Raw genomic sequence first — 144,179 nt, 5'->3', positions numbered from 1 at the left:
CCTGCCAATGTATTCAATAAGTAAAAATCTGAATTAAGTTACTGCTTGGTTTCTCACTGCACTGAGAAGGAAATAAATACTGATATTGTTGTGTAAAGCCTCTATGCCCCAATTTCCTCTACCTTATGTTCACCTTTATTGTACCACTCTCCACTTCACTTGGTTTTCTTCAGCCACATGCTTCTTCATTCTTGCCTATAGGAGATTCATGATTGATTATTTATTCATTGAGGTTCTGGCATTAGGCTGATTGGATTAATCTATGGAGCAAAGTAATCTGTGAACCAGTTACCCATGTATGTAATATTCTTTCCTTCAAGGAAAGTGATGACATCATTCAAATCCAGGAATATATTTGTCATCTTGGCTCTCTACCTCCCTACACCTCTCATAAGCATATTCAGTCAGATTCCAAACGGAGGTACTGAGCATGTTAGGAGGTTTGAAGGTACTGATAGTCACATAGAACTACCTCTGTAGAGAAGATGGTAAGGTATCCATCAATGACAAATGTGGCAAAGGTGTTGAATTTTAGAGGAATATTTTCTCATATCCAGAAAATGCCCAAATTTGCATTTAACAGTATAGATTTTAACTTTTTGATTAAAACAGAGACAAAATACCCAGCTCAAACATGTTATGAGAAGAAAATGAGATCATATATTAAATGAGAGAAACAAATCAGCCTTAAAATGCAGACACTGAATAACTAGATGGACTGTTTGCTATAGCAAGCACACTAGAACTTTCATTTTTTAATAACCTTATTGTGTGGATGTTCACAATCACTCAAAATAGGATAAACCACATGTGCTGAAAACACGCACACATGGACACACAGGCTGTACTAAATATTTACTGCCATAAAATCTTTGAAGAGGTATAAATGAGCCCATTTCTGATAGAATATCAGATAGAATATCAGAATATGTAATAGAATACTTAAAACAGTGTTACGTGCGGCTCATAGCTAGTCTCCGAGGGGGAAAATTGTTCCCAGGGCTGCATCTGTTCCAGAGTCCCCTACATGTTCCATATGCATCCTCAACTGTATCATCAGTTGGGAATGATGTCTTCACATGATTCTCACTCCTTTCTCTACACTCTGGTTTATCAGTAAGGTAAGTGTTAAATAAGTAGCACAAGTAAACCAAGAACCAAATGTAAGCTTTTGCCAAATACAAACCAAAATGCTATTATATTGTATCTATAGTTCATTAAATGCTAAGGAAACAACATGCCAGCTGTCACTGTAGGATCCTATATTTTTGAGAAACCAAAGGTAGTTCTTCATATGAAGAACAAAAATTTCTAACATGAAAGGAATGTAAAATTAATAAAGTTCTATTATCTTATTCTAAAGCCAAGTTCACCATTTGCTTTTCCTTTTTCATACCAAAACATAGAAAAATGGAGGGATATGCATTGTTAGGTACATGGGGTTTTGATTTTATAAATGTGTTTTACTCCAACCCATCTTTTGTAATTTTATACCTTTCCAAGGAACTAGAGAGAAATATTGTCTAGCAATGCAGACATAAAATGCAGTGTAAATGTGTGGTAAATTTACATTTTTGGATCCAAGCAAAATTTTGCCAAGGTGCTTCTTTCTGGCATTGACTGCAAACAATACTCAAGACCTATTCTGAGAAATACTTTCTGTTCCTTGTAATTCCTTATACAACAAGACTAGTAGTTTTTCCATTTTCTCTATTCATATTTTCATTTCATAAAGCTCACACTCAATAAATGGCTTGAATCTATACATGTTTTGGAGTATTCAGCACTTAAATTTGTTAAATTTATCCATTACTTTACAGCCATCCACTCACCCACTCATCTATCCAACATTTACTGAGTATTTACTATGTGCCAGGCAGAGTAAGTTCCACATGCTTGGAGTATATGGAGAATGAACCAAAGATCTCTGCCCTGGTAGAGCTTATATTCTAGCTAATAAGAGAGAAACCATCAAAAGTAAGTTTAATAAATAACAATATTACAAATATGTTAGGAGATGATAAATTCTATGGAAAAAAGTTTAAGTAGAGCAAGGCAAGTGGATTTACACGTTCTGGTGATAAAACAAATGGAACAATGTAGTACTAAATGATGTGGGAAGGTAGGGTTCATTAAGATACAATTTGAGCAGATACCTGAAGTAGGTTTGTCAGTTGGCCAAATAGCTATTTGGGGCAAGAACATCTAGGCACAAAGGAGAGGTGGGGCACAGTCCTGAAAGTGAGCATTGGCTTGATACGTTTAAGGAAGTTATTAGATGTCAGTATGGCTGCAGTGTTTAGGGCCAAGGAAAGAGAAGTAGAAGATGAAGGTGGAAGTAATGTGAGCCTAGTCACCTAAAGACTTAGAAGACATTTTAAGGACTTTGGATTCTACTGTGAGGAAATGGCCAGCCATTGTAGTTTTTAGCAGAGGGGTAACATGAACTTACATTTTTGAAGGATTCTGTCAGTCTTGGGTTGCTAGAACAAAACAACAAAGACTGGTATCTTAAACACTTATTCCTCACATTTCTGGCGCATGGGAAATCTAACATCTAAGTGTCAGTAGATTGAATTTCTGTTGAGAACCTGCTTCCCGGCATATAAGCAACTACCTTCTTGCTATATACCCAAATGGCAGAGAGAGAAAGCTCTGGTGTCTCTTCCTCTTCTTATAAGGACACTAATTCCCTCATGGGGCCTCTACCTTCATGACCTTATATGAACCTAATGGCCTCCCAATGGTTCCATCTCCAAATATCATCACATTGGAGATTAGGGCTTCAACAAGTAAAGGGAGTGTGGAAATCACAAACATTCAGTCCATAACAGATTACTTTGGTTTCTCTGTTAATACTAGATTTTAGGAGTGGCAAGGATAGACCCATGGAGACAAATAATCAGGCTATTCCTTGTTTTCGTTTTCAGCAAAATAAAATTCTGGTTTAGTGTTCAACAACATTGTTTCACACATACATCAAGCGGGCCAATGAATAAATAAACAAGCAGCAACTTCATAGAGAAAAAGAGGGAAAAAAAATAAACTTTTTATCTTTGGTCTTTTTAGCCATCTCATAGAAAGTAACTACTTATAGTACAACTAAAAACATATACAAAAAAAAAGTTACTGGAATTCTCAGAATAAGGTTGTTTTATTGCTTTTGCTTTTTAGAACAAGGTTATTTTCCTCCTTTAAGATCACAATAAACATGATCACACCACAAGTAAAGTCAGAGATAGGACAGGGAACCTTCTGAAGGATGATTTGGTCATCCAAGATCATTAAAAATGACTGACCCCTAACAATATAGAAAAAGATATAAAATGTAAATAAAAAACACAAATTTTCCTTTTTAAAGTGTTTTTAAGGAAAAAAAGAACAAGGCCTTGGATGTTTTGGTTCTTTTTTTCTCCCGTGTTGCAAATTCACGTCGTGGTTGTGTGTGACATCTGAGGGTGGCGCTGCCCAGGATGGGTGGGTGAGACCGTCCATGGTGACCACGTTTGGATTCTGAGGTGGGAAGTAGAGGGTGAATAGGTCGCGATGGTCTTTTTCTCGTTTGACTTCTCCTTTTTTGATGTCTAGTCATCTGTGTTGCTTTTCTGCTTCTTGTTGTGGATACTGTCATCCTCATCATCTTCAGCCGTCCACTTGCCAGTAGCTGCCTCAGCCTCCTCAGCCTCATCTTCATCCTCTTCCTCGCCTCGCCTTCCTCTCCTCCTCTTCATATTCCTCATCATCAGCCTACTGCTCCCCATTTGCCTCATTAGTGTTCCCATCAGCAGGAGCGTCCTTTTCATTCTCCACCTCGTCTACAACTTCCTTCTTCTCCTTTAAGTCCTTGCTGATCTCAGAGCTGGTGCCTGGAGACGTCTGGCTTGATGGGGTCATGCAGGTGATCCGATGCAGGCAGGGGATTAAAAGGAAAGCAAGAGTACGAGGACTCTGGAGATAAAACTGCCCGAGTCAGTCGTGGCGGAGGAGGTGTATTGTGGATGTGCTTGCAGGGAATCAGGGGCCGGACTGGGGAACAATCTATTCCTTACTTAAATTTTGAGATTATATTGGTTCCACCAGGGTAATATAAGTAGAAGCTATGTAAACTGGTCAAACTCTGGATATTTTTGGTGATGAAACCAATAGGATTTCTTGGAAGTTCCTGATAGGTGAAGTAGGGTTCCAAGGTCATGTATTAAGAAACTGGAAGGATAGAGTTATGATTTATGAGACGGGAGAGGCTGCAGGAAAAAACAATTTGGGGGTTGGAGGTGTGAGAATTAAAGTTGTAGTTTGCAGTTGAGGTTCCATTAAAAGGTGAGGTGGAGATACAGCTAGCTGGATGTATGTCTGGAGATCACAGGAAATATCAGGGATATGGATATAAACTTAGCAATGAATACACACGATGGCATATAAAGATCCAAGCATAGATGCAGTCAAAACATGGATGAGTATAGATAAAAAATAGTGATGGTCATGGATTGAATTACATATTAGACTATTCCATATTAGAATATTCAGAACAAGAGAAGAAACTACCAAAGCAGACTGAGAAGGAATAACCAATGAGGTAAGAGAAAATTTCATGTGACGTCTGAAGCTCAATAAAGTCTACCAAAAAAGGAGTGATAATGATACTGCTTATAGGTCAAGTATGATGAGAAATGTAAATGGACCATTGGACTTAGCATTGAGGTTATAGGTGACTTCAATAAGAACATTTCTAACAAACAACTCTATGAATCTCTTCCTGACCTCTTTACCTCCTGCCTAGCCATCTTCAATTCTAACTTCTTCCTATTATGATTACCAGTTATTAATTTTTCCTTTTGTTTGTAATTAAAAAAGGAGTATATGCTAGTTGAATTAGTGAAATAATTTCACACCATTTTCCATATGAACCTAAATGGAAAAATGTACAATTCTATTTATTTAAGGGTCAGGTTTTTAGCTTGTGTTGACAAAAACTGGTCCTAATTGCTCTAATAGAGAAATATAAATTTGAATATCTTTAGTAGCTGCATTTACATTAATATGTACAAATCAAAATTTAATCCATTTGTTCTGAACAAATAGTTATTTCCGGTTTTTGTCTCTATAGATGGTACTATAACAGTATTTTCAAATATCCTGATATACCTGTATTTTTATTTCAGTTGGGTAGTTTTTCAAAAGTTGAATTCATAGTCAAAACATATGTATATTTTACAGTATAATGGATATTGTTGCACCCTCACTAGTAATTAATGGATTTTTATAGTATAATGGATATTGTTGCACCCTCACTAGTAATTAATGTTTACCATACCTTTACTAGCATTGGATTGTACTAATTTTGTTTATTTTTTATTTTTTATTGTTTTAGCATTTTCTAATCTGAAAGATATATGAATTGTTGCTGTGGTTTGCATTTCTCTGAATAGTAATCAGGCCAAGCACCATATAATAATAGTATTTTGATTTTGCTCTTAAGTGAATTACCCATTCTTTCCCTTTGTTCACTTATTTCTTTCTCCTTTTTTAAAGTTTATTTTGAGAGAGAGTGTGCACACATGAGACAGAGAGAGAGAGAGACACACAGAGAATGTGGGGTAGGGGCAGAGAGAGACAATCCCAAGCAGGGTCTGCGATGTGAGCACAGAGCCCATTGTGGGACTCGATCTCACAAACCCTGAGATCATGATCTGGACTTAAATCAAGAGTCAGATGCTTAACAGATTGAGCCACCCAGGCTCCCCCGTCCATTTAATTTTTAAGTAGTATCCCAGAAACTACTTTTTTTCCTACTATAATGTTTTTTAGAACTCCTTTTATTTCTTCCACATATGCAGTTGCATCACCTTGGGCAATCCTAGAAAGGTATCTTTTTGCTGCTTCTTTTTTCCTTATACTTCCTCAGGATTGATAAACTATGTTAATTGTTTCTTAGAAAGTTTTTTCTTTAATTTAGTATTTGTTTGGTTGTCACAACAGAATGGTACTATGCTAGGCACTAAAACCGATATAGTTAAGGAAGTAATGTTCCTTTAATGGTAAAAGAAATGGAAAGTTACAAAGATAATTACTTGAATAGGAGACAACACAGCATGCTCACACAGAGAGTTAAAAGCTTACCAGTTTTTTCAAAGTTCCTCTGTAGAGGCATACAACCGCTCATGAGTGAGGAAATATCCCAAAACAAAGTCTCCATTTGCCACACTGAAGGAGGTTTTCATATCATACTTGTTCCCTGACCTTCACTAAACCATGTTGGAGATGGGAGGCTAGGTATCTGACATCCTGATAATCAGGTACAACTTGTGTCAACACATTCTTGAGTCTCAATTACATAGCTGGGCTGAGAATTTCCCAGTTTTTCAGGTCTCATTTTATTATTTCTCCTTTTCAACATTCATTTCTACTTCTCTTCCCTTTCTTTGGGCAAATAAAAGCATTGAATACGTTTGTAGTGGTGACAGGTAACTTCCACCCTTATCTGTTTGCTTACTTCTTTTTTCTTATTAACTAATTAACAAGGCAGTGCTGCTCCTCAAGGTTTAAGATGGTCTGTACTTACCAGCCTTTTTTGTAGGTAGATATGGCTGTATGACTAAGTTCTTGCCAATGAAATAGGAGTGGAAGAAATGCATGCTACTTTCACATCATTTACTTAAGAGAAGCATGCTGAGCCTTTGTTTCCTCTCTTTTTGTCTTCCCCGTGAGTTTTACTATGTAGTGGTCAGCCAGCTTCCATCATGATAATAAAGGCAACTTAGTCTACACAAGATAACCAAACCTAAGAACCAGAAATTTTGGTGGCTGCAACAGCAATGATTTTGGCCCTGCGCTGCCTATCCACCTATATAGTAAAATGAAAACACATAAACTAACCAAAAAAAAAAATGGTCTTGTTTTGAGCCACAATATTTTGGAGTCTTTTCAAAATATCACAGTAGTCTAGCCAAGGGATTGGCAAACTCTTTGTGTGAAAGGCCAGACAGTAAACATGTTCAGCTTTGCAGGCCTTACAGTTTTTGTTGTGACTACACCATCTGCCCTAAACCTGTCCTTTCAGGGTAAAGGGAGACAGACATAGATAATACAGAAATGGATGAGCATAGCTGAGTTCCAATAAAACTTAAAAAAAAAAACACCCAACTTTTTAGTCATTTGTTTCATGGATATAGTTTGATAGTTTGATGTCTGCTGATCCAGCCCACAATATCATACAATCTTTTTGGTCATACAGGTGTTTGAAAAAAATATTTTTGTGTGAATATACATTTGTTTTAAATTTATATAAATTGTATTGCATTAAAGACATAATTTAAAATTTTGTTAATACCGTAAATTTAAGATTATATTATAATTTGCATTTGTTATTGATTACTTCTGATTATTGCCTGGATTTCCATAATAATTAGTTAGGAGACAACTGATATGTTAATATATTGAATCTTCTGATAGATGAAAATGATATAGTTCTCCATTTGTTTAGGTCCTCTTTAGTTTTATAGTTTTTGGTGAGCCAAACTTACACACATATGCTTAAATATTTGGCTTAGTAATTTGTATGTTTTGACACTATTGTTAGTAGGGCTTTTAAATTTCCATTTCTAGCCATTCAAGCCTATTTACAGAATAGTATTTGAATTTACATATTAACACTATATAACACAACCTTAATTCATCAGTAGTTATGGTATCTTTTTCTGTGGATTCCTTAATATTCTCTATAGAGATAATTACTCTGATGGAAAAAATAAAATTTTACTTTTTTTCCCCAAGTATTTGTGCTTGTATTTCTTCTTTCTCACTTCACTGTACATTCACAAATTTTCAGTAATGAATACAAGTAGTAAGTGTAGACATTCCTTTTTTGTCCCCAATTAAAATGGGAAAGCATTCAAATTTTCATCATCGCCCATTGTGTCCATTGAAAGTGGTTTTGAAGATTGCTCTTAAGCAGAATGAGGAAGTTCCCTTCTATCTTTAGTGTGCTAAGAATTTTATTATAAATAAGTATTGATTTTTGTCAAATGGTATTTGACATAACCATGGCCCTATGCACATGGTTTTCCTCCTCTATTCTGCTAATATGGTGAATTACATTTTTATAACATCTTTTTTTTTGTGGGTGAATAATTTTCCACTGTATGGCTATCCTACATTTATTTGTCAGTTTATAGACATTTGAATTCATTTCACTTTTTGGCCATTATGAGCATTTGTGTACAAGTTTTTTTTTATGAACATATGCTGTCATTTCTCTAGCAGAATCTAGAGCAATGATTGGGTTATAAGTTAACTGGATGTTTAGCTTTAAGGCAGTGCCATGCTGTTTCGCAAAGAGCTTTCACCATTTTACCATTCCCACGCAATATAAGAGTTCTGTCTCCTACCATCCCTGTCCTAAACACTTGTACTTACAGACTGCTGTCTGCTGGGTCACTTCATGCTTTTCTCAGTTAACTGCATTTTATCAAAACTCATTGGAACTGTCCAAAGATCAGTTTTTGCCACTTATACTGTAATCACTATGTTTAATTAAATGTTATGTCAACAATTAAAATGCAAATAAAGAATTTGTTTTCTTGAAATCTAAGATGAATTCTTTAAAGGACTTCAAAAAAGCTAGTTAATAAAAGAACGCAGACAAATTAAGCATGGACAAGATAATGTAAGAGATTAGATGGAACTTCACAAAATTGCAAGAGGATTCTACACTCAGTTTACTTTGGAAGTTTCTGGATATTTCTCTACCACTTTTAAGAAAATAAATTGGAAATCATAATTGATATTTTATGGGAATAGTTACAAAAATGAAAGAAAAAAACTGAAGAAGAAGAAGAAGAAGAAGTCCCCCTCCCCCCAAAAAAACTCTATTCAGTGGATATGTTTATCAAAAAAGCATGCGCCTATATGAAGATTGATAAATGAATACATACAGGTGTTTATGTTAACATAAAATGTTTAAGAGTTTATTTTGTATTTTGATGATTCTCTATGTTTAATTAACGGTTAGTCAATGAACTACAACTAAGAAAACTATCAAGCATTTTATATCATTACATTGTCCTTGATCTTAGAGAAGGCATGTATTTTGCTGTTCTCCTCTTAAAATTTTATTTTCTGGATGTCAATCTTCCATTGAAATGGTGAAACTCATAAAATAAAATAAAATAAAATAATGGAAATAAAGAGGACTTGATCAAAAATGAGGTTGAGTATATTCAAGGCATATGTTGCTAAATTTGCTGGGCATATGTTGTTCATTTTAAAAATCATTGGATGAATGAGTGAAACAAACAGAATAAAAACTAGATTTCAACTTCTTGTTTGAAGTTGAAATGATAAAATATTTATCATGGTAGAAATATCTTATATGAATAAAAATATATGTGGTAAAACAAATGTGCTGATATTTAAGTACTCATGTGTGTTCATAAATTAAGTCACTCATATACAAGGGATACTCCTCAGTAACAACTGAACATATTCAAAGTCCTAAACATATAAAGGCAAAGAAAAACATAGTGGAAATATTAAAAAAAAATTTTTAACGTTTATTCATTTTTGAGAGACAGAGAGAGACAGAGCATGAACGGCAAAGGGGCAGAGAGAGGGAGACACAGAATCCGAGGCAGGCTCCAGGCTCTGAGCCATCAGCACAGAGCCGAAGCAGGGCTCAAACTCACAGACTGCAAGATCATGACCTGAGCCAAAGTCAGTCGCTCAACTGACTGAGCCACCCAGGTGCCCCTATAGTGGAGTTTTTTAAAAGAGAAAGATAGGAGTAGGTCTCATATGGTAACATAAATTTCTAGGACTGCCTATAAATAGAACTTTTAAAATACACCATTTTTTAACATTTTATATTAAAACAATGGAAAGGTACCACAGAGAGTTCCTATATACCTAGCAAACTCTTTATTATCTGCTAACATTAGTAAGGTACAGTTGTCACATTAATGGAGTGGTACTGATGCACTGTTATGAAGTAAAGTCCATACTTAAAGTAGATTTCCTTAGTTTTTCCCTAATGTTCTTTTCCATTTGAGGATACCACATTATATTTGGTCATTATGTCTCATTAGGTCATGGCAGGTTTTCAGGTTCTTCCTTTGCTTTTGTTTGTTTTATTTTGTTTTGATAATTTTGACAACTTTGAATATTAATGGCCTGATTTTATTTATATATATATATATATATATATACACACACATATATATGTGTGTGTGTGTGTGTGTATGTGTGTGTGTGTGTGTGTGTGTGTGTGTGTGTGTGTGTATGTAATCAGGCCATTATTCTTCAAAGTACACACACATATATATACACATATACATACACACACACATATATATTTTAGAATACCTCTCAATTAGCTTTTGTGAAGAAGACCTGAGGTAAGTACCATTCTCATCACAACATATCAAGGGTATTTACTATCAATATGACATTTCACTATTGCTATTAACCTGTAGGTAATATTTGGTTTTTCCACTGTAAAATACATACTGTACTCTTTCGAAGGAGGTTAGAATGTACAGCCTAGCTTAGAGTGTACAGTTAATCTCCACTTCCTTCCAGGAAAAATATCTCTGTCAATTAGGTTTATTTTTCACAAGAGGTTTGGCACTTCTACCTCTATTTATTAAATAATTTATGTCAGTATGAAAATTTATTTTATACATTAAGTTATAATCCAATACTACTTTACTGTTTTGCTTAAATTGTTTCAGCTTTAGATATTAGTGTTCTTTCAGTTGACTACTGTATCCCTTTCACTTACCCCTATCAATGTTGATGGACTTTTTTTTTTTTTTTTTTAGCACATCCTTACTTTCTGGTACTACAGGATGCTCTAGACTTATTTTGTACACTTCTTGCCCCAGTTCTAAAATCCATTATCTCTCCAAATAGCCCAGTTTTTTTTTTTTAACTAGAGGTCCATATTAGAAACAAAGATCTTGGTTCTAGGCCTGCTCATTGCTCCTGGGGTATCATTGCTTCTAGGCAATCTCAGCTAATACAGCAAGGAAACATACAGATCTATGGCAACCAGTGTATGTACATGTATCCATAAGTATATCCATATGTATCCATCTGTATATATATTAAAGTAAACTTAGGTTTATGCTGATGTTTTCACCTCTAACCCATTACCACATGGATCATTCTACCCTTCTGCCCTTGTTTACCTATAACTACTCACTCCAACAGTGAGAAACTGTCATCATTTACTTAATCAATTATTTTTACAGTCTGCATTCAATTCTTGGATTCCACAACCTTCTAAATGACTTTCTAAAACTAACATACATTAAAATTCACTCAGTGCTGTGAAGCTCTATGGGTCTTGGCAAATGCCTAGTGTCATTTATCTGCTATTATAGTATCATTCATAATAGATTTATTGCTCTAAAGTTTTCCATTTTCATTTATTAACCCCCCAAAAAAACTGGTAGCCATTGATCTTTACATAATTTTGCCTTTTTATAGGTCACATAAGCATACAGTATTCAGTCTTTTCAGAATGGCTTATTTTACTTTTGCAATATATATTTAAGGTACATCCACATCCTTGGATGAATCTTATACATAAATTTGTATACAAATAGTATAAAGTTTTCTCCAACTTTTTTCGGCAGTTAAAAAATCTATACTCAAAACAATTCCATGTCAGTATACACAGACCACTTTGTTTTTAAAAGTATGATATACTATACCAGAGAATGGATAATCTACTTTAAACATCTCACTATTGGTGAGTATTAGTGGTTTCTAATTTTTTTGCTATTACAAATACGACCTCACTGACTCTCCATAAAGCTTTGAATTTGTGGTATTTGCCCAATTACTTTATAGGTAGAATGAAGAATTGATTTTGGGGGTACTCCATATTGTTAAATTTAAATTTTTATTTTGAAATGATTTTGGATTTACAAGGGGGTTGCTTCTTTAACATCTTCCATTCACCATGGTTTTATATCTAGCATTTGATATATAATACATTTTTGCATTCCAAGGAAGCTGCACCAATTTATACTACCTCTAAAACTATGTAAAGAAAACTCTATTCTATAACCTTTTTGTAAATTTTAAAAATTATTATTTTTTTAATTTGAGAGAGAGAGAGAGAGAAAGCAAGGGAGAGGGGCAAAGGGGGAGAAAAAGAATCCTAAGCAGGCTCCATGCTGGACGGTGGAACCCAAGAGGGGCTTGATCCCAGGCCCCTGGGATCATGATCTGAGCTGAAATCAAGAGTCAGACACTCATCCAGCTGAGCTACCCAGGCACCCCTCTATAGTAGAGGTCACTCTTAATTTTTGTGATTTGATGTGTATATATTTCTTGTGCTTAAATAGCATTTTCTTTATTTTAATGAAGATATATTTCCACATGATTATTGTAATCTTTATAATACCTTGATGATTCTTTTATTTTCTTTGATCATTTTTTGTCATGTATCCCTCATGAGGTTCTCTCAGCCTCACTTGCCTCCAAAATATGTTCAAGTGTTATCCATCTCAATAGCTAACAAATCTGTGCAGCTCTCCCTGACTTTGCTGCTTTAAGGCACACCTTCCATGCATCCAGAGTTTCTGGTTCAACCCATCATTTTTTGGAATTGGATGGGGTAACACAGCACAAAAATTGGGATTGGCTTCCCAATCAGGCCACGACATGCAACCTAGATTGTCAAGGGGCTAACTCTTTATGGAGGAACTTTGACAGATAGGAAAGAAGCAGGATGGTGTAGACAAATAAATTCCCTATCCATTCCTTGGTCAGATGGACATGGTTTTTGGATTGTCTGCCTTTGGTTTTCTTCTCTTCTCCCTGGCTCATTTATTTCCCTCAATCTTTCTGCCCTGAGATTGCATCTTACAATAAAATATTGCACACTGCATCTAAGATCGACCTCAGGCTCCTTTTCAATTGGAGTCTGCGTTAAGGCACCATTTTTCTCTTGGGTAGGGCCCTTCTTTACCAACTTGCAAAATACCATCAGGCATTATGGTCATTATTTCCTTCCTATTGTACATGTACTAAGTATTTTTGCAGTGCGTATTGGCCTAAGAAATTGATTGTATATACTTCTCGTTTGTGAGAGACAGATTTTTATGTTTGTTATATCACTCTTTCCCTTATGAGTTCTGGTGATTCCTATGTTGTTCTGGAAGGCTTTCTCGATTCCAAGATTATTTTTGAAATTACTAATAGAGGGGTACCTGGGTGGCTCAGTTGGTTAAGCGTCCAATTTAGGCTCAGGTCATGATCTCATGGCTTGTGGTTTTGAGCCCCACCTCAGGGTCTGTGCTAACAGCTCAGATCCTGGAGCTGCTTCGCATTCTGTGTCTCCCTCTCTCTGCCCCTTTCCTGCTCATAATTGGTCTCTCTCAAAAATAAGTTAACATTAAAATTTTTTTAATTACTAACTGCGTATAAGATCTTAACTTTTTCTCAATTCATTTGAAATGTATTTCTATAATGATGGAAGTCAGAAATTGATTTCAACTTCAAAAGTGATCTTCTAATTTACTTTATCCCCAATCCTTTTTGCTCAATACTAGAAAGTCTCTGGAAACATGTGGAAATAATTTTGAAAGAATCTCCACTCAAATTACCAAAAAACAACCATTTTTCCTTTGGCTCCAACATGACAGACCTAACGACATAAATCAGATATAGGCAAGACCAAAAGCCAGCCCTCATGTAGGCCAGTTCTCCTTGAACTTCCATTTCAGGGAATCCATTCTCCTCTTTAATTGCTAATAATAATATGAAGTAATATCTTGCCGAGTTACATTTACACAGAACCATCAGCATACTTTTTTTTTTCTTTTTCTGATCAGGTTGATACTTATAACACACTTCTATGCCAACTAGAAAAAATAAGTTGTTCCTTTCAGACGGGTAAAGCTCGGTAGGTATGCAGCTTGGCAAGCTCTCATCACTTCTGCACAAAGTAGAAAAGGGCTCCACCTCAGGATTAAAGCAGCCCCACCTCAGGCAAAGAACTTGGAGAGCAGAGCTCACCTGCATTTCTTTTCATACCAGCCTCCTCAGCCACATGTACCAGTGTAATGAACTTGCTTACATCTATGCTGGAGATCTGCTTAAGGCAAAGCTGTCCATGCCCTCTCCCTCAAATAAGTATGGCAGGACTGATTTAGTCTTTGAAGAAATGTAGAAGGTAATTTGAACATATTAGAAAAACAAACGAGGAAGAAGAAAGGTATGTTAAATATTCTAAGATCTTTCTTCTAAGATCCTCAACTCTCTGGAGACTCCTCAAAGGTAGAGGGTTTCCTTGAGGTAGACTCATCTTGTTATTTTGTGAAGATTAAATACAGCAACCCCATCCCTTCATTTCAATTTATGTGAGGATTTTTATCCTCTGTGGTTCCTTTAATTCTCCACAGTGGAGTGGCACAGAACGTTCCATTTTTGTTAAATCTTTATTTTTTTCTTTTAATTTTCACTTAAATTTATGAATTTATATTTTAAGGACAGTGTCCTACCATATACTGAAATGTATCATTTCTCTGTACTTAAATAATTTATGATTTTTCCCACTTTATACTCCATTTTCTAATTCGATTCTTATCTTCCCACAGTGTCCATGATTTTATTTAAATGTACGTATTCCTGAAAAATATATGTTGCTGTTTTTGTGCTGTAAATCTTTTCTTACTTTTATATTCAACATGTCTTTGAGCTCAATTCATGTGAGTATATGTACATCTAGATCATTACTTTTAACCGATCCAGATTTTATATATATATAAAAATTTATATGTATATGTATTATATGTATATAATTTTATATATATATAAAATTTATATGTATATAAAATCTGGATCGGTTAAAAATGATATAGATTATATATACATATATTATATATGTATATTATATATATGTATATTTAATACATACATATTATATACATATATTAATACATACATATTATATACGTGTGTATTAATACATACGTATTATATACATCTGTATTAATACACACGTATTATATATAATATATTATAATTATATATTTATATAATATTTTTATATTATATATATAAGTATATAATATATTATATATAATTATATAATATATTATATATAATTATATATATAATTATATATATAAATATATATAAATTTATATATATATTTATATATATAAACTTATATATATAAATATATAAAAATATATATAAATATTAATACACATGTATATTTAATACATATATATGTATTATATATATGCATATTTATGTATTACATGTATAATATTTTAACTTATCTATCCTTCCAGTATTGGATTTCTTGTGTTCCTATGCTGCAGCCTTTGCTAATTCTCTGTGGTTTTTATCTGCTTATAGTACTTCGTCCCCAGGTATACATTCTTAGTATAGTTAGTTTTCTCACTCTAGAGGTAAAACTGTCCAAACTGAAAAATCATATCTCAAAGATATCCTTTGGGGGATGTATGCATGAGAAACAGAGAAGGCACAAACAGTCCATAATATACCTATCCCACCAAAGATCTCTGTTCTCAGAAGCCATGTTTGAATCTACTTTTAAAATTGTTAGGGCGCCTGGGTGGCTCAGTCCATTAAGCGTCCAATTTCGGCTCAGGTCATGATCTCACAGTCCGTGAGTTCGAGCCCGTGTCAGGCTCTGTGCTGACAGCTCAGAGCCTGGAGCCTGCTTTGGGTTCTGTGTCTCCCTCTCTCTCTTCCCTTCCCCTGCTCATGCTCTGTCTCTCTCTGTCTCAAAAATAAATAAAAACATTATAAAAAAATAAAATTTTTGTAACTGGACAATGAATCTTCAACATAGACTCTCAAAATCTGACCCTAGTATTATTCATCTTCAGTACTTTCAATGAAACTGACAGAATAATTTATGCTACCGAATCAGCTCCATTTTATCACATCATATATTTTTTTTCTTTAAGAGACTGGTTATCCTTTTGGTTTTCATCTGTAACCCTTCCTGATACTCCTTTGCTGTATTTAAACTGCTTGCCACTGCAAACAATTCATAATACTTTCTTGTGCCTTTGTTAATGACTGCCATCCAGTCTGAGAAAAAAAAAATCAATTATACTTTCTTTAGCTTATTGTCCTTAGATCAGGGAATCATCCGTGGCTGCTATCCCATATCTGCCCACTCTGAGCATCTAGATTTGAATGCAGGTACACTACAATTTTATTATCACAGCCGCTGGCACATTTTGAGGAAAATGAGGCACTCAGCTCTACTCTGTGCTCCTCCAAATCTGACAACTGTGTGACAAAAAATGATATTATGGACACAGCCTACTGAAAAGAATGTGTTCTAGTGTAACATACATTTTTATTTTCTTTTTTTTTTTTTTTTTTTTTTTAATTTTTTTTTTTCAATGTTTATTTATTTTTGGGACAGAGAGAGACAGAGCATGAACGGGGGAGGGGCAGAGAGAGAGGGAGACACAGAATCGGAAACAGGCTCCAGGCTCTGAGCCATCAGCCCAGAGCCCGACGTGGGGCTCGAACTCACGGACCGCGAGATCGTGACCTGGCTGAAGTCGGACGCTTAACCGACTGCGCCACCCAGGCGCCCCACATACATTTTTATTTTAAAAAAATGCTTATTTTTAAGAGACAGAGACCAAGCACGAGTGGGGGAGGAGCAGAGAGACAGGGAGACACAGAATCTGAAGCAGACGTCAGGCTCTGAGCTGTCAGCACAGAGCCTGATGTGGGGCTCAAACTCATGAACCACAAGATCATGACCTGAGAGGAAGTTGGATGCTTAACCAACTGAGCCAGCCAGGTGCCCCAACATACATCTTTAAATAGTAAAAACAAAACAAAACAAAACAAAACCTGTACTTCTAACTTTAGACTCTAAGAGGAAATACTCTCCATTTAAAGGGAGATGAACATATAAAATCCTCCTTCAGTTTCTCACTTAAGTATCAGAATAAAACAACAGAAGATAAGGCATGTACAGAATCAACAAGTAATTTAGCTCCTTTACTAGTTTCTATGGCAACCTTTCTGCATGCAAGCTAAGAACAAAATGCACTAAAAAATTCAAGTTTGCCTTGGCCTTGGTCATTGACACTTTCAGCATTACCTTCTTCAACACAATGTTCAAAGCAATCAAAAACCTATACGAGTCAAAGTGCTAACTCTCTATAGAAAGACTTTTATAAACTTGAATGTAGGACAGTGTTTAGTCAATGGGGCAAAAATAACGTTTTCTTTTTAAAAGTCAACTTAAAAAATTATGAACTCTCGCCTGTTGACAATGACTGAAATAAACCAGTCTACAAATTGCCAGTCTGAAAGGGATTTATGCAGCTGGGGCAGTCCCATCAGCTCCTGAGATAAAGTGTCTTTCATGCTATTCCCTTGGAATTTTCTCTGCTGACCCCGAGTCACTGCAGATGAATGACTTCTCCAGGTTGTCCCAATAGAGTCGATAGCAGCCTTAAAAGCCTTCAGAATAGGTCCTCTGAGACTCTGATCCTTGAAAACAAAGGTGCACATTGCATTGTGGAGTCTGTGTGTTTGTTTCTATGAGAGGGAAGGTAATGCTGTAACACTGGCACTTGATTCACGGACTACAGAGCTCTAATATGCACAGACCCATACATCTGATTCTATGGTCATGGCAATGCCTATAGTTCTATAGTACAATGACACCTGGGGTCAGTTTTTTCACATGATGTTTTCCTGCAATGTGTATTAGAGCAGATGATATTCTTGAGTGGTATCTTAGTCCAGACCCCTGACAAAACTAGAAATTTTTAAATGGGCATTTTCTTTCTAGGCTCATATGGCTTAAGACTTTATTTTTTTTCTTTCATATTTTTACTATTCACTGTAGATTTGCTTTTGCCTTTCCATTTGAATTTATTCTTAATATTTACTTCACCATTCTAAGTAAAACTTGGTTAAGCACATATTTATTGCCAGGCTCCAGGGAAGGAGTTGTGGATAACAACGTGTCCTTGCCATTAATAGACATATGTGTATGGTTCCAGAGAAAAACACAATTTACACCAGGGATGTCAAGAAAGTCTTCTAGGAACTGTTATTTTTGAGAAAAAAAATATCTGGGGGAGGAGAAATTATCTACTTAAAGAAATGAAGAAAACATTTTTGGCAGAAGGAATCTCAGGTGTGAGAGAATGCAAGTGTGAAAGAGATTGGCAGATGCAAGGAACTGGAAATATTACCAATTAAATATGCCATACATGTGAGAGCAAAGGAAAATGAAGCTAAAAAATGTGGTAGGTAATGAAACCTATGGGACACTAAAACCCTATGCAAATATTTTGTGATTATCTTTGCATGGGATAAAGCTCATTTGTGTTGGGAGGATGTAATAGAAAGTAGTATAAAGCACAAGGTAACAGACATGGAAACCATTTGAGTCAATTTTAATAATTTATACAAGAATTGATAAGGACTTCAATACATGTAATGGAAGTAGAAATAAGAGAACAGGAGATCTCTAAGGTGTGGTAAGTAGATTGTTTTGATAGGGTATTTGTAACTTCTTATTTTCAAGTAATTTTAGACTTCAAGGGCAATTGCAAGGTTAGTACAGTTCCTGAACACCTTTCTTTTTTTTATTTAAAAAAATTTTTTTAATGTTTATTTTTGAGAAAGACAGAACAGAGCTTGAGCGGGGGAGGGGCAGAGAGAGAGGGAGACACAGAATCCAAAGTAGGCTCCAGGCTCTGACCTGTCAGCACAGAGCCTGACACGGGGCTCAAATCCACAGACCGTGAGATCATGACCTGAGCCTAAGTCAGGCGCTTAACTGACTGAGCCACCCAGGTGCCCCCTGAACACCTTTCAACCAACTTACTCCCAGTGACAACATTATATGTAACATTTTACATAACTGATTACATGAAATTAAGAAATTAACTTTGGCATAACATTATTAACTGAACTACTGGCTTTATTCTAATTTCTTCCATTTTTCCACTAACATCATTTCTTTTCCAGGATCTAAACCAGACTACCTGTTATTACCTTCTATTTAATTTTCTTATGTCTTAGTCACTTCCAGTCTGTGACAGTACATTAGTCTTGGTCTTGGTGACATGGATACTTTTGAAGACCACTGATCATATATTTTGAAGAAAGTTACTCAATAGGAGTTTGTCTGATACCGTCTCAGACTGATGCTGTGGATTTAGAGGAAGAATATTGAAGATGTAAAGGGTCTTTTATAGTATCATTTCAAGGGATACACAATGCCAATAGGTCTTATTACTGATGCTGATCTTGATCACTTGGTTAAGGTGGTGTTTGCAAAATTTCTCAATTGGAAAGTTTTTTTCTTGACATTGTATTCATTAGAAAGGAGTCTTAGGTACAGCCTTTATTCAAAATGAAAGAAATTAAGCTTCACTTCTTAAAATTTGTGGACATATATTAAAACCACGAGAGTATAGCCAAAGGGTACTAATTTGAGGCTCTGCAAGTTTTGCCTACTAATTCTATTATTAGAATTACTATTCTTGCCTGTAGTCATTATCACGCTTATGTTATAATAGTGATGGTCTGTTTCCCTTATTTCTAAAGTAATTGCTATTTTAAGAAAGCCATCCCTCTCCATTTATATATTATTCAATTATTTATTTATACCAGAAATGACTCACACATACTTATATTTTATTATTGAGGTTATAATCATATACTATCTTACGTATTTCACAAATTCTTCTAGTTTTGACTACTGGAGTTCTTTCAAAATGGCTCCTGTGTCCTTTTGGCAAGCCCCCCGATTTTTTTTTGAAGCATTGTATTACTTTTGGCACAAAAGGTGTCCAAGAATTATTTTTTCCTGCTCCTGTTTTTTTTAATTTTAACGTTTATTAATTTTTTGAGAGACAGAGCACAAGTGGGGGAGGGACGGAGAGAAAGGGAGACAGAATCCGAAGCAGGCTCCAGGCTCTGAGCTGTCAGCTCATAACCCAACATGGGCCTCAAACCCAGGAACTGTGAGATCATGACCTGAGCCAAAGTCAGATGCTTAACTGGCTGAGCCACTCCGGTGCCCCTCCCTGATCCTATTTTAAGATCAGCCAAGGAGATCTTTCATTTCAAAATGGTATTGAGAACCCTGGATCTGAGTGTGGGGTATACTTGTTGCTACTTTGATGTCCCTTCAAAGCCATCCCTCTGGACAGAGGTAAGGAATGTACATTTATATGCCAAGATGTAAAACAATTATATTTGTATCTATCTGGCTATTGGTAGGTATGTGCATGTATATGGTTTATATTTGTATAGTATATATACTCATATTGACATCTCAGACTCCAGTTTGGTACCAAATAGCTCATTCCAGAACTCTCTTTGTAACTATTTCTCTGAAAGTGAGAAAATGGACCCTCATCATCTATAATATAGGTGTTCAAACCTAGGTATGCAGTTTCATAATTTCTAATGTGTATCCCTATAAGAAAAAAATTTACCAGTGAGAATATGGGGTTTGTATTCTATAAAATTTTGACTGTCTGTGAGGAATAGATAAAAAAAATAATTGTAGGTCCCTAATTTGAATGGCTGGGTGCATGGTGAGGCCACTGATAGAATGGAGAATTCACCATAGAAAAAAAAAAACAATGATATAAGATGGAATTAACGTTAGATATATTTGGTCTGAACTGGCTACAGTTCATCCAAAAGGCATTTGGGAGGGTAGGTTTAAGGGCCAGAAAGAAGTCTCAATTAGAAATAAATATTTGAGTTGTGTCAAAGATATCCAAACACAGTATATAAAGTGAGAAAATAAAAGTATTAATAATTGAACACAATGAAAACATATGTATGCTCTGTGAAAATTTACTAGCTGTAGAATGGGGATAATAACTGCATCTCCTGAAACACACATTAAAAATTTATGGCATAATCCATATAAAAACTATTTGAAAAGTACCCAATAAATATTTTCTAATATATACATTTAATAAGCAACACTTGGATTCATTGTCCATGAATGTGGCTTGTGTATAAACTGCTTATGTTTTCTTATATATTTAAATATTCAGAGGTTATGTTTGTATTGGTGCTGTAACAAATTACCACAAACTTAGTGATTTAAAGCAACACAACTCTACTATATTAGAGTCCTGGAGGCCAAAGATCTGAAATGGATTGGCAGGGATCTATAATTTCTGTAAGATCTAGGGAATACTCATTTTCTTGTCTTTTTCCAACTTCTAGAATCGGCCCATGTTTCTTGACTTGTGGCCCTGCAGCTCTCCGATCTTTTCTTCCATGGTCACGTCTCTTTCTGATTATGGTACTCCTGCTTACCCCTTACAGTGACCCTTATGATGACATCAGGCCCATTTGTATAATAGAAGAAGCTATTTTAACACCTTCAGTTTATCCATATCTGCAAAATCCCTTTTGCTATATAAGATTATAGAGATTTCTGGGATTAGGATGTGGACAGCTTTGGGTGGGTGGAGGCATTATTTTACCTACCACAAGGGCATTAGAATTTGTAATATACCTAGGAGAAGGACCATGTGGGGAATACCGACACCCTGGGAAAGTTTTGCATGGGCCAGACAGTCATGTAGTGCCTAGCACTTCTGCCCACATTCCAAAGACCAGCGCTCAGTCACATGTCTACATTTGACTGTAAGGCTAGGGAATTTAGACTAGCTATGTATTAAGCAGCAACAACTATTGAGTTTGGTGAGCAGATATCTGATTTCTACCACTCAACATGTTTATAAATAAAGGAACACTTCAGCATCTTTTAAATTAATACTAGTTTAATCTAGTAAAAAATAGACTAATTGTAAATTGTATAGTTATGAGCTGAAGCAGTTAGCTGAAGGATAAAGAGCTCTAAAGTCTCCATAAGATATAGGATATTTTTCCATTTACTATTATTTTCCAACTGGCATAAGCTTACCTGACAATTCAGACAGACTCTAATAAAGGAAATAATCGCCTTTTGGATGTGGGGGGATTTTATAGAATCAGATTTTAAAGAATATTTTCAAAAATATTCTATTAGATTTACATATTAGAGGACAATCTATGTGCTTGTTTAATACAGAAAAAACACTACCTATTTAATTCAACTACACATTTAGTGAGAACCTTGTATTATAATTGTTGTTTCAGGAGAATATTTTTCTATTCGTAGTCACGAAATGGACTAAAATTAATATTCATTTATAACCTAAGCTGGGAGGTTTTTCTGTCATCCTAATGATGACATGATGATTAGGTATCTTAACATTCTCCAAATCTAAGACTATTTCTGTAGATCATTTCATAACAGCAATGGATCAAGGAGACATCCTAGAACTCATTAAACAATGGTCATCCTATCCCTAATAATTTTATAGGGCCCTTTGTAAATGATTTCCAGGGAAGAAAGCACGTGGCTCCATTGTTCAGAGCTGTGGAACTGAACCTAAACAACTATCATGACACATTGTATTTGCTGTCAGTGTTGTGAATATGTTCTTCGAATCAACATTTTCAGAGGTTTAAATTCAAGAGAAGAACAGTCTGTTATCAGGCAGAATTAGGATACCATAGTCATATTTAAAAACGTATGTAACAAATGTTTGTGACACCAATCTTTTCCCTGCTAATATAGCAACATCTGACAGTTTATTAAGAAGAAAACCAAGAAATCAACCCCAGTAGCATGGAGTGAATTAATTTGATATTTAAATGCATTACAGAATGATACTAATCCAATTATATGGAACAAAGTTTAAAAGAGAAAAATGACTGCCAGGATTGCCACAATGTGTGGAAGATAAGAGAAAATAGTCTTTAAAGAGCATTTCTCTTTGCAATGAATAGTCAAAGAAAAGAAAAAAAAAATCCTGAAATGATCACATGAAAGCATAAGGTTTCCACTTTCCTCTGGTTTTGTAAAAGAATCTTAAAGAACTTGTGAAAATTGTGATAATTTAGTAAGGTTATTTCAAGCATTGCTCCATGTTTTTCCTTCCATATCTTTTATTTGCTTCTTCTCACTTATCATTTATATGCATAATTCTCCTCATATAGAATTTGTTTTCATTATACATGATACTGTAACAGTAAATATTTTCTCTCCTAATGTGTTACTGTGTGCCATTTTAAAATCACTATAATCGCAAGAAAATTTATAGGGCATTGTCTTTCATTCTAAAATTGTGAAATGTTCCATGATATGTGTCAAATTCATATTGTAATAATAAGAAAAAGAGGCCAAAAAGGCAATTCTGCTATTAGATTTCAAAACTGGGTTTAAAGTGTTTCATCAGCAGTGATAAACAATCTAGCAGTACTCTGAGCCTTGTATTTCACTATGAGATAAGAAATATAGATAAAACATCCTTTTCAAATATTTGATGTTTTAGAAATCATTTAGAAAGAGTGCATTGCTTTGCTTATTTATGGATACATACCCAAGCAACATTTTAGGTAATTAAACAGATTTTTCACCAACAAAGTCACAGCCTCAGTAAATTCAAAATTTAACACCCCATACTGTGTGGAAATGAGAGGATCAACTTAGATAGATGTCTACATATGGTCAAAGTCTATTTTCTGATGTTTTGCACTATTTTTCATTTGCACCGTTAGCAACATCCCAAGCAGGAAATTCTGATGTGGGTGTTAAGTAATTGATACTAAATGGAAAGGGTTGTCTGGGCTATAAGAACTCTAAATTAGAAGATGCAGATGATGTGATAGAATATGTGGTCAACATCAGTAATGGGGAATATTCATGAAATTCCAAGCAAAAATTTGGCAGATATGCCTGTTCTGGCATTAGAATATGAATGCCGCTTGTCAGATAGGTAGTTCAGCAAACCATCCTGTCTCTATGGAATAAATCCACCTGAGTAGGGGGGAAATGGTTCTACTCACACTGTGACCTTCAGCAAATTGCTTAACTTCTTCAGTTCCTCTAATAATCCACACAAAGTTCCTACTACTGTCCTTGGTTCATAGTAGTTATTTAGAACATGTATTATTTTTATGCTTATACTTCTCTGTTGGATATACCATGCTTGTTTCATTCACTACCAAAATTGGTTGGCAGAGGGAGTACCATGAGGCACCCAAACCTAAGACTTGATTGACAAACACATTCTACACTAGTGCTATTGTGTAATAGCAGCCCTACCTTCTCCCCATGTTTAGGATCAGTTATATCTAATATAGCAATTTTTCTTCCTGCCTGCTTGCCTTTTGACACAAGGATCCCAAGGTAAGCTAAGATCACACATAGCTTAAAATGTAATCACACTCTTTCTGTAACCTCTTGCAGAATTACTCCCACTCTGGGAAACAGGTCTCTAGCCCCACAGAGTTCTCAACTGTTGGAATACAAAGTAAAAATTCCCCAAGTAAATCACTAGGAGTGAGAACAAAGGGACCCCTTGTACTTCTGCCCCTTGCTTCCTAGATGTATGTATTCTCCTTACTTGGAGCATAGTGCCATACAAATAACTCTTCATGGAGGATTCACTTCATCTTGGTCAAATATCATTTCTGAGATGACATTTCAGATGTGCCTTCAGCAGGGCATTCCTATACTAAACCATAATCATGGTACCTATTCTCTTATCTCTTTTCTGCTGAAAGCTGGTCTGACCTGAAGCTAAATGAATTCTGTGTCAGTGGATCAAATAATAAGTTCTCAGATACTGGTGCTGGCTGGCTAAAACCCTGAAGGCAGAAAAGAAAGCTTATACCCAAAATATCTATCTACTTTCTTAGAATAAATTGTGGTCCTTCCAAGGAAGAAAAAGATCAATGTTCTTTATTTGCCACCAAAAGTTGCATTCTTTCCTTGAGAAATCATGCGGTATTAGAGACTCAGCAATGGTCTCTGTTACTGATAGGATGGTCATTCAGTACTGGCAGTAGACACATCATTTGTTGTCCATGTAGAGCTTCCATCCCTGCCACCATGGCCAATTCTTTCATGTGCCCATCTTGTCAACATTTAGGTGCCTGATTACAAAGACTGATGGAGTGATTGTGTGCTTGGTTGTTGAAGTCTCCTTTAAAGGTCTTTATAATGTAATATGAAGGTCTTCATACTTTGTACCTACTCCCAAATATTTATCAATATCTTTCTATTGTAGACCTTGATGACTATTTCCTCCTAGGCCTCTGACCATCATCAGCAAAGTGTGTCGGTGAGGGAGGGGGTGTTCGAGGGGTGTGTGTGTGTCGGTGCGGGGGGGGGGGGGTGTTGATGCGGGGGGGTGTCGGAGCTGGGGGAGGGTGTCGGAGCTGGGGGAGGGTGTCGGAGCTGGGGGAGGGTGTCGGAGCTGGGGGGTGTGCACGTGGAGGTGCGCGTGGAGGTGCGGGCAGGGGTGGGTGCGCGTGGAGGTGCGGTGTGTGTGTGTGTGTGTGTGTGTGTGTGTGTGTGTGTAGGTGCGTGGGGGGGGGTTGCGTGCATGCCGGTGCGGGGGGGTGTGCATGGAGGTGGGGGATGCATGCGTGGTGTGTGGGCGGTGTGTGGGGGATTAGGTGACTGGCGGATGTAGGTTTGGGTTTCTGTATATGTGTGGGGGTATGTATATGGGGTGTATATGTGTGTGGGGGTGTATGTGTATATATGTATTATATGTGTGTATGTATTATATGTGTGTATGTATTATATGTGTGTATGTATTATATGTGTGTATGTATTATATGTGTGTATGTATTATATGTGTGTATGTATTATATGTGTGTATGTATCATGTGTTATGCGTATGTGTGCATATATATATTTATGTGTGTCTATGTATGTTTGTGTGTGTGTACTATATATAGGTTACGTCAGATTTCCTTTTTTAACACATGACAATAACCAAATACATTGCATGAAGTTCTGTTCATTAGGGCTATCCTTTTTTATTATTTTTCCTGACCATCCCCGAGTTGAGCTAGACTTCAGCTGTCATCATATATTCATCTTGAACTCACATAACAAAGTCACCTTACAAGTCATAGCAAGAATGGTAAGATATAATGCTAAGAGATAAGCATCGGTGCAACAGTTGTGATGACTTAGTAGTTGGGGCTACCTACCCATGCATATTGTTTTTGCTATTTGGGTTTACTCATGCCAAATACTGGATATAGAACTTCCATTTTACAATTAACCATTTCTGGACCCCTCCAACCTTATGACTATGTATATTTGAGAGAGCCCATTTCATGAAGGGTAGTTGTGGAAGCATGGTCACTTACCCTAGAAGCACACAAAGGTAGAATGACCTTTTAAAACCCCAGATTCGGCAGCACATTTCCCCACTGAAGCTTGTCAAATTTTCAGAAAGCATCACTTTCTCACCATTGCTAGCTTGTATCTGCCACAGTGCTCTTTAACCCTGAGCTCCACTCACTGCTGAAAGCCTTTTGTATCATGAAGCATGATTTGGAGCAATTTCCCCAGTTTGGAATATACTGCTTCAAAACCCAAAGAGGTCTTTCTGGTATTGTGCTTCCTTCCTCACGGTGGGAAGTACAAGACTAAACATTTGTCTTTTACTTCATATGGAATATCCTGACAGACCAACCACCTGGCCTCCTAAATATTTGACAGATGTATCAAACTAGAAACTTCATAGACTTTACCTCCCAGTGTTAGAAGTACATACATGTTAACAAGACTTCCAATGTGTTGGTCATCTATGTGTGAGCAATGTGCTTTTGCTCATCTGGACTAATTAGGATAATGTTCTCATAGATGCTGAAAGATGTGAAGAAAATCAGGTTTATTCATGCTCTATTATGTTATTGGGCAGGGGAACAAAGATAGTCCTTAGAGAAGGGTCAAGTATCTGTAGTGACTTCCATGTCAATTTGTACTGGTTCTAATCCTGTATTCTTTAGGAAGTAGAAAACAATGCATTTCTCAAATCAGTGGCAGCATCGGTGTACCGGAGACTATGTTAACCTGCCGGTATTGCAGTCCCAATTAAAGCTGTGAGTTAATTGAGTTTGAGGTCATCTACTGCTATTCTCTACTATCCACTTTTGTACAGGGTCACACTTATGAAGGTGGGAGGGGCAGTTTTAGAGACTCACACTTGTTTTTTCCCATTATGATTATTCTTAGTTCACACACTGAGAACCTAACGTAGAGTTTTACTAAATACCATGTACGTCTATTCCAATTATATATTCAGAGACCAGGGAGATAACCACTAGGCAGATCCACCAACCCACATCCATTTAATTATCTAGCCTCCATATGGCCCCAATCACAAAGGAAGCCATGAGAATACTTTGAGTTTCTGGGAGTCCATGTCAAGTTTAACTGTGTTTCCAACAATCCTCACAATACCAATCATAAATGTACAGTTGTGAAAGCAAATGGCCATAGTTTTTTTGGAAAAGGACCGAGACAGTCACCACCATGTATGGTAACCATGGTGTTGAAGAGTCCTTTCTCCTCAGAATCAAGCCTATCCAATAGTCAATGAGCTCTAGTCTAATCTGACTCAGGTCTGGAAGCTGTAAGGAACAGTGACTTCACTGAAGCAAGTTCTAGTAACCTCTTGATTGCCTATCCTTGGTTTATTTTGAGGGTATAAATTGAGCAGCACTCTTTTTGGCTGCTCATCTATCTTTGCTATTGTTTTGACTAATATTCTATTAAGTTGCTGATGCACTGCATCTTCTTGACTTCAGCAAGGAGATTTATATATATATAAACTATATATTTACACATACATAAAAATTTATACAGGTATATTTTAAACTTGTTTTCTTTCTATGGGGACTCTGTTGAAAGCTCATGGTTAGGTGTTGACAAAACTTTTCTCTTTAATCTTATGGAAACTGTGTATAAAATGGTTTACTTCCAGCTGCTATGTGCTCACCAATCTAGACTCATGCTTAGCACTGACCTTATATGATTATTTTTCTTAGTCCATCCTGTCAATTCTTACTACATTCTACAATCCAGTCATCTATGATCAATGGAAATAATGAGTTGTTATCTATATACGTTGGAGACAATGTTGGTCATGTTTCCATTGCCTTGGAAGGATAGAAAATTTTAGTCACTTAAGCTATACTGTGTAAAGATAGCTCCACTTTGCATCTGCATTATATCAAAATTATTTTGTAGATAATATTCTCACAAACATTTTAAGTCACCAAGTATCTTGTTATCCCTTATAGTGTGTTTTGTAAGTTCATTAAATTACTTGACATCCATATATTTAGTTGCAATGTCTCTCAGACGATTCCATGATCTAAAAATGGACCATATTCCTGAACTATTCCCAACCACAACTATTAACCTATAAAAACTAATGAAGTATTCTCTAAGTCCTCTGAAAATACTTCTTATAATTATATATAAATACATATGCATACACCTACATATGTACATACCCACGTATATATACATATAATATTTTACATATGTTTATATTTATTGTTTTCTACTAGAAAGTTTAATCCTGTCTTGTCTTACAAAAACTCTAGAAGCTTGATCTGGATCTTAAAACATTTAGATTATTCCTATTATTAATCTTAATCACAACATATTTGATCCTAAAAATAAATTTACAAGGTGCTTTAATCTGACAGTTTAGCATTGGAAGATACTGAGAAAGTAGAGACAAAAACCGTTTCACCAACCAAAAGAGACTTTTTGTTTGATCTAATTCATCATGGGTATTCAAGAGGAAAATGAATAAAAGCATTTTATTACATAAATTGGAATTACTTAAATTAGAAACTCCTCAAATACATTCCAACACAGATGGTAAGGCAGTTACCAATATTGTCCCACTAATTTCCACAGAATTTTCATTTACTTACAAATGCCTTTAATAAAAGCAACTGAAATTAAATCTGTAGTAATAATCTCTAGACCCCATATATTATAGTTGCACATTTCCTATGAGAACTTGATTAATTACCTATACTTCCTTTAAATTTCAAATTCTTTCTTTGTACTGGTTTCTTCACTTAACCTCTATTCTACCTCTTTGAAAAACCACCAAATTCCCCACCTTTTCACAGCAAACCTAGAACTAATTATATGCAGCATTTATTTCCTTTCATTTATTCACTGTTCAACCCTTGCAAATGTGGTTTTTATACCAGTACTAAAAGAGAAGCTTCATTATGACAACTCTGTAGTTTACCCATCTAAATATCATAGTTAGACTTCAAGTTTATTATAGCTCACAAAGTGCTTTCCCAAACAAACCCCTGAAACTATTCTTTCCCAATATTTTTCACTTAAAAAAATAATGGTAGCATCAACATCTCCCAAATGTTTAGTTTCAACTATTAGATCTATCTTTGATTTATCCTCTTCTCCTTTTTCACTCTCATTATCAGTGTCATGATTATTCCTTATTCTAGATAATTTCAACAATCCTGTGTATTCACTTCCTATCACTATTGTAACAAGTTGCCACAAAACTGCACGTATTTCTTACCTTACAGTTTGGAGGTTAGAAGTATGAAATGGATCCCCCTGGGTTAAAACAAGGTGTTGGCAGGACCACATACGTTTTTGGAGACTCTAAGGGAGACTCAGCATTCTTGTTTTTTTCCAGCTTTTAGGGACTGCCAACATTACTTGGCTCAGTCACACATTTAATCTTCAAAGCCAACAATGGAACGCTTCTCATACTGCAGCGCTTTCTTTTGCGCCCTCTCTCCCATTTTTAAAGGACTTCGTGATTACATTGAAACCACCTGGATAATCCAGCATGCTGCTTCTATTTTAAGATCAGTTGATTAACAATCTTAATTCCATCTGCTACTTTAATTTCCTTTGCCATGCAAACTAATAACCCACAGGTTCTGGGGATTAGGATGTGGAGGTTCTATTATTCTACCTACCACATCCTGCAATAAACATTGACATATACTCTAATTAATAGACTGAAAACAACTATTTTCTAAACATTTGCTGTAGCGGATGTATTAGCGCTCTGCCCAGATTCCCTTTACTGGTTATACATCCTAATCTAGGAGTGGGGGCAGCCTACAACCAATAACTGGCCAAAGGACTCATAGTAGAGGACAGACTGTTGCAATTCGTGCTCTCAGCTGCTCATAGAGCTGCGCTGACGCTAGTCTCATTTTCTGCATTAACTGCATCCTCCCTTAGCTTTTTCTTAAGTCTCATCCTCATTCCTTCACTTCTAAATTCCTATGCCCTCTCCCAAGAAATCACTAGAATAGAAATCCCAGAATCTCAAGTTGTGGTCTTAAAGTAGCCTTCCTAAGACATATACTAATGCTGAGATGATTGAACATTTTTGTGACAGATATGACTGGTGAAGTGTTCATTTAAGATTAAGGCTTAAGCGTTACTTGGCCATCTGTGTTTCGCCTTCAGCAAATTACTTAGCTCCTTTGATCAACCGATTTATTAAAGTTTTTCTTATTAACTAGTAACATATTTATGTTAAAGATACATGTTTTTTAGTAATAAAGAACTGCAAAAATATTGAATTCCCACTTGCTTTTTCATTTATGAATAACTTTTCAATGTTTACTTAGGTGATAGTCTTTTAACAAAAGTAATTAAAAGTAAGAATAAGACTGCATTGTATTATTTTAGCTAATAGTCATCTGTCTTAGTGATTTTTTTGGTAAATTTATTGTAGGAATATTTTTTGTATTCTTAAGGATATACATTATATAATCTGTGAAACAAATTTATTTTTATTTTACCAATCTTAATGTGTTTGTTTAGTTTTCTTGCCTAATTGCCCTGGATAGAACTTGCTGTACAATGATGAGTATAAATGGCAAGAGTAGATGTCTTTAACTTGTTCCTGATCTTGGAGTAAAAGCATTCATTGTTTCCAACTTAAATATGACATTAACTGTAGGTTTTTTATTTATGCCCTTTATCAGGTTGAGAAAGTTACCTACTATTCATTGTTTTGCTTTGTTTTTATTATAAAAGAGTGTCAGATTTTGTCAAATACTTTTTCTGTATCTTTTGAAATGATCATATGATTTTGTCTTTTATTCTATAGATGTAGTGTATTACATGAATTTACTTTGAATGTTAATCTAACTCTCATTTTCTGGGATATATTTCACTTGGTCATGGTATAGTGCTTATTTTTTATTGTTGTTGTTGATAGGTATGATTTGCTAGTATCTTGTTCATAAATTTTGTATCTATATTCATAAAAACAAATTAGATAGTAGTTTTATTTTCTTGTGACATCTTTGTCTGGTTTTGATATCAAGGTATCATGGCATTAGTTAGAAAATATTCTCTCTTATCCTTTTAGAAAACCCTGTGAAAAATTGGTATGGTTTATTTTTTCTAACTATTTATTAGGCTACACCAGTAAAGCTTTCTGAGCATTAGTTTGTGGAAAAAAAGTTTTTTAAATAACTAATTTAATTGCTTTACTTACTATTGGCCTATTGACATTTTATATTTATCCCAGAGTTGTTTTTGGTAGCTGGTATCTTTCTAAGAATTTGTCTTTCAATAGTTTTACTATGATGTATCTGTGTGTGAATATATTTTTGTTTATACTATTTGGACTTTGTTGAACTTTGGGATATATGGATCAATATTTATCATCAAATTTGTGAAGTATTCAGGTACTGTTTTTTCAAGAATTTTTTCTCCTTCTTTACCTCTTCTGTTATTCATGTTATGTGTTTTATTTTATTTTTTAATGTTTTTTAAATATTATTCTTGAGAGAGAGAGAAAGAGTGCGAGTGGGGGAGAGGCAGAGAGAGAGGGAGACACAGGATCCAAAGCAGGTTCCAGGTTCTGAGCTGTCCACACAGAGCCTGATGCGGGGCTCAAACTCACGGAATATGAGATCATTACCTGAGCCAAAGTCGGACACTCAAACAGCTAAGACACCCAGGGTCCCCTCATATTACATGTATTTTAAATTGGTTAATATTTTGCATACTTCTCTGTGAATCTGTTCATTTTTCTTTATTCTTACACTCGTTCTTTGGATTGCATAATTTCTATTGATCAGTCTTCACATTTGCTGATTTTTTCTTCTGCTACTTCATATCTACTGTTGAGATCCTCTCATGAATTTTCATTGAGTTATTGTACTTTTAACTTGAGTTTTCACTTGGTTATTTTAACTTAAAAAATATTTATGTATTTATTTTTGAGAGAGAGAGAGAGACCACAAGTGGGGTAGGGGCAGAGAGAGAGAGGGAGACAGAGAATCCCAGGCAGGCTCCAGGCTCTGAGCAGTCAGCACGGAGCCCCAGGTGGGGGTTGTACCCATGAACAATGAGATCATGACCTGAATCGAAGTTGGACCTTAACTGACTGAGCCACCCAAGTGCCCCAAGTTTTCACTTGGTTATTTAAAAAAAATGTGGATCTCTTTAAAGAGGAGTTAAGATGGTGGTGAAGTAGAGAAACCTGGGCTTTCCTAGTACTTCAAACACAGTTGTATTGAGGTCAGATCACTTGGAAATCAATTTGCAGACTGGCAGAAAGATCTCCACGGTTGGAGGGAGATAGTGGCAGATATAAGGTGCATGAGACTGAATTGGGGGACAGAAAAAAAATGGCAGTCCTGTGAAGGAGTGAGTACCCTTTCTGTAGAGAGACAAAAGGAAGGAAAGACAGAGGGATTGACAGAGTGCAGCATCAGTTTGCACAAAAGGAAAACCTGTCTGGACCACAGACTGGGAGTGTTGCAAGTTTTTTGTTTTTCTTTTTCTTTTCTTTTAAAAATTTTTTTAACATAATATTTTTTTGAGAGACAGACAGAGCATGAGCAGGAGTGGGGCAGAAAGAGAGGGAAACACAGAATCCCAAACAAGCTTCAGGCTCTGACCTGTCACCACAGAGTCTGATGTGGGGCTTTAATCCACAAATGCAAGATCACGACCTGAGCCAAAGTCAGATGTTCAACTGACTGAGCCACCCAGGTGCACCTGTTTTTGTTTGTTTGTTTGTTTGTTTGTTTGTTTCAAACAGCATTCAGGGCTCACACTCTGAGGTTTTGGGGGGGTGTGACTTTCTCTGGAGCAGAGCTGTGGCATGTGCTCCTGGGGAGGAAGGAGCTGGCCCAGAGTGCATAGCATGGTGTAGAGACCCCAGGGCACATTGGGAGAAATCATTCTCCTTCCTGAAGTAGTTTTAGAAGAGGGTATTTTCCTTGCCTCCCCAAGGACAAAACACCATGCAGACACCAGCGAAAGGACTTTCATCAGCAGGGGACAGGGCACACCCAGAGGGAATATAGCCTTTTCTGCTTTTAACAGTGCTACACCATTGATTCCCTGCACTGAGCAGGCATGGAACTGTTTTTCAGGAACAAAGGACTTCAGACACAGTGTGGAGAGGCTCTACTCCAGAGAAGGGGGATGAGTGTGCAAGGTGCTGGGTCGTTTAGGACTTCGAGTGTTGAGTCCCAGCCTGGTGCCAAATTAAAAAAAATCAAGAGAGTTGTGCCACAGGGCAAGCCAATTGTCTTCGCTATTCTGTGAACAGCAGAGGGTCTGAGATCCTCTGTCCTGGGACAAGAGATTGGGGTTGCGCCATTTTCCCCCAACACCAAGACAGTGAGATTTTAGAGAGCAACACAGTTGTTTCCCAGTGAAGGCAGGGCCTGTTCACACCAAACCCTGCCCACCATGTGCCTGGCAACTGCTTATTTACCGGGGCAAGACTGACTCTGACCCAAAGCTGTAGGCTCCTCCTCCAGAAGACGAGGACAGCCAGCCTCCTTATGCACCAAGTGCACTAAAAATTGGATGCCTCAAAATGACACCTACAGCTCTGGTGGAACTGGACCAGGCTTACCTTTTTGGTTTTTGTTGTTGTTGTTGTTGTTGTTTTCTGTCTTTTGGAATCAGACTCATAGTTCTGTTTGTTTTCATTTCCTTTTCTCTCTCTCTCTCTAGGATCAGGCTTCTTTATTTTTTTGTTTTTTCTTTCGTTTTTCTTTTCTTCTTTTTGATTGACTGTTTAGGTTTCTTTGTTCCCTTTCCTTTTATCTTTATTTGGAATCAGGTTTTTGTTCTTCCTTTTTCCCGTGCTTGTTTTAACAACAACAACAACAACAAAATTGAAGTACACCTAATTAAAGTTCCAGGCACTTGCTAGCACTCTCCACTGCAAGCAAGGAGGAGATCTGCAGAAGACTGACCAGTGGGAAAGAGCATCCAAAAGACAACATCAGAGTGCACACAGCATACACCAGAAACATTTTCTGAAGTACCAAGCTCTGGACAGTGCATGACTCCTTTTTAATAGAGTAGTAGTTTCAGGTCCAGGAAACATAACAAGCTTTTAAAATACATTAAAGACAGAAACTTAGCCAAAATGACAAGTTGGAGGAATTCTCCCCAAAGGAAAGGTCAAGGAGAAATTACAGCCAGGGACTTGCTCAAACCAGATATAAGCAATATATTTGAACAAATATTTAGAAAAATTCTCATAAGACTAGTAACTGGGCTTGAAAAAAAAGCATAGAAGACACTAGAGAAACTGTATCTGCAGAGACCAAAGACCTAAAAATTAGGCTGAAATTAAAAAATGCCCTAACTGAGATCCAAAACTGACTGGATACGGTCACAATGAGGATTAAAAAGGTAATAGTAGATAAAATTGTGGAAGATAATGAAGCTAAAAAGAAGAGTAAAAGAAAACTATTAAATCATGAGGGGAGACTTAGAGAACTTAGTGATTCCATAAAATGAAAGAACATCCATATCAAAGGAATCCCAGAAGAAGTAAAGTGGGAAAAGGGGGCAGAAGGTTTATTTGAACAAATTATAGCTGAGAACTTGCCTAATCTTGAGAAGGAAACATGCACTCAAGTCCAAAGGGCACAGAGAACTGCTCTCAAAGTCAATAAACATAGGTGAACACAACATATCATAGTGAAACTGAAAAGTCAGAGTAGCCATACTTAGACAAACTAGATCAAAGACTGTAACAAGAGGTGAAGATGGGCATTATATCATAATTAAGGGGTCTATGCATCAGGAAGATATAATAATTGTAAATATTTATGCCCCCAACCTTAAGGAAACCAAATATATAAATCATTTAGTAACAAACATACAAAACTCATTAACAATAATACTATAATAATAGAGGTCTTTAATAATCCACTAACAGTAATGGGCAGGTCATCTAAGCAGAAGATCAACAAGGCTTTGGATGATGCACTGGACTGATTGGGCTTTTTAAAAAAATATTTATTCATTTTTGAGAGACAGAGAAAGAAAGAGAGCACACGACAGGGGAAGGGCAGACAGAAAGGGAGACAGAGGATCTGAAGTGTGCTCTGTGCTGACAGCCAAGAGCCCAATGTGGGGTTTGATCTCATGAACTGTGAGATGATGACCTAAGCTGAAGTTGGATGCTTAACAGACTGAGAAACCCAGGCACCACTGGACTGGTAGGACTTAACAGATGTATTCAGAACATTTCATCCTACAACAGTAGAATACACATTCTTCTTGAGTGTATATGGAATATTCTCCAGAATAGATCACATATTCAGCCCTCAACACATACAAAAACATTGAGATCAAAAATCAGCCCTCAACAGGTACAAAAACACTGAGATCATACCATGCATAGTTTCAGATCACAACACTATGAAACTTGAAATCAACCACATTAAAAATTTGGAAAGCCCTCAGCTACATGGAGGTTAAAGACATCCTAATAAATTTTGAATGGGCTAACAAGGAAATTAAAGAAGAAATAAAAAAAATACATGGAAGCCAATAAAATGAAAACATTACAGTGTAAACCCTTTGGGGTCAGCAAAGACAGTGCTAAGAGGAAAGTATATTGCAGACCTACCTTAAGAAGCAAGAAAGTTACTAATAAACAATCTAACCTTATACCTAAAAATAAAGCCTAAAGCCAGCAGAAGAAGGGAAACAATGAAGATTAGAGCAGAAATAAATGATAGAGAAACAAATAAGCAAACAAAAAAGAGTAGAACAGATCAATGAAACTAAGAGCTGGTTCTTTGAAAGAATAAACAAAATTGATAAAGTCTCTAGCCAGGCTTATCAAAAAGAAAAGAGAAAGAACGCAAATAGATCAAATTGCAAGTGAAAGAGGAGAGATCAAACCAACACCACTGAAATATAAACAATTACAAGAGAATATTATGAAAAATTATATGCCAACAAACTGGGCAATCTGGAAGAAATAGACAAATTCCTAGAAACTCACACACTAAGAAAACTGAAACAGGTAAAAATAGAAAATTTGAACTGGACCATAACCAGCAAAGAAATTGCATCAGCTATTAAAAATCTACCAACAAATAAGAGTCCTGGCCCATATGGCTTCCCAGGGAAATTCTACCAGATATTTAAAGGTGTAAATACTTATTCTTCTCAAGCTGTTCCAAAAAAATTAAAATGCAAGGAAAGGTTCCAAACTTATTCTATAAAGCCAGGATTACCTTGATTCCAAAACGAGACAAAGACCCACTAAAAAGAAGAACTATAGGACAATATCCTTGATGAAACTAGATGCAAAAATTCTCAAAAACATAGTTGCAAATTGAATCCAAAATTACATTAAAAGAATTATTCAACAGACCAATTTCCCTGATGAACATGGATGCAAAAATTCTCAACTAGATACTAGCCAATGAGTACTTGAAGAAATAATAGCTGAGAACTTCCTGGATCTGGGGAAGGAAAAAGACATTGAAATCCAAGAGGCACAGAGAACTCCCTTCAGACGTAACTTGAATCAATCTTCTGCACAACATATCATAGGGAAACTGGCAAAATACAAGGATAAAGAGAAAATTCTGAAAGCAGCTAGAGATAAACGTGCTCTAACATATAAAGGGAGACCTTTAAGACTCGTGACCGATTTCTCTACTGAAACTTGGCAGGCCAGAAAGGAATGGCAGGAGATCTTTAATGGGATGAACAGAAAAAATACGCAGCCGAGAATCCTTTATCCAGCAAGTCTGTCATTTAGAATAGAAGGAGAGATAAAGGTCTTCCCAAACAAAAACTGAAGGAACTCATCACCACTAAACCAGCCCTACAAGAGATCCTAAGGGGGATCCTGTGAGACAAAGTGCCAGGGATATCGCTACAAGCATGAAACCTACAGACATCACAATGACTCTAAACCCATATCTTTCTATAATAACACTGAATGTAAATGGACTAAATGCACCAACCAAAAGACATAGGGTATCAGAATGGATAAAAAAAAGACCCATCTGTTTGCTGTCTACAAGAGACTCATTTTAGACCTGAGGACACCTTCAGATTGAGAGTGAGGGGATGGAGAACTATTTATCATGCCACTGGAAGTCAAAAGAAAGCTGGAGTAGCCATACTTATATCAGACAAACCAGAGTTTAAATTAAAGGCTGTAACAAGAGATGAAGAAGGGCATTATATAATAATCATAGGTTCTATCCATCAGCAAGAGCTAACAATTATAAATGTCTATGTGCCGAATACAGGAGCCCCCAAATATATAACACAATTACTCACAAACATAAGCAACCTTATTGATAAGAATGTGGTAATTGCAGGGGACTTTAACCCTCCACTTACAGAAATGGATAGATCATCTAGACACATGGTCAATAAAGAATCAAGGGCCCTGAATGATACATTGGATCAGACGGACTTGACAGATATATTTAGAACTCTGCATCCCAAAGCAACAGAATATACTTTCTTCTCGAGTGCACATGGAACATTCTCTAAGATAGGTCACATACTGGGTCACAAAACAGCCCTTCATAAGTATACAAGAATTGAAATCATACCATGCATACTTTCAGACCACAATGCTATGAAGCTTGAAATCAACCACAGGAAAAAGTCTGGAAAACCTCCAAAAGCATGGAGGTTAAAGAACACCCTACTAAAGAATGAATCGGTCAACCAGGCAATTAGATAAGAAATTAAAAAATATATGGAAACAAACGAAAATGAAAATACAACAATCCAAATGCTTTGGGAAGCAGCAAAGGCAGTCCTGAGAGGAAAATACATTGCAATCCAGGCCTATCTCAAGAAACAAGAAAAATCCCAAATACAAAATCTAACAGCACACCTAAAGGAAATAGAAGCAGAACAGCAAAGACAGCCTAAATCCAGCAGAAGAGAAATAATAAAGATCACAGCAGAAATAAACAATATAGAATCTAAAAAAAACTGTAGAGCAGATCAACAAAACCAAGAGTTGGTTTTTTGAAAAAATAAACAAAATTGATAAACCTCTAGCCAGGCTTCTCAAAAAGAAAAGGGAGATGACCCAAATAGATAAAATCATGAATGAAAATGGGATTATTACAACCAATCCCTCAGAGATACAAGCAATTATCGGGGAATACTATGAAAAATTATATGCCAACAAACTGGACAACCTGGAAGAAATGGACAAATTCCTAAACACCCACACGCTTCCAAAACTCAATCAGGAGGAAATAGAAAGCTTGAACAGACCTATAACCAGCGAAGAAATTGAATCAGTCATCAAAAATCTCCCAACAAATAAGAGTCCAGAACCAGATGTCTTCCCAGGGGAGTTCTACCAGACATTTAAAGCAGAGATAATACCTATCCTTCTCAAGCTATTCCAAAAAATAAAAAGGGAAGGAACACTTCCAGACTCATTCTATGAAGCCAGTATTAATTTGACTCCTAAACCAGACAGAGACCCAGTAAAAAAAGAGAACTACAGGCCAATATCCCTGATGAATATGGATGCAAAAATTCTCAATAAGATACTAGCAAATCAAATTCAACAGCACATAAAAGGAATTGTTCACCATGATCAAGTGGGATTCATTCCTGGGATGCAGGGCTGGTTCAACATTCGCAAATCAATCAACGTGATACATCACATTAATAAAAGAAAAGATAAGAACCATATGATCCTGTCAATCGATGCAGAAAAGGCCTTTGACAAAATTCAGCACATTTTCTTAATAAAAACCCTTGAGAAAGTCGGGATAGAAGGAACATACTTAAAGATCATAAAAGCCATTTATGAAAAGCCCACAGCTAACATCATCCTCAATGGGGAAAAACTGAGAGCTTTTTCCCTGAGACCAGGAACATGACAGGGATGCCCACTCTCACCGCTGTTGTTTAACATAGTGTTGGAAGTTCTAGCATCAGCAATCAGACAACAAAAGGAAATCAAAGGCATCACAATTGGCAAAGATGAAGTTAAGCTTTCACTTTTTGCAGATGACATGATATTATACATGGACAATCCGATAGACTCCACCAAAAGTCTGCTAGAACTGATACAAGAATTCAGCAAAGTTGCAGGATACAAAATCAATGTACAGATATCAGTTGCATTCTTATACACTAACAATGAAGCAACAGAAAGACAAATAAAGAAACTGATCCCATTCACAATTGCACCAAGAAGCATAAAATACCTAGGAATAAATCTAACCAAAGATGTAAAAGATCTGTATGCTTAAAACTATAGGAAGCTTATGAAGGTAATTGAAGAAGATAAAAAGAAATGGAAAAACATTCCATGCTCATGGATTGGAAGAATAAATATTGTCGAAATGTCAATACTACCCAAAGCTATCTACACATTCAATGCAACCCCAATCAAAATTGCACCAGCACTCTTCTCGAAGCTAGAACAAGCAATCCTAAAATTCATATGGAACCACAAAAGGCCCTGAATAGCCAAAGTAATTTTGAAGAAGACCAAAGCAGGAGGCATCACAATCCCAGACTTTAGCCTCTACTACAAAGCTGTCATCATCAAGACAGCATGGTATTGGCACAAAAACAGACACATAGACCAATGGAATAGAATAGAAACCCCAGAACTAGACCCACAAAAATATGGCCAACTCATCTTTGACAAAGCAGGAAAGAACATCCAATGGAAAAAAGACAGTCTCTTTAACAAATGGTGCTGGGAGAACTGGACAGCAACATGCAGAAGGTTGAAACTAGACCACTTTCTCACACCATTCACAAACATAAACTCAAAATGGATAAAGGACCTGAATGTGAGACAGGAAACCATCAAAACCCTAGAGGAGAAAGCAGGAAAAGACCTCTCTGACCTCAGCCATAGCAATCTCTTACTCGACATATCCCCAAAGGCAAGGGAATTAAAAGCAAAAATGAACTACTGGGACCTTATGAAGATAAAAAGCTTCTGCACAGCCAAGGAAACAACCAACAAAACTAAAAGGCAACCAACGGAATGGGAAAAGATATTTGCAAATGACATATCAGACAAAGGGCTAGTATCCAAAGTCTATAAAGAGCTCACCAAACTCCACACCCGAAAAACAAATAACCCAGTGAAGAAGTGGGCTGAAAACATGAATAGACACTACTCTAAAGAAGACATCCGGATGGCCAACATGCACATGAAAAGATGCTCAACGTCGCTCCTTATCAGGGAAATACAAATTAAAACCACACTCAGATATCACCTCACGCCAGTCAGAGTGGCCAAAATGAACAAATCAGGAGACTATAGATGCTGGCGAGGATGTGGAGAAACGGGAACCCTCTTGCACTATTGGTGGGAATGCAAATTGGTGCAGCCACTCTGGAAAACAGTGTGGAGGTTCCTCAGAAAATTAAAAATAGACCTACGACCTACCTATGACCCAGCAATAGCACTGCTAGGAATTTACCCAAGGGATAAGGAGTACTGATGCATGGGGCACTTGTACCCCAATGTTTATAGCAGCACTCTCAACAATAGCCAAATTATGGAAAGAGCCTAAATGTCCATCAACTGATGAATGGATAAAGAAATTGTGATTTATATACACAATGGACTACTACAGGGCAATGAGAAAGAACGAAATATGGCCCTTTGTAGCAACGTGGATGGAACTGGAGAGTGTGATGCTAAGTGAAATAAGCCATACAGAGAAAGACAGATACCATATGTTTTCAGTCTTATGTGGATCCTGAGAAACTTAACAGAAACCCATGAGGGAGCAGAAGGAAAAAAAAAAAAGAGGTTAGAGTGGAAGAGAGCTAAGCATAAGAGACTCTTAAAAACTGAGAACAGGGGCGCCTGGGTGGCTCAGTCGGCTAAGCGTCCAACTTCAGCTCATGTCACGATCTCACATTCTGTGAGTTCGAGCCCCTTGTCGGGCTCTGGGCTGATGGCTCAGACCCTGGAGCCTGCTTCCAGTTCTGTGTCTCCCTCTCTCTCTGCCCCTCCCCCGTTCATGCTCTGTCTCTCTCTGTCTCAAAATAAATAAACGTTAAAAAAAATTTAAAAAAAACTGAGAACAAACTGAGGGTTGATGGGGGTGGGAGGGTGGGGAGGGTGGGTGATAGGTATTGAGGAGGGCACCTTTTGGGATGAGCACTGGGTGTTGTATGGAAACCAATTTGACAATAAACTTCATATATTGAAAAAAAAAAACAAACCAGGAACAAAAAAAGAAGGGCCAATAGACAGACATGGAGGGATTGAGGGAACAGGGGCAAGCAAACATCTCCTATGCAATATTATCAGACATTGAGCTGGGGATTTTATAGACAAGATCACAATATTCAAAAGGATATCAAGCAGGTTTTATCTGCATTTTGCACATGAGGAAATTGAGATTCAGATAAAGCAAGTAACTTTTGTTTTTGAGGGAAAAAGAGAGTGAGAGGAGGGGAGAGGGGAAGAGGGAAAGAGAGAGAAAATCCCAAGAAGGCTGCATGCTCAGTGCAACCCAACACCAGGCTCGATCCCATGAACTTGGGTTCATGACTACAACTGAAGAGTCAGACACAACCCACTGAGCCACTCAGGCACCCTGCAAGTAACTTTTCATACAGATAGAACGTGAGCGAAGTTCCAGCCTGAGGCTTTCGTATGTCAAAGTCTTTGTTTATCCCTCTGAAACTTTCATGAAAAAAATGAGACCAGGATGCAGACTTTTTTAACCTGCATTCCAAACTCAAGAGGACTGGAAAACAACCAGATTGGAAGAGCATGTTGATTGTTGACCTAAAACGTCTCCCAGGCATTCTGAATGGCCATCAACATGTCACCACAAATGTCTAGGCTCCGGAAACTAATTTTAAAGTCCAAAAGAAAACATTGCCTTAAAAATATGCTAGTGATACAAAGGCAAAATTAAAACTAAGTCTTTTTTTGAAAAAATAAAAAAGGGGGGGGCGCCTGGGTGGCTCAGTTGGCTAAGCGTCTGATTTCGGCTCAGGTCATGATCTCGCGGTTCGTGAGTTCAAGCCCCGCTTCCGGCTCTGTGCTAACAGCTCAGAGCCTGGAGCCTGTTTCAGATTCCGTGTCTCCCTCTCTCTCTCTCTGACCCTCCCCCATTCATGCTCTGTCTCTCTCTGTCTCAAAAATAAATAAAAAGGTTAAAAAAATTTAAAAAAAAAGATCTAGTCAACCAAATCTAACAATACAGTATAAGAAATATCCACCACAATCAAGTGGGATTCATTCCTGGACTGCAGGGATAGTTCAGTATTTAAAAATCAACCGACGTGATACATTACATTAATAAAAGGATAAGAACCATATGATCCTCTCAATAGATACAGAAAAAAAAAAAAACACTTGACCAAATACAACAGCCTTTCGTGACAAAACCTTTTAAGAAAGTAAGGATAGAAGGAGCATACCTCAATATTATAAAGGCCATATAAAAAAGGCTCACAGCTAATATCACCCTCAATGGGGAAAAACTGAGAGCTTTCCCCTTAGAGTCAGAATTACAACAGGGGTGTCCACTCCCATCGCTGTCATTCAGCATAGTACTGGATGTTTTAGCCCCAGCAATAAGACAACAAAAAGAAATAAAAGGCATGCAAACTGGCCAGGAGGAAGTGAAACATTCACTCTACACAGATGACATAATACTCTATGTGGAAAACCCAAAAAACTACACCAAAAAACAATGACCTTTGTATACACCAATAATGAAGCAGCAGAAAGAGAAATCAAGGAATCAACCCCATTTACAATGCACCACAAACCACACAATAACTAGGAATAAACTTAACCAAAGAGGTAAAAGATCTATATGCTGAAAACTATAGAAAGCTTAGGAAAGAAATTGAAGAAGACAAAAAGAAATGGAAAAACATTCCATGCTCATGGACTGGAAGAACAAAAATTGTTAAAATGTCAATACCACCCCAAGCAATCTACATATTCAATGCAATCCCTATCAAAATAACACTAGCATTCTTCAAAGAGCTAGAACAAACAATTCTAAAATTTGTATGGAATGAGAAAGGATCCCGAATAGCCAAGATAATGTTAAAAAAGAAAACCAAAGCTGGAGGCATCACAATTCCAGACTTCAAGCTTTATTACAAAGTTGTAATCATCAAGACAGTATGGTACTGGCACAAAAACAGACCCTCAGATCGATGGAACAGAGAACCCAGAAATGGACCCACAAATGTATGGCCAACTAATCTTTGACTAAGCAGAATATCCAATGGAAAAAAGACAGTCTCTTCAGCAAATGGTGTTGAGAAAACTGGACAGCCACATTTAGAAAAATGAACCTGGACAACTTCCTTACACCATACACAAAAATAAACTCAAAATGGATGAAAGACCTAAATGTAAGACAGGAAGCCATCAAAATCCTAGAGGAGAAAACAGGCAACAATCTCTTTGATCTCAGCCACAACTTCTTACTTGACATGTCTCTGAAGACAAGGGAAATAAAAGCAAAAAATGAACTATTGGGACCTCATCAAGATGAAAACCTTCTGCACAGGGAAGGGAACAATAAACAGAACTAAAAGGCAACCAATGGAATGGGAGAAGATATTTGCACATGACATATCAGATAAAAGGTTAGTATCCAAAATCTATAAAGAACTTATCAAACTCAACACCCCCGCCCCAAAAAAACACAATCACATGAAGATATGGGTAAAAGACACAAATAGACAATTTTCCAAAGAAGATGTACAGATGGCTAAGAGACACATAAAAAGATGCTCAACATCACCATCATCGGGGAAATACAAATCAACACAATACAAATACCACCTCACACTTCTCAGAATTGCTAAAATTAACAACACAGGAAACAACCAATGTTGGTGAGGATGTGGAGAAAGGGGAACACTTTAGCTTTGTTGGTGGAAATGCTAATTGGTGCAGCCACTCTGGAAAACAGTATGGAGGTTCCAAAAAAATTAAACATAGAACTACCCTATTACCCAGTAATTGCACTAGTAGGTATTTATCCAAAGGATACAGAAATGCTGATTTGAAAAGGCACATCGACCCCAATGTTTATAGTAGTGCTATCAACAATAGCCAAATTATGGAAAGAGCCTAAATACCCATTGGCTGACAAATGGAAAAAGAAGATGTGGGATGTATATACAATGGAATATTACTCAGCAATCAAAAAGAATAAAATCTTGCCATTTGCAATGACATGGATGGAACTAGAGTGTATTATGCTAAGCAAAATAAGTCAGTCATAGAAAGACAAATATCATATGATTGCATCCATACGTGGAATTTAAGAAACAAAACAAATGAACATATGGGTAGGGAAGGAAAAATAAGATAAAAGCAGAGGGAGGTACACCATAAGAGACTCTTAAATACAGAATAAACTGAGGGTCACTGGAGGAGTTGTTGGAGGGAGGATGGGCTAAATGGGTGATGGGCATTAGGGAGAGCACTTGGGATGAGCACTGCGTGTTATATATCAGTGATGAATCACTGGGTTCTACTCCTGAAACCAATTGTACATGGTATGTTAAATAACTTACATTTAAATACAATTAAACATGTATATCTCTGTATTAATAGTTTATATTTGATGGTTGATTACCACCACATATTTATTTACTTCTTTAAGCATAAGGTCTTTTAATTCTTTGAACATATATATGGCTGCTTTGAAGACTTTTTGTTAAAGCTGATATCTGAGCCCTCTCACAGCCAGTTTCTGTTATATGCTTCTTTCCCTACTATGGGTCACACTTTTCTATTTCTTTTCATGTCTAGTAATTTCATATCAAAACTGGAAATTTCAGATAATATATTGAAGCCATTCTGGATACTAAATCCCCATATCCCACACTGGGCTGTTGCTTTCCCATTTATCTGTTTAGTGACTGAGTTGGACATTTTTAGTAAAATCTATTTCATCCACAATATGAATCTTGCCCCTTTCCGATAAATACCTTTGACTGAGAGCTAGGGGATGAGAAGCCCCATTTTTTTGGCCACACCTGCCCAGAGTCAAGCATCCATCAGGATGAAGTTAGATGTATAGAGGGAGGAAGTGGGTTGTGGTTAATTACCAAAGACTATTGATGATCTTACTGATATTTAGTAGAATTTTTGAATAAATTCTACTTCATCTGTATAATTCTAGGACATTTCTGGGAGCATAAATACATGTTTGGTTCTTACAGTAACTTTCACCAGTTATATATAGTTGCTTTCCTCATAGGCAAGTCCATGATACTTCTCACACATCGTTCTAGAGGTGAATCTGTCCACAATCAGTCTTGCCTACTTTGCTTCCCTAATTTCAGCATTATGACCTTCAGTATACCTTGAATTATATCTTAGCCTACTAGTCAGGAAAAAATACCTATTATTCTTGAATCACTTACCCTACCAAGGATTTAAATTGCCTCAAAATGACATCAATTAAGATTCTATTTTGACCAATTACAAGTGAAATTTAATCATCTTGAGATGAATGTTTTGTTGTAATTATCCTATTAAATCCTTTCACTGTGATTTCCAGATATTCTTAGTTTTAAACAGTTCCCTTTTCCTGAATCAGTACTTCTCATCCACGGGTAATTTTGCCCCTTTGGAGACAGTATCAATAACTGTAGACATTGTTGATTGTCATGAGTGGGTCAGGAAAAGAATGTGCTTCTGGCATCTCGTGGGTAGGGGCACAGATGCTCCTCAATATGCTACAATGCACAAGACAGCATCCTGTAAGAAAGAATTATGTGGGCAAATCTCAGTAGTGCCAAATTTAAGAAACTCTGTGGTAATCCATTCATATGCCTTGTGCGTGATAGTACTTTAGTCATATCACACTTTCATAGTATATATTTCATCTTCCTCATAACCTTTATTAAATAGATTGTGTCTAACTTTTGATCCAGTAGAATTAACATAAAAACATAAGTTCTCTCCTGTAAGCAAACACAAAACAATTTAAAATAACATATAGAAAATTTAATGTAAAATTTTTCTCATATCTTCTTTGAAAAGAGGATAAAATTAAACCATTTACATATACAATTAAAAAACCCTCAGAGCCTTAAGACATTTCTAGAGAATAGATAAATTATTCATTCCAGAATAACAGCAAGGATCTTTCCTTTTAAGCAACCTAAGAAGCATTTACCTCAAAGATACAATAAGCAAAAAAACAAAAAACAAAAAACAAACAAAAGACAGAGAAGAAAACAGAGTCAATAAAAATAAATATCAAATGAAAGGCAGGATAGAGTACCATAAAAATCAATATCCCAAGCTCATTTCAAGATGAAGATAAATAGGACTAGAAAAGGAACAGAACACTGTTAACCTAAGAGAAGAGTCTACAATAGAACCTACACATAACACTTCTTTGAATTCCTATTTAGTATTTATCCCAATAGAGTTTATTTTTTTAAACTTTTTAAAATGTTTTTTATTTATTTTTGAGAGACAGAGAGAGACAGAGCATGAGTGGGGGAGGGGCAGAGAGAGAGGGAGACACAGAACTGGAAGCAGGCTCCAGGCTCTGAGCTGTCAGCACAGAGCACAACGCAGGGCTCGAACTCACGAACTGTGAGATCATGACCTGAGCTGAAGTTGGCGGGTCAACCAACTGAGCCACAGAGGAGCCCCATAGTGTTCAAATAATAATAAAAGTTTCCAGAAACTAGAAAAATATGGTTCATGCCAATCAGCAAACAAGCTTACATAGAATGGAGGCATTATATAAAATTCTTAAGTTGTTTTCAGGAAAACCTGTTCTGACATTATTTGTTAGTTATATTAGGCTATGGGGAGAATCACTGTTATCTTGGGAGTTTTTGTACAGATATATGAAATTATTCCTGGTTAACTTTGAAAGTTAACTCCATGTTAAATTTAGAAGTGATTAAATAGTTTATTGGGGCAGAAGTATCACTTAACTATGTTGGTTTTGTAATCATCACTGTATATACACATTTGTATGTATGTATATATATACATATACATGTGTATATATATATATATACATACACATATATATTATACACATGTATGTGTATATATACACACACATATATGTATATACATATATATTATGCACGTGTATATGTATATATACACACACAGGCACTTCCTATTTTAAGTGTCAGATAGTTATGGATATGCAAGAAGGTTGTAAAGAGTGAAGTCTTTAAATTCCTTAGGCTAGTACTGTTACTGGAGTAAAATATTCTTTAGCTGATGGAAGAACAGAGAGCCTTCTTTTCTCCTGTTAATTGCTTAGCTAAAGATTGAACAAAATTAACCCCCTTTTATTTAGTTTTCTAGCATTAAGTGATAAACTATCTTATGGTCACTCTCCTTTAAGCCTTGCAAAAGGTGCAGTGTTGACCGTCTACACCCATTTTAAGAAGCGAAAATGGTACACACACACACAAGTGGAAAGTTATTATTGTGCGTAATAACAAGAAATTCAAATGTAAACTAAACCGTTTCACCTTAATTACAGGTTTATTTTTCCCTGGATTTAGAAACTCACTGAAGAGATTGTGTTATCATAATCACAAGGTTTTTTAATTCCACACTATGTGACCTCTGTAGATATTAGGAACTGAGAGAAATAGTTTTTTAGAAAAGTGAATCTTTGCCATTGAGCAGATATACAATGGTTAAGAGATTCAGCCTCATTTTTATATGCATTGGGTTTGGCTATGCTATTTTCATAGTAAATTAGCCTATTCTTTTGCCTGCCTTTCTGAAATTCATCACTCTTTGTTTTCAGAAATCAGCAGTGTGAGAGAACTTTTGCTTCTCTTGTATTGTAGTCATTTCCTTTAGTTTACCATGTAGAAGTAGGATTCTGAAATAAATTCATATTGCATAAAGAGTCGAACACCTACATCCTCAGTTCATGTTTGATGTCATCGTTCTCCAAATTTAAGGGCTTATTTTGACATGAGAAATAAAGGTGTTGGAAGAATGATGGGCTAGGAGTCTGGAGAACTGGGTACTACTTTCAGCTCTGCCTCTAACCAGCTGTGGGTCTCAGACAAATTGCACCATTTGAGACACATAGTTCCCTCACTGTATGGTGAATGTTGTAAACTAGAGTAGTGCTTCTTGCAATTTAATGTTCCTTTCAATCACCTAGGGAATCTTGTTAAAATTCACATTTTCATTAAATAAGTCTGAAATGAGGCCCTAGATTTTGCATTTTTAACAACTTCCCAGGTGATGTTCTTGGCATCAGTACTGGCCCCATTATACCTTGTGAACCTATCCTGAAAATCAAAGGCAGATTAATATCAAAATACTGGTCTGCCAAGAGGACACATTGGCTCTCTTCATATGAATTTCTAATTCCAGTTTATTGATACACCATTTGGAATCACAGCATAGCATAATTTAGTGACAGCTTTTACCTTTGAGCTAACAATGTATTTAAGAATTGTTTGCCATGGTAAGTTCAAAAATGACCATGCTCTACTGTAAATAAATTGTTAATCTGTAGGTCTGTGGTAATTCTGCAAAATGATCTATAATTTATCATGAAGTCTTTTGTATGTTGTTTCAGGGGCACAATAATTAGATACAAAATATTCTTGCAAGACAATCATTAAGATTTCTTACAGTTTCACCTTGATGATGTGATAGTATGGATAAAGCAGAGTCATTTCTCTATAGAAGAGAAAGATTATCCAAACACAGGATTCTAGATTCTAGTTAATTTTATGTAAAGTCTCTTATAAAATTTTAAGTCCTGATAGATTTTCAGTACTGAGCATATCCTCCACACTTTTATCTCTGGCCCATCTAAAATGACCACTAAAATTTTAGGAACTTGTCAGCAAATGATGTGTATGTGAGTGTATGTAATATAACACACCATATATACATTCCTTTTTTCAATAAATAATATTTTAATCCTTTTTTCCCAATAAATAATATAGATAATGGAAGGCAAGAGTCTAAGGTGGTGCTACAGATTCCTACTTGCCACTGTACACACTCCATAAAATCCCCACACTTTAAATGTTGTAGATATGATGGTATATCACTCTTGTAACTGTTAAATTACATGGGAGAGATATTTTGCAGATGAAATTAAGATGCATGATTGCTAGGGGCGCGTGGGTGGCTCAGTCGGTTAAGTGTCTGACTTCGGCTCAGGTCATGATTTCGCGGTTCGTGAGTTCGAGCCCTGTGTCGGGCTCTGTGCTGATAGCTCAGAGTCTGGAGCCTGTTTCGGGTTCTGTGTCTCCCTCTCCCTCTCTCTCTGCCACTCTCCCACTCATACTCTGTCTCTCTCTCTCTCTCAAAAATAAACATTAAAAAAAAAAGATGCATGATTGCTTAACTTTGAGTTCATTCAAAGGGAGATTGTCCTGGGTGAGTCGGACCTAAGCAGAGAACCCTTAAAAAGATTAGAAAGATTTGAAGTAAGAGAAGTTCTCCTGCTAACATTGAAGAAGAAAATAACCATGTTGTGAGCTGCCTGTAGTGGGTTCATGAGGCAAGGATTTTCTTATGGCTTCTAGGAGCCGAGAGCATTATGTTGTTGATAGGAAGAACCCTGGGTCATCAGTCCTACATATGTAAGACACGAAATTTTGTCAACAACTGGTAATTTTGAAAGAGGATCCCAAACCTCAGATTAGATTGTAATCCCACCCAACATTTTGATATTAGCCTTATGAGACCCTGAGTAGATGACGCAAATAAGCCATGTCTAGATTCCTGTCCCACATAAACTGTGAGATAATAAATTGATATTATTTTAAGATATTAAGTTTATAGTATTTAAACATTTTTTCATGTTTATTTTTGAGAGAAAGAGACAAAGAAAAAGAATGAGAGAGGAAGGGGCAGAGAGAGAGGGAGACAGAGAATCTGAAGCACGCTCCAGGCTCTGAGCTGTCAGCAGCTGATGTGGGGCTCAACCTTGTAAACTAAGAGATCATGACGTGAGCTGAAGCTGAATGCGGCGCTCAAACCCACAAGCTGTGAGATCCTGACCTGAGCAGAAGTCATCCACTTAACTGACTGAGCCACTCACGTGCCCCTATAGTATTTTTTTGGGAAAAAAATATATCCATTAGAGGGACAATGTTGTTGGGAGAGGGAATAGCGGTGCATGAGAAATGTCAACAATTTTTTGAAAGACTAAAATAATCCAAATAATTATAACTAAGGACCAAATAAAATGAATTCTGCATGCCAATAGAAGTAGGTAATGATTAAAAATAAAGAGCTTATTCAACCTCACAGAGTACTGGAACTTGTGATTGAAAGGCAAAGGAGGTGGAGGTAATCAGTACCAAAGAGGATGGATTTAAAGGTCCCACTTTCTCCCTTCACCATCACTACTGAAGAACTGAGATTTAATTTTTGGAGAAATTTAACCAGAGCATCCCTATACATAGACTACTGACCACCATATGGGGCGCCTGGGTGGCTCAGTTGGTTAAGCATCCGACTTCGGCTCAGGTCATGATCTGACAGTCCATGAGCTCGAGCCCCGCGACGGGCTCTGTGCTGACAGCTCAGAGACTAGAGCCTGCTTCAGATTCTGTGTCTCCCTCTCTCTGACCCTCCCCCATTCATGATCTTTCGCTGTCTCAAAAATAAATAAACATTAAAAAGAATATTGATAACTGTAGAAGGTGGGATGAATTTCAAGACTTAGAATTGGGATGGCAGAAACACTTCTCTCAGAGGTACACACAAAGCCAGAGATTGTAGGACTATTTTTTTTTTTATAGAAACTGCTCAGTTCCAAAGAAAGAAACTTGATGGACTGGCATTTGGGTGTCTTCCCCCCAAAAGGCAACTTTCTTATTTCTCTGTAAATGTAGCCATCTATCAATAGATGTGAAGTCAATAATAACCAGACATTGAAGCAATTTCAAGGGAAACAGGACCCCAAAATAAACAGGAAAAATAAAAAAAAAGAATTCATAGTGAACTAGATTAGAAGACGGTAATGCCTTCAAAATTGTAAAAAAGAAAAGAATTTTAAACTAGAATTCTATAACCATATTAAACTTAAATTAAGTGTAAGGGAAGAATAAGAACATTTTCTGATACTCAAGTTTCAAACTACACTTCCAGTGCACCCTTTAATAAACTTCCTAGAGAATAAAGCTCAAAAATAAAGAAGAAAATAAAATTTTACTGTCAGAATATTACAGTGAAGATTCGGGGAAAGTCTGTGATATACATATTGAAAGTTAAGGACACAAAAATATGGGAAAATTGTAAAATAAATAAGATATAATTGAAGTAAATTATTTGATTCAACAATTTACATAGGCAAAAAAGTGCAAATACCACGATATCTAATTTTATATGTCTATTTGTCAGCAATTCCCAAATAGCTGGTAAAACATTATTTCTAAGTGTGTCTTTAAGTATGTTCCAGAAGGGATTATCATTTGAATCAGTAGCCTGAGTAAAGATAGCTCTCACTCATTTAAGTGGGAATCATCCAATCTGTTGAGAACCTGAATAGAACAAAAAGGTGGAGGAAAGGGTGAATTTGCTCTCTGAGCTAGCACATCTGTCTTCTCCTGTCCTCAGATACCAGCACTACTGACTCTTAGGCCTTCAGACTTGACTGGGACTTACACCATAAACTTCCCTGGTTCTTGAGCCTTCAGATTCAGACTGAATTATACCACCGGCTTTCCTAGCTTGCCAGTTGGCAGACAGATCTTGCAATTTCTCAGCTTCCATAATCTCTTGAGCCAATTCTTATAATAAATCTATCATCTATCTATGTATCTATCTTCTATCTATCATCTATCTATCTATAAATCTTTTTTTTTCTTTTTCTGTTTCTCTGAAGAACATGGCTAATACAAATACTCAGGCTATTGATTCAACCAAAGTGTGATAAAATTACAATTAATGGGGAATAGAAAGTGGAAGGTGAAGAGAAAAATATGCCAAATCATGAACTGGTAAAACAGAAAACAAGTATGTATCTAAAATTGATACATAAGAAGTTAACAATGTAGTCATATTATCTACCATTATAGAGTTAACAAATGAACAGCTTTAAAAAGCAAGGGAGGAAAAAATAATAGGAAATAAGACTAAGGATACAGGGAAAGAGAGGGGATAGAGCAGAAAATTGCTTCACTCTGTAATAAACCTTACAGTGTTAGTTCATTTTATTTAAATGTGTAATTATATAATTTTATATATAAAATAATTAAAAACTAAAGTTTTAGGAAAATAAGAACATGTACCCTTCACCATATATATTGTAATAAATATTATTATCCCATGCTTTTGATGAAATATTAAGGACATAAATTATTGACAAAGCTTATAAAAGGCAAAGTTGGGGCTCAAGCTTAAATTTGTTGATATGGTTTCAAAGTCTGTCCCTGATTTCCTACCCCACACTCCAGCCAAAGTAAGGGGTTATGAACAATAATATATATTATTATGCAGTATTGTTAGTTTAAAACAGTATATATGAGAGCTTCCTAGGACTGCCACAAAAAAGGAATGGAAATTGGGTGTTTTAAAATAACAGAAATTAATTTTCTCATATTTCCACAGGTCAGAAAGCCAGGGTTGATTTTTTCCAGAAACTCTGAGGAAGAATACATTCTATGCCTTTATCCTGGCTTCTAGTGGCTGCCAGCATTGACATACTTAGTTTGTAAACACATCAGTCCAATCTCTGCCTCAGTCTTCACATCACTTCCCTCTTTATATGTCATTCTGTTGTCTTCTCTTCTAACTCACAGAAGGATTTAGGACCCCCCTGATTAAACCAGGATGATCTCATCCTGAGATCATTAATGCAATTACATCTAAAAGACATTTTTCTCTAGGGGTGCATGGGTTGCTTGATTGGTTAAATCCTGGTTTAAGAACAGCTTGTTATTGGAGCACCCAGGTGGCTCAGTTGGTTAAGCGCCCACCTTCTGCTCAGGTTATGATTTCACAGTTTGTTATTTTGAGCCCTACACCGGACTCTGCTGTCAGATCAGAGCCTACTTTGGATCTTCTGTGTTCCGCTCTCTCAAAAAATAAAAGACATTTTTCTCAAGTAAGGTCACATTCACAAATTCTCGGTGGACACATATTTTGGGTGGACACCACTCGATCCACTAGAATGTTTAGAGTTTATTTTTATACTCTTGCCTTTATAGAATTGTCCATTTTGATGACTCAGTGCAACTGAGCTGAGTTTTCTGTAGGCATATTTATTATTTAAGAATGGCAGTACGTGGGGAACCTGGGTGGCTCAGTCGGTTAAGTGTCTGACTTCAGCTCAGGTCATGATCTCATGGTCCATGAGTTCGAGCTCTGTGTCAGGCTCTGTGCTGTCAGTTCAGAGCCTGGAGCTTGCTTTGGATTGTGTCTCCCTCTCTCTCTGCCCCTCCCCCACTCACGCTCTGTCTTTCTCTATCGAAAAATGAATAAATTAGAGAGGGAAGGAGCCAAACCATAAGAGACTCTTAAAAACTGAGAATACTGAGGGTTGATGGGGGGTGGGAGGGAGGGGAAAGCGGGTGCTGGGCATTGAGGAGGGCATCTGTTGGGATGAGCACTGGGTGTTGTATGGAAACCAATTTGACAATAAATTTCATATTAAAAAAAATGAATAAACATTAAAAAAATTAAGAATGGCAGTATGTATATTTTTCCCCAAAATATCACAGCCAGTACTATCTTTGAAAACCGGTAAAGTTGAAGTCAATATAATGTCATTTCTGAGTACCAGAAGGCCATGTGACTTGATTGTCAAAAGGACAGTCTCTTTGAATGGCATGACGCTGATTGAGAAGAAAGTGATATTTATAATTCTCTACTCCTTTCTAAGGTGGGTGGACCCCAGAAATCTAGAGGGTTCTTTACTTGATAGAAAAGCAAAATTCTGAATATGTGAATTTGGGAGAAATATAACAGTAAAATTAGCGTATTTTAAGAAGAAGAAAGAGAGGCACAGGAAAATGCTCAGAGAAAATAAAGAGCAGAGGAGGGTAGAAGAAGTAACACTGACTCTTGAATGTACAAAGGCAGGTGAAGAATGCCATGTTTGTGGACAGTTAGAGAGACACTTGAAGTGGAGTCCTGTTAAGAGAGGATTAAGAAAATTTTATTCCATGGAAGGAGTATTGCAAGCCCACACACTCTTCCCCTTTGAAATCTCTGTTAGTCATTACCGCCTCGTATGGTGAGTTATTTTAAAAAGATGCTATGAAGTGCTGAGTACTACTTCAAAGTTGGCTTGGAAGAAAACAGAGGCTGCCCATGGGACACAGGTTACATTTAATATTATAGCCTACATCTCCTATACATGGAAGGATGGATGCAATCAGTTGTTTTACCTTTAAGATCTGGTTTTGCTAGCAGTTGGAGAAAAGACATCATGCTCTTGACAGATACAAAATAGAAGAGTAATGAAGAATAAGTCACTTCATAGCATAACTGGATTTTTTTGTGCAGAGATATTCTTAGAAAATACCTCTTGTTACCAATATAAAACCAATATATTGTATTTTGCATCATTCACCTTACATTGCCAAATCCCTTTCAACCATCAAGATCAGAGTATAATTAATGATTAAATAATGGACATAAGGGTAACTTCTCTCTCTCTTGAAATTGCAATATTATCTGTGTGTGATTCTTCATGGAGTACTGAAACTGTATCTTTTGATTAAAATAAACCATAAGGGAAATATATAAGTTCTATGAAATGTATGTTGGGGATATTACAAGACTCTTGAAAATGCTTTAACAAAGCATTTTCTTGTATACTCTGGCTCTAAACTAATATAAAAGAAAATATCTTAAATTTAGCATGTAGGAATATACAAGAAGAAATTGTGGAGTTTATTAGGGGAGAATTTTGGATAGGGCACTTGGGAGCTCATTTGGTTGAGTGTCTGACTTCAGCTCAGCTCATGATCTCACAGTTTGTGAGTCAAGCCCCACATGGGGCTCTCTGCTGTCAGCACAGAGCCAGCTTCAGAGTCTCTGTTTCCCTCTCTCTGCCCCTCCCCTGTCCACGCATGCTCTCTCTCTCTCTCTCTCAGAAATAATTTTTTTTAAGAATCTGGATATCTTTAAAGAAAAGCACAATTACAAATAATGGTTTCTAAGTTATTATTCCTTGATTATTTATTTCTGAAAGCCTTTCCCTTCAAAGTAGTCAGTCATCAGGGTGCCTAGGTGGCTCAGTCAGTTAAATATCCGACTTTGGCTCAAGTCACGATCTCATGGTTTGTGAATTCGAGCCCCACGTTGGGCACTGTGCTGACAGTTCAGAGCCTGGCGCCTGCCTAGGAATCTGTGTCTCCCTCTCTCTGCCCCTCCCCCACTCACACTCTGTCTCTCTCAAAAACAAATAAACATTAAAAAAAAGTAGTCAGTCATGATTTTGTTGAGGGTGACTTATTTGTGATTACTCACAATAGCCAACCTTCATTTACTTGGGTTTAATCCTGATTCTACTACTCACTAAATTTCATTATCTTGACAAATATATAATCCCTCTGAATTTCAATTTGCTAATGTATATAATGGGAGTGAATATACCAATCACATATAGCTTTTGTGAGAAACAGATTACAGTTAAGGTGAAAATAATAGAATATGGCCTAGTAGGAATTACAAATATGCAAACAGACAATAATAATAGACTATGCGAATTGCTCTGATATGGGATTTAAGGTACTATAAAGCCCAGCAAAATTTTCTAATCTAGACTTGAGAGATTTTTGTTTTTACTTTTCTTTTTATTTATGTATTTTTTTAACATTTATTTATTTTTGAGACAGAGAGAGAGCATGAACAGGGGAGGGTCAGAGAAAGAGGGAGACACAGAATCTGAAACAGGCTCCAGGCTCTGAGCCATCAGCACAGAGCCCGACGCGGGGCTCAAACCCATGGACCGCGAGATCATGACCTGAGCCGAAGTCCGACGCTCAACCGACTGAGCCACCCAGGTGCCCCGAGAGATTTTTGTTTTTAAAAAAAGATAAACCAGAGAAAATTTCCTTTAAAATATGGTAATTAAACTGACATCAGAAAATTGACTAGCTATATTAAGGAGGTACAAAGGAGGAATAACTCCACTTGGAGTGAACAGATATGGGGTAGTTCTGAGATAGGAGAAGACAGACTATAGATTATGATAATGATTCCCTGTATCTGTCCTTGGAACTCACTACTCTGTGATTTTGCTGTTTAAAGTTTGTTTTCCCTGTTAAATTGAGTTCCATGAGAAAAGTGACCCATCTGTTTTATCCACTACTCAAACATGTAACTCAAAAAATATTTATGAACTACTGGACAACGAAACACAATTTTTGAAGATATTTCAGGAGATGGCAGAGTAGGAGGATCCTTAGCTCTTCTGCTCCCACTGACACACCGAGGCAACAACTACCTGTGATGTAACTCACTCTCAAAATGACCCAAAGACTGGTAGAAAAGATCTTCCACAGTTATAGTAATCCAAACAGTATGGTATTAACATGCAAATGGACAGGAAGCAATAGAACAGAATAGACATCTCAGACATATACCCACACATACAAGGTCAAATAATCCATGGAAAAAGAGGCAAGAATATATAATGGGGAAAGGATATTCTCTTCAGTAAATGATTCTGGGTAAACTGGACAGCTACATGCAAAAGAAAGTAACCAGACCTCTACCTTACAGAATGTACAAAAATTAACTCAAAATGCATTAAAAACTGGAATGTAAGACCTGAAACCATAAACCTCCTCAAAGAGAACAAGGTTGGTCAAATACTTGACATGAGTCTTAGCAATGTTTTTTTTTAATTTATTTTGTTTTGTTTTGTTTTTCCTAAATCTGACTCCAAAGGCAAGGGAAACAAAGGAAAAATGAATAAATAGGACTACGTCAAAGTAGAAAGCTTCAGTATAGTAAAGGAAATCATCAGCAAAATGAAAAGACAATCTACTGAATAGAATAAGATATTTACAAGTGGTAAATCTGATAAGGGATCAATACAGAAAATATATAAAGAACTCATAAAATGTAATAACAAAAACAATCTAATTAAGAAAAAGGACAGAGTATCTGAATAGACATTTTTTTTTCCCAAGAAGATACACAGTTGGGCAAAAGTCACATGAAAAGATGCTCAAAATCACTAACCATTGGGGATACACTAACTAAAACCACGATGTGATTACCACTTTACACTTGTCAGAATGGCCAAAATCAAAAACGTAAGATACAAGTGTTGACAGGGATGTGGAGAAAAGGGAACACTTGTGCAATTTTGGTAATGTAAATTGGTGCAATCACTATGGAAAACACTATGGATGTTCCTCAAAAAACTTAAAATTAAAATTAAGAGCTACCATATTATCCAGCAATTCCACTACTGTATATCTATCCAAAGAAAACAAAAACACTAATTCAAAAAGATATATACACCCCTGTGTTCATTGCAACATTATTTACAATAGCCCAGATATGAAAACAACCTGGCATTTCACTGATGGATAAATGGAGAAAGAAGATGTGAGATACCCCCCCCCCCCCGCCCCACACACACACTGGAACATTATTCAGCCATTAAGAATGAAATCTTGCCATTTGTGACAACATGGATGAACCTTGAGGGTCCTAAGTGAAATAAGTCAGAGAAAGACAAATACTGCATTGTTTCACTTATATGTGGAATGAATGAATGAATGAATGAATGAATAAATGAATAAATGAATAAATAAAACCTAAACTCATAAATACAGAGAACAGATTGGTGGTTGCCAGAGTTGGGGAGCCAGAGGGAATGGGTGAAGAGGATTAGGAAGTTCAAACTGCCAGCTATAAAATAAATAAGTCATGGAGATAGAATATATACCATATGAATATTCAGTAATATTTTATTAACTTTCTAATGTGATAGATGGTAACTAGACATACTGTGGTGGCCATTTTGCAATGTATAGAAACGACAAATCACTATGTTGTATACCTGAAACTAACATAATATTGTATGTCAATTATATCTTAATAAATTTAAAAAAACAATTTGAAAGAGAAAATCTTTAAATGTCAATATATGCAGATAAATTTAATTCATGCTTTAAAATGTATAATCCATTCATATGAAGATCAAGAAGTCGAAATAATGATATTAAAAATCAGAGAAATGGGAATTGACTGGAGGGCACAAAATGAGCCTTTTTGGTGTGATGGAAATATGCCATATTTTGACTGATGTAGTAGTTTCATGAGTGTATTCATTCATTTAAATTAATCAAATTATACACTTAGGTTGTACATTTTTCCAGATATAAACCTCATCTCTACTAAAAAGATATAATAAATGAATAAAAAATTACAAAAAACTCTACATTTTGGTTTACTCTTTTTCAAAGCTGATTTCATGGATTTTTAAAAAATGCAATTATGTTAATAAAAGTTCATTGTAAGTTATAATTAATTAAAAGTTGTTTAGCATTTTACCTTTTGCCATGTTTTATCAAGGCAATCAAATTGGTGAAGGATTTCAGCCTGTTAAAATATTTTTAGTTAAATAGTTAAATAGTTAAATAGTTAAATAGTTAATAGTTAAATAGTTAAAATAGTTAAATAGTTAAAATATTACTCATTTGGCACATAATTTCAGACTTCTCTCCATCTATAATTGTTTATATCATGAAATGTTTATTTCATGTTCTTCAGCATATAACTACTTTTATTTATTTAAAAAATTTGTAATGTTTATTTTTGAGAGAGAGACAGAGCGTGAGTGGGGGAGGGGCAGAAAGAGAGTGAGAGAGAGACACACACACACAGAATCTGAAGCAGGCTCCAGGCTCTGAGCTGTCAGCACAGAGTCTGACGTGGGGCTCAACCTCATGAACTGCGAGATCATGACCTGAGCTGAAGTTGAACACTCAGTCAACTGAACAACCCAGGCACCCCAGCATATAGCTACTTTTAGAGTATAATTTCAAGAGACTTATATCCTAATTTTAGCACATACATTTATAAACATTCCATAAATCTTTAATTCCTTCGTAGACAAAATTAATATTTTTTATAAAGTGGTAACTATTTTGAAACTTCATTATTATTCTGCTGTCTAAAAGTACTTTTAGGAATTTTCTAATGTGGATTTTTAGTAATAATAACCATGAATTATCAGGAGAAGTGGAATTTTACAAACTTTTAGTATCAATTTGTAGCAAAATTTATGAGAACCAAAAAAGAATTGGATGTCTGGCCTATTTTGAAGTAAATAATTAGAAACATTTATCCTTTGAACAATTCTTGCTACGAATATTTTGAAAATTATTTTCTTTCTTTTCTGCTTCATTGAAAATTGTTTCCTAATTCTACTTAAGTTACTTAAGGACATAGTAAAATACAAAAAAGAGAAGTTTATCAGAGGATAAACCATGTTTCAAACTTCTCATAATTCATTTATAGTAAAATATAATGCAATTCAAGGAAACACCTAATACTCTCATAATGTTTGTTGCAAACATGATATTTTTCACTGGATTTTAAAAAGTTTTATTTACTTATTGTATTTTTACTTTTTGGGTCAGCAATACCATGAAATATTTGCCCGAAGAGTTAAATTAATCTTCTTTCAGTGTCTTCTGTTGGCAACAAGTAAATGTTTACTGAAATACATCTAAACAGAAGCTTAAATGTATTTGCCTAAATTATACATTTGTATATGTTTTTAAAAGCATATATTACCAAACACCCCTTAAAACATAGGTTTGTGATTGATCTGTATTTCATGTGGTATAACCAGAATAAATTTGATAGTTTATAACCAGACACATAATATGGTTCTCATTAAATTCTACAAAAGCAAGATGGAAATTGAAGTGAGAAAGTGTGATGATCCAGTGAAGTTTTTTAGGTGAGAAGTTTACTTTGTTTCCTTTTAATATATTATTAGTCCATATCAATGATAGAAAAAAATTACATTACTACCTAATATTGGAAAGATAAAAGATGTCTTCTAAGAAACATCTCTACTATTATACTTACTTCTAATTAAAAGGAATTAAATAAAGAAGAGAAAATTGTACTCTCTGAAGTTATATTGATTACAAAAGTGGAAGAAAATTCTGTACCCTTCTCTGAATCTACCTTCTTGGACATTTCTACGTTTCTGCTCCACACATCATGAGGTAGAGTCTAGTTTCCTACTCCTCGAATCGTATCTGTCTTTGTGACTTGTTTTGACTGATACAGTGTGGAGGAAATAACACTGTGTTGGTTATAATAACAGACCTCAAAGACTTTGGAACCTACCTCTGCCATGAATATAAGTTTATGTGAGTCTATAGAAGGATGAGAAACCACATGCGGCAGAGCCCAATCATTTCCACCAAGGCCATTACAAACCACTGAAACACCAGTAGGGCCACTAGTTCATAACAGATGCTGAACAAGCCCAAACAAAATCCACCAAACCTGCCCAGATTAATTTCCCAGCCTTCTGTATTTCATGCACAAAAATAAATGGTTGTTATTGTAAGTCATTAATTTCATGGTCGTTTGTTATACATTAATAGCTAACTTATATATCATCATTTAATTAAAGGTATCAAAGTAATTGTACCATTTATGCAAATACTGAGTCACCATACATCTCTACATTGAAGTTATATGAAACTTTAATATTATTCTTAAAGTTTAGATATATTTTCCATTTGCAGCTGAGATTTTGTATGTGTCTGTAGTCTAAAGAATCAATCTCTTAATGTAAGTATAATAAGCTTTCCTAGTATTATTTATTTTAGACTGTATTATTTTCCCTACTCATATGCAATTCCTCTGTTACCCCAATCCCTTATCATAAACCAAGCTATTAGATATGTACTAATATTGAGGGAGGGGTTCTAATAATGTCTTCCATTGTTGGTTTATCTCTTCCGTGCCAACACCTTACTACCTTAAATGCAGTAGGTCTCTACAGATATTGATATCTGATAGGAGAATTTTCTCATAATTAGTCCCCCCCCTTTCTTGTTTAGAATTATTTCAGTTATACTTAGTCTTTTGCTCTTCCCTATAGATTTTGGGATTATATTAGCAAGTTTTTTTGAAGGACCTTGTTGAAACTTTAAATAGAAAAGTGCATTGAAAATATAAATTAATTTTGTAAGAATGACATTTCTGTAGGGTTAAATATTTCCATCCAGGAAACTTCCCTTTCCATTTATTGAAATTCTATGTCATATATTTGAAAATGTTAAAATTTATGCCTAAAAAGTAATGCATGTTTTTAATTGGAATTATTCTAATTATATATTTTTACTGCTGAACAGTATTTTGTATTACATTTTTTTTTACATTTTAAATGATTATTATTCGTATAAAGCATCACAATTGAAATTTTAAAATTTACAATCAGGAAAATTATTACACCTTTTAAAATTTCCAATAATTCTGCTATAGATTCTGTTTAGCTATTTGTTTATTTATTTATTTTTATTTTAAAAAAAAACTTTTTTTTTAAACATTTATTTATTTTTGAGACAGAGAGAGACAGAGCATGAACGGGGGAGGGGCAGAGAGAGAGGGAGACACAGAATCTGAAACAGGCTCCAGGCTCTGAGCAGTCAGCACAGAGCCCGACGCGGGGCTGGAACTCACGGACCACGAGACCATGACCTGAGCTGAAGCCGGACACTTAACCGACTGAGCCACCCAGGCGCCCCTAGCTATTTATTTAGATAATTATACAATTCAAATAATAAAAGCTATGTTTTTTTTTTTGATGCATATGTATATATATATATATATATATTTTTTTTTTTCCATAGCACTAGTTAGGACTTTCAGTAGTATGCTGGACAAGCATAATATTAATAGATACCCTTCTTTTTTCATTATTAAGTATATCTTCTGTAGGGCTATAAAAGATAAAGATATCCTTAATCAGGTTAGGATAATTTCCTCCCATCCTAACTTGTTAACAGTTTTTATCAAAAATGTTTTTGAACTTTTTTGGATACTAATTCTGTAAATAGTAAAATGATCATATGCTTAATTTGGTTTAGTAACATTTTATTTAGGATTTTTGCACCCATGTTCATGAGATAGATTGTAGTTTGTTTTTTTTTTTTTTTTTTTTGGTAGGGGCCTTTCTGATTGTGTGACCCTGATTAGGTTGGTATCATAAAATGCATAAGATCTGTTTTCCCTTTTTGGTTTTTCTCAGGAAGAATGTTTATAATATTGAAATTCTTTCCACTTAAATATTTGGTATCAATCTCCTAAAAATCTAGGACTGTTTTCTTTGGTGAATAGATTTTTAATTATTGTCTAAACTTCTCTGGTGATTAAAGATGCTTCTTATTTCCTATTTCCTCTTGAGTAATGTTTTTTAATTAGTATCTTTCTAGAAAATTGTCCATTTTTGGTATTCAACTATTTAGGTATAGTTTTTCATTTTTATTTTTGTAATTTTTATATTTCAGTATTGGTATTACCTCTTCTATATTGCTAATAGTTTTAATTTTTGATTTCCTTTTTTTTCTCAGTTTGTCATGAGTAATTGCCAATATTACTAGTTTTTTTCAAAGATTTTGCTTTTTTATTATTTTTATTTTACATTTTATCTATACACATTATATTTATTATTTTATTTCTTCTTTTTTGAGATTGTTTTATTGTTTTCATGTAATCATTAAAGGAGCATTTTAGGTTTTTAAAAATTATTATTTTTTTTTCTAGTAGCATTTAAATAATATTCTAAGAACCACTTACACTGTTTTGTATAAGTTTTGGCATATTTTTTGTCATTTCTAAATAATTTTAAATTTCCAAAATGAACTTTTCTTTTTGAGTTCTAAATCTATTGGTCTGTTATTGTTTCTATCAATTTCTAATTTAATTGCATGACAGATAATGTAGGCTATACCTGACTCTTTAAATTAAAATCCATCGAAACTAACTTTATTATATGGTTAGGTGTTCATAAAGTTCCATGTATTTTTGAAGAAATTGAGTATTTTCTTAAATGTGAAAATAATGGACCTACACTCTCATTGCACTCTTTGAGAATTTCATATTTTTAATTTTCCTTTTTGTTTGCTTCAGTCCAACAAAGTAAAGTGATCTGAAATCTCATTGAAATGATGGATGGTAGCTTGTTTCTTCTGGCAATTTATCTATTTTTAGGTAGCATTAATGTAACATTATTAATAGAATTATTTTGTATATTGTATGTTATATTTTGTATAATTTATGCTGCAAATATGTATACATATATTCACACATATATGGATACATAGTTATATATATACACACATGTGTGTACATATATATATGTGTGTGTGTGTGTGTGTACGTGTATATACGTGTATATACGTGTGTGTGTATATATATATATACGTACACACACACACACACACACATATATATATACACATATATACAGAGTGGTTTGTGTGTCTTGCTAAAATTTATTTGTAACCTTTAAATCAATACTTGTGGCACTTATTCAGTCATTCACGAATATATACAGAGCAGTGAAAAATTTGAGTAGCCCAATACACATTACCACTTGAGGTTGAACAAAGTGATGCTGTCCCTCCTTGTTTCAATTCTCATACTTTAAACGAATGTCCTTTTCATAATCTATATAGTTCCACATTTCTCACATTATTTTTTTGGTTTTTTGTTAGTGATTTCATCACTAAGTAGTCCCTGAGTATAGTGCCTGAAATGTTGCTAAATGCATGAAGGCTGTGATATGTCTTGCAGGAAAAAAAAAAAAAAAAGCATGTGTTATATACACTTTGTTCACACATGAGTTATAGTGCAGCTGGCTGTGAGCTCAATGGTATGGATCAACAATATATATTAAATAAGATTTATTTAAACAGAAACATACTCATTAATTGATGAAAATGTAACCAGAGCTGTTAGCATGAACCTAACCCTATTTTCCCAGGAACAATGTTTCAAATGCTTTCATATTGCCTACTTTGGTGTTCACAACAACTTTATAGAACGTAACTACTATGAAAAACTGGAATCAAATTTTGCATATGTAGATGTATGATAAGTATATCATATATATCTAACATGTATGTAATTTCTAGTGATCTCTAGTGCTTTAATCTCTGTATAATTGCAAATTGTTTTTGTAAAGTCAAAGATTTTAATGTATTATAAAAATATTAGCAAACATATTAACATTACTGTTTAAACTAATTTGAATATATTTTGCAAAGTATCAATTAGTTGGACTGACTGATAGAATAAATGAGACTATTCTTTGCAAGGTGATTTTCATATTCTTGTGATTTTTTTTTACAAATCCTATATGTATTGTGTATGTTAAGCTTCTACTTCAATTTTCTGGATATAGAACAGACTCTCAATTCTAAGTATGGCTTATCACAAGAGACCTGTATCTATTTAATGTGTACATTTCTAACTATCTTAAGTGTAAATTGAGCTATAAAGTGAATTTTAAAATACTTTCTGTAGGAAACTCATATTTATGATTGCTAGAGGTCTGAAGGGGCTGGCGCTAACTCCATACTTCTTTACACTAACATATCTGCATTTTCACTTTGTCTTTCTTTTTTTTTTTAATTTTTTTTAATGTTTATTTATTTTTGGAGAGAGACACAGAGTGTGAGTGGGGGAGGGGCAGAGAGAGAGGGAGGCACAGAATCCGAAGCAGGATCCGGGCTCTGAGCTATCAGCACAGAGCCCGATGCGGGGCTGGAACCCACGAACCGTGAGATCATGACCTGAGCCGAAGTCAGACGCTCAACCTACTGAGCCACCGAAGCGCCCCTCACTTTGTCTTTCTGACTATAAAGGTCAGATATTTGAATGTTGCTTTTTTCATTTTAGCAATTGCTGCTGTCTGTACACTTCACGTTATATAATCTCTTTTGTCATAGTGCTTTTGAGACAATTAGGATGTATGTAGATAAATCACATAAGTTTTTCTGGTTCATTTTACTAATTGATGGTGAGATATAGCATAGTGGCAGTTAAAAATCTTATAAGATTAATAGATAACTCAAATAGACCCAAAGATATGATTGCAAATTGCTTAGCAAGTGTCCACTGCCTACACTTGCAGAGCATGGTTTCAGGTTTTTTAAATACCATATTTTTTTATTGAAAAACTACAATAATGCTATCTCCATTTTCTACTTACCATTGCTGAGTTATAGAAACATGTAATATATTTTCTTTTTCTTTTTCTTTTAACATTGTAATATATTTTATCTTCACCTACCTAAGCCTATCCTTAATAGATTGGAAATACATTGTTAGTTAGTTCATGGAAGGATTTTCCACATCCAATGTTCTTTTTTTTTTTTTTTTTTTTTTTTTGGTCAGGTGACTGACTATTCTTGTAACAGTTTGAACCCTTTTTTTCTGATAAAAATTACGCAATTTTTCATTTAGAGACTGTATTGGAGAGTGATCAATTACAAACAGAATGCATTATAATCTGTCTAAGCTAGGAAAGAACTTAATACAGAAAATTTGGTGCATATATAATTGATGAAATGGAGAGAGGTGACTACGTTGAGGTTCCAGGAAATATTTTCAGTACCCAGATCTGTTGTGCCTCTGCTCAGATCAAGAAAGTTATCTCATCATTGTAGAAATTGATTAATCAAGAAATCTGCTGGCGTCTGAACCATTCCACGACTGCCATGACCAATGCTAGAAAAATGAATACCCTATACTCTGTCTTTATCTGATCAGTCTTGCATAAATGCATCCAATTGCCATAAACTGAAATATATTCCAAAGTCTAGATATGAAGAAATCGGGACAAGTACTTTATACCTGTCTGCTATCGGCTCCTGAGAGATTACATAAGTGGATGTTGAGTGAGCCAATTCCAGTATTTGCCACCATCAAAATACTCAATACCATATTTTCTTTTTCCATTTATCAATGATTATTGCAAATAGTGTTGCAATGACCATGAGGTTACCAATTTCTCTTTGAGATTCTAATTTCAATTCTTTTGGATAAATTTGCAGAAGATTTTGTTCAATCATATTTTGTTCAAATAGATCAATTGGAGATCTATTTTTAATTTTTTTAAGTAACCTCTGTGCTGTTTCCATAGTGGCTGTAACATTTTGCATTCCTGTCAGAAAATACACAAGGGTTTCAATTTTTTAGCATCTTTTCCAAACTTTTCTTTTTTTTTTAATAATAGCCATCTTGACAGGTGTGAAGTTATATTTAATTATGCTTTTGATGTGTATTTCTCTAATGACACTGAGCATATTTTATATACCTGTTGGCTATTTGTGTGTCTTCTTTGGAGAAACGCCAATTCAAGTCCTTTGCCCATTTTTAACTGGGTTATTATTTTCTATTGAGTTTTAGAGGTTCTTTATATGTGTTGGAGATTAACCCCTTATCAGATACCAAGGCTGACAATATTTTCTCCCAATTTGAGGGTTGGCATTCACTTTGTTGATTGTTTACGTTTTTGCACAGAATCGTTTTTAGTTTGATGTGGTCCCCCACTTTTTAATTTTTGTTTTCATTCCCTGTGCTTTTGGTGTCATATCCCAGAATTCATTGTCAAGACTAATGTCTTGAAACGTTCCTCCTGTTTTGTTCTAAGATTTTTAGTTCCAAGTTTATATGTAAGTCCTTAATCCATTTTGAGTTAATTTTTTACTATGGTAAGATGAGGATCCAATTACATTCTTTTGTATGCGGCTATCCAGTTTTCTCGACACCATTTATTAAAGAAATTATTCTTTCCCAATTGTGAAATTTTTGCACCTTTGAGATCACTTGACCTAACATGCATGTTTATTTTGTTTGTTTATTTCTGGGCTCACTATGCCGTTCCTTTGATTGATACATCAGTTCTTACACCGGTACTATACCACTTTGATTTCTAACATATTTTGAAATCAGGGAGTGTGATGCTTCCATCTTGTTCTTTCTCAAGGTTGGTTATGTGGTCTTTTGTGGTTTCATAAGAATTGTAGAATTGCAATTTCTATTTATACTAAAAAATTCTCACTGGTATTTTTGTAAGGATTATATTGAATTTGTAGATCACTTTGTGTAGTATGTACATTTTAATACTATTAAATCTTCCTATCCATGTGTATGAGATACTTTTTTCATTTATTTGTGTCTTCTTTAAATTATTTCATCAAAGTTTTGGAATTTTCATTACATATGTTTTTCCCATCATTAGCTAAATTTATTCCTAAGTATTTTATTCTCTTTTGGTGGTATTGTAAATAAGATTGTTTTCCTAATCTCCTTTTCAAATAGTTTGCTGTTAGTTTGTGAAACAAAGCTGATTTTGGTACATTTTGTATCCTGCAACTTTACCTAATTTATTAGTTCTAACAGAATTTCTTTTGTAGTCTTTAGATTTTTCCATGTAGAAGTCATATCATTTGCCTCCTGGACTTGTTCCTGATCTTGGAAAAAAAGTTTTCAATTTTTCACCATTAGGTATGATGTTAGATGTGGACTTTTCATATATGGTCTTCGGTATACTGAGATGTTTTTCTTCTATTAGTTTGTTGAGAGCTTTTATCATAAAACTTTGTTGAAATTAGTTAATATTTTTGAAATGATCATGTGATTTGCATTATTTATTTATTAATATGATATATCACATTAACCAATTTTCACATATTGAACCATCTTTGCATGCCAGGAATAACTTTCACTTGATCCTTTTGATGTGTTTTTGAATTTGATTTCCTAGTAATTTGTTGGGGATTTCTGCACCTGTTTTGTAATGGATATTGTCCTATACTTTTCTTCTTTTGTGGCATTTTGCCTTTAGTATCAGGGTAATGCTTGCATTTTAAAATGTGTTCATAAATATGTTCTCTGCTTTAATTTTGTGGAAGCCTTTGAGGACTGTTATTAATTCTTCTTTAAATATTTGGTGTAATTCATCAACGAAGTTATCTGGAGCTTTGTTTTATTGATAGGGCTTTTTTTGTTGTTGTTGTTTGTTTATTTATTTATTTATTTATTTTGAGAGAGACAGATACAGATACAGCACAAATGAGGAAGGGGCAGAGAAAGAGGGAGACAGAGAATCCCAAGCAGGCTACACACTGTCAGCATGGAGCTCAATGCAGGACTTGAACCCACGAATCTGTGAGATCATGACCTGAGCTGAAACCAAGAGCTGGACGCTTAACTAACTGAGCTACTCTAATAGGTCTCTTATTGATAGGTTTTTCATTAACTATTCTATCTCCATTTTAGTTATAGACATGTTCAAACTTTCTATTTTTCATGATTTCATCTTGATGGGTTGAATATTTCTGGGAATTTATCCATTTCTTCAAGATTACCTAGTTTGTTGGCATAAAATTGCTCATAGTAGTTCCTTATAATCCTTTTTTTTAAAAAAAATTTTTTAACGTTTATTTTTGAGACAGAGAGAGACAGAGCATGACCGGGGGAGGGTCAGAGAGAGAGGGAGACACAGAATCTGAAACAGTCTCCAGGCTCTGAGCTGTCAGCACAGAGCCTGACGCGGGGCTTGAACTCACGGACTGTGAGATCATGACCTGAGCCGAAGTCGGACGCTTAACCGACTGAGCCACCCAGACGCCCCCCTTATAATCCTTTTTATATCTTTGGCATTATTTAGAATGTCTCCTCTTTCATTTTTAAGTATTTATATGAGTCTTATCTATTTTTGCTTAGTCTAGCTAAAGGCTTGTCAACATTTTCCAAACACCAACTCTTAATTTCATTAATTTGTGCTATTGTTTCTTATTTTGGTTAATAGCATAAGATGCTATTGTATTGAAAATACTATATATTTCTATTGATTTTAAGTGTGCTCTAATCTTTGCTATTTACTTCCTTCTATCACTCTGGGCTTAATTTAACTTCTTTCAATCTGCAGGTGAGTCTTTAGGTCTAAAATGAGTCTCTTGTAGGCAACATATAAATGAGTCTTTGTTTTAATGTTTATTCATTTTTGAGAAAGAGAGAGAGACAGAACGTGAGTGGTTGAGAGGCAAAGAGAGAGGGAGACACAGAATCCAAAACTGGCTCCAGGCTCCCAGCTGTCAGCACAGAGCCTAATGCGTAGCTTAAACCCACCAACCGTGAGATCATGGTCTGAGATGAAGTCAAACGCTTAACCACCAAGGTGCCCCTAGATGAGTCTGTTATTTTAATCCATTTTGGCACCCTGTCTTTTTTTTTTAATGTTTATTTATTTTTGAGACAGAGAAAGAGAGCTTGAACAGGGGAAGGGCAGAGAGAGAGGATGACACAGAATCCAAAGCAGGCTCCAGGCTCCGAGCTATCAGCACAGAGCCTGACACAGGTCTCACACCCACAAACTGCAAAGTCATGACCCAAGCCAAAGTCTGGTGCTTAACCGACTGAGCCACCCAGGCGCTCCAGAACACTATATCTTTTGATTGGCATGTTTAGTCCATTTACATTCAAAGTAATTATCAATATATATGTATTTATGGCCAATTATTACTTGTTTTGTCATTGTTTCTAGAGATTTCCTCTGATTCTTTCTTGTCTTTGTCACTTTTGTTCTTGTTTCCACTCAAAGAGTCCCCTTTAAAATTTCTTGCCGAGCGGGTTTAGTGGTCAAGAACTCATTTAGTTTTCGTTTGTCTGGAAAACTTTACATCTCCTTTCCTGAATGATAGCCTTTCTGGATAGACTATTTTTGGCTGCAGAATTTTTCGTATTCAGCACTTTGAATATATCATGCCACTCTTCTGGCTTGCCAAATTTCTGTTGAGAAATCTCCAGCTACTCTTATTGGTTTTTCCCACGAGTTAAGGACTTCTTTTGTTTTGCTGCTTAAGATTTTTTTCTTTAACACTGTATCTTGCAAGTTTAATCACAATATGTCTTGGTGTTGAGCTGCTTTTCTCAAAAGAGAGTTCTCTATGTCACCCGGATCCGCATGTCTGTTTCCTTTCCAGATTAGGGAAGTTTTCTGCTGTTATTTCTTGAAATAAATTTTCTGCTCCCTTTGCTCTCTCTTCTTCTTCTTCTTTTTTTTTTTTTTAGTTTTCTAAATTTTTTTTTTATTTTTGACAGAGAGAGAGAGACAGAGCATGAGTGGAGGGAGGGGCAGAGAGAGAGGGAGACGCAGAATCTGAGCTGTCAGCACAGAGCCCGATGTGGGGCTCGGACTCACAGACCACAAGATCATGACCTGAGTCGAAGTGAGATGCTCAACCAACTGAGCCGCCCAGGAGCCCCCTCTCTTCTTCTTCTAAGACTCCTTTAATATGAATGGTATTTTAATTTTGATGGTATCACTGAGTTCTGTAAGTCTATGCTCCTGTTGTATAATTCTTTCTCTCCTTTGTTCAGCTTTATTGCTTTGTATTAATTTGCAATCTAGGTCAGTAATTCATTTCTCTGCTTCTTCCAGCCCCCTGCATGCGTCAAGCATGTTTCTAATCTCATTTATTGTATTCTTCATCTATGACTAATTCCTTTTTAATTCTTTTATCTTTGTGGTAAGGGTCTCACTGATGTCTTCTATTCTTTTCTCAAACCCAGTGAGTATTCTTGTGGTTGTTGCTTTAAATTCTGCATTAGGTATGTTACTTATATCTGTTTCACTTAGGTCTCTGGCCATGGTCTTATCTTGTTCTTTTACTTAGGATAAGTGCCACTGTCTTGGCATTTTGTCTAAGTCTCTGGCTCCTTCCCTGTGTTAGAAGAGCTAGTTATGTTCCCTGCTACTGAAAGTAATGGTCTTATGAAGAAGAGTCATGTATTGCCAGATCCTGGGGCTTCAGGGAGTGAATTTAGTGTGTTGTGTGTGTGCTCTGCTGATGTGGTTTGGCTGCTCCATCCTTCAGGCCAGTTGTCTGCAGAGGTTCTCCTTGCCTTCTGTGGGCAGTGTTTGGTCTCTGGCCTGAATGTGGTGAGTTTTAACTAGGTGTGCTATGGTCTGCTTGTGAAATGAGACTTGCCAGTATCCATGGAACTGAGTCCCTGCAGAACTCTCTGTTAGGAAGACATGATGTGAGTAGGAGTTTAGTCTTGTCTTCTGTGGAGAGAGGCGCATCATGCTAGGAATGACACAAGCTTGACTGAGAAGGCCAGTCCCACCAGAGTGCTTAGGGATAGAGCTTGATGTAAGCAAGTTAGGCAGCCAGTGTGGTGTTGTTCTGCTTCCAGCAGTGACTCTGCTTATGCTGAGTGGCAGGGGATGGCAATGGTGCTAGCCAGCGCCTTTGTTCCTGAAGAGGCGTCTCTGTGAAGAGTGAACACTGCCTCTCAGAGATGCACCCTGGGAACAGTGAAAAATCTTCATCCTGTGTGGCCCAGGCATTCTTCAGATTGTTGTTTCCATGCTACCTGCCCTTGTACTGTTTGCCTGCCTTCTTTCCAGGAGCAGGCAAGCGGTACTCTCCAGGTTCTATCCTAGTCATGCCTGCTGATCTTTAAACACCAGGCTTTAAGACCGCTAGTTGTAAAAACTCAGGAAATTCAGCCTGTATTGTTTAGCAAGCCAGTGGCTTCAGGGAAACCTTCTTGTGCATTCCCCTGTGTGTTCTTATCTCTTTTCTTCTCTGTGACAATGGGTCCTCTCCCCATAGTACTGATCACAGACTGAATATGTAAGACTTAAGTAAAATTGAGAGGAATGATCCCATGACAATGGAGAAGATAGGCCACCAGAATTGTTTATTCATAGTGATCACATTACCAATATCTGATTTCTCCTGGAATCCTAATGAGGCTTGGGTAATTTGTTTTGTGTCACATCACAACATTATGCAAATGTGGAAATGATAGGGAATATTTACAGTGATGAAGACCCTGAAGGGAAGTATGGATCCAGAAAGACAAGTTCCTAGATATTTCTGCATTTCTTGTGATTTTAGACTCTCCTTCCCCCCACTCTTAACTCTGAGATTTATTTAACAATGGTTTTGAGACACTCAGAGTTTTGTTTGAATATCCTTCTATAACGGGTACCACTAGCAATGGTATTGGCCCGAGGAGTGAATGTTTTCTAGACATTAATTGGGGGCTTAATTCAGCAAAGCCACAGATTTATGCTTAAATTTTCTTCAGTAATTTCCTAGTAATCAAGCCACATCTAAAGTAGTCACATAAAGGGAAATATTGTGTGTGGTTATTTTTCTTATGCTATTTCTCTAAGTTTTTAGTCTCATGTAGGTAAACGCTTGAATAAGAATAAAGCCAAGAGAGGTAGGTGTCTGAGGTATGATGTATAACACTGCAGACTATTATTTTTACACAGGAAATAGGAAAGATTCAATACATACATATTCCTAGTCTAATATCTTCATATCTTACTTCACAAGATGCACATTTTCCTAGGCAGACCAGTCTCCTCTCCTGTTCTTCAGTTAAGGCAAAACTATGTGTTCCTCTTTCTTCATATATTTTTGCTTAGGAGTGCATTTTTAAAGCTGTTTTCGTAGTATTTATTTCCCTTCTGGACTTGTTTTTAACTTGAAACAAGTTGTAAAGATGTATGTTTTTACCTGATAGCTATACCTCTTTAGTTAGTTAAGAGGTCTGTCTAGTTAAGTCTATAAAATAAATCTTGCATTTTTTTAAATTAAGTTAATCATGAATAAGTGTTACATTTTTAGGAGTTAGTTATTCACCACCAGTTTGATACCATCTCTAATTTGTGTGATCTGTTTCACCACCAGGCCTGTTATTGTCCATAACCAACTGTATAAGTGCTTATAATACAATAAATTGATTTTCTACATAAAAAAGAGCAAAAAGAAAGAAATAAAAGACTTTCTTAAAAATCTTAATTGGAAAGAAAGAAGTAAAACTATTTCTATTCACAGATGATCTGATCCACTATATACAAAATACCAATGAATCCACCAAAAAAAAGCTAGTAAAGCTAATAAATGAAATCTGAAAAATTGCAGGATTGGTTTCTATACACTAGAAATGAATATTTCAAAAAGGAAAATAAGAAAACAATCACATTCACAACACCGTCCAAAAGAATAGAATCAACAGGAATTAATTTAACCAAGAAATGAAAGAATTCTGCACTACACACTATAAAACAGTGCTGGAAGAAATTAAAAAGAACTAAATAAATGGGAAGAAATCCCTTGTTCATGGATTGCAAGACTTAATATTGCTAAGATGTGAAGACTATCCAAAGCAATCTATAGAATCAATACAATCTCCATCAAAATTCCAAAGGTGTTTTTTCAAAAATGGAAAAACTGATCTTCAAATTTATATGGAATTTCAAGGAATCTCAAATGGCCAAAAAAAAAAAATACTGAAAAATAAAAGCAAAGGTACAAGACTCACATTTCCTGATTGCAAAACTTACTACAAAACTACAGTAATCTAAACAGTATTGCTCTGGCATACGGATGGATAAATCTACCAATAGAATAGAATTGAGCGTCCGACAATACGTTCATGTATCCTTAACCAATTTATTTATTTATTTATTTTTATTATTTTTTTTTATTTTTGGGACAGAGAGAGACAGAGCATGAACGGGGGAGGGGCAGAGAGAGAGGGAGACACAGAATCGGAAACAGGCTCCAGGCTCTGAGCCATCAGCCCAGAGCCGGACGTGGGGCTCGAACTCACGGACCGCAAGATCCGTGACCTGGCTGAAGTCGGACGCTTAACCGACTGCGCCACCCAGGCGCCCCATTAACCAATTTATTTTTGACAAACATGCCAACATCACTCAAAGGGAAAAAAATATTCTATTCAATGAATATTGCTGGGACAATGGTATGGTTCATATGCAAAAAAATGAAGTTAGATTCCTCCTTCACATTATACATAAAAATTAACTCAAAATGGATGGCATAATAAATGACATAAATATACCAGCTCTAACCATAAAACTCAAGAACAAAACACAAGAGTAAGCCTTCATGATCCTGATCAGGCAATGAATTCTTTGATGTGACACCAAATGTATAAGCAGCAAAAGAAAAAAATAGATAAATAAGACTTCATAAAAATTAAAAACCTTTGTGGATCAAAGGGTATTATCAATATAGCAACAAGATAATTTACAGAATGAGAGAAAATATTTACCAATTATATATATAATAAGGGTCCAGTATGAAAAATATACGAAAACAAACAACTCACCAACAAGAAGACAAATGACCCAATTTTTTTAAAAAGCTAAAATATTATAGACGTTTCCCCCCAATATATACAAATGGCCATCAAGCACATAAAAAGATTCTCAACATTACTAATCATTAGGGAAATGCATATCAAACAATAATGAGATATCATATCATACTTATTAGAATAACTATTTTTTTTTAAAAAGGAAAATAAGTTGGTAAATATGGAAAGAAATTGGAACTCTCATAAACTGATGGTGAGAATATAAAATGGCTTAATCACCATAGGAAAGAATTTTGCGGTTCCTCAAAAAGCTAAATGTCGGGGTGCCTAGTTGGCTCAGTCAGTTGAGTGTCCAACTTCAGCTCAGGTCATAATCACACAGTTCATGAGTTCAAACCCTACATCGTCTCACTGCTGTCAGTACAGAATCCACTTTGGATCTTCTGTCCCTCTCTCTCTCTGCCTGGATGCCACTCATGCTCTTTCTCTCAAAATTGAATAAATAACTTTTTATAAACTTAAATGTAAAATTACTATATTTATTACCTCCCCCAATTCCACTCCTATGTACATATCTCCAAATGATTGGAAAGGAATGTTCAGACAAGTATATGTAAATGAATATTCATAAAAGCTTATTCCATTCCCTTATAGTCAAAAGCGGATGAAACCCAAGTGTCCATCAGCTGAAGAATGGATAAAGAAAATGTGGCATATACACACAATGGAATATTATTCAGGAATAAAATTCTGGATATACTTTGAAAACATTGTTAGGTAAATAAGCCAGATACACAAGAAATGTTTATTGTGTGATTCTATTTGTATGAAACATAACCATGAATTTGGGTTTAAATGGACTTCCCCCTCAAAAAAAGGAAATAAATTGTGGTGATGGTTGCATTATAAAGGTAGTTACTGCCACTGAATTGTACACGTAAAACTGGTAAATATGGTAAATTTTACATTAAATAAAAAATAACAATAAAAGAAATAACCTAACAAAACTTTACCCAAAAGTATGCATCCTATAGATAATGTATACTAAGCTCTACTTCTAGGTATAATTTGTTGAGAAGGCCATGGAATTCTGATACTTTACTGGGAAAGTCTCATTAAACTTTGGAAAACTGCTGATAGCAAGAAAAATATGAAGCCTTGTTTATCCAAACTGTCCTATCACTGTTTTCCAAAGGAGAGTTGAGATACATGAGCATGCTTATATTAAGTAATTTAGGGTAGTTTGGGTAAAAATTACACTAGGAAGTTAATCATATATTTTGCCAATCTTATTATCTCAAATTAGAGTTTGCCTATAAGATACTTAGCATCAATATTAAAGAGACAATTTAGGACTTAGAAGTTTTCTTTTTATGACCTTGTTCCTAATATGCCAAAACTAGAACACTGTCCTTGGTGTTATTGTGAATATTAAAACAAGTTTTGATGGAAAAATTTAAGAAATCATCTTTGGGTAAGTCATAAAAACTCTGATTTTCTGAATTTGTCGTGATCTGAAGATTGAAACATAAATATATATTTTTTTCTGTTTGAGCTCTTTAACACTTATGGGAATTGTGTCGCATTTACTAACAGTAAGCTGACTTTCACTAGTGTCAAAACTAATCAGATCAGGTCAAAGAGGCAATCACAGATTTTCCTTTCTTTGAAGTTCAGTGACTACAAACACTTCTCATACCTCTGTGTGGTTTATATTATGCAGAAGGTTTGATAGGTGCATAGAAAACCATTGTTGGGAGCTAGAGGAGCAAGCTCTAGGATGAACACACAATGGAGTATTATTCAGGAATAAAATTCTAAAGCAAAGCCCAGGTAAGGGCTCTCTGCCGTTGCCAAATTTGGGATAGCTACAACTACCACTTTATGCACAAGGCCACTGCTATCACTATTGCAATCAGAGCTGTGATATCAGAAAGGTACATCGCTGTAGTAAGCTGCGGAATCAAAAATATTCTAGTTTCAAAACCATCCCATCATGAATGTGCATAAAATACGTATCCTGCACTTCACTTCCCTTTTCACATACCTCAGCTTTGAATTGTCAGAACTGGTTGCAGAACCCAAACTTTAAGGAGATTGGAAAGGATGTTGAGCAAGTTAATCATATTTTCCATACAGGAAAAGCACAAATTTTGCATTTCTTTTCCATCTCTTTAACAAAATATAAAACTGATTGATTTTTATAAAATAAATTTTACTGACTCAAAGATCAAAACACAATTTCTGTGCTTGATCAGTCAGAATTTGAAAGTGAAAGTCAACATGAGTTATGGATATTACATGTATGAAGGGCAGTTTTATGGTTAAGAGATGCAAAATTTCATTCTTCCTTGTGAGTAGTACACAAGAAAGTTTTTGTTTATTTGTTTCTTTTTTGTTTTTTTTTAATATTATGATAATCATTTGAATGTATTAAATCCTATCCCAGAAATCCAACTCAACATAAAAACTTGAATACTATTCTATGATTAGTTTTCTAAGCCCTGATTATCTTTGGAGCACTGTCTATAGTTTAGATGTATCCTCTGTAAATTCCTACTGCTGTTCAGGGAAAAGATTTATGAAAGTATAAATCCAAATGCATTATCCTTATTTCTTATTAATCTGCCTTCCTACATCTAACTCCAAAAAACATTCTGATCTGCACAATGCATTAACTCCACAATTTTATCACCACCACTTCTGTCATGGAGTCTAAATCATTCTTAGTCATTTTGATTATTATAGGTTTTAGATTAAACAGGGATAATTTAAACAGCCATAATATTTTCTTACACAGATAATAAGAACCCCTGAAATTCAATGGCATCAGGAAAAATGTCTTAAGCTTCATTAATAGATGCAGTTCTATTATTATTTCTGTTGATGTATTTTAAATGTGTTTTGAAGAGATAATGTTCTGATGTATCCATGGCATATGTGAGTGTGTGTATGTGTGTGTGTGTGTGTGTGTGTGTTTTACAATGAAAATAATTTCATATTTCAAGGGTGACTATCTGAGGATCAATCCTGTACATTCTCAAAATACCTAAGTCCTTTTGACCTCCTATTTTTCTTTCTACATAAGGTTTTGAAAACTTGATAAATTAATGTCATTACTAAATTGTTTGTCACCACAAATTGAATCTTTAGTATTACGGCTTTTATCATTGACCCTTATAACATGAGTGTCAAAATATCAATATTTATTTTCAATAAATAGATTTACAATTTTACCACTGTATGCCCTCAACCAGGAATTATAAGGCCAAGTAAAACAAACAAACACATAAACCAAACCACCTTTTAATGGCATTACAATATTTGTTTTAAAATATTTTCCTGCAAGGTTGCTCAGAGTACTATCCTAACAATATTTTAATGCATCCGTATTTCCTTCTCTGAATATTATCTATTAAATATTTACTTTAAACTCAGAGAAAGTGAGAGAAGAGGGTGAGTATCAAGAGAAACAAAACAGAAAAAGATATAATACTTAATCAAAAGCTTTTCAGGCAAAGTTACATTGATAGAAAAATGAAGATGACATTAATATTAAAATGAAATTGCTAGTGCAGATAATGTACATATGAAACTGTTTATGATTCTTCTGTTTCTACAAATCCTTAAGGAAAAGCTTACAGAAGACTAAGTGAGAAAAGCATTGTCTTTTTCAACACAAAATATTTTCTGTGTTTTAAACTGTTCCATTTACTTATTCAATCTTCATCTACGGAAAAATTCTAAGTGTAATATTTGTCATAGTATATCTAACTATACTTTAAAAATTATTTTTGGTATTTAATGATGGAACAAAATATGACAGACTAAAGATAAATTTTCAAAATGTGACTACGACAAGATATATAGAATTTGAATATAATAGAAAATCGGTATAGAAATCATAAAATTCAGGCTCTGGTTGAAACTTAACGAATTGGCAACCCCTAAAAGTTGTTTTGTTTGTTTTTGTTTTGTAAAAGTTGTTCCTTGGTTGGGAAGCACACATATGATACATTATGTTTACATGGGAGAAAAGTTGGAGACAGCAAGGAAAACATAAAGTGAGATAGATCATTGTTCCATGATCCTTAGAAGAAAGCTTTTGGTTTTGGGGCGTTGCATTTGTGTTTGCTTGTTTTAGCATGGCTCTGCCTTATTATGAAGTGCTCACCATTAGAAAACTTGCTTAAAATCAATCTGAAAGCAAGCTTAAAACATGATATTCTCTCTACATTGGATTGCCTTATTGTAGATTTACCCAACAGAAGGGTAAGGTTGTAGACAATTGTTAATTTATCAGGAAGTCATTCTAGAAGCTCTAAAAGGAAGAACAGCTGGCACATGTTCTTGGGGGACAGTGTGTACCCCTATGACTAGCACTATATATTAATTAAACTTAAGAAAGAATAGGTTGTCTTCAGTCTTCCTCAGTTTTGATTAAGAAACAGGCACAAGAGTGGACTTCTAATGGATTAGAGACATAATTTTGAAAGGAAAAACTACAAAGCAAATAGAAGAAAATTTAGGAAAATAGCTTTGTGAACTGGAGTGGAGAAGAACTGCAAAAATTAAAGTCAGGAACAAATTGTATGACATCAAAATTATGGTTTTATGTTCAACACAGTTAACCAAGGACAAATTTATTAGGCAAACTAGGGAATGGAATTTGCAATATCCAAAAGTAAAAGTTGATTAATATGTACAATGTACATGTTGCTTCTCCAAAACAACTAGAAAAACACAACTCTGTCAGAAAAAATAATTGGCAAAGATCATGAACAGGTAATTTACGGAACAGAAAATTCTGAAAGCTAATATGCATATTGAAGAGATGGTCACATTCATTGGCAAACTATATATATAAGGAGATTTTACTTTATGCAAATTAGGGAGCTGGCTAATCCAAACCTTTTTGAAGATAAGAGAACATAAGAAGTCTTATGTGCTGCTACCAGGAATGTAGATTGGTATAATCATTTGGGTTAGCTATAGAACTTTACCCACACTAAGTATTCACCTACCTTATTACACAAAAATTCTATTCATGGATATATACTCCAAGAAATTGTCACACAGGGCCATAAAAGCAACTTACGAGAATGCTCATTTTATCATAATGGTTGAAATGCGGTCAATCAATGTGACCATTCCTGGGACAAAGGTGAGGTAAAATATGGGGGTTAGAGAAATATGATGTATATATGGTGCATCTATAGATCTTGAAAAACATCTTGTTCAATGAAAAAAGCAAAAAGCAACAAAATACATAAGCGATTCCATTTACATAACTAAAAATGCATTTGTACAAAGCAACACTATTTGGTTTATGCAGACATATAAATAATATTTGGCAACACATTAGATAAGGTTTTCTATGTCCTTGAACATATTTATATTAGCTGAATTAACATTCATGCCTCCTAATCCAATTTAAAGTTCCTGTCTCCTTAATAATCAACAAATATGAAGACCTATTTCTATTAGCAGCATATTCTCTCTGCTATGGGTCCCACTTTGTGGTTTCTTTGGAAAACTAATATCTTTTTTATTGTTTATTGGACATTGTGGGAGATATTGCAGAGACAGTGGATTTTGTTATCCTGCTCTGGAAAGTACTGCTTTATGTTGAAAGAGTCAGTTAACTTCACTGGGCTTATTTTCTAAACTGTCTTTCCATGCAGTGGGCAACAGCTGAAACCTCAACTGAATTTTTTCAGCTATTCAGCTAATGTTAACATCAGGCCTCAGGTGAGAAACTTTATATAGAATACCTCATTTATAAATAAGCCAAATTAACTGAAACCCAGATATTTGAGGTCACCTTTTCTGTAGCTCTGTACTTTTGTGGCATATTCAACCTCATGTTTCAGCTACCTAAGCAATCCTAGTCTCCATCCATTGACTCCCCAAATCAATAACCCCCTGGGTTTTTCCTTAAGTTCCACCTATCCTGAGCCCTGAGTACTAATGAGTCCCTCAGGCAAAATGCCACATAAATGTAAATCTCACTTGGATCAAATATCCTCTTCCAAAATCTGGCTCACCTTCAGGTCTGTTTATTCATCCACAGGTACCTTGAAATGTATATTTTAAACATATTGTCCCAATTTTATCATTGCTATCTTGGAATAGTTATTCCAATACAAGATACTCTGATAATATTGGTACATATGAAATAATACATAAGTTAATACACATATAAACAAGCATTTCAAGAAAGCATTAAAATAATCTTCCAGCTTAGGGATATATTTATCATAACTTCCAAAGGTTTTCTACATCATGAGAAATTCATTTTGATAACTTTTAACACTGTGATAAGAATCTAATTAGGCAAATAATCTGAGTTTCTCCAAGACATGTGCCTACCTTTATTTTGTGGACTTTCCTCGCAACATGGGCCCCAAACACGTCTTCACTCCCTCCTCAAACCAAGAAACCGCTAGTGCCTCATGTCCCCAAGCCAGAAGAGACGTTGTCCTCTCAGCACTTGCCAAAGGAAGAAAAAGGACAGCAAGAAACAACTAAGCATATTGATGAAGTACAAAATGAAATAGACAGACTAAATGAAAAAGCCTGTGGGGAGGTTTTTGAAGTAGAACAGAAATATAACAAATTCCACCAAACTTTTTTTTTTCAGAAGAGATTGGTTGGAATTGATCGCCCAAATCCAAAATTTTGGGGTAACAACATTTGTGAACCATCCACAAGTGCTTTCACTGCTTGGGAGGAGGATGAAGAGGCGCTGCATTATTTGACAAGAGTTGAAGTGACAGAATTTGAAGACGTTAAATCAGGTTACAGAATAGATTTTTATTTTGATGAAAACCCTCACGTCGAAAATAAAGTTCTCTCCAAAGAATATCGTAGGAATGAGAGTGATGATCTATCTTCAAAGTCCACTGAAATCAAATGGAAATCTGGAAAGGATCTGACAAACGTTCAAGTCAGACATAGAATAAGGCCAGCAGGAAGAGACAGCGTGAGGAACCAGAGAGCTTCTTCACCCGGTTTACTGACCATTCTGATGTGGGTGCAGATGAGTTAGGAGAGGTCATCAAAGGTGATATTTGGCCAAATCTGTTACAGTACTACCTGGTTCCCTATATGGATGATGAAGGGGAACGAGAAGAAGAAGAAGATGATGATGATGAAGGGTTGGAAGATATCGATGAAGAAGGAGATGAGGATGAAGCTGAAGATGAAGCTGATGATGAGGGGGAGGAAGGAGAGGAGGATGAAGGAGAAGATGACTAATGGAACACTGATGGATTCCAAGCTTCCTTTTTTAATTTCCTCCAGTTCCTGGGAGCAACTTTCAGTCTTTTTTTTCCCCCTCCTCCTCTTGTGCTCATTTGCCCTATTTTTTGAAGACTTTTTTCTCTCCCTTTATACCATGTTTCTCAATTTATTTTGGGGGGTTGGGGAGGGAGATACCTTGAGCAGAATACAGTGGGAAAAGAATCTCTACCCCTTTCTGATCCAAATTTTTTTATATCCCTTTCTGTCTCAACAAAAACTTGATGGAATCAACACCATCGTGCTCTGTGGGAAAAAAGAAAAACCTTCTGCTCCCCTAGCTCTGCTGGAAGCTGGAGGGTGCTAGGCCCCTGTGTAGTAGGGCACAGAGTTCTAGCTTTTCCCCTCCCTTCTTTGTATATTGGGCTCAGAGATTACACTGTGTCTCTGAGTATGGACAGTTAGCATTTACCAACATGTATCTGTCTACTTTCTCTTGTTTAAAGAAAAAAAAAAACTTTTAAAAATGGGGTTTTAGAAGTTCAGGATTTGAGATGTTTGGGTGGGTTAAGTGGGCATTTTGACAACATGGCTTCTCCTTTGGAATGCTTGGTTGTGATGTTTCACAGACATCCTTGCAGTTGAAGGTAACTTTTTAAAATAAAATTCTCTCCTAGTGACTTGAGCCCTGTCACTCGATGGGAGAATCGGCAGAACCTGTAGGATCTTATTTGGAGTTGACACTGTCTATTGTAATAGACAATGTTTATTTGTATTTATTTTTAAGTAAATAAGTATCCTGTTTATTTTTAAATTTTCTTTTTGTTTTCACTGGAGAGGAAAAAGGGTGCTCAGTTTTAAATGTTAAAAGTGTATAAGTTTCTTTGTTACAATAAAACCATATGTATACTCACATGCACAGACACACAGAATCTAATGAGGCAAAATATCAAGATACATTGTTAAATTATATTGGTAACATCTGCACTCTGAACTTCTCAACAGAGCAAAGTCCTTTAAAGTATGGATAAGCTTATATTTCCAACCTCAAAATCCTAACTTCAAATCCAGCTTTATACTCTACACTCCTAGCCATATGGACTACACGGTTTTGTATATTTCCAAAGGCACCAATCTTGCTGTTCCTTAGAGGTATCATAATTTTCTTAACCTCTCCCACCTTCTACACATAGAATTTGTCCTGTTCTTCCCCAGGAAAGTTCACAGAAATAAATATAATTGCTTCTCACCTTGCTTATCTAACTTACATTGTTCTTAAGGATCCTCCTTAAATTTCACATCTTAGGAAGCATCTCCTAATATTTTAAGACAATATTCATGATCCCATATTACTATTTTCATCTGTCAAGTGAGCACACATTACATGTTATTATCATCATTTTATCTATCTTCAAAATGGAATAGAAATGCAATAAATACTTCTTATTCACCATTTTAGCCTCCATAATCTATACCAATGCTGAATAAAAATTTATTGAAAGAATGAATATAGATGAATAGATGAATGGATGAATGGATGAATTAATGACATTTTGTATCTCCCCAAAAGAAACTCTTTCAGAAAGAGGGGTTGGTATAGAGGCTGTGGAAGGAGTCAAAACATTTTTAGGTTATAAAACATCCCTCAAATTATGCCTTGTAGGTAGGCACTTCTCAATTTATCCTAAAATCTTACCTTGGCTACAGAGACAGTACAAAAACAGGAAATAATAATTCATATGTTAATTATGAGATGTACCAAATTAATTATTTGATTTAATGAATCTAACCCTTTTAAGCAACACTAATTCAATGGGATATAAAGCTCAAATGGCACCTTATAGACACAGAAATATATAATCATGATTAAAAAGGTGATATGTATTTCACTAAATTTTTGAGCTGTTATTTCTTTAATTCTCTCCATATTAAAGAGACTTGAATTTGAGAAAATAAGGATAAGGGAACTTTGAGAAACACAATTAAAAGATAGGAAATAGATTAACCTTCTTGTGAATGAAATAGGTGATTTTTCTCAAAGTAAAATTATTTTCATTATACTTAATTTGAACTTTTTTCGGAGTTTGAGGGCACGGAAATAATGGTAGAGTTGAGTTAATACATAATAAACAGTGCTGACTGATGTACATGGCTCTGAAACAGATTTACTTAAGAAAAATTAAATATATGCAATACACTGCAGGGAGTTTTCATATGAAATTCCATTTTATAATAGAATTTTTAAAATACAAATCTGATGAAAACGGATTTTATAAGTACCATTCTATATACTTTCTCTGAGCTTAGAGATAAGGTAGAAGCCAGGAGTGACATAAATCAAATGTACAAACTTTAAAAATAAAAGTTTTCCATTTTAAATTTTCATTAAAGTTTAATCCTAATGTTTTATAGCACCACTCATAGTAGATTCTTGCTTACTTTTATGCTTGAATAACACACCCTAACATAATTATTGAAGATGTATAGACTGAAATATCCTAAATATCCTAAGTGATAACTATTCTCTAATTTGACAGTATAGAGAACATTTTCATTAAATTCATTGCAAAGGAAATTAATGAATATTGTGATATTTTGGATAGTTACAATAAATCTTATAAAAATTCTAAGAAGGAATCCAAAGGTCAATTCAGAATATGTCTGCATTAATTATCCTTTGCTGTTTTACATTTTAGTGGCTTAGGACAACACTCGTGTATTATCTCAAAACTCCTATAGGACAGAAAAGGCTCAACTGGGATCTCCGATTGTGGTCTTACAATGTGGAAATCAAGGTGTTGGGAAGGATGAGCTCTTCTCTGGAGGCTTTGGGGAAGAATCCCCTTTCAGGCTCACCTAAGTTGGCTAAATTCAGTTCCATGACTTGGAGACATGAAGTCTCTCCTTATTGACTATCAGCATGGACCACTCAGCGAGTAGAGACCACTTTCCAGTCCCTCCACATGATGCCCTGCATTTCAAGTCAACAACAGCATGTCAATCTCAGGCTTTCTATTTTTCTAACTTTCACCTTTTCTTAGTAGCTGGAGAAAACTCTCTTTTAAAAGGCTTATGTGATTAGGCCCACATGATAATCCAAAGTAATCTCTTGATTGTAATGTAAATTGACCATAATTATATATGCAGGGTCATTTAAAAAAATTTTTTTAAGATTTTATTTTTAAGTAATCTCTACACCCAACCTGGGACTCAAATCTACAACCCCAAGATCAAGAGTCACAGTTTCTTTCTCAGTCACAGATCAAGACTGACCCAGCCAGGAACCCCTCTTCAAAATCCTTTTTGCTATGGTGTGTAACATATTCACAGTCATGAAATATGATCATGTCCACAGTTTCAAGTATTAGTGCAGGTAATCTTGGAGGGCCATTTTTAGAGTACTGACTTCCATATTCATTAGAAAAAAAACCTCGATTTTTACATTTATGCTAACAAAAATACATAATTTCTATAAATTTCCCTTTTTAATTTAGAAAAAGAAAACATTCCCTTTGATTTAATTGCCAGTTTTAAAGAACTAATTTTCAGATCATTTGTTCTACTAAGAGAATAACTTCAAAAACATACAGGTAAATTAATGGCTCATGAGTGTGAAGTAGATAACCATAACAAAGATAAAGTAGAAAAGCAATGAGCAAATTGTTGAGCCAGGAAAGTAAGATCATCATTCCCACATAAATCACAGAATACCTCCAAAACACACACTATGCTCTGTTTCTAGTCATCAGAGAAATCAAGGGGCCAACAATAGTGTCAGATCATTCCAAAGAGATTTGTTGTGCAAGATGTTTCTTGGATGATTGCCTCCTTGGGAGTGTTGGAACATGTTTCTAGCAATTCAGTTGTAAACAAATACTTAGTGTTGTTATCTTTAATAAGCCTCTTAGAGAAATGATAAGTATTCAAGTCTGAATAGTTTTGGATTTTTATTAATGGGCCAAGTCTTCCTGGGAATTTCAGACATTGATGGAGGCAGTGTCTTCTTTATGATATTTAGACGTTTCATTAACCTGGAAAAAATATCTAACAAAACCTCAGAACAATATGGTTGAAATAGTGGTGGTTATAAAGTGTTATAGAGGAGGAATTTTTTCTATGAATGCACAGTGTTAAGGTGAGGTGAGTTACCTATAAACTAATATAAAATGCAACTTTTAAACTAATATCTTATATGTGTCTGTTTTTAATAGCAGGCTATTTATATCTTTATACTATGTGAATCATAATTTCACGGAGTATGTTCATTGAAAGCCAACATTAAATTGATTCAAATTTTCAGTCTAGCTCAATTTGATACCATACTTTTATACCTATAACTTTTCTACTATACAGGTTGAATTTTTCTTGTGATAAAAATCTAGTGGAAGCCTTCAGTCAGTCATGAGCAACTCAGAGGGTCTAAAAGTGAGTTGTGCTAAGACAATATCTGCTGTATGCAGCAGGATTATCATGAGTCTTTCTCATGGCATCTGCACTGTGCTCTTCTGTTCTGAAGAACACATTTCAGAAAAAATGGAGATGGAGTCCATGTATTTGACCCAAGACATCTCTGAAACAAATTCAGAAGGCAGCATTACTTCCAAGTGAAACTAGAGATTTTTCAGGGGCAGAGTGGAAAGAACAAAGCCTTGAGGTGTTCAGATTTATCTCTGCCTGATTCATCTCCAGGACATAAATCCGTCTGAGTTTTATACAAAGCCTAACAAATTGCCAGGCACATAATAATGTATAGTTAACACACAATATACATAATAGACATTCAATTAGTATTAGGTATTGATTGAGAGCAAGGTAATCTCCCAACTGAATACACCAAAGTATGATAATCACACTCTTATTCAATAAAAATGAAAATGAAAATTACTTACATTCAATAAAAATGAAAATGAAAATTACTAGACAACATTCGGAGTAAAACTATTTGTCAGGGAAGAGAGATAAAGACCTACTCTAAGTAACTATTTCAAAACACTCCAAATCCTATATCTGACTAGAATGTCAAATAATAAATATAAATGTAAAAATTTTTTCACTGAACTATGGGACAAGAAAAAGTGAAAATTGCTTTATTTTGGTATATAAATGAATTATGTTTATGATGTTTAAAACTTAAAAAATGTCTTAAATAGTTGAACAATCAACTACTTGTTCTGACTTCGGATTTTTCTGTCTTGAATTTATTGGTCTGCCTCATTTCCTGCCTATTAGCCATGACATAGGCACTTTATTTAATTATGTCAACATTTGTCTGAGTAAGGTCATCCAAAAACATGGCTGAAAGTACCGATAGAGTACACACTTCTTTATCCTGCTGTGTCTGCTGCTTCTGAGATGTTGAAAGCATTCATGATTTTTGAACTGCTAGGAAGGATGAATGACCCCAAGAAATTTTATAAGGTTTATAAATGGTGTACTGTGGTAATACCTTTTATTAGTTTCCACGAGTTAGATTCCCTGTTATCTGCAAATGTTTTTAGTGTCTCTAATGTCATATTAGTTTCAGTGGGTAAAAACCTTTTAAGAGTACTGAGTGACTTCCAGACCACAGGGAAATAGTTCTATATACAGCTTTTTTTTTTTTATGAAATTTATTGACAAATTGGTTTCCATACAACACCCAGTGCTCATTCCAAAAGGTGCCCTCCTCGATACTCATCACCCACTCTCCCCTCCCTCTCACCCCCCATCAACCCTCAGTTTATTCTGTTTTTAACAGTCTCTTATACTTTGGCTCTCTCCCATTCTAACCTCTTTTTTTTTTTTTCCTTCCCCTCCCCCATGGGTTCCTGTTAAGTTTCTCAGGATCCACATAAGAGTGAAACCATATGGTATCTGTCTTTCTCTGTATGGCTTATTAAACTTAGCATCACACACTCCAGTTCCATCCATGTTGCTACAAAAGGCCATATTTCATTTTTTCTCATTGCCACGTAATATTCCATTGTGTATATAAACCACAATTTCTTTATCCATTCATCAGTTGATGGACATTTAGGCTCTTTCCATAATTGGGCTATTGTTGAGAGTGCTGCTATGAACATTGGGGTACAAGTGGCCCTATGCATCAGTACTCCTGTATCCCTTGGATAAATTCCTAGCAGTGCTATTGCTGGGTCATAGGGTAGGTCTATTTTCAATTTTCTGAGGAACCTCCACACTGCTTTCCAGAGCGGCTGCACCAATTTGCATTCCCACCAACAGTGCAAGAGGGTTCCCGTTTCTCCACATCCTCGCCAGCATCTATAGTCTCCTGATTTGTTCATTTTGGCCACTCTGACTGGCGTGAGGTGATACCTGAGTGTGGTTTTGATTTGTATTTCCCTGATAAGGAGCGAAGCTGAACATCTTTTCATGTGCCTGTTGGCCATCCGGATGTCTTCTTTAGAGAAGTGTCTATTCATGTTTTCTGCCCGTTTCTTCACTGGGTTATTTGTTTTTCGGGTGTGGAGTTTGGTGAGCTCTTTATACACTTTGGATACTAGCCCTTTGTCCGATATGTCATTTGCGAATATCTTTTCCCATTCCATTGGTTGTCTTTTAGTTTTGTTGGTTGTTTCCTTTGCTGTGCAGAAGCTTTTTATCTTCATAAGGTCCCAGTAATTCACTTTTGCTTTTAATTCCCTTGCCTTTGGGGATGTGTCGAGTAAGAGATTGCTACGGCTGAGGTCAGAGAGGTCTTTTCCTGCTTTCTCCTCTAAGGTTTTGATGGTTTCCTGTCTCACATTTAGGTCCTTTATCCATTTTGAGTTTATGTTTGTGAATGGTGTGAGAAAGTGGTCTAGTTTCAACCTTCTGCATGTTGCTGTCCAGTTCTCCCAGCACCATTTGTTAAAGAGACTGTCTTTTTTCCATTGGATGTTCTTTCCTGCTTGTCAAAGATGAGTTGGCCATACGTTTGTGGGTCTAGTTCTGGGGTTTCTATTCTATTCCATTGGTCTATGTGTCTGTTTTTGTGCCAATACCATGCTGTCTTGATGATGACAGCTTTGTAGTAGAGGCGAAAGTCTGGGATTGTGATGCCTCCTGCTTTGGTCTTCTTCTTCAAAATTCCTTTGGCTGTTTGGGGCCTTTTGTGGTTCCATATGAATTTTAGGATTGCTTGTTCTAGTTTCGAGAAGAATGCTGGTGCAATTTTGATTGGGATTGCATTGAATGTGTAGATAGCTTTGGGTAGTATTGACATTTTGACAATATTTATTCTTCCAATCCATGAGCAGGGAATGTCTTTCCATTTCTTTAAATCTTCTTCAATTTCCTTCATAAGCTTTCTATAGTTTTCAGCATACAGATCCTTTACATCTTTGGTTAGATTTATTCCTAGGTATTTTATGCTTCTTGGTGCAATTGTGAATGGGATCAGTTTCTTTATTTGTCTTTCTGTTGCTTCATTGTTAGTGTATAAGAATGCAACTGATTTCTGTACATTGATTTTGTATCCTGCAACTTTGCTGAATTCCTGTATCAGTTCTAGCAGACTTTTGGTGGAGTCTATCGGATTTTCCATGTATAATATCATGTCATCTGCAAAAAGCGAAAGCTTGACTTCATCTTTGCCAATTTTGATGCCTTTGATTTCCTTTTGTTGTCTGATTGCTGATGCTAGAACTTCCAGCACTATGATAAACAGCAGCGGTGAGAGTGGGCATCCTTGTCGTGTTCCTGATCTCAGGGAAAAAGCTTTCAGTTTTTCCCCGTTGAGGATGATGTTAGCTGTGGGCTTTTCATAAATGGCTTTTATGATCTTTAAGTATGTTCCTTCTATCCCGACTTTCTCAAGGGTTTTTATTAAGAAAGGGTGCTGGATTTTGTCGAAGGCCTTTTCTGCATCGATTGACAGGATCATATGGTTCTTCTCTTTTTTTTTGTTAATGTGATGTATCACATTGATTGATTTGCGAATGTTGAACCAGCCCTGCATCCCAGGAATGAATCCCACTTGATCATGGTGAATAATTCTTTTTATATGCCGTTGAATTCGATTTGCTAGTATCTTATTGAGAATTTTTGCATCCATATTCATCAGGGATATTGGCCTGTAGTTCTCTTTTTTTACTGGGTCTCTGTCTGGTTTAGGAATCAAAGTAATACTGGCTTCATAGAATGAGTCTGGAAGTTTTCCTTCCCTTTCTATTTCTTGGAATAGCTTGAGAAGGATAGGTATTATCTCTGCTTTAAAAGTCTGGTAGAACTCCCCTGGGAAGCCATCTGGTCCTGGACTCTTATTTGTTGGGAGATTTTTGATAACCGATTCAATTTCTTCACTGGTTATGGTTCTGTTCCAGCTTTCTCTTTCCTCCTGATTGAGTTTTGGAAGCGTGTGGGTGTTCAGGAATTTGTCCATTTCTTCCAGGTTGTCCAATTTGTTGGCATATAAGTTTTCATAGTATTCCCTGATAATTGTTTGTATCTCTGAGGGATTGGTTGTAATAATTCCATTTTCATTCATGATTTTATCTATTTGGGTCATCTCCCTTTTCTTTTTGAGAAGCCTGGCTAGAGGTTTGTCAATTTTGTTTATTTTTTCAAAAAACCAACTCTTGGTTTCGTTGATCTGCTCTACAGTTTTTTTAGATTCTATATTGTTTATTTCTGCTCTGATCTTTATTATTTCTCTTCTTCTGCTGGGTTTAGGCTGCCTTTGCTGTTCTGCTTCTATTTCCTTTAGGTGTGCTGTTAGATTTTGTATTTGGGATTTTTCTTGTTTCTTGAGATAGGCCTGGATTGCAATGTATTTTCCTCTCAGGACTGCCTTTGCTGCATCCCAAAGCATTTGGATTGTTGCATTTTCATTTTCGTTTGTTTCCATATATTTTTTAATTTCTTCTCTAATTGCCTGGTTGAACCACTCATTCATTAGTAGGGTGTTCTTTAACCTCCATGCTTTTGGAGGTTTTCCAGACTTTTTCCTGTGGTTGATTTCAAGCTTCATAGCATTGTGGTCTGAAAGTAAGCATGGTATAATTTCAATTCTTGTAAACTTATGAAGGGCTGTTTTGTGACACAGTATATGATCTATCTTGGAGAATGTTCCATGTGCACTCGAGAAGAAAGTATATTCTGTTGCTTTGGGATGCAGAGTTCTAAATATATCTGTCAAGTCCATCTGATCCAATGTCTCATTCAGGGCCCTTGTTTCTTTATTGACCGTGTGTCTAGATGATCTATCCATTTCTGTAAGTGGGGTGTTAAAGTCCCCTGCAATTACCACATTCTTATCAATAAGGTTGCTTATGTTTATGAGTAATTGTTTTATATATTTGGGGGCTCCGGTATTCGGCGCATAGACATTTATAATTGTTAGCTCTTCCTGATGGATAGACCCTGTAACTATTATATAATGTCCTTCTTCATCTCTTGTTACAGCCTTTAATTTAAAGTCTAGTTTGTCTGATATAAGTATGGCTACTCCAGCTTTCTTTTGGCTTCCAGTCGCATGATAAATAGTTCTCCATCCCCTCACTCTCAATCTAAAGGTGTCCTCAGGTCTAAAATGAGTCTCTTGTAGACAGCAAATAGATGGGTCTTGTTTGTTTATCCATTCTGATACCCTATGTCTTTTGGTTGGCGCATTTAATCCATTTACATTCAGTGTTATTATAGAAAGATACGGGTTTAGAGTCATTGTGATGTCTGTATGTTTTATGCTTGTAGTGATGTCTCTGGGACTTTGTCTCACAGGGTCCCCCTTAGGATCTCTTGTAGGGCTGGTTTAGTGGTGACAAATTCCTTCAGTTTTTGTTTGTTTGGCAAGACCTTTATCTCTCCTTCTATTCTAAATGACAGACTTGCTGGATAAAGGATTCTTGGCTGCATATTTTTTCTGTCTAGCACCCTGAAAATCTCATGCCAATTCTTTCTGGCCTGCCAAGTTTCAAAAGAGAGATCAGTCACGAGTCTTATAGGTCTCCCTTTATATGTGAGGGCACGTTTACCCCTTGCTGCTTTCAGAATTTTCTCTTTATCCTTGTATTTTTCCAGTTTCACTATGATATGTCGTGCAGAAGATCGATTTAAGTTACGTCTGAAGGGAGTTCTCTGTGCCTCTTGGATTTCAATGCCTTTTTCCTTCCCCAGTTCAGGGACGTTCTCAGCTATGATTTCTTCAAGTACCCCTTCAGCACCTTTCCCTCTCTCTTCCTCCTCTGGGATACCAATTATGCGTATATTATTTCTTTTTAGTGTATCACTTAATTCTCTAATTTTCCCCTCATACTCCTGGATTTTTTTATCTCTCTTTTTCTCAGCTTCCTCTTTTTCCATAACTTTATCTTCTAGTTCACCTATTCTCTCCTCTGCCTCTTCAAGCCGAGCCGTGGTGGTTTCCATTTTGTTATGCATTTCGTTTAAAGCGTTTTTCAGCTCCTCGTGACTGTTCCTTAGTCCCTTGATCTCTGTAGCAAGAGATTCTCTGCTGTCCTGTATACTGTTTTCAAGCCCAGCGATTAATTTTATGACTATTATTCTAAATTCACTTTCTGTTATGTTATTTAAGTCCTTTTTGATCAGCTCATTAGCTGTTGTTATTTCCTGGAGATTCTTCTGAGGGGAGTTCTTCCGCTTGGTCATTTTGGATAGTCCCTGGCGTGGTGAGGACCTGCAGGGCACTTCCCCTGTGCTGTGGTGTATACCTGGAGTTGGTGGGCGGGGCCACAGTCAGACCTGATGTCTGCCCCCAGCCCACCGCTGGGGCCACAGTCAGACTGGTGTGTGCCTTCTATTCCCCTCTCCTAGGGGCGGGATTCACTGTGGGGTGGTGTGGCTCGTCTGGGCTACTTGCACCCTGCCAGGCTTGTGATGCTGGGGATCTGGCGTATTAGCTGGGGTGGGTAGGCAAGGTGCACGGCGGCAGGAGGGGCAGGCTTAGATCACTTCTCCTTAGGTGATCCACTTCAGGTGGGGCCCTGTGGCAGTGGGAGGGAGTCAGATCCGCTGCCGGAGGTTTGGCTCCGCCGAAGCGCAGAGTTGGGTGTTTGCGCGGAGCGAGAAAGTTCCCTGGCAGGAACTGGTTCTCTTTGGGATTTTGGCTGGGGGATGGGCGGGGGAGATGGCGCTGGCGAGCGCCTTTGTTCCCCACCAAACTGAGCTCTGTCGTCCGGGGGCTCAGCAGCTCTCCCTCCCTTTGTCCTCCAGCCTTCCCGTTTTCCGAGCAGATCTGTTAACTTATGACCTCCCAGACGCTAAGTCGCGCTTGTTGTGGGAACACAGTCCGTCATGCCCCTCCGCTTTTGCAAGCCAGACTCGGGCTCTGCTTGGCCGGCGAGCCGCCCCTCCGCCCCGGCTCCCTCCCGCCAGTCCGTGGAGCACGCACCGCCTCGCTGCCCTTCCTACCCTCTTCCGTGGGCGTGGGCCTCTCGTCTGTGTTTGGCTCTGGTTACTCCGTTCTGCTAATCCTCTGGCGGTTTTCTGGGTTATTTAGGCAGGTGTAGATGGAATCTAAGTGATCAGCAGGACGTGCGGTGAGCCCAGCGTCCTCCTAAGCCGCCATCTTGCAAAAACTCCGGCCTATACAGCTTTTTTTAAATGTAAGTTAAGGTTATATTTTATTTTTGGCTCCAGCGCAGTTAACATTTAAGTTTTTGACTTATAAAAATACTTGACTTACAATAAAATATTTTAATTATTTGAATTTTTTTTTTCAGATCTCAAAAGCTATTTTCTATATAGAAAAACTGTGTCTGATGCAATACTGGAAATTGGAAAGAACGTGGTTGAGATGTGAAAATTTCCCTGCTTGATAAAGCTATTCACGGTGGAGGGCAGAAAGACAGTGGGGCAGACTAACAGGTCAAATGGCCAGGCTCTGAATGGATCTGCTAAGGAGGAACTGCTCCAATTATTTGATTTGTGTAATAATTTTCCATGAATCTTTGGCTATATATTTAGCCATATATTTATTCAAAAGTATGCAAGGCCATGGTGGTAGGCATTTCAGCCTCAGGATGAATGAAATAATTTGTACATTCTAGATGACAATGGAAAAATAGAAAAATCAGTAAGAGAAGCAATGGGGTGGATATTGTTATCATAGAAGCTAGGGATTATTGGTTGAAAAAGATGTTGCTATAAAGAGAATTTACCTCTTTCTAACAAGAGAGAGTTGTTCAGGAAAACCTATGAGGAGATAATATTTAAGTTGAAACTTGAAGAGTGAGAAACATCAATCATAGGAAGAGTAGGGAAAAACTTTTTAAAAAGAGAACAGTGCATGTGTGAAGAGTTTAAGGAATTTAAAAAAAAGGGTTCATTTTGAGTAAATGAAGGACTAGTGGGCCTGGAACTTCAAGAGAAATGAGTCAAGGATGCAAATATAATATAGGCCTTGAAGTTCATTGTAAGGAGTTTGGATATTAATCTAAATGCAATGGGAAGCCATTGATAATTGTAAACTTTGGGTTTTCTGTTAAAATAATGGCTCTGGTTCCTGAGTGAAGACTAAATTGGATTGAAGAAAAATGGTAGGAAAGGAGACAAGAGAATATCACATATACCAAGGAAGGAATATTAATGACATGCTGCAGGATTGATGAGGTGGAGACTGATAAAAGTGGATAGATTCATCATGTAATTTGGAGGTCGAATCAACAGAATTTGCTGATGAAATGAATGTGGAGGAATGAGGTAAAATCAGAAGTCAAAAAGGAAGGCTCAGATTTCAGGCTCAAGCAATTATATGTATGATGAGACATTCACCAAGATTGCGGGAAATACTATCAAGTTCTATAATGATGGAGGCTGACACAATGAATTTCTCTGACAACTAAAAATCCTAGGGATACTCACAAGGAAAATATTTTCTTGGGAGGGGGAATTTTCTATTATTTAAATTGTTAGAAGTAGTCTAATGTGCATTATCTGATACATAAACTTATTATTCATTTTCCAGTCTATTATGAATTACTTTTTTGTAACATGAAGAACAAGCCTGATATAAAATTAATGTGTGAGATCTGAGTGAAGCAAGACAAGTTCATACCACCCACATTTTTTTCAGATACTCTATTTTTCCACAAGTGTGAGCAAAGCTTTCTTAATATTTATTTTATTGTGGTTGGTATAAAATTATTGGAACAGCTCATGAAATGAAAATATCAAGAATCACAGAGTAAAAAATCCTGACAAATAGATTACATTGGCAAGATATTTAAAATAAAAACCTAAGGAAGACATAAATAATTTGGGTCAAAATTTAATTTGACAATTTATTTTACATATTTCTATTATGGGAGCTAGCCTCCAAGATGGCCCCAATAATCTTGACCTCCTGGTATTCACATTCTTTTACAGTCAGTCCCCTCCCACCTTATATCATGGCTAGTCTCTATAACCAATAGAATATGCCAGAAATGATGGCATGTCACTTCTAAGGTAGATCTTTAAAGACATTGTGGCTTTTTCCTCTCTGTCGGATCAGTGGTTCTGGGAAAGCTAGTTCTCACAAAGTAGGAAGTCCGTGTGGTAAGGAACTGAGGTTTCTGGAGACAAGCTAATAAGGGACAAAGGCATCCTATCCTACTAGCAGCCACATGAGTTAGGAAGCAGATGCTCCAGCCTTCCTGAGTCCTTCAGAGGACTGCATCTCTGGCCAATATCTGGACTAAAACCTCATGAGAAACTCTGAGCCCCAATTACCAAGTTCCCAGCTTATGGAGGCTGTGAGATAATAAACACTGTACGTTTTGGGGAAATTTGTTATACAACAATAAAAACAAATATGTTATTTAAAAAATACAAGAAATTAATAAATCTTTCAAATATGTGAGCGTTTTATATTATACACTTGGACAAAATATTGATATATTTTTGAGATTCAAGTCTACTGACATTATGTTAAATATATCCTTTTGTTCGTTTTGAGACTTCTAGTTAATTTCCTATTTTTTTTCTGGTGTATGTTGAGGAGGAGATAAGGGAGTCATAAAGTCATGCTCACAGATGGAAATTCACCTTTGAAAAGGGACTGATGGAGAAGCTGTCTGAGAAGTAAGTATTAGGACTTGCAATGTGACATCTGTAGCTACAATTATGAAAAAAAAAGTGCTGCCTGGATTCAAGAGTCACAGACCTAAATGTCTTATCAATGAATTGAAAACTTGGGGATAAAGAGAAGAAATGAGACAAGGAGCAAAAGGCATGGGGCTAAGATTTGGTATCAGTGTTCTGCTGATACCAGATGTGTGACATGTTCTGGGAAGAAAAAGAGGTGAGTGAGATATTTTGAAAATACGGCACAATCTCTTTGAAAAAATCACAATGGGGATTTGCACAGTAAAGAAACTTATTTACCTAATTTTCACCTTCTTTGTCAGTCTCTTTGGAATGCAATAACAAAATACCACAGGACAGGACGGATGGCTTAAACAAGAGAAATTTATCCTCTTATACTTTTGAACCTTTAGTCCAAGATCAAAGTGTTGGCAGCTTTGGTTGATGCTGAGGCCTCTCTCATCTTGCAGATGGCTGCCTTATTATGTCCTCATCTGTCCTTTTCTCTGTGTGTTCATGTTCCCTGGTGCCTCTTTTTTGTAAGTCCTATTCTCTTCTTCTTATAAGGACACCAGGCATTTTGGATTAGTGCCACCTATATGACCTCATTTAACTTTAATTACCTCTGTAAAGGCCCTATCTCCAAATATAATCATATTCTGAGGTACTAGGGTTTAAGGCTTCAACATTTGAATGTAAGGGAAACATGATTCAGTCCATAACACCCACCTTTCCAGAAATGATTTGACTGTGGTAACCTCTACTCAGATTAAAGGACATCTCTGATGTCTAAGAATTCATCAGATTGGTTTCCAAAGTACCTTTTATTTGGGAGAAATAAAAGTAGTCCTTATATTGCAATATTCTCAAAACAGTCTCTTAAAAATTAGTGTCTATTCCCACAGTCTTCAAGGGGAAATTTATCCCTGCCCAATGTGATTGACATTTCAGTCATTGGGTCAGTGTGACACAATCAAGAAAACAGAAGTCATTTTGCTAATTTAAAACAGGCAGAATTTAACCCAGATTAAAAAAAATAGTTCTAAAGTTGTTGAAAGGGCTACAAGAGCAAAGGAAAAACAAAGGGTCCTTAGATGAGCAAAAGAAAGGTAATATTGAGAAATTGTTCAGCTCTTATTCTGGAACTCAGAAGTGTGCAACTGCTGCCATATTCTGGACACTTTGTTACATTTGGTTTTGGATCCAGCCCAAACAGTGCAGCTGTGACCAGAGCTAGGGTGTCAACAGGCGTGCTGCCTCTGCTCAGGTTGCAGGAATCCTAACTTACCTTATCCCTCCTGTTGCACAAGGCGACCTCCAGCAACTCACATATTTACAGAGAAAGAAGACAGATGTTTCTCTCTTTTTTCTGCCTTGTGATTTCCCACCACTGTTTCCTGTTGGCAGTGCCTAGAGAAAGCCCTTAGCAAAGCAGACTGGGAAAGAGTGTGAGACTCTCATCCTCAGCAGTTTGACACTGAAAGACAGGTAACGAGCTAACACAGCAGTGGCACAGCCTGTGGCTGATCGTATCGTATGGTTAAACAAAGCAAATACAGTTACAGTCGGTGCAAATGAAAGGAAAATGTTGCAAATAACACAATGACTGAATATCAAAGTGTTAAGAAGCCTTTAAGAAAACTGAATTCAGGGGCGCCTGGGTGGCGCAGTTGGTTAAGCGTCCGACTTCAGCCAGGTCACGATCTCGCGGTCCGTGAGTTCGAGCCCCGCGTCAGGCTCTGGGCTGACGGCTCAGAGCCTGGAGCCTGTTTCCGATTCTGTGTCTCCCTCTCTCTCTGCCCCTCCCCCGTTCATGCTCTGTCTCTCTCTGTCCCAAAAATAAATAAAAAAACGTTGAAAAAAAAAAAAATTTAAAAAAAAAAAAAAAAAAAAAAAAGAAAACTGAATTCATTTTCAGATATTTTTGCAAAAATGATCATGGTTTTGTATATAAGTCAAATGTGAAATCCAGTAGGTGATCCCATCCTATTGCATGGTATTGAAAAATGGTGCAAAAATCAAGATGCTATCCTTTATTTCTAAAATTAGTATAATGATAACCTAAAATTTGTTAAAAAGGTAATGCTCTTAACTGATTTCCATTATTTTTCATCTTATTTTGTAAGATATGTGTGCAAATCAAAGTATTATAATTATTTACCATGCAATTACCTTCTGTAAGTGGATTCAGTTAAATTGGACTTTTCCTGCTACCAGTTTTACTAAGATAAAGGGAACTTCTCTAACACCTGTCAACATGCTGCAAAACCATTTTTCCATTAAATGTATTTTGGGGAACACTGGTATAAAAATAAAAGATTTGACACAATGGCTGCTTTTATAGAAACTGGAAAATTTGGTTTGCTTTATGATTGATGTGAATTTTCAGGAGTATGTAACTAGGTACAAGTTTTTTTAAGGGTAAAATATAAACAAAAGAATTTGTGTGTTTCTTTTTTAGCCAACAATTCTGATATATGTGCTCTGGGCTTTAGTTCAATATTAGTGTGTTTGTTGCTCATGAGTTCCTAAAGTTCTGTACTCCCATGATGTAGAGTAAGGTTAGCCTAGAGTATATTTTTTAAACAGCATAATAACATTTCATTGAAGGTCTGTTCTTACCTTGTGTGTTTCACTGATATCCACATGATTTCTTAATTTTTTTTCTATATTACTAAGGGAGGTAGGCAGATGGTTAAATAAATGTTTCAAGCATGTTAAAATTAAACCTGACATTTCTGATTACCTTAGCAGATATTGCCACTGACTTGCTACAATGTAATTTTAGGATAACTTATTCTAGACTTTTCATATTTTACATAAAATTTAATTTCAAGCATTAAAATTATTACATGGCAAACTATATTTGTATGACGACAGAGCTGGTAGCCACATGCATGCTTCTTAATTTTTTATGATACTGTCTAAAATTATGAAACTCTTTTTGAATTATAATTAGGATCTTAAGACAAATTAATACTTTCATAAACTTAGTAATATTGTCAAGTTCACAAAATTTTTAGTGAAAAGTCACTTGGAGCCATTCTGAACTGTGACCTTTCTGGCGTCCAAATATAATAGTCTCTTACGGGTTTCATCCCTGAAAGTATGACTAAGCCATGTTTGGTTGTGCCAAGTGACTAATTAATCATAGGAGGAATATTTAGGAGGCGTGTGGTGATCCATCTGGCAAGTGACCTAGAGAAGAAGGAACTTTGCTCATCCCTATATTGCCTTCTTTGGAAGTAAGGTGTTCTATTTCTGCCTTCACAAACTCATCATATTCCTTGGAGGAAGACATGTACAACCTCATTTTTAGGCTAACTGCAAGAATAAAATGGCCATTCTCAACTTTGGTGAAATAGGGAGATAGACACAGGACCGAAATTTAAGATACTCATCATGTGTAAGCACATAAACTGAGTTGCTTAGCTGTCACAAATGGGATCAATAATAAAGCTGCAATTAGTTGGGCTAACATTTAAAAGAAAGATCTCTATGCTTGGTTACTGAATAGTGAGTGCATTTATAATCCCCTACGTATTATTGGAATTTTTTTTTATTCTTGGAATTTTGAGACAAGATGGTAGCATTAACACATTTTAAATCTGACAATCTGTTTCAAACTTATGAGAGTAATCAAAAAAACTATTAAAATAAATGTCAGTGTGTAAAAACAAGATGAAGTCTTCCATAAACCTATGTTAAAAGGAAAGCCAAGCTTCCGAGTTAGTATTGAAGTCACAAGGTCCTATAAAAGTTGGCATAAGGTACAAGCTTTAAGAACTAGTGTTTTTAGGCCTGAACCGTCAGGTCAAGTACGTATGATCAATGTCAGAAAAATGATACTGACATCCATGTTTGAGGTGAGTACTGAGATTACACTTGTGAATGATAAGCAGGAGAGAAAACGTCTCCACCCATTCACCTAGGAAGATTCAACAGAAAATTTACAGTTGCTTCCATGCAGAAAAAAGAATCAGAGGCACATATTAAAGGTCGGAGACAGAATGAGCCTCTGACCTATAGTTGTTAATACAAGATTCAATGGAGAAATGAACTGAAAAGACCTTGGAACGAAGTAATTGATAAAGACTTGAACAGGGAAAGAAAGCTCTTCTCATAAGTCTGCATCTCAAACAAAAATTACAAAATTCATTAAGAAAAGCTATGCCATGAGAGGTAAATCCAAGATTAAAAAACATTCAAAAAATGGAGAGAATATAATATTTGAAAATATGTTAAATGAAGCATGATCAAAATCCTCAAATGACACGTAGAATAATATCATCTGAGGTTCTGAATTAACAAGTAGGTAAGATTTAAAAAGAATCAGGTGGCAATTATTTATTGCAAATTATGGTCTTGACAAATTGAAGAGAGGATATTAACTTAAGAAACAAAGTTATCAAATCTATTTGTAGGAAAAGTGGAGAAATGAAGATAACGACAATATAGGTAAGAGGTTACAGACAGGAAATTTAATCCAAATGCATCCAAACGAATGACTATAAGGATGTTCTAAAGGTATTTATCATTATTTATAGAGATAATTGAGGAGGAAAAAATGATACAGAAGGAAATACCTGAAAGTATTCTGGAACTAAAGAATATGATTCTCAAAACTGAAAAATTTCAGAGTGTTGCATGTGATTAGGAGGCTAACAGCAGAATGGTAGTATTACATTCATTGAATTTCAAAATATTTCCTACAAATACAGGTAGAGCAAGTAGGCATAATAAAACCCTCAGACAAACTCTGCAACAAAACTAAGTGATAAGATGTAATAATTACCAAGATAGAAGTGAGTAGTGTCAAATCACCTACAGCAGCAAGATATTGATAGTGTCAGAAACTTGTGAAAAAAGAAATGAGAAGTCAGAGGTACTTATGACATCCCTGAAAGCTAGACACCCCACTATGGGTCCACTTGTGTGCTTCCAAAATATGTTGAGGCTCTCACCCCCAGTACCTCAGAAAGCGACCTTATTTGGAAACAGGATCCTTACCTAGATAAATTGAAATGAGATCATTTGGGATGGACTGTAATCCAGTATAACTGGTGTGCTTATAAAATAAGGGATTTGGACACAGAAACAGATATGCACAAAGGGAGAATGTCATGGGATCAAGTAGGTAGGGATCAAGATTATACATGTATAATCCAAGAAATCCCAAAGACTACCAGCAAACCATTAGAAGCTAGGAGATAGAAATGGAACAGGCTCTTCCCCAGATGGAAAAACTCTCCTAACAACTTTATCTTGGACTTCTAGCCTCCATAACTATAAGACAATACATTTCTGTTGTATAGGACCCCAATTTTTGGTATTTTGTTACTGCAGCCCTAGCAAACTAATATAATACCAAATATCAATTGCTAACACCTTGTTATAGAATGTTGAGAGTTCATCTAAGATCAACTTCTGAAAAAATACTCATTTTGTAGTGAGTTTAAGGAAACCAGTAAAATGTTATCTGACTTTTATGATCTCTTAACGCTTCTCGCTCTGCACCCAGAATTGGCAAATGCTTTCCAGAGGAAAACAAAATGCAGAATTTTGGCTCAACGTTTTGGCCTTCCCTTCTTGGTAATATTGGTCTTTCACATCCTGGCTGCCTCAGTATTTTCTGATGCCTGTAAACAGGTCATTTTTTTTTTTAATTCCAACTTTTTTTTTACAGTTTGCCCAGATTTTTGAATTATTTGTGAGGGAGGTATTTGTGTATTCTAAACTACTCTATCCTACTCAAAAATAGAAGTTAATGTTACCTTACGTTTGAACCAATAATACATACTCCAAAATGAACTTGAGTGCTTTTCTCTCATATGTATATGACCTTTTGTATTTTTATTCATACAGTTATATGTTGGTTTTAATATTCTAGTAAGAAGCATTAAGTATGATGTGTACATTTTTAATAGACCCTGAAGATTAACAATACAATGAATATCAAAAAGATAAATTCTATATTTGGTTTGTATCCAAAAAACACACTAAGTAAAAAATTCAGTGACACAATTTATGTATTGTTTCCTCTTTTCAAGTGAATTTAATTTGTAGTCTTATATTTTCCTGAAGAATCACTATTTAATATTGTGACTCTCCTTAGAGTAAATGAGATAAAACTCTTTCTCAGCATTTGCTCATTTAAATTTATCTCAAGGAGAAGAGAGATAGAGTCTGCAGGTTCTTGTCAACAGTCAGTTGAACTTGTTGATGTGTTTGTGTTTGAAGTGCACCTAAATTCTGTGACTGACTTGCATGTTGTAAGTTTATACCTATTATATGTTAAACTTGACATATTTAATAGAAATAACTGAGGTGACCCCAGAAGTGAGTAGCTTTCATTCTTTGAGGTTAATTTATAAAATGAGAAATATCTGAACCAATGCATTTTGGCCACACTCTTCTATACTAAAACATGTGAATTGTCTCAGAACTCATAAAATATAAAACTTCATATAGAGTTTTTTTCTGGACTTGAAAGATACAAGATTTTCTCTCTCATCTCTTCTTCTTGTTACAAAGTTTGAATTCAAAGTATGAATCCACTTACATTAAGGAGCAAGTTACCCTAAGAAAAAAGAGAAAGAAGAATTCAAATGCTCCCACTACCCAACCCACCACAACACAAAAATATAAATAATTCCTCTTAAAATTCATTCACTTGAATGGACCACAATTCAGTTCAAGGCAAAGGCTGCCTAGCAATGCAAAAGATAAGCATAAAGTATTCATTTCCTAATTCAATATTTTGTTATATATAGTTTTTCTTTTTATTATTAATAAGAAAATTATTGTAGTACTCTGACAATTACTAGGTACTTGCAAACAGTCATACTGACAGTTTATTTAAATGTTTTATAAACTGTTTGGGTTCATAAATAGGATTATTTTCCACATGTTATAAGAAAGGTTTGGCACATAATGCTCACGAACAATAAAATGACTTTGATGACTAATTTCCTTTGCTACTACCAGACTGGAAAATTTCCCATAAATTTTGTGTTCCTCTGTTTGTGACAACCATCTGCTTAGCCTTCACACCATTTTGTGTTTCAGCCAGGATGAAATTAAAATTGACAGAAGTATCCACTTTAAAAAAAAGTAACACAGATAATTGGTGAGTGGAATGTAGTGTACAACATTGCTTTGTATCCAGCACCTTCATTCTAACAGTGTTCTGAATTCAAACATTTCGAGAATTACTGAGGAAAACTGGTTTATAAAGGAGTGTTTAAATATAACGAAATCGAATGTTGAGTATATATAAATATTTATTTCATTAAGTTAAAAGGTTAGCAATTTAATTTAAATCTTTATTTATAAAGCATTCCTTTGGGTTGAGGAAAGCAAGATTGGCCCTCATATTTATTTACTCCTTAGTTACAGGCATGATATTGTGAAATGATATTATAATTTAATGATAAATAAATTGTGAACTACACAAGACTGGCACAAAAACAGCCACATAAGTCAATGGAACAGAACAGAAAACCCAGAAATGAACCCACAACTATATGGTCAATTTATCTTCAACAAAGCAGGAAAGAATATCCAACAGGAAAAAGACAGTGTCTTCAACAAACAGTGTTGAGAAAACTGGACACCAACATACCAAAGAATGAAACTGAACCGCTTTCTTACACCACACACAAAAATAAAGTCAAAGTGAATTAAAGACCGAAATGTGAGACAGGAAACCATAAAAATCCTAGAAAAGAGCAAGGCAGTAACCCCTTTGACATTGGCCATAGCGACTTCTTACTAGATATGTCTCCTGAGGCAAGGGAAACAACAGGAAAAATAAACTATTGGGATTTCATCAGAATAAGAAGCTTCTGTGCAGTGAAGAAAACAATAAAAAAAATGTAAAAGCCAACCTATGGAATGGGAGAAGATATCTGCAGATGTCATAATGGATAACAGGTTAGTATCCAAACTATATAAAGAAGTTATAAAACCCATCACCCCAAAAATGAAAAATCCAATTTAAAATGGACAGAAGACACGAATAGATATTTTTTCCAAAGAGGACACACAGATGCCCCACAGACACATGAAAAGATGCCCAACATCACTGATCATCAGGGAAATACAAATCAAAACTTCAATGAAATGTCACTTCACACCTGTCAGAATGGCTAAAGTCAACAAAAAAAGAAACAACAGGTGTTGGCGGGGATGTGGAGAAAGGGGAACCTCGCACTGTTGGTGTGAATGCAAACTGGTGCAGCCACTCCGGAAAACAGTATGGAGGTTCCTCAAAAAGTTAAAAATAGAACTACTCAGCAATTGCACTACTAGGTATTTACTCAGAAAATACAAAAACACTAATTCAAAGGGATACATGCACCCCAATGTTTGTAGCAGCAATACCTACAATAGCCAAATTACGCAAACAGCCAAAATGTCCATTCACTAATGAATGGATAAAGAAGATGTGGTATATATATATAAAATGGGATATGACTCAGTCATAAAAAGAATGAAATCTTGACATTTGCAATACAATGGATGGATCTAGAGAGTATCATGCTAAGCGAATAAGTCAGTCAGAGAAAAACAAATAGCGTATGATTTCACTCATATGTGGAATGTAAGAAACAAAACAAATGAGCTTAGGGGAAAAACAAGAAAAGAAAAGGAGGCAAACCAAGAAATAGGTTCTTTTAACCACAGAGAACAAACTGGTGGTTACCAGAGGGGAAGTGGGTAGGAGGATGGATGAAATAGGTGATGGGGAGTAAGGAGTGCAGTTCTTGTGATGAGCATTGGGTGTTGTATGAAAGTGTTGAATCACTAAATTGTACACCTGAAACTAACATTACACTCTATGTTAGCTAACTGAAATTTAATTAAAAACTTTAAAAAAGGTTTAAATATCTGAATAGATTGCAGCTTTAGTTCATGATCTTAGGAAAAACTGTGAGCTTATCAGTTTGTTATTATAAGGGAGGAAAACAGCAAGAGAATGACAATGTGTAGGCCACTAATAACATGTTATATCAAATCATTTGAAGATAGAAGAAACATATTCTATGAAGTCCATTGGAACATATTCAAGTAGAATTGAAATTGATTGTGTCAATCACTGAAATGAAATTTATTTTTTCCCTTTCTAGTCATCTGTTTTTTTTTTTTTTTTTTTTTTTTTAATATTTTTTTTTAATTTTTTTTTTTCAACGTTTATTTATTTTGGGGACAGCGAGAGACAGAGCATGAACGGGGGAGGGGCAGAGAGAGAGGGAGACACAGAATCGGAAACAGGCTCCAGGCTCCGAGCCATCAGCCCAGAGCCTGACGCGGGGCTCGAACTCCCGGACCGCGAGATCGCGACCTGGCTGAAGTCGGACGCCTAACCGACTGCGCCACCCAGGCGCCCCTCTAGTCATCTGGTTTTAATGTAGGTAATGAAAGACACACAAAACAAGATTAGTCTTAACTCTGGCACCATTATTTAAAGAAAGAGGCAATACTCACCTAAGATCAGGCATTGAATATAGCTGTCACCTTTTTTTGTTTTTTAGACTGTTTAATTCTCTCAACTACCATTAAATAGGAAATGGTCACTGCACATTTTCTTTACTTTTATTGATATAAAACTACATCCCCCCAAAATCCCACATAATAATTGATAAGAGTAGGACCCATTAAAACCAGAGACTTTTATATACGAGGGGCAGCAACCTCTAAATTTAGTGAAAATAAGTTATTTTATTGTTTGTGATCAAAACAAAAAAAACAATAACTGGGTCAGAGGATTTAACTGAGATTTGACTCTTTATGGCAGTTACATGGAAAAATTATGTGACAGAATTTTTTTTCTCTTCAGTAAAAGCAATCTGCAATTATCCATTTACATTTTATTCTCTGAAAATGTCTAGTTTTGGGTAGGGGCAGATGAGCTTTCATTTTAAATATTTTTCTTAGCCATAGTAATATTAAACACTCACACACACACACACACACACACACACACACACACACATTACCACTTCTGGTAGTTGGTGGACCAACAGCCCTGACCATCAATAAATATAATTAAATTTTTAAATCAAATATGGATAACACTAAAAATATTAATTGAACTTATTTTTTAGAGAAGTTTAGGCTTATAGAAAATTGAGCAGATAACACATAATTTTCCTTTATATCTTCCCTGTTCCTCCTACCAAAAGTTTCCCTTATTATTAATATCTTGCGTTAGTGTGGTACATATGTTCCTATTGGCGAAATAACACTGATACATAATTATTATTATTATTATTATTATCTAAAGTCCATATTTTAACTTGGGTTCACTGTGTGTTGTACACTGTATTTTTTTTTAAGTTTATTTGTTTTGAGTAAGAGAGAGAAAGCATGCATGAGAGCACATAAAGAGGGAAAGAGAGAATTCCAAGCAGGCTCCTTGCTGTCAGCTAGGCGCCTGATGAAGGGCTCAGTCTCATGAACCATGAGATCATGACCTCAGCTGAGATCAAGAATGAGTTTCTTAACTGACTGACCCAACCAGGCACCCCTGTGTGTTCACAGATACATGATGACATGTATCTATCATGACAGTGTCATACAGAAAAGACTTATTATTTTAAACATCCCCTGTGTTCCTCCTTTTCATCTTCACTCTTCTCCCTGAAACCCTGGAAGCTGCTATTGTTTTTTCACTGTCTCTATAATTTTACCTTTTTTAGACTGCCATATAGTTGGAATCATACAGCATGTAGTCTCTTCAGATTCATGTCTTTCACTAAGCAACATACATTTAAGGTTACTCCATGTCTTTTTGTGGCTTTATAGCACATATCTTATTTACACTGAATAATATTCCACTGTATGGATGTATCATAGTTTGTTTATCCATTCACATTTTGAAGGACATCTTGGTGGCTTGCATTTTTTGACAATTATGAAGAAAGCTGCTATATACAGTCTTGTTCATATTTTCATGTGTACATAAATTTTCAACTCATTTGAGTACATGAAGCATGATTACTGTATCATATAGTAATATTATGATTAACTTTGTAAGAAACTGCCAAGTTATCTTCCAAAGTTGTGGTACGTGTTTGCATCCCACCGCCAATGAAGAATTCCTATTGCTGTACATCCTCACCATCATTTGGTATTGTCGGGTAGTTTGTTTGTTTGTTTATTTGTTTTCAATTGTAGCTGTTTTAATAGGTATGTAGTGGCCCCATTACTGTTTTAATTTGTAATTCTCTAATGTCATATGATGATGAGCACCTTCTAATAAGTTTACTTGCTATTGCTTATCTCCTGAGCAATGTGTCTGTTCATATCTTTAACTATTAAGTTTATTTATTTATTTGGAGACAGAGAGAGAAAGAGAGTAGGAGGGAGTCAGGGAGGGGCAGAGAGAGCAGGACATAGAAACTCCCAAGCAGGGCTCAGTCTCACAAACCATGAGATCATGACCTAAGCCAAAATAGTCAGACACTTAACTGACTAAGCCACCTACATGCCCCTATCTATTTTTAATTGGATTGGTTTTTTTATTATTGGGTTTTAAATACTTTTTTATATATATCATATATATACATATATATGATATGTATTTAGCAGATATCTGTTTTACAAATATTTTCTCCTAGTTTGTGGCTTGTCCTTTCATTTTCTTAACAGTATCTCATACAAAATATAAGATCGTGTTGACTGATGGTAACGTTCTATTCAGCTATATTTTTACTGAATTTCCCCCTGCTGGGTCTATCTATTACTAGTATAGAGGGGTGTTGAAGTCTTCATTTCTGATAATAGATTAGTCTGTTTCTCTTTGCAGTTCTATTAGGTTTTGCATCACATGTGTTGAAAATCTATTTTCAGACATATAGGATTTTTATAGACATTAAGGATTTTTAGGTTTTCTTGGAGAATGAACCCCTTAATCATTATATAAAACATTTTTTATTCCTGCTTATCTTCCTTCTTTGTTGGACAAGTATGCTTTGTCTGAAATTAATAAAGCTACTCCTACTTTCTTTTTATTTGTGTCACAATGATATATCTTTCTCTATTCCTTTATTTGTTTTTATTTATTTAAATTTGCATCCAAGTTAGTTAGTGTATAGTGTAATAATGACTTCAGGAGTAGGTTCCATTGATTCATCCCCTATGTATAACACCCAGTGCTCATCCCAACAAATGTCTTCCTTAATGCCGCTTACCTATTTAACCCCTCCCCTCACCCACAACCCCTCCAGTAACCTTTGCTCTCTGTATTTAAGAGTCACTTAGGTTTTGTCCCCTTCCTTGTTTTTATATTATTTTTTCCTCCCTTCCCTATGTTCATCTTAAATTCCTTAAATTCCTCATATGAGTGAAGTCATATGATATTTGTCTTTCTCTGACTAATTTCACTTAGCATAATACCGTTGAGTTCTATCCACGTAGTTGCAAACGGCAAGATTTCATTCTTTTTGATTGCCGAGTAATTTTCCATTGTATATATATACCACATCTTTATCCATTCATTCATCCCTTTATTTTTAATCTACATGTATATTTATATTGAATCTAGGTTTTCTAGACAAAATAGTGTTTATTTTTTTTGATTTATTCACTTTCTCTCTTTTGATTGGTATATTAAATCATTTACATTTATTGTTATTACTGATACATTTAGATTAATAGCCATAGTATTTGTAACTATTTTCTATTAGTGTCCCATGTTCTTTTTTCTTTTTTTGTTTTCCACTCTTTTTCTACCTTGTGTGATTTTAACTGAGTACTTTATACAGTTCCATTTTCTCTCTTAACATATGAATTATACTCATTTTTAAATATTTTGGTTGTCTCAATCACTTGTGCCTCCAACTTCAGCTCAGGTCATGATCTCACGGTTCTCAAGTGGGAGCTCCATATCGTGCTCACTGTTGTCAGCCTGTCAGCACGGAGTTGGCCTAAGATCTTCTGTCCCCTCTCTCTCTGTCCCTCTTTGCACTCTCCCCAAAATAAATAATTATTAAAAAAATAAATAAGCAAATGTATGTTTTATTGGAATTGTCCAGAGTTTGCAATACACATTTACAACTATATAAGTTAACATTCAAATGGCACTACACTATTTCATGGATAACACCAATACATTTTAATGGATTATCACCAATTCCTACTTCCTGTTTCTTAAAGCATTTCCATCATTTTATTTCATTTATCTATAAGCTGTATCACATAATACATTGTTATTATTTTGAACAATTATCAAGTAGAGAAATTAAGAAAAAGAAAAATAAGTGTTTATTTCATCTTCATTTATCCCTTTTCTAATGTTCTTCTCTTTATGTAGATTTGAGTTTCTACATTATTTTCCCTCTCTCTATAGAACTTTCAACCTTTCTTGCAAGTCATGTATGCTGGTGAAAACTTCCCTCAGTTTTCGTTTTCTGAGAAGTTCTTTACTTTTCCTTCATTTTTAAATAATATTTTCACTGGATACAGAATTCTAGGTTGGTGGGGTTTTTTTCTTTCAATGATTTAAAAAATTCACTGCATCTTTTTCTAGATTTACTGGTTTGTAAAGAGAAGTCCAACATAATTCTTACCCTTGTTCTTTGTTCCTCTGTAGATCAGGAGTCCCTGAACCTTCTACCCCATCTCCCCACCCAATCATGACCTCTTTTGAGATTTTTTTGTTGTCTTTCATTTTCTGAAGTTTGAATACAGTATGCCAGTTTTATATTTGTGTTGGAATTTAACTTGCTTGGGGTTTTCTGATATTCCTGTGTCTGTGCTTTGATGTCTGGCATTAATTTGAGGGACTTCTCAGTCATTATTTCTTCAAATATTTCTGTTCCTCTTTGTTTTTTCTTATCTTCTTTATTTTCATATTACATCTTTTGTAATTTCCCACAGTTCTTAGATATGTCTTTTTTTTCTTTTCCATTCTTTTTTTTTCCTTTTTAAATTAAAGCTTGGAAATTTTCTATTAGCATATGCAAAAGCTCACTGATTCTTTCCTCATCTGTGTCAAGTCCACTGATTGGCCCATCAAGATATTCTCCATTACTGTTACAGAGTTTGTAATATCTAGCATTTCCTTCTGCTACTTTCTTAGAGTTTCCATAGCTCTGCTTACATTACTTGTCTGTTCCTGCATGTTTTCTGTTTTTTCCATTGAACCTCTTAGTGTATTAATCATAGTTATTTCACCTTCCCTATCTTGCAATTCCAAACTTCTGTTATTTGCAAGTCTGGTCCTCTTGTTTGCTTTGTTGTTTAGACTGTCTTTTCTCTTTTTGTTTAGCATGTCTTAAAATTCTTTGTGGAAAGGGACATTACATATTGGGTAATAGGAACTAAGACAAATAGGCCTTTAGTGTGAGGCTTTAGTTTTATCTTATAGGAGATATGTTGAATTTATTGTCTTAACCATATGTATCTAATCTTTCAGTTTTCTCTAGTGTCCTTGTTTTTTGTCTCCCCTGTGTTATTCATGTTTCCTTACCAAATTATTCTTAAACGGAATCTAAATTTTGCAGCTTTTTAATCTGTAATTTTCTGTTATTTTACAGGAGTCCTTTTGATGTGATCATAAGTTATGATGAGGAGGAGACATTATGATATAATCCTATGACTAGGTCTAGGTATTTTACTGGGTTTGTGTCCCAGAGCTATAATTTTCACAAATGCTTCTCAGATTTTATTCCCTCTCAAGAGAGATAGGAAGGTAAAAATGTGCTGAAATTAGGTATTTCCTTTTTCCCACATGGGTCTAGCTCTGGCATCTGGCAAAGAAACTTCCTTTTGGGGAGGGAGGAGAACAAAATTATCTGGATGTTTTTCAAATGATTACTTGTCCCCTGAGCTTACATCAAATGGTTATTTTCCCACTCCCCTGCTTTTGAAAGGACAAGAGTGCTTTTTTTCTGATTTTCACCATGGTGAAGACTCCTAGTGTTGACTCCTAGAGATAAAACTCACAAAAATGTGTGGTCCCCCTAAGACTGGGCACCCTGAAGTTTTTAACTTTCAAGCTAGTCCACATTCAAACTCCAGAGGCCTCTGTTCCTGATAAGCTATGATTCTGTGAGGACATCGGTGTCTTCAATTCTCTGATGTACCTAAAAAGAGTTGTTGACTTTCTCTGTGTTCAGATATTTTCTCATTATAAGGTTTGGAATAACAACTTCTTTTTTTTTTCTTTTTTTAACATTTATTTATCTTTGAGGGACAGAGAGAGACAGAGCACAAGCAGGGGACAGGCAGAGAGAGAAGGAGAAATCAAATCTGAAAGAGGCTCCAGGCTCTGAGCTGTCAGCATAGACCCCAACATGGGGACCAAACTCGTGGACTGTGAGATAATGACCTGAACCAAAGTTGGATGTTTAACTGACTGAGCCACCCAGGTGTTCCTGAAGTCACAACTTCTAAGCTCTTTACATATAAGATCAAAAGCTGGAAGCCTAGATAGCAGTTGAAAAAAATCTATCAATGTCTTACCAAGTTAATTAGTAAAATAGGAATATAAATATATATGAAAAGTTGTGAAAATTGCTTTTAAATTAAAAAAATCATATAGGGTGCCTTAGTGGCTCAGTTGGTTGAGCAGCCAACTGAGGTCATGGTCTCAAAGTTCAGAAGATCAAGCCCCACTGTCAGTGCAGAGCCTGTTTTGGATTTCTTCTCTCTCTGCCTCCTCCCTGCTTATTCTCTCTCTCTCTCTCAAAATGAATAAGTAAACATTTTTGAAAGGCATAAACATTGTAATAGTAGCAGAGAAAAATCAAACAGAAAATTAAATGGAACAAAAATTACTGACCGGCTTTCTAAAAGAAACAATGGAAGTCAGAAAGTAGTGGCATGATATTTTACCCTAAACTGACAAATATCCTTTGTAAGGATGAGGTGAAAAAAGACATTTGCCAAAAGCAAAAATAGAGATTTTATTACAAATTAATTGCTACCAAAGGAAATTTTTAAGTAAGTAGTGGGCAGAAGAAAATAATATCGAAGGAAAATTCTGAGATGCAAAAATAATAAAGAACATAGAATGCTATACTATTAATGAATAAATCTAGAGATATCTATAAAAACAATATAATTGACTCTTCTGTGGGTTTCAAAAATAAAGAAATAACCTACATAATAAAACCAGTATAAAATGTTGAGGTGTGTGTTTGACATTAAGGTTCTTGTGGTAAGGGACATTAGTAAGGATATTGACTAATTTTAGATTTTGATAACCTAAAATTAATTATAAAATATCTAATATAACTACAAAGATTATAAATAGAATGCACAACATTCTAATTAGTAAAAAATATAGATTAAAAATTACTCTGGGGGTGCCTGGCTTGCTCAGTCAGTTAAGTGTCTGACTTGGTTTCAGGTCATGATGTTACAGTTCATGAATTCGTGCCCTGCATCAGGCTTGGTGCCCACAGCTAAGAGCATGGAGCCTGCTTTGGACTGTATTTGCCTCTCTCTCTGCCCTCCCCTGCTTGCCCCCCCTCTCAAAAATAAACATAAAATATTACTCTGACAATCAAAAGGAGGATATTGCAATGGTGGCTGGACATAGAAGTATATTGAAACAACTGTTGGTAGACTGCACAGTGGTGAAGCCACTCTGGAGAACATTATGAAGGTTCCTCAAAAAAGTCAAAATAAAACTACCCTATGATCCAGCAATTGCACTTCTAGGTATTTGCCTAAAGGATAAAAAATACAGATTCAAAGGGGTACATGTATCCTGATGTTTACAGCAGCATTATGAACAATACCCAAAATATGGAGAGAGCCCAAATTTCCACCAACTGATGAATGGATAAAGAAGTAGTGTGTGTGTGTATGTGTGTGTGTGTGTGCACGCGCACACACGCGCAATGGAATATTACTCAACCATTTAAAGGAATGAAATCTTGCCATCTGTAACCACATGAATGGAGCTAGAGTGTATATTGTTAAGTGAAATAAGTCAGTCAGAGAAAGACAAATACCATATGATTTCATTCATAATGTGGAATTTAACAAAGCATGAACATATGGGAGGGGGAAAAAAGAGAGAAAGAGGGAAACAAACCAAAAGAGACACTTAATGATAGAGAACAAACTATTAAAGATAGAGGGTTAATGGAGGGAGTGGGTGGGAAATGAGCTACATGGGTGATGGGTATTAAGGAGGGCATTTGTCATGATGAGCACTGGGTATTGTATGTAAGTTATGAATCACTGAATTCTATTCCTAAAACCAATGTTGCATTGTATGTTAACTAACTAGAATTTAAATAAAAATTTGAAAAGAAGTAAAATAGAAATATGTTGCATTAGAAGATGTAAGCTGAGAATATAAAATAATAAAATGAAGTATATCAGTGATTGCAATGAATCTACATAAACCATTTTTTTAAAAGCCAGGCTATGGTTTATTTATAGAACACTCATAAAGTTTGGATCAAACTTCATGCACACAGAAATATTGAGTAAAAGGAAAAAAATGATGAATAAAGAAATAAAAAAGAAAAACTCAAGCAAATAATAAAAACTAACTTTAAAAAGAAAATTAGTTATAGTATTTTGTGATATATTGTATATATCCATGTGCAGTTGTAAAGGACTGAGAGAGATGTCTGTGCTAGAGATGTATATTGGGGAGTTGTTTGCAAACAGATAATATTTAAAGTTTTAAGACTTAAGACACCAAAGAGTGAATTTTATAAGAATAAAAGGCAATCAAGATTGAATGCCAGAAACCGCCAACTTTAAGATGTCAGTAAGATGAGGAAGAAGCAGTAAAGTAGATTAAGAACAAGTCACCAACTTGAAAGGAAGAAAACCAGGCAATGAATCCTCAAACAAAGGGATCTTAAAAATATGGAACTTTTCCCGTGATAAATAAGGGGTCTACCATACCAAGTGCCTCAACCCATAGATCCTGCACAGAAGAGATGAGCAACCAAAATGCCTGGCTTTGGAAATAAACAGGAATTATATGAACTGTAGGAAACAGAGAACCTGCTCTTAAAAGGCTCACACACAAATTCACTTGCACTGGACCCTTGGACAGAAATACCAGTTTGAAATCACTTAGACTACATGTGAAGGAGACCCACTTATTAAACTCAAAACATCTATCAGAAAGGCAAGAAATCCTTTAGGTTCTCTCTGAGGCAGAGACACCAGAGGGTGCCATTTTTATGATCTCACTCTAGCTTCTAATACTGGCAATGGTGGGAGCCATTTGGAACTCTACCTCTAACCTGTTAGCACTTGAGAGTGTACCCACTGAATGCCTTGCCTACACCCCTACTATAGCTTTGTGTCATAGTTGGGTCAAGCAAGATCCCCAATTTATACTTGTACTACAACTGCATGTCACAACCAGGTCAGGCAAGAGCTTTGTTTCACAGTGTGAACTTCAACAAGGAGAAAGAAAATACATATAAACAAACAAATAAATAAACAGAAGTTACAGCACTGAAGAACATAATAAATTAATTGACAAATACACTAGAGGGGTCCAACAGAACACTGGATGAAGCAGAAGAACAGATTGGTGAAGTGGAACACAAAAATGGAATGCACACAGATTGACGAAAAAAACATTAAAAAATAAAGTATTTTAAGGGAACTTTAGGACAACATCACATATAATAACATTCACATTATAGGGGCCCCAGAAGGAGAAGAGGGAGAGAAGACTAGAAAGCTTATTTGAAGATTTAATGGCTAAAAATTTCCTTAATCTGGTGAATAAAACAGGCATCCATGTTCAGGAACCCCAGAGAGTTCGAAATAAGAAGAATTCAAGGAGAGCTACAGCAAGACATATGAAAATTAAAATGGTAAAAATTAGGGGCACCTGAGTGGCTCAGTCAGTTAAGTGTCCAACTTTGGCTAAGGTCATATCTCAAGGTTCACAAGTTCAAGCCTTGCATCAAGTTTTGTCCTGATAGCTCAGAACCTGGAACCTGTTTCAGATTCTGTGTCTCCCTTTCTCTCTCTGACCCTCCCCCACTCATGCTCTGTCTCTCTAAAAAATAAATATTTTCTAAAAATTAAATAGTAAAAATTAAAGATAAAGAAAGAATCTTAAAAGCAGCAAGGGAAGAAAAATTTGTTACATACAAGGGCAACCCCATAAAACTATCAGCTAATTTTTCAGCAAAAAAAAAAATTTGCAGGCTAAAATGGAGTAGCATGACATATTCAACGTGTTGAAAAGAAGAAACTTCCAAGCAAGAATTATCTTGCAATATTATGATTCAGATTGAAACAGAGATTAAGGATTTTTCAGATAAGCAAATCTTAAAGGAGTTCACTGCCACTAAATTAGCCTTACAAAAAAATGTTAAAAAGACTTCTCTAAGCTGAAAAGTAGTGCACAGATAAATGATTTTACAAAAGTAAAAATCTCAACTGAAAAAGTAAATATATAGTAAAGATAGTAGATCAATCATTTATAAAGCAAATATAAAGGTTAAGAGACAAAAGCAATAAAATACCTAAAACTACAATAATTAATGAATCCATAAAAAACATGCAAAATGTGACATCAAAACATAAAATTGGAGGAGGAGTAGTAAAAATATAAGTTTGAAAAGTTTTCAAATTTAACTTACTATCAACTTAAAACCAATGTTTTATATGCAAATCTCATAATAACCACAAAGCAAAAACAAAAACAAATGAGAAAAGAATTCAAATATAACAATAAAGAAATTCATGAACCTACAAGGGAAAAAGAAACAGAAGAAAAAAACAGAAACTACAAAAAAAAACCCAGAAAATAATTATCAAAATGATAATCAGTATGTACCTATCAATAATTACTTTAAATATAAATGCACTATATTCTTCAATCAAAAGACATAAAGTGACTGGGTAAAAGTTTCAAAAAGGATCCATCTATATATTCCCTATAACAGACTTACTAAGAATTAAAGACACACACAGACCAAAAGTAAAGAGATAGAAAAAGATATTCCATGCAAATGGAAACAGAAAGAAAGTTGGCGTAGCTATACTCAGACCAGAAAGAAGAGACATTAAAGCAGACTGTAATAAAAGACAAAGAAGGGAATTACATAACAATAGTTCACCCAGTAAAGATACATAACATTTATAAATATATATGCACCCAATTTAGAATAACTAAATGTGTAATGCAAATACTAACGAGCCTAAAGAAAGAAATTGACAGGAATATGATAATAGCAGGGGACTTTAACAGCCAACTTAAAGCATTGGATCCAGACAGAAAATCAAGAGGATACATCATCCTTAAATGACACATTAGACCAGATGGACTTAATAAATATAAAGAGAACACTCCATCAAAAAAAAATAGACTATACATTCTTCTCAAGGACACATGGGACATTTTCCAGGATAGATTATATGTTAGCCCACAAAACAAGTCTCGGTAAATTCAAGATGACTGAAATCATAGCAAGAATCTTTTCTGACTATAGTGCTATGAGAGTAGAAATCAGTCACAGGAAGAAAACTGGGGAAAAAAACAACAACACAAAAATGTGGGAATTAAAAACATGCTACTGAACACCAGTGGGTCATCAAAGAAACCAAGGGACAAATCCTAGATAGAAATAAAAACAGAAATATGACATATCAAATTTATGGAATATAACATAAATGATCCTAAGAAGGAAGTTGATAGCAATACAGGCCTACCTCGAGAAACAAGAGAAATCTCAAATTAACAATTTAACTTTACACTTAAAGAACTAGAAAAACAAAAAGCCCAAATTTAGTAGAAACAATAAAAATCAGAGCACAAATAAATTAAATAGAGATTTCAAAGACAATAGAAACCATTAATGAAACTAAGAGTTGATTCCTTGAAAAGATAAACAAAATTGATACAGCAGGAACCATTCTATTAGGGAGGTTGAATCAGTAAGGCAAAAATTCCCAACAAACAAAAGTCCAGGATCAGACGACTTCACTGGTGAATTCTGCAAACATTCAAAGATTTAATAACTATCCTTCTGTAGCTCTTCTAAAAAACAGAAAAGTAGAAAATGTTTCCAAACTCATTATATGAGGCCAACATTACCTTAATACCAAAACCAGGCAAACATTCCACAAAAAAATATTTATAGGCCAATATTCTTGATGAATATAACTGCAAAAATCCTCAATAAAATATTGGCAAACCAAATTCAACAACACATTGAGAAGATCATACACCATGATCAACTGGGATTATTCCAGGGATGCAAAGGATAGTTCAATATCCACAAATCAATCAATGCAATATACCACATTAACAAAATTAAAAATAAAAGTCATATAATCATCTCAATAGTTGTTGAAAATACATTTGACAAAAGTCAGCATTTATAGTAAAAACTTTCAAGGGGCACCTGGATGGCTCAGTCAGATAAGTGTCTGACTTCCACTCAGGTCATGATCTCACAGTTTGTGAGTTTGAGCCCTGCATTGGGCTCCATGCTGACACCTGAGAGCCTGGAGCCTGCTTCAGCTTCTGTGTCTCCCTGTCTTTCCCTGTCCCTCCCCCATTTACATTCTCTCTCTCTCTCTCTCTCTCTCTCTCAAAAATAAATAAACATTAAAAACTTTCAACAAAGTGGGTACAGAGAAACTATACCTCAACATAATAAAGGCCATATATGAAAATCCCACAACCATCATCCTTGATGGTGAAAAACTAAAAGTTCTTCCTTTAAGATCCAGGAACAAGGCAATGATGCCCACTTTTGCCACTTTTATTCAACATAGTATTGGAAGTCCTAACTGCAACAGTTATACAAGAAAAATAAATAAAATGCATCCAAATCAGAACGGAAGAAGTAAACCTGTCTCTATCTGCAGATGACATGATATTATATATAGAAAATCCTGAAATCCAAACCAAAAAAAAAAAAAACTGTTAGAACTAATAAACAAATTCAGTAAAGTTGCAGGAAACAGCCAATATACAGATATTTGTGGCATCCCTATATAGTAATAAAGAGCTACCATAAAAAGTAATTAATAAAACAATATCATTTGCAATTACATAAAAAATATTAAAATACATAGTAACAAATTTAACTCAGGAGGTGAAAGACCTGTACTCTGAAAACTGTAACACACTAATGAAAGAAACTGAAGACACAAATAAATAGAAATATATTCAGTGCTCATGTTTTGGAAGAATTCATATTATTAAAATATCCATACTACCCAAAGCAATATATGGATTCAGTGCACCCTCTATCACTTTCCAGTGACATTTTTCACAAAACTAGGGCAAATAATTCTAAAATTTGTATGGAACCACAAATGATTCTGAATAACCAAAGCAATCATGAGGAAGAAAAACAAATTTGGAGGTATCACACTTACTGATTTCAAACTATACTACAAAGCTATAGTAATCAAAAGAGTATGGTATTGGTTTAAAAACAGACACATACTCAATGGAACAGAATAGCAACACCAGAAATAAATCCACTCATATATGGATAATTAATTTGTAACAAAGAAACAAAGAACACACAATACAGAAATGATATATATATCTTCAATAAATGGTGGGAAAACTAGATAGCTGCATGCAAAAGAATGAAACTAGAACTCTATCTTACACTATACACAATAATTTACCCAAAACTGATTAAATATTTGAATGTAATACCTGAAACCATAAAAATTCCTAATAGAAAATACAGGCAAGAAGCCTTGACATTGATCTTAGTGATGTATTTGTGCATCTGATGTCAATGGCAAGGGTAATAGGAGCAAAAATAAATAAATGGAACCATATCAAATTAAAAAAAATTCTTCACAGCAAGAGAAACCATCATTAAAACAAAAAGACAGCCCACTGATAATGAGAAGGTATTTGCAAATCATGTATCTAGTAAGGGGTTATCCAAAATATGTAAAGAACTTGTACAACTCAACAATAAAAAAAAAAAAACACAAGCAAGCTGATTAAAACGGCAGAATATGGAGTATGGAAAATAGTATAGAGATTCCTCAAAAAGTTAAAAATAGAGCTACACTATGATCCAGCAATTTCACCACTAAGTATTTACCCAAAGAATACAAAAATACTATTCAAAGAGATAGACATATCCTGATGATTATAGCAGCAATATCTACAATAGCCAAATTATGGAAATAGCCCAAGTGTCCATCAATTGTTGAATGGACACAGAAGATGTGGTATATATTTTAAATGGAATATTCCTTAGCCATAGAAATGAATGAAATCTTGCCACTTGCAACAACATGGACAGAGCTGAAGAATATTATAATAAATGAAATAAATCAGTCAAAGAAAGACAAATTCCATATGATTTCACTCATGTGAAATTTAAGAAACAAACAAATGAGTAAAGGGGAAAAAAGAGAAAGGGAAGCAAAGCAAGGAACAGATTCTTAACTATAAAAAACAAACAGACAGTTACCAGTGGGGAGGTGGGTGGCAGAATGGGTTAAATAGGTGATGGGGATTAAGGAGTACAGTTTTGCTGAGCTGAGTATTGAATTACTATAAGTGTTGAATTACTATATTGTACACCTGAAACTATTATTACACCGTTTGTTAACTAACTGGGATTTAAATAAAAAATTTAAAAACAAAACAAAAGGTCAGTGTATATAATAGACACTTTTTCCAAAGAAGACATAGAGATGGCCAACAGGCACATGAAAAGATGTTCAACATCACTAAGTATTAGAAAAATATAAATTAAAATTAAAATGAGATATCACCACATACTCATATCTGTTAGAATTGCCATTATCAATAAGACGAGAAATAATAAATGTGAGAGAATGTGAGGAAAAGGGAATCCTCACACATTGTTGGTGGAAATATAAATTGGTGTAACGAATTGGTGTATAAATTGGTGTAACTATGACAAAAAACATGGCTATTCGTAAAAAAAAAAAAAAAAGAATAGATCTACCAAGGGTGCTTGGATGGCTCAGTTGGTTACCATCTGACTCTTGATTTTGGCTCAGGACATGAATCTCAGTCATCAGATCGAACCCCACATAGGGCTCTGTGCTGGGCATGGAGCCTGCTTAAGATTCTTTCTGTCTCCCACATTCCTCCCCTCCCTTGTGCTCTCTCTCTCTTGCTCTCTCTGTCTCTCTCAAACAACAACAACAAAAATCTACCATATGATCCAGCAATTCTACTTCTTGGTATTTATCTAAAGATTATGAAAACACTAATTTGAAATACATATATAGCCCTATTTTCATTGCAGCATGATTTTTAATACCCAAAATATGGAAACAGCCTACATGCCCATTGATAAATGAATTGAATGGATAAAAAGGATGTGGTTTACATATACAATGGAATACTCCTCAGTCATAAAGAAAAGTGAAATCTTCCTATTTGTGACAATATGGATGAAACTTGAGATTATGCTAGGTGAAATAGGCAGAAAGAGAAAAATATTTATCATATAATTACACTCATGTGGAATCTAAACAAACAAACAAACAAACAAACAAACAAACAAATATAAAAACAAACTCATAGATGCAGAGAACAAATTGATGGTTAGCAGAAAAGAATAGGATTGAGATGTGGGCAAAATGGGTGAAGGGGGTCAACTGAATGTTTATGGTTGGTAACTAGACTATGTGATCATTTTGGTGATCATTTTGTACTGTATATAGATGTTGAATTATAATGAAGTATACCTAAAACTTAAAATTATATATACACACCAATTTTACCTCAAAAACTCAATGCCAATTACTTTTTGAAAGCACAAATATAAAATTATAGAAACTGATGAGCAATAGTGCTCAAATTCAAAGCATAAATGATAAAATTTGGGACTATTTAAATATCTTTCTTAACCCAGTATAAGTACACATTATCATTTCAATATATAATGTGATTAGGTGAGAGAAATTTCAAAAAAGGGAGGAGGTAAATTTAAAAAATCTCTTCAATAAGAACTGAGGACAATTTCATTATATATAAAATCTAAGATGCTGAAGTAGATATTTTCCATGGCTCCTTTCATAACTAAAGTTCTATGAGTTTTTTCAAAATTTGTTTCTGAGTGGCTCTTCCATATTATGAAAAACGATCACTTTACAAAGCACACTTTATGGATAAAAAAGCTGGTTATAATTAGGTAGAAGGAAAGACTCTATAAAGTTTCTTTATAAAAAGGGGCATTTAACCAACCCAATAAACTATGGTTCTGCTGATTTTTTTGCAGTAGGATAATTTTAATGCATACTGGAAAAGGTCACAATTAAATGTTTGATCTCCTTAACTCAATGTTAATTTCTGTAAATTCAGAACAAGCCAGAAAATGGAATATTCTTTCTCTGTAATTTGTATGTTAACCAGAACTACTAGAATTTCATTGAGGAATTATAAGTATGTCAGAAATTCTTTCCAGGTAGTACAATTTTAGTGAATAAATATTTCCTCTTCTTTCTGACAAGAGTTGTTAGCAGAATTTGCACTGAATGAACATTACTGCTATGCTATCTGGAATTAGTACAATTTCTAGGAAGCTCTAAAAATTCTGGGCAGCATGTATGAATCTAAGGATAATTTTAATTTCTTATTGCTGGTGAACTCTTGCTCAGCTTTTTCTATAATCTCTAATCTATAAATTACCAAGTCCAAGTGATTAGATAAAGGGAAATTGGGTATTTCTTTTAGTACCTCTGTCATATTGGAATTTCTTCTCCACTAATATTGATTTATACCCAAAATATGGAAGATTTAGGCATCCTCATGAGAATCATAAATGAACATACATTCTAAATTCAAACTGTATATCATTGTTATTTAAATATCAAATGATTCCAAGACAGAATACGTACTTAGTGATTATTTATTCATCACTGAATCATACCAAAATATTTTTGATACAGCATTTTTATTGATTTAAATTCCATTTTAGTTAAATATGCATCTGAGTATAAGTGGATATTAGAGCACTTGTAGTTCATACATTTCAATATATTATTTTTTATTGCATTTGTCACCAAAAATGACTGAAAGAGTTGTGTGTGTATGTGCGTGTGTGTGTGTCTATATGTGTATGTGAGTCTGTGAATAAATATATATGAATAAGAGAATAAAAGATTAGACCTATGGCATAGCAGTCATAGGTTTCTCTGTGATATGGCATTAATAGAATATTAATTTTTAATGCAGGGACACTTATTATTTCTATGCAGCCTCCTTAAAAATATAATTAACATTTACATTTTAAAAATGCATAGGAATGATTTATTTACTTTAATAATTAGTTTTTTGTGTGCGTGCTAATGAATTCTGCTTTCCTCCTATAATGGTTGGAACAGTATGTTGATATACCAGGGTATGGTATGTCATGGGGGTCAATGTACCATTTTCAAGGTAGCATGATCAATACCATGCTCCTGGTCACTTAGACAAAAGTTCTTGGATTCAGATTTTGGGTGCTACACAGTGCCACATAGAATTCAGAAGAATTCAGAACGTCTGGATGTTTTAAGGTAGGAGTGTATGATGGAAAGTGGGGACCACTGTTTATTAGGAAGATGTATAATCTCTGGGGACAGAGAATGTGAAGTTGCAAAAGGAGTTCAGCTGTATTCACTTCACAAAAGCAAAATAAATGTTAAGATATATATATCGCGAGAGCCATGTTTAAATGCTTAAATTTAATGTTTAAATTAAGATTTATTTAATATAAAAACTAAGAAAATAATTGGCTTAATCACTCCACCATGTACACCAGCACAGACTATACTTTGAATAAGTATTTTGATCTTGGTCTGAGCCCTTGTTAACATAAAGTGATAGCTAAAAGATTTACTCTTTTTTGGGTTATTGCTATAGGTTCAACTTAGATGTTATGTTCTACTATCAATACTTGTGATAACATGACTGATAATTAAGGCAGTGATACATTTCTAAATAAATTTGTTAGCACAATAATTAAAACAGAAAAAAAATAAATTCTTAATGTTGGGCCATATCCAACAGTTAATAAGCAATCCTGCTTTTGGCCAGGGTAGGCTAATAGAAACCATGTTATCCTTACCAATAAAAAACTGGACAAAATAGGTAAGACAATAGTTTTCAAATTTGGGGTAACAGACATTAATTTATGAAAGAACAAAAACATATGAGGTTAAGTCATACTTTGTTGTCTAGAGAGAGTTTCCAGGCAGCAGTATAGAAAAGAAAAACCGAAACAGATTTTCACAATCTAAGTGAAGAAACAGAGGTCAGAGTTGGGGAGGCCAAGGCAGGTAAAATGTGGAGGGCAGAGTACTGAAGAGGAAAGAGGGAAAGAGCTGAATGAACACACACACAAACACACACACACACACACACACACACACACACACACACACACACTCACAACACAACACACATATTCAAGAACTTCAGAGGTTTTCCCTCAAGTCTTCAGCTGAATGTTGAACAGTGAGATTTTGTGGAAAATTTCTCACATGTAATTGTTAAAACCAATAAGTAACTTTCTAACTTAAGAAACAAGAAAGCAAAGAAAGGCAAATTAAGGCCAAAATAAGTAGAAGTGAATTATAAAGATAAGAGTAAGAATTATTAAAAGAGACAACACAGGAGCACCTGGGTGGCTCAGTTGGTTAAGTGTCTGACTCTTGATTTTGGCTCAGGTCATGATTTCACATTTTGTGAGTTCGAGCCCCTCATTGTGCTCCGTGCTGACAGTGCAGAGCCTCTTGGGATTTTCTCTCTCTCTCTTACCTTCCTGCACACTCTGTCTCTCAAAATAAATAAATAAACTAAAAATAAGGGAGAGAGACAAGACAAAAATAAGAAAAAAATGAATGTGAGCAACATTATTTCTTAAAATGATCATAATGATAGTTCGCTAGCACACTGACTGAAAAAAGAGAGGGGAGAGAAGATAAAACTTACCAAATAATGAGAATAAGAGATAGGACATCAAAAATCATTCTACATTGTACACATATTAAAGGCTTAAATTCAAAAATGTAGATGAAATAGACATTCATTACCAAAGCACTTATAAGAAGTGACATAAACTGAATAGCTTCATATCTACTAAAGAAATTGGATTTGTAGTTCAACATTTTCTTTGAAGAAAATGCCAACTCCCGATGTTTTCACTATGAACTTATTCAAAATTTACTGAAGAAATATTATCAATTCTGCACATAACTTTATTCTGTGAGGGTCAAAATTCCCTAAAATTAAACTAGGAAAAGAAATTCCAAGAGAACTGTAGATCATCAGTATGTCTCATAAAAACAGACACAAAAATTCTTGACAAAATTTTAGTAAGTTATATTTAACAACATAAAAAAAGATTAAGACCTCAAAGCCACGTGATATATTTCCCCCAGGAAGGCAAAAGTTGACATAAGATTTGAAAATCAATATAATTCATCGTATTATATATTTTTAAAAGTTTGATTATCCTAACCAGTGCAATGGGGAGAGGGAGAGGCAGCTGGCAAAATGCAATTAGATGGCAAAAGAAGAAGTACCAGCGCTTTATGCACAAAATCCAGAAATAGGATTGTCTATGGAGGAAATCCTAAAGAACCAGAAAAAAAATTCTAGTAGGGTACAAAGTCAACATATAACAATTGATTCTATTTATTGTTAGTAGTCATGAGCAACTGGAAATAATATTTTAAGTAATATTAAAATTAAATAGACAATAGAATTAAATAGACAATAGAATTAAATAGACAATAGAATTAAATAGAATTAAATAGAATTAAAGACATAATATATTAAAAATACATTCGATAAAAGAAGTCTAATAAGTTGAAAACTGCAATATATTCCTGAGAAAAATTAATGAAGCTCTAAATAAATGGAAAAATACACTTTTCCCATTGTTTGGAATACTCATATTTCCTTAAAATGTTAATTCTCTTTGTAATGCTCTAAGATTCAACACAATCCCTATAAAACTCTTAGCAGGCTATACTGTAGGCATTGATGAGTCCATTCTACAGTTTACATGGAAATGTAAAGGACTAAAGTTAGCCAAAATAATTTTGAAAAAAAACTGAAGAACTTATGCTATATGATGTAAAAATTTACTACAAATCTGCAGCAAAGAAGATTGTATGATATTGGCACTTAAAAAGACACCTAGATGAGTAGGAAAGAATAGTGTCAAGAAATTGGCCTATACATATGCTGTCATTGACTTTTGTCAAAGATGCCAGGCAAAGCAGTGAAATAGACAATATTTTTCAAAAAATAATTCTGAAACAATTGGATGGCCATATGCACAAATAAATAAATGAGTAAATAAATAAACACATGTATACATGTTTAAATAAAAGAACATCTGCTATTTCCTCACATTATTTATGAAAGTTAAAATGGATCATTGACGTAAATATTAAAGCTAAAACTCTCTTGAGGAAAAATGTTAACTAAGGAGTTTTAAAATAGCACACATAAAACATTGAAAGAGGTACTCAATGAAAGACAGAAAAGCATGAGGAACAGATTGAAAAGAGCCTGTGGTATAAATGAAGGAGATTTATGACTAATCTTAGAATGTTTGCCGGGGGCAGGGATCTGCAAGAGAGTTACCTAGGCACAAAAGTGCTAAGGGCAATATTTCTGTACCCCTCCCTTAGGCCCCAGACTAGTTGGATGCTTGCAGGAGCCAGCGCTAACTTTCCCCATCTACTTTGCTAGCACCATGTGCCCTGCTCAGTATTGCCCTGCAGACCCACTCCATCAACCAGCCCACTTCACCAGGCCTCCTGCCAAAGTGGCTCTTGCTCCATTACACTCAGCAGGCAGCCCAAGCCAGGATATGTGCCACTCCAAAGTAACTCTTGCCCTGATGAGGTGGGCAGAGAGAGCAAGCCCCATCCTTTAAGGTGCCTACAGTTGTGGTAGAGAGGCTAATTACAGACAGCTAGGCTGAGTGCCAGCACCACCCACCAGGGAACCTGCTGTGGCCATAGCCAGGCCTCTCAATACAACCAAACCCAGGGACCAAACCCTGCCGAGTGCACCCACAGCAGGCAAATCAGGTCACTGCATCTGGCTGCACACAATTGTAGCTCAGTCACAACAGGAAGGCACACAAAGCCCACACAGGGGACACTTCTGGAGCACTTGGTTCTGGTGGCTGGGGTGTTTGCCCTATAGGACACCACAGGACCTCTTTTGCATAAGGCTACTACTTTCAAGATAAGATGATGCACCTGACATAACTAATACATAGAAACAAACACAGAAAATTAGATAAATGAGCACACAAAGGATATACCTCAGAGGAAAGAATAAGACAAAATAAAAGTAAAAGAGCTAAATGAAATGGAAATAAGCAATATACCTTATAAAGTATTCAAAGTTATAATCATAAAGTTACTTGTTGGGCTTGAAGAAAGGGGATAAACTCAGTGAGGACATAAACAAAAGATATAAAATATAAAAAAGAACTTTTGAGAATTGAAGAATACAACATCTGAAATGAAAATACACTAAAGGAATCTATAACAGACTATAGGCTGCAGAAAAATAGATCAGTGATCTGGAAGACAGGGTAATAGAAAGCCATCAAGCTGAACAGAAAGATGAAAAAAAAGAAGAATAAAAATAATAGATTAGTGGAACTCTCTGACATCATCAAGATGAATAACATTTATATTATAGATCTCCCAAAAGACAAAGAAAGCGAGAAAGCAGAAGAAAACTTATTTGAAAAAGTAATAGCTGAAAACTTCCCTAATTTGAGGAAGGAAGAGGTATACAGGAATTACAGAGAGCCCCAAAAAAGATGAACCCACAGAAGTCTAGACTAAGACAATATAATAATTAAAATGACAAAAAGTAATGATAAACAGAAAATCTTAAAAGCAACAAGTGAAAATAGAACAGTTACATACAAATGAAACCCCATAAGGCTCTTAGCTGATTTTTCAGCAGAAACTGTAATCCAAAAGGAGTAGCATGATGTTTTCAAAGTGCTGAAACAAACAAACAAACAAACAAATAAATAAGAAAAAACCTTATAACAAAGAATACTCTACCCTGTAAGGTTATCGTTCAGAATTGAAGGAGAAACAGTTTATCAGACAATAAAGTGAAGGGAATTCATCACCATTAAACCATTTTTTCAAGAAATGTTAAAAGGAATTCATTAAGTGGAAAGGAAAGGCAATAAATTATGAAAAGCAAAAACTGTGCAGGCAAAAGCAAAATATACTAGAGGTAGGAGATTAAAGTGTAGAAGTTAAAACACAGAAGTAGTAAAATCAATTATATCTATAAAAATTAGTCAAGCGATACACACATATACAAAAAAAGATGTAAAATATAACATATCCATAAAGTGAGGAGAAGAAGTACAAATTTAGTGCTTTTAGAATGTGTTTGAACTTAAGCAACCATTAACCTCTAGACTACTATACACATTAGCAACCATATATGCTACTATGCATAGGATATTTATTATGAACCCAACAGTAATAACAAATCAAACCTGTAATAGGTAAGAGAGAGGAATCCAAGCATAATACTACAGACAGCTGTGAAACCACAAGGGGAGAGAGCTGGAAAACAAGTAAATAACAGAAAAAAACCTACAAAAACAACTCCATAAAACAACTTATGTATTGACAATAATTACATACCTATCAATAATTACTTTAAATATAACTGGATTAAATGCTCCAGTGAAAAACATAGGATGACTGAATAGATAAAAAGTAAAATCAATCTATATGTTACCTACCAGAGACTCACTTCAGACCTAAAGACACATGCAGACTGAAAGTAAAGGGATGTAAAATGATATTCAATGCAAATGAAACATAAATAAATAAATAAATAAATAAATAAATATATTTAAAAAAAAAGTCCAGGATAACAATACTCGTATCAGACAAAATGGACTTTAAAACAAGCACTGTTGGGGCGCCTGGGTGGCTCAGTCGGTTGAGCATCCGACTTCGGCTCAGGTCATGATCTCACGGTCCGTGAGTTCGAGCCCCGCATCGGGCTCTGTGCTGACAGCTCGGAGCCTGGAGCCTGTTTCGGATTCTGTGTCTCCCTCTCTCTGACCCTCCCCCGTTCATGCTGTCTCTCCCTGTCTCAAAAATAAATGAACGTTAAAAAAAAAAATTTAAAAAAAAAAAAATTTAAAAAAAAAAACAAGCACTGTTAGAAGAGACAAAGAAAGGCATTACACAATGATAAAGGGGTCAATCTAACCAGAAAATATAACAATTGCAAATATCTATGCACTTAATATTGGAGCATATAACTCATAAAGCAAATATTAACATAAAAGAAGAAATAAAGAGAAAATGGACAGTAATACAGTCATGGTAGGGAACTTTAATACCCCCACTTAAATCAATGGATAGATCATCCACACAGAAAACCAGCAAGAAACAGTGACTTTGAACAACCCAGTAGACCAAATGGATCTAACATATACAGATATATAGAACATTCCATTCACAAACAGCAGAATACACATTTTTTAAATCAAATTCACATTAAATTTTTCCAGAACACATCACATGTTAGAATGCAAAATAAGTGATCATAAATTTAAAAGATTAAAATAATGGCAAGCATATTTTCTGACCACAAAAATAGGAAATTAGAAATCAATTACAAGTAAAAAAAATATAAGAAACTCAAACAGAGGGAAGCTAAAAAAACAAACATGCTACTAAACAACCAATGGGTCAATGAAGAAACCAAGGAGAATTATTTTAAATACATGGAGATAAGGGGCACCTGGGTGGCTCAGTCAGTTGGGGGTCTGACTTCAGCTCAGGTCATGATTTCATAGTTTGTGAGTTCAAGCCCCAAATCGGGCTCTGTGAGGACAGCTCAAAGCCTGGAGCCTACTTCAGATTCTGTCTCTCCCTCTCTCTACCTTTCCCCCACTGTGCCCTGCTCTCTCTCTCTCTCTCTCTCTCTCAAAAATAAGTAAACATTTAAAAAATACATAGAGACAAATGAAAGTGAAAAGAGAGTAGCTCATAATCTTTACGATGCAGCAAAAGCAGTTCTAAGAGGGAACTTTAGGGGCGCCTGGCAGGCTCAGTTGGTTAAGGATCTGACTTCAGCTCAGGTCATGATCTCGCAGTCTGTGAGTTTAAGCCCCGCATCAGGCCCTGTGCTGACAGCTCAGAGCCTGCAGCCTGCTTTGGATTCTGTGGCTCCCTCTCTCTCTGCCCCTCCCCCACTCATGCTCTGTCTCTCTCACTCTCAAAAATGAATAAATGTTAAAAAAAATTAAAAAAGAGGGAACTTTATAGCAGTACAACTCTGCCTCAAGAAACAGGAAATGTCTCAAATAAACAACCTAAACTTACACCTAAAGAAACTAGAAAAAAAATTAGCTCAAAGCTAGTAAAAAGAAGGAAATATTAAAGATTAAAGCAGAAATAAATGGACATTTAAAAAATTTTTAAAAATCAATAAAAGCATGAGCTTGTTGCCTAAAAAGATAAACAAAATTTGTAAATCTTTAACCAGACTTATCAAGAAACAAAAGAGAGAAGTCAAATAAATATAATCAGAAATGAAAGCAAAAAAAATCACAGGAATATAAGAAAATTTATAAAAAAGTACATGCTAACAAATTTAACCACTAGGAAGAAATGGATAAGTTTCTAGACACATACAATCTTTGAAAACTAAGTCACATAGAAATAGGACATTTGAACAGATTGGCTACTAGTAACAAAGTCAAATTGGTAATCAAAAAATTCCCAACAAACAAAAGTCCAGGACCAGATGGATTCACAGGTGAATTCTACTAAATATTTAAAGAAGAATGAATACCTGTACATCTCAAATTATTCCAAAAAGTAGAAGTGGAAGGAAAACTTCCCAATTAATTCTTTGAGGTCAGTGTTACCTTGATACCAAAACCACACAAAGATACCACAATACATAAAACTACAAGCCATGGGGGGCGCCTGGGTGGCGCAGTCGGTTAAGCGTCCGACTTCAGCCAGGTCACGATCTCACGGTCCGGGAGTTCGAGCCCCGCATCGGGCTCTGGGCTGATGGCTCAGAGCCTGGAGCCTGTTTCTGATTCTGTGTCTCCCTCTCTCTCTTCCCCTCCCCTGTTCATGCTCTGTCTCTCTCTGTCCCAAAAATAAATAAAAAACGTTTGAAAAAAAAAAAAAACTACAAGCCATGGGGCGCCTGGGTGGCGCAGTCGGTTAAGCGTCCGACTTCAGCCAGGTCACGGTCTCGCGGTCCGGTAGTTCAAGCCCCGTGTCGGGCTCTGGGCTGATGGCTCAGAGCCTGGAGCCTGTTTCCGGTTCTGTGTCTCCCTCTCTCTCTGCCCCTCCCCCGTTCATGCTCTGTCTCTCTCTGTCCCAAAAATAAATAAACGTTGAAAAAAAATTAAAAAAAAAAAAAGAAAAAGAAATAAAAGTTGTCCAAATCTGCAGGAAAGAAGTAAAACTTTATTTCCAGATGATATGAAACTATACATAGAAAACTCAAAAGACTCCACCCTAAAACTGCTAGAACTGATATACAAATTCAATAAAGTTGCAGATTACAATATCAGTCTACAGAAATCTGTAGCATTTCTTTACACCAATACTGAAGCAGCAAAAAGAGAAATTAAGAGATCAATCACATTTACAACTGCACCAAAATGAATAAGATACCTAGGAATAAACCTAACTAAAGATGTGAAAGACCTGTACTCTGAAAACTAGAAAACATTGATGAAAGATGTTAATGATGACTCAAAGAAATGGAAAAATATTGCATGCTCATGGACTAGAATAACAAATATCATTAAAATGTCTATACTACCCAAAGCAACCTACATATTTAATGCAGTCCCTATCAAAATACCACCACCATTTTTCACAAATCTGGAAAAAACAATTCTAAAATTTGTATGGAATCACACACACACACACACACACACACACACACACACACAAATCTTAACAGTTAAAGCACCTTGAAGAAGAAAAGTAAAGTTAGAGGCATCAAAATTCTGGACGGAAAGCTATATTACAAAGCTGTAGTAATCAAGACAGTATGGTACTCGCATAACACCAGACTAATTTATCAATGGAACAGAATAAAAATGCCAAAAATAATCCCATGACCATATGGTGAATTAATCTTCAACAGAAGTGGAATTAATATCCAATGGCAAATAGTCTCTTCAACAAATGATGTTGGGAAAACTGGACAGCAACATGCAGAAAAATGAAACTGAACCACTTTCTTACACCACACATACAAAAAAAATCAAAATAGATTAAATACTTAAATGTGAGATAGGAAACCATAAAAATTCTAGAGGAGAACACAGGCAGTAGCCCCTTTTACATTGGCCATAGCAACTTCTTACTAGAGATATCCCCCAAGGCAAGGGAATCAAAAGCAAAAATGAACTATTGGGATTTCATCAACATAAAAATTTCTGTACAGTGAAAGAAACAATCAACAAAACTAAAAGCCAACCTATGAAATTGGAGATATTTGCAAATGACATATCTGATAAAGGGTTAGTATCCAAACTATATAAGACTTTATCAAACTCCACACCCAAAAACAATCCAGTTAAAAAATGGGAAGAAGACATGAATAGACCCTTTTCCAAAGAAGACATTCAGATGGCTAACAGACACATGAAAAGAGGCTCAACATCGCTCATCATAAGGGAAATACAAATCAAAACTACAATGAGATATGACAAGTGTGACACTTGTCAGAATGGCTAAAATTAACAACTCAGGAAACAACAGATGTTTACAAAGATGCATAGAAAGGGGAACCCTCTTGCACTGTTGGTGGGAATGCAAACTGGTGCAGTCACTCTGGAGCACAGTATGGAAGTTTGTCAAAAAGTTAAAAATAGCTCCAGCAGTTGCACTATTAGGCATTTACCCAAAGAAGACAAAAAACACTAATTCAAAATGATACACGCATTTTGTTTATAGCAGCATTATTTACAATAGACAAATTATGGAAACAGCTTAAGTATGCATCAACTGTTGAATGGATAAAGAAGATGTGGTATATATATGCAATAGAATATTGCTCAGGCATAAAAATGATGAAATCTTGCCATTTGCAACAACATGGATAGAGCTAGAGAGTATTATGCTTAGTGAAATAAGTCAGTCAGAGAAAAAAAATACTATGTGATTTCACAAGTGTGCAATTTAATAAACAAAACAAATGAACACAGAGGGGGAGAAACAGTGAGTCAAAACAAGAAAGACTTTTAACTATAGAGAACATACTAATGGTTACCAGAGGGGAAGTGGGTGGGAAGATGGGTTAACCAGGTGATGGGGATTGAGGAGTGCACTTGTGATGAGTACCGGATGTTGCATGGAAGTGCTGAATCACTACATTGTAAGCCTGAAAGTAATATACTGTATGTTAACTAACTGGAATTTAAATAAAAACTTAAAAATTAAGCTAAAACTGTAAAAAAAAGTATAATCTTGATGAAATAAATTAAAAATGACACAGATAAATGGACAAACATACAATATTCATGGATGGAAATAATTAATATTGTTACAATGTCCATCCTACCCAAAATAATCTAAAGACTTAATACAACACTTATCAAAATGCCAATAGTGTTTTTAACAAAACTACAAAAAATAATCCTAAAATTTGTATGAAACCCCAAAAGACTTTGAATAGCCAAAGAAATTTTGAAAAAGAAAAAAAAGCTGAGGTATCACAATCCCAGATTCAAGATATACTACAAAGCTCAGTAACCAAAACAGTATGCTACTGACACAAAAATAGACATAAAGATCAATCTAAAAGATAGAGACCCCAGAAATTAACCCATGCCTATACAGTCAATTAGCTTATGACCAAAAATGGAATAAAATACAATGGAGAAAATACAGTCTTTTCGTAAATGTTACTGGGAAGACTGGACAGCTACATGCGAAGGAATGAAACTGAACCAGTTTCTTACACCATACACCAAATTAAACTAAAAATAGATTAAAGACCTGCATGTGAGACCTGAAACTATAAAACACATAAAAGACAACATAGGCAGTGATCTCTAGAACATCACCCTCAGCAATATATTTATGGATATGACTCTTTAGGCAAGGGAAGGAAAAGCAAAATAAACTGTTGGGACTACACCAAAATAAAATGCTTTTGCACAATAAGGGAAAACATCAAAAAATGAAAAGGTAACCTAGTGAATCGGAGAAGGTATTTCTAAATGATATATTTCATAAGGGTTAATATCAAAAATATATAAAGAACTTACACAACTCAACACCAAAGAAACAAACATTCAGATTAAAAACTGGGTAGAGGACTTAGACAGTCATTTTTACAGATGTGAACATACCTATGAAAAGATGTCCAACTTCACTAATCATCAGGGAAATTCAAATCAAAACCATAGTGAGACATCACTTCACACTAGTCAGAATAGTTAGTATCAAAAAGACAAGAAATAATAATTGTTAGTCAAGATGTGAAGAAAAGGGAACCACTGTGTATTGTTCACAGGAATATATATTGGTGCAACCACTTTGGAAAATAGTATGGAGTACCCTCAATAAATTAAAATAGAAATACCATATGATCCAATAATTGTGTTTACACAAAGAGAAGGAAAACATTAATTTGAAAAGGTTTATGCACTCCAATGTTTATTACAGCATTACTTACAACAGCCAAGATATGGAAGCAACCCAAGTGTCTACTGATAGATGAATGGAAAAAGAGGAAGTGGTATGTATACAATGAAATAATACCCAGCAATAAAAAATGATATCTTGCCATTTGCAAAAATATGGGTGTAGCTAGAGGATATCTTACTAAGTGAAATAAGTCAAAAGAGAAAGACAAATACCATATGATTTCACTTATATGTGAAATCTAAAAGTCAAAACAAACAAGCCAAAAAGCAGAATCTTAAGTACAGAGAACAAACTGGTGATTGCCAGAGGGGAGGTGGGTAGCATGATGGGTGAAATAGATATAGGGGATTAAGAAGTACAAGCTTCTAGTTATATAAATAAATCATGGAAATGAAAAGTACAGCATAGGGAAAACAGTCAATAATATTGTGGTAACATTGCATGGCAACAGATGGTGACTACACTTACTATGGTGAGTACTTAGCAATGTATAGAATTGCTAAAATCAATATGTTGTACACCTGAAACTAATATAACATTGCATGTCAATTATACTTTAATATAAAAAAAAAGGTGGAAGCAAAAACTCAAAAAAGAAAGAGTTCAAAAAAAGCATTAAAAAAAAGAATCACTAAATTAGACTTCACAAAACTTAAAAACTTTACTCCTAAGATTTTATAAAGAAAATAAAAAGACCAACTAAAGACTGCATAAAATATTATCTTATACTAACAAAGAACTTGTGTATAGGATATATTAATAATTTTTATAATCTTTATATAAATCTATATGTTAAAAATAACATAAAATAAAATAATACATGGGTTCAATAGACCCTTCACCAAAGAAGATATATGATGACAATAAGTATATAAAAAGAAGCTAAATATCATTAGTTGCTGTGACTTTTTAAAATTAGTATTTGTTAATGAGAGCCCACAGAGTGTTGGATGGCGAGACTTGTTTCAACAAAAGACCACAGAGAATTGAAATAGAAACATTTACCACTCACAAGTCCTGGAGAAATTACACAGCATGACCACACGGGGAAGTCAAGGCAGTGTGCAGGCAGAAAGTGTGCCACAAGCTGGGGCACCTGCCTATATTAGGGACCATAGGTAGCATACTTTGGGGCTCTTGGACGAAAGTGGTCCCACTCCACATGGGTCTTATCTAAGGGGAAGGCCCTAGGTGGCAGAGGAGACTGTTTACCACAAGGGCCTGTTAAATAGATCATGTTGGGAACCTACATTTACTTGTGACTCTATGGAATGACATCTAGTGCACATAGTTGCATGAGAAGCTACTGTCATTGCCAGGATCCTGCTGGCCTCTTGACAGAATAAGTGGATGCTGAGACAGCAATACCATGAAGTAGCTTAACTAAACTCTCAACATTAGTTTTTAGGAAAATGCAAATTAAATATTATTTTATACCCACTGGAATGGCTAAACTAAAAAGACTGATCATTCAAAGTGTTGGTAATAATGTGGAGTATCTATTACTCTCATCCTTCCCTCCTGGTGTGAATGTGAAATTGTACAACCACTATGGCATTTTCTGAAAAAGTTAAACATATACTCAAGATGTATTTCAGTTATTCCACTCCTGAGTATTTACCCAAGATAAATAAACACATATATCCTACAAGTATTTGTTCATGAGTGTTCACAGCAACTTGGTTTGTAACAGTGTAAAAACTGGAAACACCACAAAATTTTGTCATAGGAGAATGGAAAAATAAATGTGTCAAATTCATGTAATAGAATACTTTTCAGAAATAACAATTGAAATACGCAACATGGACTAATATAAAAATAATTATTCTCTGTGAAAAAGTCAAACGAAATTAAGTACGTGTTGTTTGATTCTTTTTATAAATAATTTGAGAATATGTAAATTAATCTTTGGTGACAGAAAGTGTACCAGTGATTGCTTAGGTTGGAGGGGATGGATCAAAGGAAGGGGCTTGACCTTGATGGTGGAAATGTTAATTATAATTGTGATGATATGAAATACATTTCTTTATATACAATAAATATATTATAGTTATATAATTATGCATATTATTATATATGTTATATAAAATATATTTTACATAAAGAAATGTATTTCATATCATCACAATGTAAACACCAAATTGCAAACTTTAAATATTTTCATTTTATTGTACTATAATTATACTTCAATAAAGCTGTAAATATAAGAAGGTACTATAATACAATCTCATATTAACTGGTAAAAAGTTTCAAACCACTGCTTTTCTCAATCTAATACTAGCCTAAGAAAGATAATTAAGCAAATTAAAATGAAAGATGAACCCAAGATAGCAGGTAGACTCTCCAGATATATCTATTTGCTCCCTGCCTTAGATTGATATAAAATACTATTATAATCCCTATTTCATAATGTAGACAACAGAGGCCAAAAGAGCCAAGTAACTGGCTTCAGTCATTCATTCAATTCTACATAAGTAGAGATTGAAGGTAAGACTTTAACCCATTTTCCTTCATGCCCATGAGGTACACTTTTCAAAAACCATATCCCCAGTGACATCAAAATATCATATTATCAAACTAACATATCACACACAAAAGTATAAAACATTAAGCCATTTTTGAATAAATATGCAAATAATAGTAACAAAAAACCCCAAAAAACAAAAATCAGTTCACAACTCTGATGTATGCAATGACACTTCCATCTGTTCTTTTAAAGTTTCAATAAGAAAAAGAAGTCATTTGTTGGATTCAATAAAGATATTCCCATTTAATAAAGGGAAGGTCTCTTTTATTAGGTAATATTTTCATAACAAGGCACAGAGAACACAACAAGGAGTATCTTATACTAAGTAGTCCAGGTAAAGGCAGTCACAGTTATGGAAAAAAAGTAAGACAGAGATGAATACTTGCATGGCATATTCTAGGCACAAGGAGGCTGGTGTGATCAGAATGAATAAAGTGGAGAATAGGAGTTGTAAAGGGGTAGGTTGTGAAGTCTGAAAGAGAGAAGATCATAAAAAGTTTGGTAAAGAATTTGGATTTTTGTATAAAAATAAATGCAATTTGCATTCAAAGAATCTCTGGTCTAAATGTCACTAGAAAATAAATGTCACTAGAAACATGACTAACATTAAAAGACAACTAATAGTTGCTTAAATGGAACAATGAGCTATCTTCCTGAGATGTAACTCCTGAGACTGTTCTGCTCATGTCTTAACTACCTCCTATTCCCAATACATTATCCTTCAAATTGATTGATGGTAGAAAATGATATGGGTTTTCATCTTCTGACTATAATAATAATTATTATTATTTAGTAGGAGATGATACTTGAAATTCCAAGGGGGCATATATTAATTAGCAGGATTAGAGATTTAAGCTCTTGATCACAAATGACAACACATGCCATTTGGAGAGATGTACACTTCTGTTTAAAAAACTTTGTGTAATAAACCAAATTTACTTAATGTCTTCATTAATAATAGTTACAAAGTTACTGAAGCAAAGAGTATCAGATAGTTTGCTAAAAGGGACACAGGTGGAAGCAACTTGAGAATGATATAGAGGTACATGAATAGGAACTCATGAATCTTTAAAAACTTAATGCATACTTGTTACTATATATGTGAAACTAATGGATAACTTAATGAATTGGGTTTTTTTTAGTATATTTGAAATTACTAGCAAATTTGCTCATGTAATTCTAGGGTGACTAACCCTCTTAGCTTGCCTGTGACTGTCCTGATTTTATCACTGAAATATAGCGTTCTGGGAAACACTTCAGTTCAGGGCAAACAGGAATGGTTGATCACCCCATTTCTAGTAATACTAAAGTGTATGTGCTATACATGGCTATGAATCATCTTTTTCAATTTTGTTCAAATAGTGTGCGTTACAAAATAATACGTAACCTATCAGTAGTATATAGTGAATGAATGACACTGGGACCCCCACCAATTAAAATATTTGAAATAAATGCTCCCTTTAAAGTCTCCTGTATGTTTCCTGCCACTTTCCCATCTTCCAGCCTTGCTCTGAGGTTATTGCTTTGATGAAACACATAATTGCCTTTCTGCTTTATTTTTAGTTTTACCGTAAATTTTAGTATACTCAAACACTATCTTATTTGAATTATCACTGTTTTTGCAACTTTATATTAATGGTGTCATAATGTGTATATTTTTTCTGGCACATGTTTTTATTATTTAACATTATATTAAAGAATGTCATTCATTTTACCATGTGACCACCCATGAAACATGTTTATTTATTATCATCAGTGCACAAAAGCAATATGAAAATAACTAGTGCTACTATAAGACTTATTATCTTCCAGAAACTGTTGTAAATTCTTTGCATATACAAATTAATTCATTTCTACAAGAACTATAAGTGCTGGAAATTCTCATTATCAATATTTTATGTATGAGCAAACTGAAATATAGAGAAGTGAAATAATTATAGAAAAATTGGTAGGATACCTGGGTTTCAAATCTATGAATTCTGACTCCAGAGGGCTCATTCTTAGTCACTAAAATAAGACATCACATTTTACTGTATAAATATGTGATAGATATATCCATTATATTATCATTGGATGTTTGGGTGCTTTTCACAATTTTTTTTTCTCCAATTACAAACAATAACTTTGTGAACATTCTTGTAACAGGTCTCCTCATTCAGACAAGTAAGATAAAGTATATTCCAAGAGTCACAAACTATATATGTTCTCAAATATGTCTGTATTTCAACCAAAACCAAATAAAAATGTTTCTTATCCCATATCTTTAACAGCCTACTCTGTAGTCACGCATTTTAAGATTTTTGCCAAATTAGTTTTTGGCTCAATTTGCATTTCCAGATTACAAATGAGATTGAGCATATTTTAATTTTATTCATCAATTATGTGTAAGTAAAATTCTTACTTGGCCCCTAGATATTTTTCCACTTGTTTTCATTTTACTGATTTTTCAAAACTTTAAAAACAATTTTAAATAACATAAAACCATATATTTTTGTTTCATCTGTTATATTTTATGTTTTATGTACATGTCATATTTCACATAATATATAAGTATATATGTTCTTGTTATATGTGTTGCAAAAACACCTTTCAGTTTTCATGCATTTTCATTTCATAGATTTATGATAATGCAATTTAGTAACTTTCCAATATTGCCCTTTCTTTAAATCTCATTTAAGAAGTCTTTTCCCAAACTATACTCATAATTGAGTCTTTAATCCTTCTAGAATTAAGTTTTTAATTTTGGTAAGAGAAGACCATTAAATTTCTTTGTTTTGTTGCCATATGGATAACAGTTTTTTCAACAGCGCTATGGATCATTGTTGCCTGTTGTGTCATAGATTATATTTTCATAAATATGTGGATTTCTTGGATCTATTTGTCTAAATAGACATCAACACTAATTTCCTTTTCTACAGTTTTACGTGATAGGACAAGACTCTACCCGATGTTCAATTTTTTTTCTTAGTTAAGCACCTGCAGAAATATGAGGATAGAAAGAACTCTCTGAGTAGGAAGGCATGGCAGCAGTGATTGAAGGAGGCAGGTGGGGAGACCCAGTATACACTGGGTCAACTGGCTCAGAAATTAAGAGCTGACTGCAAATGGTAAGGGTGACGAAATTAGATTTGAACAGTAATAGGTGGTGTTTATCACAATGAAATAATAATAAATCAGTAATGAAAGATACTAAACCTTAAATATTTTAAACCTCCTCAGAGACTCTTTTGTTATATGTTGATTATTAATCATGATGCCTAATTTTCAAAATACATGCCCCTTGAGGAAGCTCTGAAATAAGGTTCTCTTCTTCATAACTCTTAAAAATTTCATGTGGTTTATTCTTTGAGATTAATTTTGGTACTTATTCGGCATTTTTTGAATCATTATAAAGAGTTGAAAACTTAGTGTGAAAAAGCTGTTTGGTTGTTGTAACTAGCCATGCTTTTAATTCTCAACTACATATTTCTATAAACTAAACTTGTAACCATTACTACTTGGTAAAACAATTGCATGGGGCCCTCTTTCCACTCCTGACATGTTTGGATGATATTATGACAGAAATGAGTAAAAATTTATGTCATAATTTATGTCCTGATCACTGCCATCTTTCACACTTTCATCATTCTTCATGGGTAGGTCTTTCTAACTAGTCCAGATTGCTTATGATCTGATTACAATCAAATTTGTGAGAAAGATAAAGTATTCTCTCTTAGTTCTTAAACATTAAAATCTGAAGCTCATAACTCTTAGATTATTTTCCCATATCCTGTAATCTTCAGGTTTGTAATTAAATGCTTTACTAATATATTGCACAATAGTAGACTCCTCTGGTAATCTAAATAAATAGGAACTTCAGGAAATGGCTCAAACTCTCTGATTTATGTTGAAAGCAAAAGTCAAATTTTTTGTGATATTTCTTTGACTTTCACCTCAATGTGGAAATAAATAAAGAGTTTCAAAAATAAAATAATAATTTGCTACAATTTTATTGTAATACAAATGAATGTAGGGAATTTCTAAGTGTATGATTATATTAAATTAAATGTCTGTTTTTTTAATAAAATGCTACTTTATAAATTATACGTTTATAAATTTTGGATGAAGTGTTAAGAGTGCCTACAATTCCAAGAAGAAGAATGCTTTTGTAACCTCAATTATTTTATAGACTTTTTTTCTAACTTTACCAGGAAAATATACTTGTTCTGAGAAGTAAAACTGCTAAAGAGAAAATATCATGTTTCAGTTAATTTTCAATTATTATTTTACTCTAATCAAAATGTTAGACTTCAGGGGCACCTGAGTGGCTCAGTTGGTTGAGCATCTGACTTTGACTGAGGTCATGATCTCACAGTTCATGGGTTCAAGCCCCACATCCAGCTTTGTGCTAATAGTTTGGAGCCTTTAATTTGTCATTAAAAGTATAAATACATGATAATAAATTGTTTTAAGATGACTACAAAGGAACAATTTCTATGGAGGATGGTTTATTCTAGATGTGAAATAACTTATGTGATGCTGGAAAGAAATAAAAACAGCTAAGAACATCTTTTTTTGAATTGTTTTATTATTTTGGTTAGGATTTTCTAGAGTACTTAATAGTATTAGTAGAATTAATTTTTCCATTTCTAAAATTGACCTTAGCTGATACGAATATTTAACATACACATATATCTGTCTCTTGTGGAAAACATCTTGCAACCTTGCATAAATGAACCGAGTTCAATACTGTTTGATTATTACACAAACTAGCCCAAAGTCTTCTCTATTGGCTGAAATGTACTCAGAGCTATAGTAATCACTTATGAATGGCAAATTGGCAACTGCAAGATTAAACTATTGTGCTATTCTCTGTTTTTAATTTTTTTTTAGTTTATGTATTTTGAGAGAGAGAGCACATAAGAGACAGTGGGGGAGGGGCAGAGAGAGAAGGAGACAGAATCCCAAGCAAGTTCCACACTGTCAGCACAGAGCTCAATGCAGGGCTCAATCCCACAAACAGTGAGATCATGACCTAAGCTGAAACCAAGAGTCAGATGTTTAACCAACTGAGCCACCCAGGCAAGCCATGCAATTTTGTTTTGCATATTCCTTGGATGATGATGGTGATAATTAATGGGAATGAAAAAAAAGTCTATGACACACTCAGAACCTAAATAACACAAGTATTTCAGATATTAAGTGTACCTGATATTATTTATTTTTTACAATAATTCTACTTAAGATACTATCTGGATTCTGCATGTGAGAACTATGGGATCATTAAATGACATAATGTAAGGAAAGTATATGTGCTTTCAGATTTCCTCTTGCCTGTAGGGTCTCCTTTGGAAACGAATACCTACTCTTTATTAAATAACCACTAATTACCAACTATGTTTTATATATTATTATAATAATTTTATAAACAAGATATGAGGCTCAGTGGAATAAATTATTAATTAGTTAGTAACACAGTTAAGAACTGGCATAAACAAGTCTGAAACTGAGATCAGTCTGTCTTTAGAATACAACATATAATCCATTCTGACATCAGAACAATCAAGATATACTATCTTGAAAACATAATGTCACAAGGAGGGGCATGTGGGTAGCTCAGTGTGTTAAGTATCTGACTTGATTTCAGCTCAGGTCATGATCTCACAGTCATGAGATGGAGCCCAACTTTGGCTCTGTGTTGGGCAGGGAGCCTACTTAATATTCTCTCTCCCTCTCCCTCTATCCATTCCCCACTCTCTCTCTCTCTCTCTCTCTCTCTCTCTCTCTCTCTCAAAAAAAAAATTCACAGGGAAAAGTAAATGGCATATGAAAACAAACAAGCAAAAAAGGCTTATTTATTTTCTACATAGAGATCAGGAAGACAGGGGAATGAAAAACACCCAAGCTAAATACCAAATAAGCAAACAAACATATAAATAATGATGATAGGTTAAAGGGTCTCTGGGAGAACATCAAGTATAGTAACATTCACATTACAGAAGGAGAAGAGAGAAGGGGGCAGAAAACTTATATGAAGAAATAATAGTTGAGTAAATTGTTAATCCTGGGAGGGAAATAAATATCCAGATTCAAATAGTATAAAAAGCCTCAAACAAGATGACCCTAAGGAGGTCCACATCAAGCCACATAATTAAAATACAAAAGTAGTGATAAAGAATCTTAAAAGCAGCCAGAGAAAAGAAAATAGTTATATACATGAAAATCTCATAAAACCGTCAGCTGACTTTTCAGCAGAAATTTTACAGACCAGAGGAAGTGGCATGATATATTCAAAGTGCTGAAAGAAAAAAATAAATAAATAACCTGTAACAAAAAATATTCTACCCAGCAAGGTTGTCATTCAGAATTGAAAGAGAGGTAGTTTCCCAGACGAATAGAAGTTAAAGGAACTCATAATCACTGTCTTACAATAAATATTAAAGAAACTTCTTTAAGTGGAAAAAAGGCTATAATTAGAAATAAGAAAATTAAGAAAGGAATAAATTTCATGACTAAAAGCAAACATATAGTAAAAGTAGTAGAGCAATCACTTATAAAACTAGCATGAAGGTTAAAAGACAAAAGTTGTAAAATCAATTATATCTAAAAAATTAGTGAAGGGGACTCACACAATTTTTAAAAATGTAAAAATACGACAACATATCCATAAAACATGGGGGGAGGAGCATAATAATAAAGTTCTGTAGAATGTGTTTGAACTTAAGTGACCATCAACTTAATATAGACTGCTATATACTTAGGATGTTATATACGAACCCTATGGTAACCACAAATCCAATAATAGATACACAAAAAAATCATAGACAGGAAGCCAAGCATGACACTAGAGAAAATAAATAACAAAGAAAGAGAGCAAAAGGAAGATTAAAAGAGAGCAAAAGAGATTAAAGGAAGAGAAAAAACCATGAATCCAACCAGAAAACACTTAACAAAATGGCAAATAGTAAATACCTACCAATAATTACTTCAAATTTAAGTGGCCTAAATCCACCAATCAAAAGATAGTGTTGAGAAATAGATTTAAAGAAAACAAAACAAAAACCTAAGATTCATACTTATGCTACTTACGAGAGACTCACTTCAGACCTAAAGACACATACAGACTGAAAATTAAGGGATGGAAAAAGATATTTCATGAAAGGGAACCAAAAAAAAAAAAGGCAAGAAAGTAATACTTATATCAGACAAAATAGATATTTAAAACAAAGACTAGGGGCTCCTGGGTAGCTCAGTTGGTTAAGTGTTCGACTCTTGATTTGGGCTCGGGTCATGATCTCACAGTTCGTGAGTTTGAGCCCTACATCGGGCTCTGTGCAGACAGTGGAGAGCCTGCTTGGGATTCCCTCTCTGTCTCTGCCTCTCTCTCTCTCTGCCCCTCCCATCTCTCTCTCTCTCTCTCTCTCTCTCTCTCTCTCTCTCTCAAAATAAATTAATAAACTTAACGAAATACTTTAAAATGAAAAAAAAAAACCAAAATATATATACATACATGAGTAAAACAAAAACTATAGAGGGGAAAAAAGGCATTACATAATGATAAAAGGATCAATCTAACCAGAGAATGAGAGAATATAACAATTGTAAATATCTATGTACTCAATATTGGAGCATCTAAATACATAAAGCAAATATTAACAGACATAAAGGGAGAAATGGACAGTAATACAATCATAGTTTCCTATGGGGAACTTTAGCCAACCGCTTACATCAATGGATAGATGATCCACACAGAAAACCAACAAGAAGAGTGGCTGTGAACAAAACATTAGAACAGATGGACTTAACAGATGTACAGAACATCCCATCCAAAGCCAGTAGAACACACGTTCTTTTTTTTTTTTTTTTAATTTTTTTTTTCAACGTTTATTTATTTTTGGGACAGAGAGAGACAGAGCATGAATGGGGGAGGGGCAGAGACAGAGGGAGACACAGAATCGGAAACAGGCTCCAGGCTCTGAGCCATCAGCCCAGAGCCTGACGCGGGGCTCGAACTCACGGACCGCGAGATCGTGACCTGGCTGAAGTCGGACGCTAAACTGACTGCGCCACCCAGGCGCCCCCACACGTTCTTTTTAAAAGCACATGGAACATTCTCCAGGAGAGATCACATGTTAGGCCAGAAACAAATCTCCATGAATTTAAGAAGTTTGAAGTCATATTAAGCATCGTTTCTGACCACAACAGCATGAAAATAGAAATTAATCACAAAAAGGTGGAAATAACACAAAAAGAGGACGTGAAACAATATACTACTAAACAACTAATGGGTCAATGAAGACATCAAGGAGGAAATAAAAAAAAATACTTGGAGACAAATGAAAGTGAGAACCCAATGATTCAAAATCATTGGAATGCAACAAAAGCAGCTCTAAGAGGGAAGTTTATAGTGATATGGGCCTACATCAAGAAACCAAAAGAATATCAAGTAAACAATCTTACACTTAAAGAAACTAGAAAAA

The 144,179-nt window shown here is 35.1% G+C and overlaps 1 pseudogene; it reads left to right on the top strand.

The window, feature by feature from the left end:
• The first annotated feature begins 25,457 nt into the window (after positions 1 to 25,457).
• Positions 25,458 to 81,644, top strand: LOC125164836 (protein SET-like; annotated as a pseudogene).
• Positions 81,645 to 144,179: the final 62,535 nt, after the last annotated feature.

Source organism: Prionailurus viverrinus, chromosome B1 (assembly GCF_022837055.1).
Source record: "Prionailurus viverrinus isolate Anna chromosome B1, UM_Priviv_1.0, whole genome shotgun sequence".
Lineage (NCBI taxonomy): Eukaryota > Metazoa > Chordata > Mammalia > Carnivora > Felidae > Prionailurus > Prionailurus viverrinus.
This window is presented reverse-complemented; position numbering and strand designations above follow the sequence as displayed.